The sequence below is a fragment of the Dipodomys spectabilis genome, unplaced genomic scaffold (assembly GCF_019054845.1).
Source record: "Dipodomys spectabilis isolate Male_0828 unplaced genomic scaffold, ASM1905484v1 ptg000107l, whole genome shotgun sequence".
NCBI classification, from domain to species: domain Eukaryota; kingdom Metazoa; phylum Chordata; class Mammalia; order Rodentia; family Heteromyidae; genus Dipodomys; species Dipodomys spectabilis.
In genome coordinates, this window is record NW_024870784.1 from 7411807 (window position 1) to 7550379 (window position 138573).

General features: G+C 56.1%; 4 protein-coding genes across 12 annotated transcripts in view; 3 read left to right on the forward strand and 1 right to left on the reverse strand.

The window, feature by feature from the left end:
- The first annotated feature begins 3703 nt into the window (after positions 1-3703).
- Pde9a (phosphodiesterase 9A) lies at positions 3704-81342 on the forward strand. Of its 5 annotated transcripts, none has more exons than XM_042687346.1 (19): positions 3704-3809; positions 24504-24574; positions 25522-25599; positions 31877-31920; positions 55546-55600; positions 56274-56344; positions 60729-60813; positions 63606-63687; positions 65653-65727; positions 69596-69682; positions 70208-70312; positions 70628-70710; positions 71700-71856; positions 72152-72265; positions 77357-77461; positions 77839-77967; positions 78956-79051; positions 79320-79437; positions 80839-81342. In XM_042687346.1, the coding sequence occupies exons 1-18, from the start codon at positions 3741-3743 to the stop codon at positions 79419-79421; spliced, it is 1608 nt and encodes a 535-aa protein (XP_042543280.1). In that variant the 5' UTR covers positions 3704-3740; the 3' UTR covers positions 79422-79437; positions 80839-81342. The 5 variants fall into 5 exon arrangements, with proteins under 5 accessions (XP_042543280.1, XP_042543278.1, XP_042543279.1 ...); XM_042687344.1 differs by having other exon boundaries at positions 80874-81342; XM_042687345.1 differs by having other exon boundaries at positions 80877-81342.
- Positions 81343-81627: 285 nt separating this feature from the next.
- Positions 81628-96391, reverse strand: Wdr4 (WD repeat domain 4). 3 transcript variants are annotated; one of them, XR_006148547.1, is made up of 12 exons: positions 96278-96391; positions 95207-95272; positions 94447-94590; positions 92185-92341; positions 91507-91619; positions 90331-90391; positions 89689-89787; positions 88282-88346; positions 87468-87651; positions 86875-86944; positions 86174-86584; positions 81628-82155 (listed from the first exon to the last, which is right to left on the reverse strand). XR_006148547.1 is itself a non-coding variant. In XM_042687297.1 (11 exons), the coding sequence occupies exons 1-11, from the start codon at positions 96364-96366 to the stop codon at positions 86412-86414; spliced, it is 1221 nt and encodes a 406-aa protein (XP_042543231.1). In that variant the 5' UTR covers positions 96367-96391; the 3' UTR covers positions 85722-86411. The 3 variants fall into 3 exon arrangements, 2 of the variants coding, with proteins under 2 accessions (XP_042543231.1, XP_042543232.1); XM_042687297.1 differs by lacking the exon at positions 81628-82155 and having other exon boundaries at positions 85722-86584; XM_042687298.1 differs by lacking the exons at positions 81628-82155; positions 95207-95272; positions 96278-96391 and having other exon boundaries at positions 85722-86584; positions 94499-94587.
- A 2522-nt stretch (positions 96392-98913) lies between these two features.
- On the forward strand, positions 98914-110069 carry Ndufv3 (NADH:ubiquinone oxidoreductase subunit V3). The gene is made up of 4 exons (XM_042687209.1): positions 98914-99028; positions 101651-101768; positions 106916-107947; positions 109789-110069. Exons 1-4 carry the CDS (start codon positions 98981-98983, stop codon positions 109995-109997), a joined length of 1407 nt encoding a protein of 468 aa, XP_042543143.1. The 5' UTR covers positions 98914-98980; the 3' UTR covers positions 109998-110069.
- Positions 110070-127311: 17242 nt separating this feature from the next.
- The window catches only part of Pknox1 (PBX/knotted 1 homeobox 1), a 51453-nt gene continuing 40191 nt past the window's right edge, over positions 127312-138573 (forward strand). For 2 of the 3 annotated variants that reach the window (XM_042687279.1, XM_042687281.1), the window contains exon 1: positions 127312-127406. The gene's annotated coding sequence lies outside the window, so the exon portion shown is untranslated. Of the gene's footprint in view, positions 127407-136140; positions 136161-138573 lie in introns of those variants that run through there. The other variant, XM_042687280.1, reaches the window with a different exon arrangement.

Below are 138573 nucleotides of genomic sequence, written 5' to 3' on the forward strand. Positions count from 1 at the left end.
ATGCACACATACGCATCTGCTTCTGGCTCCTAATACCCCAATGTCGTCCAAACGGCCGCTGGTGCTTTACAGAGATGGCGTCCTCAGATCCACTGCCTTCCTCTTCCTTTCTGATCTCTGCTGTCCCCCCCGCCCCCCAGTGAGACCTCCCCTGGCTAGAAGATCCTTTCCTAGGGCACACCTAGCTGCTTCTGTGACCTTAAGCCTGGCCATGCCCCCAGACTCCAGCCCCCAGCACCCCTTCCCTGTCAGGATTTTTCTCTTCTGCACTAGTGACCACTCAACATGCCAGGTGCCGTATTTATCTACCCCATCCAGTCTGCCCCCCTAACATGCCAGCCCCTCCCAGCAGGGACTTCTGTTAGCCTGGTTGTCTACACACAGCCACGAAGTTCTTGGTGAATGACAGGCTATGGCTCATGGGGGGAAGTGGGGACAGGAAATGGCTCTCCTTGACTAGCCATCTACAGCTGGGAGGAGAAATGCAACTTAAGTTCAGGAGCAATTATGACTGAACTCACAGCCAGCTGAGCCTCGTAAAGGGCAGCCTGCCCGTGGGGCCCAGCAATGGCCACAGCCTCCACGCTGCTGGCCAGCCGCTTACTAGCTCTAGACACTTGTTCCTAGGGTCTGGAAGCAAGCAGCTAGAGAGGACTAGGTCAGCCGCCAGCAAGGCAGAGAGGGTAAGAACAAGCCAGCCCGCTGTTAGCCGGCACCCCTCGCCCCCTCCCCCTGTGCCAGGTGGCCACCCCGTTGTGCCAGGCAGCGCAGATGGCCTCAACAGCAGGCTGTGTGTGGATCAGCTTAGATTATCAGAGCATTCCACACAAATGGGGCACAAGATCCCAACTGGGAGTCAGGTGACATCCTAACTCACCCTCAACCTCAAAAGCCTCTGCCTGTGCCCTCTGGGCCCAGTTGCTGCTTGTCAACAATCCTGGGGGCAGCCACGCTCTGATGGCCTCTTCGCTGTCCCCGAGGTGTGGGCAGGGGCCAGAGCCCTCCAGCCATGACATGGAGGCTGGGATGTCTAGGCCAGCTTTAAGTAAGTACTTTTACCTTTAAGAAAATGTGTCATCAAAAAAAGAAAATGTGTCATGCTCTCTTATATCATTTGTTCTGGAAGAATTACAAGCAGGGTAAAATGAAATTTGAAGGGAAAGAAAGAAGTTCCCAGATATTTTGTCAAATCAAACAGCACTTTCCAGATCATTCTTACGTAGGTAGAGTCGTGGGATTCATTCGGGCCAGTGGATTGTGTCATATCCCAACTAAACAGTCCTGGTTCTGCCCGTCTGTTCTTCTCTGTCACAGGGCAGGGGAGGAGCAAGTCTGCAACCAACACCTCTCCAAACCCTGAGCTTCTGCCTAGAGACACTGCCAAACCATGGGGTGTGGAGGGTGCGAGTGAAAAATACATACCTGTTTTATTACAACGTTGAGATTTGAGGGCTGGTGTTATTTGCTACAGCTCCACACTCTAGCCGGTCCTCACCAGTACAAGTTTATCTGTACATATTTAAACATGGAAGTACTACACAGTGGCTTGGCAGATTGACCAATGAAGTTACCAATTGTTGTAATTCCTTTGATGATTATCTTTGATGAATTAAATGCTCTGAGCCAATATACTCAATTAGAACCTGTACAGAACATTTATTTAGAATATGCTTGGTGTCTTATAGAAAAGTGAAAACAAAATGACATTATAGATCATGTGTGTGTGTGTGTATGTGTGTGCATGTGTGTTTGTTTAACTAGAGATATGAATCTTGTGGACTTTCCTGCCCTGCTGTTGTTGAACTGTGATGGTCAGATCTCAGCCTTGTGGGTAGCTAGAATTACAGGTGTGAACCATCTGTATTCGGCAAGTCTTGAATTTTTAAAAAATGCAGGTTAGTCTAAATAGTGAATTCTGAATTCATGTGAGATAAAGTATCTGGCCAATAAACTACCTCAAACCTCAAACCATTTTAAACATTTGAAAGTCATCTTCACACATCTATTATGAAGTGTGTTAGAAATCCTGCAAAAATAATACCTTTATAGTTTGAAGGTGGAAAGCACCATTGACAGAAAATTCCGATTCCTTTTGTATACCAGTACAACTGTGATTGTTGCTGGGATAGGACCTATAAAATCCTTTGTCATTTGAGGAGCATCAGGTGTTTGAGTGAGGCCTTGAATCATAGTGAGTCTAGAGCTGCTCAGACAAGGACTTTCCTTGTCTCTCAGTGCAGACAGCTTGGTCTATGGTTTTCAGCATAAGGCTGGTCTCCACTGGTTTCTGAATATGGAACCACTTCCCTTGCCTGATGGCATCACCAGCAGCAGCCACAGAGCCCTCAGGTTGCCCAGGAGGCCCGTGACTGCCCGCCAGGTGGAGAGACCAGGAGGCAAGGGAGAGGAAATGACAATGGTGGCGTCCATGGCTCCCAGAAGGCACGGAGGGCAGATGCTGAGGGAGGGCAGGCGTGGAGGGAGGGCAGATGTTGAGGGAGGGCAGGCGTGGAGGGAGGGCAGGGAGCCCCTGGACAAGCAGAGCCCAGACACCCAGCAGACGGAATGCGTGGCTGGGAATCACTTAGAACAAACAAGGAGCGCATTCTCAAGCTGTTTGACACTGGCTTCCAAAAGCAACACACTGGACAAGCCGCCACAGCCCTGAGCGGCCTGTACTCCCAATGCCTCCTGCTTTCCCCGCCGCTCTTCCACCCTCCCCTCCCAACAGCAATTCATAGCCCCCCCCCCCCCCCCCACCGCACCTGGCAGCGCTCCCCGGGTGGAAACCCAAGTGCACTTGAGCTGCAGGTGCAGGGAGGCGGTCAGCCTGCAGCCCTGGGAAAGGAGGCCAGGAAGAGAAGGAACTTTCCCCACTTCCTGTTCCCAGTGGGGGAAAGAATATCCCAGGCCAACCAGACTGGGCCAGCGTCCGCCGACATGCTGACCAGCATCTGGGCATGTGGGAGCCGCTGGCGTCCAGGCCTCGGGCGCAGGGACAGCTGAGCGGAGGGCACTGAGGGACAGGGGCCACTCACCTGTGATAAAGGTGGATGACTCAAAGGGAAGGAGAGGAGTTTGCTCGAATGTGGAGAGGGAGGTGAAGAGGAGAGGGGAGATGCACAGCAAGGAGAGGGAGGGAGACTGCCCATGACAGAGGAGAAGGAGGGGAGAGGGAAGGGGGGAGGAGGAGAGAGGATGGGGGGGCAGATAGAAGGAGGAATGGGAGGGAGGGGGAAGAGGAGGAGGAGAGGGAGGCAGGGGTAGAAGGTGGGAGTGGAGAGGGCAGAGGAGGGGAAGTGGGAGAGAGCAGAGAGGGGTGGGGGAGCCGTGGGGATAAAGGCGAGGGAGAGGAGGGAGAGGAGGGGTGGGGGGGGATGAGGGAGAGGGAGTGCCAGAGGGGAGGGCGGAGGTCTGGAGGAGGGGGGGAGGAGAAGGGGGAGGGGGGCTGCCGGTGGGGGAGGACGCAGGGGGAGAGGGGAGGGGAGGGAGAGGGGGAGGCCCGGGCGGGCGAGGGGAGGGCCGGTGGGGGGGAGGGAGGGGAGGAGCGCGTGCGGCCGGGCGCCGCGGCGGAGGCCGCGCGGCCGCGGGGCGGGGCTGGCGGGCGGGCGGGCGCTCTGGTTGGCCGCCGCCCCGGCCGCCCCGCCCCCGCCGCCGCCCGCCCCGCCCCCTGCGCGGGCCGCGGCCAGAAAGTACGGGGAAAAGTCGGCGAGCGACGGCGGCGGCGGCGGGGGCGCGGCATGGGGTCCGGCTCCTCCAGCTACCGGCCCAAGGCCATCTACCTGGACGTCGACGGCCGCATCCAGAAGGTGGGCGGCGGGCGGCGGGCGGCGCGGGGACGGCGCCGGGCGCAGGTGGCCGCCGAGGCCCCGCGCGGGGCGTTGCTTGCGTTCCGCGCTGAGCCTCGGGTTTCCAGCCCGATCCCTGGCGGTCGGGGCGGCTCGGGCGCCCGAGGCTCGGCCGGGCCGCACGGGAGGGCGGGGGGGGGGGCAGCGCCGGGGTCCGCGGGCCGGGGGGGGGCAGCGCCGGGGTCCGCGGGCCGGGCTGGGGGGGGGGCAGCGCCGGGGTCCGCGGGCCGGGGGGGGGCAGCGCCGGGGTCCGCGGGCCGGGGGGGGGGCAGCGCCGGGGTCCGCGGGCCGGGGGGGGGGCAGCGCCGGGGTCCGCGGGCTGGGGGGGGGGCAGCGCCGGGGTCCGCGGGCCGGGCTGGGGGGGGCAGCGCCGGGCCGCGCGGGAGGGCGGGGGGGGGGGCAGCGCCGGGGTCCGCGGGCCGGGCTGGGGGGGCAGCGCCGGGGTCCGCGGGCCGGGCCGGGCTGGGGGGGGGGCAGCGCCGGGGTCCGCGGGCGGGGGGGGGGCAGCGCCGGGGTCCGCGGGCCGGGGGGGGGGGGCAGCGCCGGGGTCCGCGGGCCGGGCTGGGGGGGGGCAGCGCCGGGCCGCGCGGGAGGGCGGGGGGGGGGGCAGCGCCGGGGTCCGCGGGCCGGGCCGGGCTGGGGGGGGCAGCGCCGGGGTCCGCGGGCGGGGGGGGGGCAGCGCCGGGGTCCGCGGGCCGGGCTGGGGGGGTCAGCGCCGGGGTCCGCGGGCCGGGGGGGGGCAGCGCCGGGGTCCGCGGGCCGGGCTGGGGGGGGGCAGCGCCGGGCCGCGCGGGAGGGCCGGGGGGGAGGGGGGCAGCGCCGGGGTCCGCGGGCCGGGGGGGCAGCGCCGGGGTCCGCGGGCCGGGCTGGGGGGGTCAGCGCCGGGGTCCGCGGGCCGGGGGGGGGGGCAGCGCCGGGGTCCGCGGGCCGGGGGGGGCAGCGCCGGGCCGCGCGGGAGGGCGGGGGGGGGGCAGCTCCGGGGTCCGCGGGCCGGGCTGGGGGGGGGCAGCGCCGGGGTCCGCGGGCCGGGCGGGGGGGGGGGGGGGGGTGCCTCCGGGCAGGGGGCCCCTCCGGGCGGCAGGATGAGGGCCCGCGAGGGCTCCGAGCTGCAGCTCCCTGGTCTTGGGGACACGGGGTCCCCCGCGGCCCCCGGCAGACCCCCTGCATCCGAGGCCCTTCCTCTCTAAGCCTCTCCGACCCCCGAGGGTCCCTGGACTTCTGTGTCTGACTGGCAGGGGGCATGAGGGGAGGGTTGGGGGTCTCATCAGCCCCCCTCCTCCCAAAGTCCCCGGGAAAAGCCATGGTGAGGAGATTGCCCCCAGCCCTGGCCTGGGCATGGCGGGGCAGGGGGTGGCTGTCACCTGGTCTGCCTGTGTCCCCTAATGAGAGCCGGAGCCCAGCCAGTCTGGATCTCACCGGGGTGAGGAAGGCCACCCCACCAGAGACCTGGGGAGCAGAGCCAAGTCTGACCCCCAGAAATGGGCACCTGCACCTCTGAGATGTCAGCCCCACATCCTCCCTCAAGGACAGCAGGGCCCTCTCCAAACACTGCCTAGCACCGCGCCTGGTGCCTGCACACACCGCAGAAGGTACACCACACAGGCACACTGGCAAGTGTGCAGGCACAGCACGATGCGTGTGCACACACGTGCTAATAGGCACTCCGTTTTTCTGTCCCGTCAGTGAGAATGTATATTATAAACCAGGTCTGCCTGGTTTATCTTTTGGGGGTCCCAGGGGTTGAACCAGGGCCCCCTGAATGCAAGGCAGGTGCTCTGTACCTCTGAACTCCTCAGCCCTCAGGTGTCCTTCACCTGGTCAGCAGTGGCAGGTCCTTCCTAAGAATTCCCCTAAGGTCCCTGGCAAGCCACTTGGTTGGAAGTGGGTGAAAAGTAGAGGGAGGTGACGGGCTGGGCCGCCGCGGATGGGGTGGGGTAAGGTGACACACTGAGTCACCCTAAAAGGTGACCTCAAGGAAAGCCATTTGCAAACCAGCCCTGGTGTGAGCATGGATGTGTGTGTGTGTGTGTGAGAGAGAGAGAGAGAGAGAGACAGAGAGAGAGAGACAGAGAGGGAATGTGTGTCACGATAGAACCTGCACTGAAGAAGAAGGTCATGGCCTTGGGTGGGGACAGGGCTGCTGTGGACTGCGTGCTCATCTGGGCTGGCATCCTGTCCGTGCAGGGACCATTGCTTCCGTTTATGGACTGTAATGAGAAGTGAACGAGAGCATATAAACAGACTGCCTGGAGCGCTGCAGAACTCAAGAGCATTACCGTCCTCTCTGCCCATAAATGTCCTTTCGCCGGCGGAGTAGGGAGGAGGCCGCACGTCTGGCCAGCACCCCTGTTCTTGACCCTGCTCTTTGCATTAGCACTGTGGGCGTGCAGAGCTGGGTGTTAGCTGGAGACGCTGGCTGTTCTTGATTTCCGTGTGTGAGCAGGCAAGTGGGTTCCCTCCCTCACCTCTCGGGCTTCACGCCTAGCAGTGCTGTGCCCTGCAGTACTGGGCCTCTCGGTAATGGGCCTTGTTTGTCAGCCGAGCACATTCTCTCTGACCCTGTCATTGACTGTGATTCCTCCTCTCAGAGTCCCGGTGCTGGTCCATCTGCAAGTTCCCAGCATGCAGTTGTCTCCCTTTATCCACCCTATCTCCTCTGCGTGCTGCTTCCCGGAGCGGGCCTGAAGGAGGAGATAAGAGCAAGTTGCTTTCTACCACTGCGGTCCCCAGTCCTGGTTACAGTCAGGAACCCGCAGCTCCTGCCTTATCTCCCCTCTCCGTCCCCTTCAGTACCAAGTCCTGACTGTCCCAGCTTTCCCCAGACAGGCAGAGATGGGAGGAAGGTCACTGTACAACATCCAAAACGGGCTTCTTTCTGGCCCTGCAAACCTCGGGTGAAAATCCAGGAGTCATCTGGGTCTTCCCTGTGAGATAATCCGCTGCCACCACCACCACAGGTCCCAGAACACCACAGGTCTAGATGCTAGGTCAGCGCTTTGCTTTCTGCATATAAAGAAAATTCCAGACACACAAGGCGTTCCAATCTCTAGTCCCTGCGTATGCAGCGAGGACCAGCAGCAGTGGGGATTCTGTCTTCCTCTGGAGTGTTTCCTCCAGACAGTGTGCGGAGGAACTTGGGAGCACCATGACTGCCTGGTGCCCAGAGCCCCATGTGAGGGCTGGCGGACCCCACGATCCTACCGGTTCTACGATCCTACCCAGGTGTTGGGACTCGGAGGCTCGGGTCCTGACACCTCCGCTCACTAGTGCTGTGCTTTGGGTCAGTCCCTTCCCTCTTTCTCACTGTGGCCTGCTCCAGGAGGAGTGTGAATTGAGGGAATCAGGGAGACGGTGAAGCGGGCTTGCTGGGTGTGTGCGCAGGATTCTGGTGTGGTGCTTGGATGGCCCCGACAGCAATCACCACCCCGGCCTGAGCCCTGCCTGGGGCTGGGTCTCAGGGGAGCAGCGTTCTGCTCCTGGCAGCCTCCCACACTGCAGAGGGGGTGACAGTGGGCAGAGCCAAGGGCCCCAGCCACCTGTGCAGCCTTCCTGGGGGAAGGCTGCTCTGTAGGGGAGGACCAGGTGGGCATCAGGATGTCTGGGTCAGGGGCTGCCCAGTGGCCAAGGGCAGCCTCATGTGCTGCACACCCCACCCCTACCTAGTGGGACCAGGTGAAGCCTTCTTCCCTTGCCCAGCCCCCTGGGGTGGGCTGCAGCAAGAGGAACCGGTACCCGGGTCTGGAAGCTGAGACGGGGAGAGCCAGTGCCCTTCCGCGGGCTCATGTACCTCTGTTCCTCAGCATCCCCTGCGTGGGGGGGGGGACAGGACGGGGTCCTGGTCTCAGAACCTGCAGCTTTCAGGTGCAGCTGTGGGAAGAAGGGAGGGAGGGAGGGACAGACAGGGAGCAGGAGCCACTTCCCTGGCTAGTCCTCTTCCCATCCCAGCCCCTCTGTCTCTGCCTGGTTAGAGCTGGGTTGTGTAGATGCATGGCGTGTCTTAGCTTTCTATTTCTTTTGCAACAAGCCACCCTGACCCGAATTCCTGACCGCTGGAACCGACACAGGAGAACCTGTTCCAGGTGGGCCCAGTGCCTAGCCAGGGAGGCAGTACGTCAGGACACACCGTTAGCCCTCTTCCTCTCTATGGCCCAGACCTTCACACCAGACACTGTCCATGTCCTGAGTCCCTGGAAGGGACGCCGGAGGCTCGGACCACCCCCTGCCTGTGTCACAGCTGACCGTTGATGGCCTGCAGAGACCTTGGCCCAGACGCTGCGCTGCCCCACTGCACAGCGGCCGCTCTGGCCTTGGTTTCTGCAGAGGGCCTGGTACCCTGTGCCCTCCAGCTCTGGTCCTTGCCGGCTGGGAGATGGGAGCGGGGGGTGATGTCCCCACAGAGGGACCGTGCAGAGGCCAGAGAACCATACAGGTCAGGGTCCAGGAAGTAAGGGCACCTGGCGAGGTCAGTAGTGTCTTGTTTGCCCGCAGGCCTGGGAGGCATAGGCCTTTCCCCTCTCCGTTCCTCAGGCCTGGGCAGCCCAGGTTCTGGAAGAATCCTTGGCAGATGCTGTCTTATTATTTTATTTTTTTGTCAGTTGTGGGTCTTGAACTCTGGGCCTGGGCGCTGTCCCTCAGCTCTTCAGCTCAAGGCTAGCACTCTACCACTTGAGCTACAGCACCACTTCCGGTGATTAATTGGAGATAAGAGTCTCACAGACTTTCCTGCCTGGGCTGGCTTTGAACCTGGATCCTCAGATCTCAATCTCCTGAGTAGCTAGAATGACAGATGTGAGCCATTGGTGCCTGGCTTATTATTTATTCTTGACTCCAAATCTACCGTGATTCTGAAATGAAAGCATCCACATGCCAAGTGCATGATCCTAGGTCCCACTGCCTGGGACACAGTCTGCCTCTGACCCAGCGGAGGAAGTCAGGTCATGCTGGGAAGGTCATGGGTTACACTGGAGGCGGGGGGGGGGGGGGTCTCACCAGAGCCCGCTGTGAGCGTGGGCCCATCTGGCCTAGAGACATCTGTGCACACACAGCCCTGACTCATGAGCAGGGGAGGGCAAGCTGTCCGGTCAGATGCACAGAGGAGGGGACACACAAAGGAGAGATGAAATAGGGACATCAGGCGGCTGATCTGTGACAGCATCAGGGCTCCTGGGGGCTTTGGACCAGTGCGTTGTGCTCCTGGGAGGCAGGGAAGGTCTTGGCCAGATCCGTGGACACACCTGCAGGTCCCAGCAGAGACGCCAGCCAGGGGTCCTCGGGTTTCACCTGGCCCACCCTGAGCATGCGTGTGGTTCCCACTTCAGGCTTTACAGGAGCCTGGGAATCCTGCCCGCAGACACCGGGCTCTGCAACTCTGTAAAGGGCTGGGAAGGGGCCAGGGCCTCTGGCTAGCTCAGTATTGCAGCCTCTGTGGCCCACGTTTGTACTCGCAGGTTTGAACCTTCCTGAGGACAGTGTTTTGGGGACACACACAGCCACCCCCCTCTGCAGGAGTGTGCAGAGTGTGGCTCACGCCCGGGCACACGGGCCTCAGAGCCAGTGGAGATGTGCCCAGAGCTGTGAGTCTGAAAAAGACCCATCGGTCAACGGAAGGCGATCCCCCTCCTCCACATCTCCCCAGATCCCAGAGTCCGTCACGTGATCCCCCTCCTCCACATCTCCCCAGATCCCACGATCCCCCCTCCTCCACATCTCCCCAGATCCCACATGATCCCCCCTCCTCCACATCTCCCCAGATCCCATATGATCCCCCCTCCTCCACATCTCCCCAGATCCCACATGATCCCCCCTCCTCCACATCTCCCCAGATCCCAGAGTCCGTCACACGATCCCCCTCCTCCACATCTCCCCAGATCCCACATGATCCCCCCTCCTCCACATCTCCCCAGATCCCACATGATCCCCCCTCCTCCACATCTCCCCAGATCCCATATGATCCCCCCTCCTCCACATCTCCCCAGATCCCACATGATCCCCCCTCCTCCACATCTCCCCAGATCCCAGAGTCCGTCACACGATCCCCCTCCTCCACATCTCCTCAGATCCCACATGATCCCCCCTCCTCCACATCTCCCCAGATCCCACATGATCCCCCCTCCTCCACATCTCCCCAGATCCCACATGATCCCCCCTCTTCCACATCTCCCCAGATCCCACATGATCCCCCCTCTTCCACATCTCCCCAGATCCCAAAGTCCATCACATGATCCCCCCTCTTCTACATCTCCCCAGATCCCAGAGTCCATCACGCGATCCCCCCTCCTCCACATCTCCCCAGATCCCAGAGTCCATCACGCACAGAGAAGAACCAAAGTGCTTTAACCCTTTTGCTTCAGGTACTTTATTTTGACAGTACTAGGAATTGAATCCAGGGCCTCATGCTTGCTCGGCGGGTGCTCTCCACTCGAGCCCTGCCTCCAGTCCCTTTCCCATTGGTTATCCCAGCCTAGGCTGTGATCCCTGTGTCACTGGGGGTGACAGATGTGTGTCACCACGCATAGCCACTGTGCACATGGCTCGGATAGCAGGTGTCCTCCACCATGCCTATTGGTTGAGATGGAATTTCGTGAACTGTGGGCTTCCTGGCCGCAGTGAGGGGCTGCGGGCTCAGGTTCACCTCCCTCACCCACAGCTCAGAGCAAGGGCAAAGTCGGCCTCCCTGGGAGAGGTTAGGTTGGAAGCCAAGAGTGGCTTGGCTTTCTTAGCCACCTGGCTTCCTGCTGTGCCTCCCCTCAAAGCCCCGCTTCTCACGGGCAGCCTCAGGGCCCACCCAGCCCTCAGGAGCCTCCCACAGTGGAGTGCAGAGCTAAGCCCACCGCACATACAGCTCTGGCACGGCACGGGTGGCGCTGACCAGACAGAGCCCCGGCGGGGTGGACGCCCTGGGGCCTGTCTTCAGTCACACGGCCCTTGCACGCCGGGTTGATTAATCTTCTAAGACAGCTGTTAGTAGAAACCGGCCATACAACTGTCTCCTCACTGTTTCTGCCTGGCAGAAGCTTTTCCAGACCTCTGCCTCCCCCCAAGCGGGGGACAAGGACATGGGGCAACATTGCACCTGGCACTCGGCCTCGGAGCCGGAGCTTCCGTCCAGGGACGGTGCCCAGCTTGTGCCTGGCATGGTAGCCAGGTGCTGTCACTGTCTGGGTCTGGAGGCGGGGCATGGCGGGGAGGGGCATGTGGGAGGGGGTCTGTAGGGCCTGGGGTGAGGCCACCGCGTGAGCTGTGGATCTGGGCTGAGAACTAACGGTGGTGCTCAGAGGTCCTTCTGTCCCTGTCATGACAGTGAGGACAGAGACACTGCTGGCCAGGCATGGAAAGAGCCACGCCCACTGCTGTTTGGCGTCTGAGGCAAGACCTTCCCCATGGCACCCAGGGGCAGAGCACGGTTCCTCCTGTCCCGTCTCCAGTGTGCCCTTGTGAGGCCAAGCCCCAGGCCCTGTTCCGGGGTTGAGCCTCGTGAAGGGTGGAGGCGGGCCGGTGTGGGCGGGGCAGGGCGGGGGCAGGTGTGGAGCAGAGGCCTGGCCCTTCATAGCCCACACACTGCACACCATATTCACTCACCATACCCCACACACACAGGAGGTGAAGGGCACCGGGGAGCCATCAGGCCCAGGTGTCGGGGAGGTGAAGAGAGGCTGAGGTGACCCCTCTCCTCCCAGGCACGCAGAGGGGGAGCCCCATGTCCTGTGCCTGTGGCTGTGGGGGGCGCTGCTGGCCCAGCATCTGGGAAGATTCACCGGTGGAAACACCAGCAGGTGTCCGGCTTCTTCTTGTCTGTCCCTGAAGCCAGGGTCACTCCAGACCTGACTCTCTGCCTGTCTCCACCCTGTGTGTCCTCAGACCTGACACAAGCCGCGAAGACGCCCAGGGTTCCCAGGGCCCCGATGCCCAAGGCCCCCGAGGCGTCCCCGGCGCCCCCTTGCCCCGCTGGCAGACGTGGCTCCCGGAAGAAGGGGCCGGCAGCAGCCCCGGGCATCCCTAGAAACGGCAGAGAGGGATTTGTGCGCAGTGCTAGAGGCCCTGCCACCTCCGTGCGGCGGGACACCGTGCCACGGGACGGCTCCACACCACACTGCGTGGCGTCAGTGTGGCAGGGAACATGCCCGCAGGTGACAGCGTATCCTTGGGGAGCGCAGCTCTCAGCCGGGCCCCGCGTGGCCCACGCTGTGCCTCCTGTGGCCAGGACGGTGGAGAGCCTCGTCCCTGTGAGGCCCTGCGAGCTGGGGAGGCCACGTGGGTCCTCCTGGAGGAGGTGGCCTCAGCCACGCACGGCGCCCGCCCTGTCGGCGGTGCCCGGGTCAAGGGGTGAGAAAGTCCTGGCTTTCCTGGCTCTCCCTCGGGCTTAGGGAGAGAGCACGGAGTGAGGGTGGAGAGGGGTCCTGGGGACCCCCAGGTGAGGAGCGGGTAGGGCAGTCTCTGTGGTTTTTGCATGGGCCAGCTGAGCACACGGTGGGGGCAGAGTTGTTCACCTGTGCCAGCCAGGCTCCTCCCCCAGGCTGGGGTGCTTGCACCTTTGCCTCTCCATTCTTACATGGTATCTTGAAGCCAGGCTGGCTGCTGGGAGGAATCTCCGACCCCAGCATCTCCCTCCCTCCCTCCCCTTCCCCCCTTTCTTTTTTTCTTTCTTTCTTTTTTTGTTGGTCATGGGGCTTGAACTCAGGGCCTGGGCGCTGTCCCTCAGCTCTTCAGCTCAAGGCGAGCGCTCTACTGCTTTAGCTACAGCACCACTTCTAGTTTTCTGGTGGTTTATTGGAGATAAGAGTTGAATAGCTTTTCCTGCCTGGGCTGGCTTTGAACCTCAATCCTCAGATCTCAGCCTCCTGAGTAGCTAGGATTACAGGTGTGAGCCACTGGTGCCCAGCTTTCTTTTCTAACTCTACCCCACCTTAGGATGCCCAGAGCCTGGTGGGACTCTGGTTAAGTTAAGCAAGGAGCAGTCGGAGGCCTAGGGAGAAGGGAAGTGAAGGGCCATGTCTGAGTTGCCTCTAGCTAGCATCTGACCTCAAGAAGCAAAGCAGATTGCCACCAGAGAAACCCTCCTCCCCCAAGCCAGGCCTCTGCACAGCCCTCAGCCTCGGCACATTTCTTATTCCTTTAGTCCCTCATCCTTTGCATTTTCAGTCTGCTGTGCTCCATTATTTATAGCCGCCAGAAAGATTGGCCTCAGATACCAGAAGCAGGAAAAACAAAAGCGAAGCGAGCCAGAGAAATGACAAGAGTGACAAACAGATCAACCAAGACAAATGGGTCCTGCGGCCTGAACAGAGGCATGTGGGGAGATGGGCCTGGTGTACGGGAGAGCTCGCTGTGGTAGCCATGTGCTGTCCCCAGGGAGGAGCCCCAGCGTTGGGGGCGTGTTGCCAGGACGGCAGGCAGGTAGAGCTGGTACCCTCCCTACTTTGAGGACGCAGAAAGTGAGGCTCGGATACATTGAGAGACTTGCCAAGGGCCCTGTGGTTTCTTTGAGCCCCAGTTGAGAACCTCTCTCACCAACCAAAGACCCAGGTATTGATCCCTGGCCTGAGGCTACTAGGAGGAGGCTGGGCCTGCTGGAGGTGTGTGCACCATTGGGGTCCAGTGGGTCCTGGCCATGAGGTGAGCCTCATGGTCCACCTCTGCTCCCCCCGTGCTGTGCTGCCTCTGGACAGGCCCCAAAACCAGGCCAACAGACCATGGAGTGAGCGCCCTAAATGCACCAGCCTCTCTTGGTGAGCTCCTGTCTGCAGCGTTTGCTCCAGGAAGGAATGGGGTGGGCACGGGGGCTTGGCGAGTCTTCCCAATGCCCTGACTGTGGGAACCCTCCAAGGGTGGAGAGGGCAGAAGCCAGGCGGCCTGGAGCCTCTCCAGTCCATCTCTCACAGCAGGTGGCTCCACCTGCCGCCCTCTCAGTCATCCCGTCCTTCCCGCACAGGGAAGTCACTGCACTCTGAGCCTTTGAACCTGCAAAACAGGACTGTCGGCCTTTACTTTGAGCGGCCAAAGAAAAAGTGTGCTTCAGAAGCAAGAGATGAGAAGAGGACATGGACCTGCGCCTCCCCACCTGCTCCTCCCCACCTGCTCCTCCCCACCTGCTCCTCCCCACCTGCTCCTCCCCACCTGCTCCTCCCCCACCTGCTCCTCCCCACCTGCTCCTCCCCACCTGCTCCTCCCCCACCTGCTCCTCCCCACCTGCTCCTCCCACCTGCTCCTCCCCACCTGCTCCTCCCCACCTGCTCCTCCCCACCTGCACCTCCCCACCTGCTCCTCCCCACCTGCTCCTCCCCACCTGCTCCTCCCCACCTGCTCCTCCCCACCTGCTCCTCCCCACCTGCACCTCCCCACCTGCTCCTCCCCACCTGCTCCTCCCCACCTGCTCCTCCCCCACCTGCTCCTCCCCACCTGCTCCTCCCCCACCCTGTGCCTCCCCACCTGCTCCTCCCCACCTGCTCCTCCCCACCTGCTCCTCCCCACCTGCTCCTCCCCACCTGCTCCTCCCCACCTGCACCTCCCCACCTGCACCTCCCCACCTGCTCCTCCCTACCTGCTCCTCCCCACCTGCACCTCCCCACCTGCACCTCCCCACCTGCACCTCCCCACCTGCTCCTCCCCCACCTGCTCCTCCCCCACCTGCTCCTCCCCACCTGCTCCTCCCCACCTGCTCCTCCCCACCTGCTCCTCCCCACCTGCTCCTCCCCCACCTGCTCCTCCCCCACCTGCTCCTCCCCACCTGCTCCTCCCCCACCTGCTCCTCCCCACCTGCTCCTCCCCACCTGCTCCTCCCCACCTGCTCCTCCCCCACCTGCTCCTCCCCCACCTGCTCCTCCCCACCTGCTCCTCCCCACCTGCTCCTCCCCACCTGCTCCTCCCCCACCTGCTCCTCCCCACCTGCTCCTCCCTACCTGCTCCTCCCCCACGTGCTCCTCCCCCACCCCACCCCGCCACACGTTCTGCACACCTGTTACCAAGGTGAAAGCCCCCCTCCAACAGTGGGGAAATGATTGCATTATTGTTCTTCACCCCCACCCCCATTGATTATGTTTATTTTGAGAAGAAGGAGCCATCGTAGAGACCACAATGAAGTACAGATGGTGGGGGGTTAGAATACAAATAGGGGTCAGGGAATCGCCGAGGTGAGTAGTGTTGAGGACGGAGGATGGTGCTGGGCACAGGAGGATGGGGGGAGTGCAGTTGGGAACGGGAGCGTGGAGCTGGGGGCTGCTGGGAAGGGGGGGCGTGGCTGGATGGTACCGAGTCTGCACACATCCAGCCCCATCGCAGCAAGGGCGTTTAAAAAGCATAATGGCTGTAATGGATCTGGCACATCATAAATGCAAATTTCAGTTACTATGTCATATTCTTTTTTCCAAGGCGGTGATCAGAGAAATGTCTCCCTAAGCTGGAAAAGGAAAAGGGCTAATGCAGATTTGGTTTTAGCAAGCGAAAAAGCATGGTTGCCTGGTGGTTAGCGGCCAGTTTGAACGCAGCCCCAGTGCAGTGCGTTCTTCAAACGAGAGACAGAGCAGGGCAGGGCGAGCAGTATGTTCCAATGCATGTGTGTAGCCTATAGTTGGAGGCAAGTCACAGGTCCGCTGGGATGGGCCAGAGCGAGGGTGGATGGTGTGTGGTAACAGCCCATGATACTTGCGTTGGTAAACACGTATTTGGGGGATGATAAGGGAAAAAATGATAAGATGTGCGATTTTGGTCGTGACCTCTTTTTAGCTTTTTTTTTTTTGTATTTTGTATTAAACATTGGTGGTTCTCTGGCACTGAAAAGCTGGTGGAAATTTCACCTGTAACTCCTCCAGAATCAGGACTGTTTGGGGGCATTATGGGAGGGGTGTTGGTGGGGGAACTGCTCAGGGCTGGTGTCTCCGAGGATGGTCTGGTCTGGTCTGGTCTGGTCGGTTCTTGCTCCTGCGGCCACCTTCTTTGGGGATGGAGGCAGCCTCACAGAGGCCCGCGGGGCTGTGTGGAGGCTCCCCGGCTTACACAGGCCATGGGAAGCGAATCCCAATCCATGCTGGACCAATGAAAGGGATGGGATTGATGTATTCTCCCTGGCAAGAGGAGGAGCTAAGTTGGAATCACAGGGAGGGCACAGGCAGGAGTGCCAGGCCCAGGGGCTGGGAGCAGGGCAAGCCCTGTGGCACTGTGTCACCAGCCCATCCCGCAGCAGCAGTACCCGTGGTCAGGCTGGGCCTTCCCTCTGCTTGTGCACCTCTGTGGGGACCACGGCTGTGACGGCTCTGAGCTCCTGAGGTCCTTGAGAGCCAGGCGGCTGGACGGGAGGCCCTAGCCTGACTCCGGCCTTAGAGAGGGTTCCCAGTGAGCTGATGCGTGCCCGTCAGCGCAGGGCCCGCCCTTGCCGGTCCTCCCTGGAGGACGCTCTGGTATGCGGCCACGGAGGGACCCCCAGTGCAGGATCCCAGGGGCCGGACCTCGCCTTCCAGACACAGCTGCCTATCTAGAGGAAGAGGGCAGACGCCAGCAAGGGGGATGAGGCTGACCGCCTAGCTGGACAGGGTTGGGGTTTTGTGGCTCCTGTGCCGATCCCTCTGGGTGCAGGGGATGGAGTTAGTGACCCCCATGGAGCTTTCAGCCCTTTCTCTGCCACGTTCCCAAGCCGATCACAAAACACAGGCAGCTCTGTCTGCGCCTCCAGCCTGTGAACACGACTTCTGAAGGAGTGAGGAGGAGGATGAGAGAGGAGCTGGGCGGCCCGCGGCGGCCTTGCCCCGTGCTCTGGCTCACCGTGTAACCCCCCCACCCCCAGCTCAGCACTCGGCCTCGGGGGTAAGACCGCTTCCCTCTTGCTCCTATGACCAGGACAGAGCTGCAGCCTTTTCCTCCCTTCCCAGGAGCGTTGTGGCTGTCCCTGCGTGAGGTTGGGGTTCTAACCCCCCCAGCCCTTGGCAGTGTCTGGCCTCTGAGCCTCTCCTTCCCTCCCTCTCAGCCCCAGGGTTACCCCCTCCCCCCAGCTATGTGCTGTTTAAATTGTGAGTCCCATCCTCTGGTTAACTGCCGCTTAATTTTCTCTTGTGCTTGGCTTAATGCCAAGGAATATCCTTTCTGAATAAAAATGGTAAAGACCTATTTCCTCTCATGGGAATTCTATGGAAATGCAGCACCAGTGCTCATATCTGGCTCTGTTATCAATTCCTAACCTCAGCTTCCTGAGCGAGAGAACTTTCTCCACGGTTCTAAAAGCCCTGCATATTCATTGTAGATTTGAAAAAGGCAGGGTCAGGAAGAAAACCAAAGAATCTGTCATCCCACTGCCCTGAGGGGGCTGCTGGGGCCAGCCCAGGTGGTGCTTGCTGGTCTCTAAAGTGAGTGTACACGTACACACGTGTGTTTACACGTGTGAATGTGCTACAATGAGTGTGCACGTGTGTGCGTGCGCAGACATGGCTTTCTTGCATACAGTCTGCTCTGGTGGTTTTTGCTCAGCACTGCATCAACAGCGGCTCTGGTGTGGTGTTGAATGATCTCCGTGGTGCTCCACCACGGTGTTACGGAGGGCGACCCTCTGGCTGTCTGAGCCCGTGTCTCTGCGGGAAGTGATGCAGGGGTCCGGCTGGCTGTGCCTTTGTGTGGGTGCAGTGCTGAGCAGTGGCCGGGCCTGGGCTTGAGAGGCGGCCCCCTTGCTGAGAGAACTGATGCGTGTATTCAGAGCAGTGCCTGGAGCTTAGAAAATGCTCTCCTGCTATGATTATGTTTATGATGATTGTTTTGCCAAGAGCCATTTCTGGAGGTCATAGGATCATGGGTGAAAGGCGGCGTGCATTTCTGAGCTGCTCCCAGCAGGGCTGCATTGAGACAGACTCTCCCCCCCCCCCCCCCCGCTTCTTCTCCCTCCTCCCTCTCCCTCCTCCCTCTCCCTCTCCCTCTCCCTCTCTATCTCTGTACCACCCTGGTGGCCTCACTTTACATGGCTTCAGATCACACTTGGCGTGTGGCCAGTTCACACTCAGCTGTAGGACAGAGCACAGAGCTTGGAGTCCTTGCCCCAGTCCCCAGCAGTGGCTTCTTGCCAGCGTCGGCATGGTGGCGCGTCCTGGCTGTGGGCAGCGACACGGTCCACCCAGCAGGCCCAGGGCCGCCCTCTCCACAGCCTCTCATCTATATCTACGCCTGTCGCCTGGGTAGCTTCTTCTGTCCAGTGCCACTGTCACTAGAACATTCCATCATTGCAGGATGTTTCTGGACTGTCATGTGCCTGGAATTGTGCTGTGTGTGCCCTCGGGGATGTCCTTTGTCCTCCGCATAATTCCAATGAGGAGAATTGTGTGAGGAGCCTCTGGGGTGTGTCCGGGGTCTCCCGCAGAAGGGGGCTGGGATGTGCCCACCTCAGACCTTCCGTTGCTGTCCCTTCTTTTTTTTCTTTTTTAACACTTGAGTGTTTGTTTAATTAGATCTTTTTTTAATTAGTAAGTTTTTTTTATTGTGAAAATACCATGCAGAGGGGTTACAATTACATGGCAAGATAGTGAGTACATTTCTTACCAAGCGTTGTAGCCTCCTCCTTTGTTTCCCCTCCCCCTCCCGCCTCCTCGCCTGGCCCCGCCCCACCCTCCTTGGCAATCCCTTCGTGCCAGTCGGGGTGTCTCTAGTATCCGCCTCTGGCTTTGTGGAGGTCACGTGGCCGTCTGCTTGTTGTTACTGTGCCTTGGGTTGCTACTGAGGCTGGAACTCGGGGCCTTGTGCTCTTGCTTGGCTTTTTCTGCCCAAGACCAGCACTCTACCACTTGAGCCACTCCTGTCTTTTTACTGGCTAATTGGAGCTAGGAGTCTCACAGACTTTCTTGCTTGGGCTGGCTCTGAGCTACAGTCTTCAGATCTCAGCCTCCTGAGTAGCCACCGGTGCCTGACCAGAGTGGCTGCTTTAGACATCGTGGCCCTGGCTGGGAGGAGAGACCTGGTGCCAGGTAGACAGACATTTATCACAATGAACCTCGAGTTAGGGAGCAAATGAGAACGTGATGGAGTGCTAATGCCGACGTGCAGGACGAGGAAGCACCCGGTGAACCTAGCTGAGGGACACGGAGCGAGCAGACAGGGCCACACATCCAGCCCCACGCACGCACCTGCCCTCCTGGGGCAGGGCCCAGCTTTTCCCTCTGTGGGCCAAGCCACCGGAGGGATAAGAGAAAGCCTTCCTTCCCCCCTCCCTCCTTCCCTGGTTCTCTCCTCCCTCCCTCCCTCTCCCCTCCTTACACTCCCCCTCTCCCTCCACCAGGCACTCTGCTTCAAGGGTCCATGCACCCAGGCTCTCATTTTCAATGCTGGTTTCTAAAATCACTTGGGGGGAAGATGGTAGAATTCCAATGAGGAAACGTTTCTGGGGATTCGATACTCCAGGTTCCAACCCTAAGCACCACTTACCTGGTCTGGAGGTTTGAGCAATGAGAAGGGTAACACCAGGGCTTCCTGCCGGGGAAGGAAGCTGGTGGCTCCTGGTTCCTGCCTTGGTGTTTCCTGGTGAAGCAGTGAAGGTTGCTCTGCCCAGGCGAGAAACTCCTTGGCTGATGGCTGGTGAGGGGGGGCGGAGCTGGGCCGAGGCCAAGGCCCGTTGGTTGTTGGGCTTTGCTGCCTGCCAAACCCAAGCCCTAGCGGGCCCATTTGTCCAGGATGTAGTGTGTTTCCCCCCTGGAACCACAGTTTCTGGCGGTCACTGACTTTGTGCCAGTCCAAACCAGAATCTGGCAGGCTTGGGGAGGGATTCGTACAGCGCTGCCGAGGGACACAGAGAAGGAGCCTGTCCTGTGGTCTCCGCTAGGGCTCTAGGGCGGTTCACACGGAACAAAGCAGAGCTGGCTGCCTCTCCCCAGCCACCCCGGCCCTGAGATCCCGCCCTCCTGCCAGTCACTCAGAAGAGGACTGACCCCACCTGTCACATTTAGAGTGGCTAGAGGCCTGGAGGCCGGTAAGCGGGCAGCCCTGAGCAGCCACTCTGTATCCGGAGCCCAAACCCAAGGGCAGCAGGCCAGGCCCGCTGCTGCGTGGCGCCTGTCCTGCCGGCTACGACCCGTCCTCCCTCGGGAGCCAGCCTCCTCCAGCCGACCCCTACTCAGGACTTCTTTCTCATCTGGCTAAGAGCAGGCAAAGGCATGGAGGGAAGGGAAAGTAGATGATGGAAATGAAAAGCGTGGCAGGTTTTCATCCACGAGTACGTGCGTGAGTCTTCTGCATCTCCATGACGGGCCGTGGGTCCACACGTGTGCACTTCTGTCCAGAAACCAGAGCTGAGCTAGGGCAGAGGGGAAATAAGTCTTTCTGGTCAGCCAGGGTCTCCCAGCACCCACCCCAGGGGAGGCTCTGCCAGGAGACGGAAAGATGGGCAACACCGCAGGGCCGTCTGGAAGCATCTGGGGTGGCTGGCACCCCACAACCACTCCCCTCAGATGCCAGGGAGAAGGGGGACCTGCCACCCAGGCCCCTCCCCCGCTGAGGGCCACCCCAGAGGGACCTCACTGGGCCGGTCCTCTGCAGACTCCAAAATGGAGGTGCCCGGATTAATACTCCAGCCCAAAAGAGGTGAGCCAGAAAAGCACAGGCTACCATGACCAACAGAGGCCCAGGTCAAAGGACTCAGTCCCCAGGGCTCCCAGGCCGGCAGGGAGGCCCCGCCTCCACTCAGCCGTGGCCAACCGTGCCCAGACCCCATTTCCACGCAGGGCACACACCCCGCCCACGCGCTCCCTCCAGCCCTGCCCGCGCCTCGTTACTTGTGTCTCCTTTCCTGTCACGGCGCCCTTTCGAGTCTGGCTTGTATCTTGAATTGCAGTCACCGCCGTGCTTACAGGGGGACCTGGCCCGAGGCCCTTGCCTGGAACTTGGCTGATTTGACAAGGCCGCAAAGCAGCTCCTCCCAGGACGGAAGCCTCCGCCTCCTGACCGGACGGCGGGGCGGGTCTCAGGTGGGGAAGCCAGGACCTCCTCCGGAGTCTGTCCCTGGCTCCTGTCCACATGGGACATGCAGAGAAAAGCGGAGCCCTGAGCCACCGGACCCTGTCTCAAAAACATCACGTCCTCATGGGGATGCTGGAGGTCACACCGAAGCGCTCTCATGTCTGCATTTGTGGGGTGATGGGGCACAGCGAGGCTGCTGTGAGGGTGCCTGAGCCCCCCCCCCGTGTCCGCTCCGCCCTTCTACGGCCCTCAGGGGCTGACCCCCCCTCCCTGGGGGGAGGTGACTGCGTGTGACCGAGCTCACGGCCAGCTGCTCCGAGCCCCCGCTCGCTCACTCGCTCGCTCAGTGGACGTTCTCATGAAGACGTGTCACGGGTCCCCTCCCCGGCACCCTGAGGACAGCTGCCAGCCCACAGCTCCGGAGAGCATTTGTGGACAGTGCCTGCTGAAGACCTCCCGTGCCGGATGCCTGCAGCTGGCCCCTGTGGTCTCGTGGTCTCCTACGCCCCCACTTGGAAGGAAAGCCCCAAGGGGACCTTGGTCAGAAAGCCTGACCCAGCCGCCCTGCCAGATGGCCAGCACCAGAACGACCGCCCTGGCAACCCTGGCTAGAATGCCCATCTCAGCACCTGCATGCGTGCCCCTGCCTGCCCCTCACCCATGTGCTGGACAGGCCAGCATCCGCCCACACTTGTGAAGGTCAAGGGCAGCTTCTCCCCGGAAGCCGGGGGCCAGAAGGGCTGAGCTCCCGTAGGCTCCTTCCTAGCCTGAGGGCCTCCCTTGTGTGTTTGGATTCCTACCAGTGCTGACAGGCTGTGCCGGGAAGTTCTTCAGAGACTCCAAAGACACATGCTCATATCCCAGCGGGGCTGTCAGACTCGGAGGGGACCAAGATGCATGACACTGAGTTTGGTCCTCAACCGTAGTGTTTGAGTCACTCTTTGCAAGCCCTGTGCTCCGCTTGCGGTCACCAGAGCCCTAGGAGGCATGTGGCTTTGATGCTGTCAGCCGTCCGCAGCACACTGAGCAGAAGCTGCTGTGGTTGTGGTCTTAGGTACTGCTCTGGTCCTAACGTTGTCTTGTAGGAGGCCGGTTTGTATGTAGACCAAGTGGCTGGCAGACAACAGAGGTCAGCAGAGGCTGTGGTGGTGCCTGGGATACCGTCCTGACGTATCACCTGCTGGCTGGGTCCGGGGGAGCGTGTGCATCTGTGTCCCTCAGTTTCCCTGTGTTGCTGCTTCCCAACGGTCTGGGCTTGCAGCTTGTACCTGGCGAGCATCAGGATTGCCTTCTGAGCGCGCGCGCGCGCACGGGAGGGGACCAGTGTCCTTTCGCAGCCATGCCTGGTCGTCTCGCTTGTTTCTCTTGTCTTGTGTTATATTTGGGGTGATCTGCTGTGTGTATTTGGCATCCTCCAAGCTGGATGGCATCCGAAGTCTTTTCCATGAATCTCGTGACTTCTGCCTTTCCTGGTTGCATTTCCTAGCATCCATCTTTTGGTTGTTTGTGCTCTGTCTCTGCATAAAGGACAAAGGTTTGCACAGAAATTCAGCATGCGGCTACACAACCCCATGTCTTCCCAGCAAGGCTTTGGAGAAGCTGGGCGGCTGCTGTCAAGCTGGGCCAGGTTGTGCCAGCTCCCCGTGGTTTGGACTGCTTTGCCCCAGCCTCCTAACCCTGTAGGAGGCTGATTCCCAGCAAAAAAAAAAGGTCCAGTTACGATGCTGGCTCAGACAAGAGGTGACCACGTAAGAAAAGACTTCTGCGGAAGTCAGATGACACCTGGTTCAAAAGAGACTCAAAGGGAAGTAAAGGAACATTGATGAGGACAAGGTGTTGCTTTCCTTTGCAGACCCCCAACTCCCCTGCAGCCTCCCAGCCTTTGTCAAAAGTCCTCTGAAGGATTGCACAGAAAACAGGAGGCCTGTCTCCTGGGTCAGTTGGTAGGACAGACAGCGCTGGTCTACCATAAGGGCCTTTTTGAGTTGGCGTGCCTGGAGACTTCAAATGTAGACTTTAAAACATCTCGATTATTGATAGCGTCCTGAGGGTAGGAAGCCAAGCAGAGACAAAAACCAAACAAAACTTCCTCTGACTTCAACCCACAGTCCTTATAAATTTGAGTAGACACTCTTCTCCATGTCTAGAATATTCCAAAGCTCCCAGCCTTCCAGGAATGATGAGACCATCGTCCCTGGTCAAAGTCTGGGCTCCTGAGCTTTAGGTCAGCCCCCAGGAGGACTGTGTATGGGCGGCTCCGTGCACTTGCCCTGGCTTGGTGGAAGCTTCCATCCAGCAACCAGGCCAAACTCCCACCATCCCCCGTGGATGCTGGCAGAGGCAGGGCCGTGGAGCGCTGAGCACTGGGAGGGAGAGGGATGGATTCCCACAGCACTTCCTGTGGAACTCTGTTGCCATGGAAAGGAAAGACTGGTACAAGCTTCTGAAGTTGGGACCGTAGAAACCAGATCTCATTTTAAAATATTTCAGTTTGCAAATATCTACCAGATTGCTAAAGAAGCTTAAGAGAAGAGGAAAAGCATCATCAAGCAGTCAAAAAATCACCCATTAAGCCAACATCTCAGTTCCTCAGCAGAGAGCCTTTCTGGAAATCCTGACCAGTCCGCACAGAAGGCGCAGATGCCTGCCCAGCCAGTCTGCCCTTGTGGGGGTCAGTGGTTGTACGGCTCCTTTTCTGTGTGGCTCCGAGTTTCTCCCTTGAATTCCCGAGTCTCCAGCTCCAGATGACCATGGAGCCTGCAGGCGAGGGTCGGCCATACAAAAACACCTATAGGCAACGGCTGCCTGTTTTACAGACTGTGAAACTGAGGCACACAGAAGCCAGGCAGCTTCTCCAGAGTTAGAGACGATGAGCAGGCCAGTGTCGACTCTGACAGGCCCAGGGCCTGATCAGACACTCCTTGTAGTACTGTAACTCCGGTGATATTGTGGACCCGTTCTGCATCGCCAGCGGCCTGCCGTGGCGAGCGCCCCGTGGGCCGAGGTGAGATTTTATCACGTTCCTGAGGATGGCACACCGTTTAAAACTTAGCAGTTGTTCATTTCTAGAAACCGCCAAGTAGAACCTATGGCCCTGGATGACCAGAGGGAAGAAAAGATGCGGGTAAAGGGTGACAGCTATTGCGGCCCCCGGGGCGAAAGATGCTGATACAGCCAGGGTTCCTCTTCAGCGTCAGCCGGGGCTGCGCGTGGGGTTTGCTTTTCTGAGATACTAGTGGTTCAGAGATGCTCTGTTGTTTTCACTCCCCAGCTTTGACGATAGACTCTTTCAGCCTCATCCCTTAGTTCTCAAATACTAAAAGGCAGTCCTTTTAAGTTAATGTACTTAAATTTGCTGTTTTACGTCAGAGCCGGTGGGGTGGTGGAGGCCGGCTGTGGTGCCTGGCGCTGAGCGTCCCGTGCGTGCCTCCAGATCTGTGTCAGGGGTCAGCAGCAAGCGCGGTCGCCTGCCGGCGCGTGGGTGTGTGGTGGCTTAGATCTTCTTCACCGACATTTGCCTGGAGCAAAAGGACCAAGTTTTTCACCACTCCTCCAAATCCACCAAATGGAAAGGTGCGCATTAGGCACACCAGAGCCACGATTATGGATTTTCTTTTCAAAGGAAGCCTTCGGGTCAGCATGGAGAGGAGGCGCGCATGGAGAGGAGGCGCGTGGACTTTCCCGTCGCCATGGAGACCAGTTGCCCTCTCTGCTGCCTCACGGCCCACCTTCTCTGTCTTGCAGGTGGTGTTCAGCAAGTACTGCAACTCCAGCGATATCATGGACCTGTTCTGCATCGCCACAGGCCTGCCCCGGTGAGTGCCCACGTGTCTGTGCCAGGAGGACCATGGTGCCGCAGCGGTGCCTGAGGGCCCTACCTGGCGGGGAGCGAGGCACAGAGGGATCACTGACTCCCACTTGTAAAACTCAGAAAGCTGAGATCTGAGAATCTCAGCTGGAAGTCAGCCTGGGTAGACAAATCCACAAGACTCTTAGCCCCCAGTTAATCAGCAAAAAGCCAGAAGTGGAGGCATGGTTCAAGTGGTAGAGTGTTAGCTGCTGACCGAGAGCAAAAGGCCTTAAGTTCTGACACAAAGAAATTCAAAAGAAAAAAGAGCTATGCTAAGAAATATGCCATATGTTATATCTGTTTATATAAACATATAAACATCATATATAAATGTATAATACATATATATATACATATATATATAATTCTTTATAGCAACCCTGGGATTAGGTTGCTGCTGCCACTGTTCAGGTTTTCCACATTCACCGCTGCAGGTCCGAGTGTAAGTTACTTGGTGAAGGTGATGGCTCATAAGCCCTTAAAGACCTGAGAGGCTCTGGAGGGCAGTGTACCTCAGCCGTTTAAGACTATTTTGTAGGAGAGATTTGTGCTGGGCTAGCTAGAGTCCCTGGGGATCTGGAAGGAATCCAGCCAGCTACAGATTCATCAGCTCTGATCTAAATGTTAGCTCCCGTGGTACCACAGGTCTGTTTCTAATCTCCCAACTCAACAAATGAGGCTGCTCCAATTCCCATTTTAAATTATTTAAAAGTGAACAGGCACTTAGAATATGCTCAGCCATTTGACTTCTTTTGCAAATGGAGGGACAACTTCTAGTGGACGCCTCTGGCTCTCAGCGCAGCCCCTGGCCCCGCGCGCAGGTCCTGGCCCTTTGGGGGGGGCTGTCAGGTGTGCGGGCTGCGTGTAGGTGTCCACGCTGTAGGGCAGGGCTGACGCCAGTGTGTGTTGCAGGAACACCACCATCTCCCTTCTGACCACAGATGACGCCATGGTCTCCATCGACCCTACCATGCCTGCAAATTCAGAACGGTATGTGGCTGCCACTGCCCTCATCCAGTGGCCTTTCTCAAGGTGCATCTGGCACCTCCACCCCACCCAGGAGAGGCGTTGTGGGCTGGAAGGGGGAGGGCAGGAGGCAGGAATAAGGCTGGACTTGCTTGTTCCTTTATACGAGTTGACATTCTCTGCTCAGTAGGAGCCCTGTGAGGAGGAGGGGTATGAATGGGAAAACTGAGGAAGGGGAGTCAATAGCACCACGCACCAAGGTCTCTGCATTCAGTGTAGAAAGGGCCACAGGAGAAGCCCTAAGCAGGCCCACAGGGGACATGAGGGCTGTCCTCCTCGAGGCTCATCTGGGACGCTCTGTGTATGGAAGGAAAGGGGCTGAATGGGAAGGACGAGAAGGTCAGCCTGCCAGTGGGCCCATCACCAGCCCCAGCCCACAGGAGAGCTTGTGCCAGGCAGCTGTCCACAGGTCCTGTGGCTGCTTAGTGACCGCAGTGACGTATTTTGGCTGTGATCTCTGCCTAAGCCTTGGAGGAGCTCCTCCCCCTGGGACAGGGGACCTTTTTTCCTTCCTCCTGTCAGTGAGGCCCTGGGGTCGTGGTCATGGCTGACACTGTTAGCTCCTCCCCCACTGCCGTGCCCCTCCCCTCTCACCCTGTCCCAGCCACTGTCCTCCAAACTCCTCAGAGGCACATTGCTTATTGGCTCCCCAGAGCCTCCGGTGAGGGCGGTGCCAGCTCAGCCCTGCCTGTGGCCTCCTCCCGGAGGGGTGGTGCATCAGGATGCCCTGACACCCGTAGGGGATAAAATGACCTCCTCGGAGATCGATCATCTCCAGCCAGCACCTGTCACAGTGAGCGGGGTCTCTGAGCCACCCCAACCCTGTTTCCCCGAATCCCAGGAAGACAGTTTGCTATGCAGGAACAAATGGGGCCACAGCTCCACGCGACTTGATGAGCAAAGGAGTCAGGCGCCAGGCAAAGGCCCTGTGAGCCCCAGGGAGGCAGAGTTAAGTGCCTCTGATAGAGAGAGGCGGGGCAGAGGGTGTGAGGGCACGGGATGGCGCAGGTGGTCGTGGCGGACACCAGGGGCAGGTATTGCGCGGTGGGGCCATGCAGGGAGGACGCAGGGTTTGGGGTCGGTTAGATGTTGTCTGTCGTTACACGTACCTGGAGCAGGCCATGCGTGCTGGTGCGGGATCTGGCTGCCTCCCCAGCAGGCCCCCCTCCTGCTCCAGCCGCCTCGTGGCCTTCCCCCTGCTCCTGTGCCCCTCTGCGTCACTGCCTCGGCCCCGGCCACTGAGGCTGCTGCCACACCGCCGCGTACGCCCTCTGGCCTGGTCTCCTTACTCATTCCATACCTCTCCCCGCCCGCCCGCCCGCCGGGCTGAGACCTCGTCGGGGACTTCGGCCTTGCTCACCACTCCACCTCCGAAAGGAGGCGCACGGTGGCTGCCGCCGACATCCTGAGTGAACCGGACTCAGCCACCGGCCATCGGCATGCTCGTGGCTCGCGTCACGCTGTCCGGCACTTAATTCCGTGCCAGTCTTCCTCACTGGGGAGTGAGTGATCTTGTCTGCTGACACGAGGGAGGGACACACTTGTCTGGGCCCAAATGGGAGTGGGCCGACCTGAGCGTGGCTCTCCTCGGCTCTGAGCTGGCACCAGGACGGCCCCCAGCGCGGCGCCCAGAGAGTGAGAGTGCCCCTCCTGCTCTTCCCACCCCCCAGTTGCTGGCCTAGGTTCCCAGGAGACCCTGGGGCACCAGCCCAAGGTCAGCAGAGCTTTGTTCTTCTTCCCCAAGGGGCTTTTGTCTGCCCTCCTTCCCCGGGGCCTCCCTGCCCGTGCCCTCACTCCATTCTGTTTTGAAACTCTCAGGTTCTCCACCACTTCTGCCTACCTCTGTTCTCCATGTTTGCCCTCACACCTTCCTCTCCTTCTGAGTCTCCCTCCTGGCGACCCCCGGGGGTCCCGCCACCATCTCCCCTTCCTGCGGCCACCCAACGTCCTCACTGTGTGGTGGGAGGGAGGTGTCAGTGGGCTGGCCCCTCAGGGGTCCCTCCAGGTCCCGCTCGCGTGGGGACCTGTGGGGCTGGGACATTGCCCGGCCCCGTTTCCATGGACGTGCCCTCCGGGACTGGTGCCTGCCAAGGATCAAAGCCGGGCATCTTCCCCTGTATTCGCACTGCTCCGCGCAAACCAGGCCAGCTCCGGCCCGCTGCGCATTAAAGCCTCCGGCTCTCTAAGTGGGCCTGGCAGGTGCCAGATCCATCCTCAGACCCATTAACCCAGATTTTTAAGAGATTTTATTTTAAGCTCTGCAAGGGGCCCCGGCATGCCTTCGGGAGTGAGAAGCATGGTATGAGGACGGGGAATGCTTGAAAATCACTCTGTGCCCCAGGTGTGTGCCCGGAACTCCTGGCTATCTGCCGGTCCTGGCTGGATGCTTCTTGGAAAGAGCGGGAAGCCACAACACCCTCCCCGCCCACCCCCACCCCCCGTAGTCCCCTGCCAGCTCTGTACTTTTCCTCCCCTCTGGAGATCTCGCAGTCACTCAGCTTGGACGTGGTCACCTCCTCCTTCCCGGCCTGTGGCCGAGGAGGGGAGGGGCTCTGCCGTCCAGTGCCCGTCCTCCGACACCTGGAGTCTTCCCAGCGTTCCACTCACAGACAGCGCTGCGGCTTCTCCAGCCCCGAGGGCTGCTGACTTCTCTCCTGCATCCCGCTCTGTGGGAGGCCCCTGGGGGGGGGGGTTCCCCATGGATCTTCTACAGCCTCACGCCATGCAGCTCCTCCCCGACCCCCATCTCAAAGCCAGCGCCTCTGCTGCCCACACCAAGCGCTTTCTGCCTCTGCACCTTCCTCCACATCGCACAGCCAACCCCAACTCAGATGACAGCTTGCCGCAGCCCTGCTCTCCCTCCAGCCCTGCCCGGCTTCCACATGCCGCTCCACAGCCCAGGGCTCCCTGTGTTCTGCTGGCCGCTGGACGTGGTCCGGGCCTCGCGTGGTGATGGTCTGGTCCAGATCCATCTCCTCAGACCGGTCCCGGGCCTGCCAGCTTGCACACACGCCACCTCAGCGTCCACACCTGGCCACCTCTCCACCCTGTGTCTCCACTCTGCCCTGCTGGTCAAGGGGCCACTCCTCCAGCCAGGAACCCCGAAGAGTCTACCCCCTTCCCAGGATATTGGGGTAGAGCCAGGAAAGTGTTCAGATCACTCAGACCATGTGTGAAATAGTCTGGAGTGTTGAAGAAAGTTGGAGGACCACAAGCTGATTAGCATCTGCCATCACTAACTACGTCACTGACAACCCCCAGCCCTGGTGGCCCACTGTTCAGATAGTGCTGTGGGTTCCTCCTCAGAAAGGCCCTGCACTGTCAGGTCCGGTGCACGGAGCTGATGCTCGGACTTCGCCCTTCTCTTCCATGTCTGCCACTGAAACACGTGTGTGACAGGTGCGTGCAGAGCATGAGAGAAGCCGGGGCTCGTGGTAGAACATACAGGACCAGCGTGACGTCACGCAGGTGACCGCTGGCATGGAAGGCCTCGCCACCGCCCCCTCGCTTAGCACAGCTGCCTCCCGGACACCAGGACCAGAGCACAGGCTCTCAGGCTGCAGAGAAAGCCACGGGCTGCAGGGCCAGGAGAAAGCCACGGGCTACAGAGCCAGAAGAAAGCCACGGGCTGCAGGGCCAGGAGAAAGCCACGGGCTACAGAGCCAGGAGAAAGCCACGGGCTACAGAGCCAGGAGAAAGCCACGGGCTACAGGGCCAGGAGAAAGCCACGGGCTGCAGGGCCAAGGCCAGTCGGTCCCTCCAGGGTGGGGAGGGCTTTGCACGTGTGATGTGGAGAAGAGAACGATGAAGGTGTAGCTCCGTCTGGGTGGAGAGGAGCGTGTGTGGAGCCAGGCCAAGGCTTGGGAAGCGTCACCAGGTTCAGTGCCCAGGGCATTGGGGAACCAGGAGCCAAGCCTAATCTTGAGCAAGTACACGATGCAGCCCCGGGAGCACTGGCCCAAGGACCTGGAAGGTTCCACAGCTGCCTGGACTTTGCTGAGGGGCTGGTGTCCAGTTCCACACCTATTCCGGCGTGCCATGCTCAGTGGTTCTGTCCTGCGGTCCCGCACAGCCGGTGGAACATTCTTTGGGCGCTCGAGCGGGAATGGTGCCATTGGGACAGCCCGCAGTCACCGCGTATAGCAGCTGAAGAGTCCTTGTGTCCACGGGCTCTGTGCCCCTGCTCCAAGATGGAGGCCACCCTCCATCTCCCTACCACCTGGCCCTCCTCTCCCCTGTCACTGTCCTGAAGACAAGAAGAAGAGGAGGAGAAAGAAAAGCCTTTTGGCCCCTTTGAAGAGGAGAGCGTACCTGCCTCCTGCTGCCCTGCAGAATCCTGGGTCCTTCCCTCCTGCCGCTGCCCTGCCTGGAGCGGAGGTTCTGAGGAGTGGGAGGGAGGGCGGAGGAGGGGACAGAGCCGGCTCTCCCCTCACCATCCCTCGCTCTGGACTCCCAACCTGTGTTCTGCGTGAAGATGGCAGTGGAGGCCTCGTGGTTAGACCCGGCCTGGGCCAAAGTCCAGCGTGGCTGTGCGCACCGGCCAGACCTCCCCCGGCTTCTGGCCGTGGGTCGCTGTGGACACTTCAAGCTCACGAGGGCCCTCCCGGCATGCCTGTCTGGTCCCCAGGACCCAGACGCCACGTCTGACAGTCCCTTCCAAGGAACGAAGCCCACCTGGCCGGCCCGGCCTCGGGGGAGAGCGAGGGATGGGTGGGGAGGCGCATGGTCAGCTCACTTCTCTGTCTTCTAGGAGAGTAGGATTCGCACGCGTGCGGGAGGTCAGAGGTCACCGTGGAAGTGTGTGCCCACCTTCACATCGCCATGCAGTTTTGTTCTTATTCTTTATGGGTTGCTGTTCACAGTCTGTGGGTGTCACTCAGATTTGCCCTGCCTTATTGTTGCAGAATCCAGCTCACTCTTCCTTCAGGGACACCCTTAGGATCTGAACTCATTTGTCTTCATCTTTTAAATAACTGAAGGAGACACACAGGGCGTCTACTCTAACCCAACCTCACACGGAGGCCTTCTGCAGGCTGGAAGTAAGAAATCGGGGGGCTAGCACGGTCCAGTTCCAAGGAGGCCCTTCCTGGCTTGAGAGCAGCTGTCTCTCAGCCTCCCACAAGCAGAGGGAAGGGGTGAAGGAAAGGGGGAGAGGAGCAGAGGGGGGAGGGAGAGGAGAGCGAGAGGATACACTGGTCCTGTGGTCCACTTAGAAGGACACAAATTCCACCCTCGTGACCTTGTCCAAGCCCAGTCACCTCCCGAAGGACCACGGGGCTCTCCGGTCTTAGCGCTGCGGATGCCGCCTGTGCCAGCCCAAGAGGAGAAGCCAGGTGTTGGTGCTGAGCTGTCACGCTGGTGTGAATGTGGAGGGCCCGGGACTGGGGACGCGTGTGGATCACCCGCACCTGTGGAGAAGGGACGATGAGCTAGGGGAGGGCCCGGGCGAGACCTCCGACGGAGTCCCGGCTCTGCTGTCCCGCGCTCCCTCGCCAGGGTGAAGGCTTGCGTGTTCTACGTCGCTCTGTGCCCTGAGAGCCTCCTCTGTACAACACGAGCGCGTGTGGGAAACTCCGCTTGCGCTGCTGGACTGCTTGTAAGCTTGGCCCGTGCGCGTCGCCTCCCGGAGCCCTGCAGCTCTCGGGTTTAATTTTGCTAAACTCCTGGGTAAAAGCATCTCTCCAAGGAGGCCTCGTGTGCGCGCCCTGCTGTGAACCCTGCTGGCATGGCTGGCCTCTGGGCCTCCCCCAGCTTCCACTGACCTGAGGGTCCCGGCGCAGCTCCTGGCCAGCGGTCCCTGCATCAGCGACAGTGGCCTTTTGTCTGCCGCTGATACGTGGCTTGCTGGGCCGTGAGCCTCACAGCATGTGTGTGTGGGGGTCTCGCAACAGTGCCGAATGCTGCTGGTTGAACCTCGGCTCCACACCTTTGATTGGTAGATGTGACAATGACAATAATAATAATAACTTGTTCCATCAGCCAAATAGGAGTGTTATAAGGGAAATGGACCGTTTTAATAATAGGACTGGGTGGTAGTGAATATGCTTTCACACACAAAGCCCTGGGTTCCATCCCCAGCACAAGGAAGGAATGGGGAAGGAAGGAGGGAGGGGGAGAGGGAGGGGGAAGGGGGGCAGGAGGGAGGGCTCTCCTGAGCTCTAATTCTTGCTGGCTTCGGCTTATCTCCGCAGGCAGACGCCGTGTCTGACAGTGTCTCACGGCCCTCTCTCTCTCTTTGCAGAACTCCCTACAAAGTGAGGCCAGTGGCCGTGAAACAGCTGTCTGGTAAGGCCTTGTCATTTGTTTTTTAATGAAATGAAAACAAAAGGTAGTTCAAGCTCCACCCCCCCCCCCTCAGTGGAATAGACACATTAAGCCTCTGACCCTGCCCCCTCCCCTCAGTGGAATAGACACATTAAGCCTCTGACCCTGCCCCCCCCCCAGTGGAATAGACACATTAAGCCTCTGACCCTGCCCCCCCCCCCAGTGGAATAGACACATTAAGCCTCTGACCCTGCCCCCTCCCCCCAGTGGAATAGACACATTAAGCCTCCGACCCTGCCCCCTCCCCCCAGTGGAATAGACACATTAAGCCTCCCACCCTGCAGCCTGCTGCTGTTTCCTAGTCTGATACTTTGCGTGACCGTGGGGATGCTCTTGAGTCCTGCCTGACCCTGAGACTTGGGAGGGGGTCGGGGGTCTCCCTGGGCCCAGCACCGCCCTATTCTCTGGGAGCTGCAAGCAGCCCACTGCATTCTCAGCGTGCCTCACCTGTCAGACACGTTATTGTGCTAGGGTTGTTATTTCCTTTTGGATTGTTAACTTGCTCTTATCAAGGTAGGATTTATGCACAATGAGGTGTTCCCACTTAAATGGATATGTGTGCCTGTCCGTGTCACCAAACTCCAAATACAGAATGCCGACACCACCTCAAAAACCTCTTCACGCCCCTTGCAGTCTGTCTGTGCAGCCATCTGCCTTCGGGTCCCGCTGATTAGACCCCCCCCTTTTCAAGGAGTTCACATAAGCTAGGCACCAGTGCCTCCTGCCTGTAATCCTAGCTACTTGGGAGGTGAAGGATCAAAGTTTAAAGCCAGCCTCAAGCCAAAAAGAAAGTATACAATTGTCATCCCAACGATGGTGGGAAACAAAAACAGAGGATCATGGTTCAAGCTGGCCTGAGTAAAAAAGGGAGACCCTGTCTCAAAAATAACCAGGGCAAGAAGGGCTAGAGGCCTAGCTCAAGTGGTAGAGTACCTGCCTAACATGCACAAAACCCTAAGTGCAACCCCAGTGACCAAATAAAGGGTCATTTATTACGAAGGAAATTACATAGGCTGTATTTCTCCTCTTTTTTTGGCTCGGTGGTTTGATGCTTGCCCGTGTTGTCACATGCTTCAGTGATTGACTCCTTTTTCTTGCACTTCGATGCACCCTACTCCATGGCGTTTTACTTGCATTTGAGGGTGAGTGTTCCGGTTGCTTCTGGTTTGCAGGCTTCTCTATAGTAAGATTGCTGTGTGCAGTAATGTTCACAAATGCGTCGAGGTGGGTGGCTGAGTCAGGTGGTGAAGGTGTGTTTGACCTTATCAGAAACTGCCAGCTACTTTCCCAAGGTGCTGTGCCATTTCACACACCCACTCCTCCTCTCCCGGCGCCTGGCACTGCCAGTCATTTTCAATCACATTAATGGGTGTGCAGTAGAGTTCGGTGTGGTTTGAACTCGTGGTCCCCTAGCCACCAGTGACTGTACCACTAAGGCATCTACTGGCCACTCACCAGTCCTCTTTCATGAGGTGGGGTCTGAACCTTCCATGCCCGCTGGCTGCAGGTTGCTTTCAAGTTGTACCTGTCCCTGTACACGCCCCTTGTCAGATCTCCATTGTAAAAACTTAGCCCAGTTCACAACTTCCTTTTCACTTTCTTACCGATCTCTTCCAGTGACCGGAAGTTTTAAATTTTAACCAAACTTGTTGATTTTGTTCTTAGATGATATTGAGCTTTTCATCTTACGTGGTTTTAGCTTGTACACTTAGGTCTATGACTGATTGATTGATGCATTGATTGATCGATTGGTTGGCTGATCTGATGGTGTTTGGATCAAACCCAAGGCCTGGGTCTCCTAGGAGGGTTCTACCGTTGAGCCACACTCCCAGGCCAAAGGATTGCTTCATTCCCAGTTAATTTTAGTGTGTAACGTGGGAGAAAAATTGAGTTGGTTTCAATCTACTGTCCTTCTACTGGTTTTTACTTGTTCCGTTTGTTATTTTTATTTCTCTGTGTCTTCACTTTTCCCCACGTTTTTGGATCCTGAGTGTTTTCTCATGCAGTTTTCGCCTTCCCTCTTGGCTTCTGAGCTGTGTGTTTTATTGCTTCGTGGTTGTTCTTGGTTTCACCCCAGCGTGCCCGTGGGGTGCAGGGCCCCCTCTCGGCCCGGTGGAAGTTTGGTTCAGGTGCTTTCTTCACACTGTGGGGTTGGAACTCCACAGTGCATTGTTAGGATTTCTGCCTTGACAGGTCTGTCTTGGGCTTCCGTGCTTGCTATGGTTCTTCTTGAAGCCCTCGTACTGTGCGGAGCTGGCGCTCCAGCTGTCAACTCATCCTCTAGCTGTTGTTTGTCTAACAAAGGTGTCATTCATCTCGGGCTTGGAGGGACGTCTGTCCACAGGCAGCAGGATTTTAGTGTGACGGTGTCTCATTGTCTCTCAGCTGGTGCGCGTCTGCGGAGGGCTGGCATGCATCTCGTTCTTTCTTTGTCTGTCGTGTGTCTCTGTTCCTCGGCTGCTGGAGCCGTATCACTGGCTTCCAGGAATTGACGGCGAGTGCTGTCATGTGGGCTTTTGTCTTTAATCTGTTTGGGGTTCCTGGGGCCTCTGAGGGCTTCGGGGCTCCTACCTCTCATCAGCCTTGAGAATCTGCTCGGCTCCCTCTTCCTGTCTTTGTGGCTCTCATTACTGGAAAGGAAGATAATGTGTTACTCTTTCACACCTCACACGGTGTGTCATTACCTTTCCAGACTTTTTTTTTTTACACTTTTTTAAATTGCGCTTTCAATCTCAGTGGTGTTTCCGTTTCAGTATCTAGCGCGTGAAGTGTTCATTCTTGGTGTTGTGTGTTTCAGCCTTAGGCCTGCCGTGTGACTTCTCCTATATGTGCTCAGTGTGTCCCATGTCCTTTGTACACATCGCAGACTCATGATTCTGCTCACACCACTGGCTGCTAGTCACATCTCACTCAACCCTGCTGACCAGTTTTTCTCCTGGTTCTTACAAATGGAGTATACTTGGCTGGACTGCTGATCACAGGGGAGTGCGAGACGGGGTGAGGCTGGAGTGCAGGGGGTGAGGGGGCGGGGTGAGGGGACGGGGTGAGGGGACGGGGTGAGGGGACGGGGTGAGGGGACGGGGTGAGGCTGGAGTGGACGGGGTGAGGGGACGGGGTGAGGGGACGGGGTGAGGGGACGGGGTGAGGCTGGAGTGGACGGGGTGAGGCTGGAGTGGACAGGGTGAGGCTGGAGTGGACGGGGTGAGGGGACGGGGTGAGGGGACGGGGTGAGGCTGGAGTGGACGGGGCGAGGGGACGGGGCGAGGGGACGGGGTGAGGGGACGGGGCGAGGGGACGGGGTGAGGGGACGGGGCGAGGGGATGGGGTAAGGCTGGAGTGGACGGGGTGAGGGGACGGGATTGAAGCCCCCGCCTTCCCCCCGACCCCCGCCCGAGACACACACACACACACACACACACACACACACACACTGCATTAGCTGGGGGGGGTGTGATGCACAGCTGCAGACACAGCTGCTGGACAAGACTGTGCTCTTCAGAGAGAGAAGTCACCGAGGGGAGAGGCCCGCGGCGGGCCTGGAGCTGTTCTGTCCACTAGGACAGCCTGTGTGTGAGACTATATTACTCTTCAGCAAGAAGGCACTATGGTTTCCCTGGCAACACCCACACCTCCCACATGGTCTGATTCCTTTCCAGTTACATTCCCAGTCAGGCTGGTGTCCCCTTAGGGGGTGTCTGGGAACCCTTGGTCCTCCAATGTGCCGGCACTCTAGGATTTCTTGGGGAGACAGAGTCATCCAATAGGCCCCCATCATCCAGGAGTCTAGTCAGAAAAGGGCATTCTTCCTTCATTGTTTCCCTTCAGAGCAGGTTCCTAGGGATTCTTAATTCTCTGAGTGGGGTGCGCAGCCCCAGCCTTCCAGCCTCCACGTGCCGGGCCTTGCTTCCCGGGGCCTCTGCAGAGCTCTCAAGGTTAGCAGTGTGTGCTGGCCGTGCCGGCCATGTTGCCCGCAGGAGGGCCTGTCGGTAGCCGACCTGCCCTTGAACCTGCACACCACATTTACAGTGGCAATAAAAAAGAACCTCCGGAGTCCAGACCAGCCAGCCCGTGGCCGTCCGGCCCAGCTCCACAACCTCTTGTGGTGGCCTTTCCCCGTACCTCTCCTCGAAGAGGCTCCGGCTCCAGGGAGGCCTCTGCTGTCCCAGCGGACTGTGCCATTCTTAACTATTCCAAAAACGGAGTATTACAAGAACATGACTTTTGCCGGGCACCAGTGGCTCGCTCCTATAAATCCTGTTACTCAGAGGGCTGAGATCTGAGGATCACAGTTCCAGGCCAGCATGGGCAAGAAAATTAATGAAACTCACCACCACTAACCACTACCAAGAAGAAAAAGAAAGAAAATGCTAGAAGTGGAGATGTGGCACAAGTGGTAGAATGCCAGACTTGAGTGAAAAACGAAGGAACAGCACCCAAGCCCTAAGTTCAAACCCTAGTATCTCTCTCTCTCTCTCTCTCTCTCTCTCTCTCTCTCACAGATACACACACACACACACACACACACAGAACATGACTTCCCATTGGAAAGAACAACAGGCCAGTCCTGACCCAGGTCCACATCAGCACCACGAAGCAGAGTTTGGCGTTGGGAGCCAGAAACATCCCCTGCTGGGAAGAGCCGTGGAAGGAAGAACCTCCCGTCTGTACCAGCCTCTGTGAACATAGAAGTTCCATGTTTCCAAACTTCTTTCAGAAAACTGCCCTGTTACAGTGGCGCCGGAGGCTCACGCCTGTCATCCTAGCTACTCAGGAGGCTAAGATTTGAGGATCGCAGTTCAAAACCAGCCTGGGCAGGAAAGTCCATGAGACTCTTCTCTCCAATTAACCACCAGAAAACCAGACACTGTGGCTCAAGTGGTAGAGTTGAGTTGAAGGGCTCAGGGACAGCACCCAGGCTCAGAGTTCAAGCCCCATGACCAACAAAAAAAAAAGAAGAAAGAAAGAAAGAAAGAGAAGAAAGAAAGAGAGAGAAAGGTAGGAAGGAAGGAAGAAAAGAAAGAAAGAAAGATAGATCAAAGCTAGGCACTGGTGACTTATGCCTATAATCCTAGCTACTCAGGAGGTTGAGATCTGAGGTCAAGGTTCAAAGCTAACCCAGAGAGACTAATCTATAAGATTGTTATTTCCAGTCAGCCAACCAAAAAGAAAAACAAAAGCAGAGATGTGGCTGAAGTAGTAGAGTGCCAGCCATGAGCCCAGAGTTCAAACTCCAGTACCAACAACAACAAAGACAAACTTATTTTCTTTTCCACTAGTCCTGGATGATAATCCCGTGGCTAGATTATTCTTCCCTTTTATTAATGAATGTAATACCAGCCATGAAAAACACGGGACAGACTCATAGATCAATGGTGCTGACTCCTTCGACAGTCTTGGAGTCATTCATCACTCTTACTTGACTAAGACAGCTCTGACTCCGGCAGGGATCCTTGAGAAGTTTCCCAATTCTCACATTCATCACTGCCGTCCACAGCCAATGGCTGTGCAGCTGTCCATGGGCCTTCTGCCCGCCCTGAGCCCGTGGCAGAGGCGCACGCCTGAGCCACATTTGAACATCAGGTCACCACGGTGGCCACAGCGGTGGGACAGAGCTGTGAGAAGCCAGCGTGAGCATGGGGCAGGTGTTGTGAGCCCTGAGCTGTGTGTCCCCCACCACAGGGAGCCCCCCCCCCGCCCGTCCCTCCTCCATCAGAGGGCACCGCGTTCCTGCCGCAGCCGGGCCTGTAGCCAGCAGTGTGTGCCCTCGGGGGCTGTGCCTCCTGTGTGTTCTCAGGGCACGAAGACACCACGTGGACTCCTCAGCCTGAGCAGAGCTGAACTTCAGCATCAGCTCCTCCTCCAATCTGCCAGCACTGCGCCCAGCTTGGGGAGTGTGGGGAACCCACAGGCCAAGCCACAGCCTGCCTGGCCCTCCTGAGCCTGGCTGCCATTCTGTTTCCCAGGTCAGAGGTCAGGGATAACAAGGAGCCTTCTGGTTTCCCGCACCGTCACTGTTGTAGCTGTATAATCTGTTGAACTCTCCACTTCCTAGGAAGAGAAATGAAGTCGTTTGTGCAAAACGCTCAGCAAGGACGGCCACTTCTCCAGTCCTCGGTAAACGGTGGCCGTCATTTAAAGTAACCTCAGGGCATTAGTGAATGGCCTGAATGAAATTGCTGAGGAATGGCAGGATGTTAATGAGCAGGAATGCCTCCTAAGGTCTAAAACTAACCAGAGACCAGCAGGCGCTGGGGGGTGCGGCAAAGTTAAGTTCCTGCTTGAAATTTGAGCACAGATGTGTTGTGAGAAATAATAATGTTTCTTAATATTTTCTATATTTGGCGCGATTTCACTTGCGTAAGGCTTTTAAGCTCCATAAGCCCAGCCTTAGTCATCGTTGGCTTGCGTTATTTTTAACACAGTGGGATGCCGGGTACAAATGGAGAATAACTGTTTCTGGGACGATGGGTTCACGCACCCCTAGGGGTACTGTAGCCAGCAGCAGAGCCAGCAGCTCTGAGTGCCTTCAGCAGGCCGCAGGGCGAGACTGAAACGAGCTAGCACGCAGCGATGCCGGGCCACCGTGTCCCCGTCCCGCCTGCGACCTCGGTGCAGCGGATGTTGGTGCTGGCGCATGATCCAGCCCTCGTGGGTCTCTCTGTTCCTGAGAGAAGCCAGCACCCAGACGCGTGTAGCTGCAGTGACTGCACAGGTATATGTCCCGGGTGCGTTGGGAGGAGGTTTCGCGAAAGGACAGGTCCGGTCATCTCCCCCACCAACACAGGGAATGTGTCTCTCACCCCAGGCTGCTTCCTCCACGCAGTCCACACAGCGCTCACAGCCCAGCCTCCGTCATCCTCGCCCAACTGTCTAGGACTTTGCCAGCTCTTCGGGTTCCCCAGCGTGGAATGCTCCCTGGTGTCCAGCACTTGGCCCAGCCTCGGGATTTCCAAGTCTACCATAGTCACTGGTTACTTCCACATGGCTGGCATGTTCATGAGAGCCCTGGCAGGCCTGGCGGGCTCAGCCTGTGGGCACACCTGGGCAGGAGAGTGTGGTCCCTCGTGGCAGGCCTGTGCCTCACTTCTTCAGAAACGCCAAGTCGTTTCCGAGAGCGGCTATGCCGGGCGGGAGGCGGCCTCAGCTCTGCCCACCCGACACCAGCAGCTCGGGGGTTTTCAGCTTAAAACGTTGGGCTCCATCCACACTGTGGCGTCCCATTGCTTGCTCTGTTTGTTGTGACAGTGCTGGAGCTGGAGCTCAGGGCCTGGGCACTGTCCCTAGCTTTTTCTCTCAAGGCTGTCCTCTACCTCTTGAGCCACAGCTCTACTTCGGGCTTTTTTGAGAGAAGAATCTTATGGACATCCACCTGGGCTAGCTTCAAACCATAATCCTCACATCTCAGCCTCCTGAGTAGCTAGGATTACAGGCGGGAGCCACCAGCGCCCAGCTTTGAACAAAGTTTTGTACTCCACATCATTCCTTCCTGCCCCAGCCAGCCGTGCCTCTTGGCGTTGCTCTGAGTTGGTTGGTCTAAGGATTTCAGTGTTTCACAGACTTGACTGTGTATGTTTACAGCAAAATTGAGTGCCAAGCCCCGAGCCCCGTGTGTTTCTCCCACACCCAGTCAGCCTCTGCTACACCCACGCCGCCTCTGGTGCCACGCAGGCCACCTCTGTCACCACCCATGCCACCTCTGTCACCACCCAGACCACCTCTGTCACCACGCAGGCCACCTGTGCTACCACCCAGGCCACCTCTGTCACCGCCCAGGCCACCTCTGTCACCACCCAGGCCACCTCTGCCACCACCCACGCCACCTCTGTCACCACGCAGGCCACCTGTACTACCACCCAGGCCACCTCTGTCACCGCCCACGCCACCTCTGTCACCACCCACGCCACCTCTGTCACCACCCAGACCACCTCTGCCACCACCCACACCACCTCTGTCACCACCCACGCGGCCTCTGTCACCACCCAGGCCACCTCTGTCACCACCCAGGCCGCCTCTGTCACCACCCAGACCACCTCTGCCACCACCCAGACCACCTCTGCCACCACCCACGCCACCTCTGTCACCACCCAGGCCACCTCTGCCACCACCCACACCGCCTCTGCCACCACCCACGCCACCTCTGTCACCACCCAGGCCACCTCTGTCACCACCCACGCCACCTCTGCCACCACCCAGGCCACCTCTGCCACCACCCAGGCCACCTCTGCCACCACCCAGGCCACCTCTGCCACCACCCAGACCACCTCTGTCACCACCCAGGCCGCCTCTGTCACCACCCAGACCACCTCTGCCACCACCCACGCCACCTCTGCCACCACCCACACCACCTCTGTCACCACCCACGCGGCCTCTGTCACCACCCAGGCCACCTCTGTCACCACCCAGGCCACCTCTGTCACCACCCACACCACCTCTGTCACCACCCACGCCACCTCTGTCACCACCCAGGCCACCTCTGCCACCACCCACACCGCCTCTGCCACCACCCACGCCGCCTCTGTCACCACCCAGGCCACCTCTGTCACCACCCACGCCACCTCTGCCACCACCCAGGCCACCTCTGCCACCACCCAGGCCACCTCTGCCACCACCCAGGCCACCTCTGCCACCACCCAGACCACCTCTGTCACCACCCAGGCCGCCTCTGTCACCACCCAGACCACCTCTGCCACCACCCACGCCACCTCTGCCACCACCCACACCACCTCTGTCACCACCCACGCGGCCTCTGTCACCACCCAGGCCACCTCTGTCACCACCCAGGCCACCTCTGTCACCACCCACACCACCTCTGTCACCACCCAGGCCGCCTCTGTCACCACCCAGGCCACCTCTGCCACCACCCATGCCGCCTCTGCCACCACCCAGGCCGCCTCTGTCACCACCCACACCACCTCTGTCACCACCCAGGCCACCTCTGTCACCACCCAGGCCACCTCTGTCACCACCCACGCCACCTCTGCCACCACCCAGGCCGCCTCTGTCACCACCCACACCACCTCTGTCACCACCCAGGCCGCCTCTGTCACCACCCAGGCCACCTCTGTCACCACCCAGGCCGCCTCTGCCACCACCCAGGCCGCCTCTGCCACCACCCAGGCCGCCTCTGCCACCACCCACGCCACCTCTGTCACCACCCAGGCCGCCTCTGTCACCACCCAGACCACCTCTGTCACCACCCAGGCCGCCTCTGCCACCACTCAGGCCGCCTCTGCCACCACCCAGGCCGCCTCTGCCACCACGGTGCCCCACACATTGAGAGCCAGTGACCCCGCAGGGATGCGTCACCAGCCAAAGCCCACAGTTCACACAGGCTTTGCTCTTGGCGCTGTGTGTTCTGTAGGTTTCTACCACCATTACAGCATCAACCGGCCCAACAAGTCTCCTGGGCAGCCCTGGGTATGCTGACAGGCACCCCTGCCATCCCTGCCCACTCGGAAGGCTGAGACAGGAGGATCTCCTGAGCCCCAGAGTCGGGGCCAGCCAGGGCCCTGTCATGAACCCAGTTTCTGGCAGTGCTGCTCATCCCTTCAGCCCCGCCTCTCATCGGTTCGCTGTCTGGGGTCACACGGTTGGAACGTCCCTGTGTAGCCATTTCCCAGCAGCTGCTTCTTCCTCCCAGTACGCACACACGGTTCTTCTGTGCCCATTCAAGTCTTGTTAGTGTTAAATAATATTCATCGGTGGGGTGTGTCCCAACTTCTTCATCCACTCACTGACTGAAGGCAGCTCTTTAGCAACTGAGCTGTGGTAATTGTGATTAAAGCTGCTATTAGGTATGGTCAGAATTCTTCACCTCCAGCCAGACACCAAATGGCACGGTCACTGAGTCCTATGGAAGAGCCAGTTTACTTTGCAGAAGCTGAATGAAGAGTGGGAATGGTATAATCCGACTCGATCTGCCTTCTCACAGTCTCATGCCTCGCCTATCTACAGCCCTGTTAATTCCCAGAAGATACTGAAAGTTTTGCTTTAAATAGCCAGTTGAGTTTTCTGTAAAGAAATTATGAAAAGACTTAAAGATAATACTGTAGTCACTGCCTGTACACTTCCCGATGCCTTCATTTCTTCCTGCCCACTGCAGCTTCCCGTGGTTTTGAGCTCTCTTCAGCCTGAAGAATTTCTTCTTGCTTTTAGCCTGTCTTTCATGCAGGTCTGGGCAGGGACTGGTAGCCTCTGCTTGTCTTCGCCTGCCTTCCTCTCTTCATTTGCCTCCATGGAAGGATTGTTCAGAGTGTAGAATTTGGTGCTTTCTTTCTTTAAGAAGTTTAAGGTTTGATTTAAATTTTTTTTTTTTCCTGGCCTCTGTTGTTTCTGATGAAAAGTCCGCTTTCCTTTCACAGTGACCGGCAACCGGGAGGCTGAGGTCTTCTTTTCGGGGCCTTGTCCACGACAGGTCTCAGCCTGCCTGCCCCTTTTGCTGGTCCTTGAGTTTTCGTGGTCCATAAATTAGCTACATTTTCAGCCATCTTTTTCCTGGTAGTAATGGGACTTGAACTCAGGGCCTGTATTGCTAGGCAGGTGCTCTATCATGCCTCCAGCCACTCTTTTTGCTCTCATAATTTCTTTTTTTTTTTTTTTTGCCAGTCGTGGGGCCTGTACTTTTGGGTCTGGGCGCTGTCCCTCAGCTCTTCAGCTCAAGGCTTGCGCTCTACCAACTTGAACCACAGTGCCACTTCCAGCTTTTTTTTCTCTTTATGTGGTGCTGAGGAATCGAACCCAGGGCCTCATGCATGCAAAGGCAAGCACTCTACCACTGAGCCACCTTCCCAGCCCTGCTCTCATAATTTCTTGAATGGAGCCTTGCATTTTCTTCCCAGGCCAGCCTAGACCAAACAGATACATACACACTACCACATCCAGCTTCCAAACAGATGCACACACACCACCACATCCAGTTTGTAAGTTGAGATGGGGTTTCACTAACTTTCCCCCAGGGCTGGCTTGAGCTGCAGCGCTCCCAATCTCTGCCTTCTGAGAAGATGAAGTCACTGCAGAGGGCCATCATTCACTTCTTTAAGTGTATTTCACAGGGCTCTTCTGAGATGAAAGTCCTAAGTGTTGGAAGTTTGCTCTTACCCAGCTCTGGTGGGTGTGGCTTCTGCGCTTTCTGTTTTTAGGTTGTGTTTCTCCCTGTTCTTCCGGTGGAGTAGCATGCATTGACTGTTGTGTCTGGCCAGACTGCTGTGAACACATCGATGAGTTTCTTATTTGAGCTATTATGTTTTTAAATCCTAAAATTTTTACTGCATTGTTACCGGTAGATTTCTCCCCTGAGATTCCACATCCATTAGCCCTTTACTAACATCTGGTGCTGAGGTCCTTGGACCTATTACAGTTGATATATTGGGGTCTCAGTGTGTTCATTTCAGTTCTTGGCTTTGGTTCTGGCTCACCTAGACTTCTACTGGGTGATTTCCTTGGCCTGTGGTCACATTTCCCATTTCTTTGCATGCTTGTGCTTTTATGGTACATCAACATCATGAATAACACATTGTAGAGTCTCTCAACTTGGTCATCTTCCTGGTTTCCATCTATCAGTCAGTCAATTGGTTTTGGTTTTGGTTTTGGTTTTTTTGGTCATGGGGCCTGAACTCTGAGCCTGGGCACTGTCCCTCAGCTCTTCAGCTCAAGGCTAGTTCTCTACCACTTGAGCCATGGTGCCACGTCCTGTTTTCTGGTGGTTTACTAGAGATAAGTATCTCGCAGACTTTCCTGCTTGAGCTGGCTTTGAACTGCAATCATCAGATCTCAGCCTCCTGAGTAGCTAGGATTACAGGTGTGAGCCACTGGTGCCTGGCAAGGGTTAGATCTTCTGTGTTGCAGCTAAAAGTGTGTATATTGAGCGCTTAGCTTCCCAGCAAATGGATTTCTAGGCAAGTGGTGGAACCTTTAGGAGGTGGGTCTAGAGGAAGGAAGGGAGGCTCTGGGGGTGTGGCCCTGGAGGGGTACTGGGACCCCAGCCCCTTGTTCTCCCTATCCCAGCCACCAGGACGTTAGCAGTCCCCTCCTCCCCGAGGCTCTGCACGTCTGCCTTGCCACAGGCCCAGAGGTCGTAGGACCACACCACCATGGATGGAAGCCTCCAAACCCAGGACCTAAAATAAACCTTGCATGCTGGTTCTCTTGGTGTGTAGTCAGGCTGGTGGAAAGCTGGGTGACACTGCGTTTCTATGCCTCGCTGGGGTGGGTCTCTAGAGTCACGCCCCCAGGTGGCATCTGAGGTGTGTGCTCGGGCCCCGGACATGGACTAGACTCGGCTGCGTGAGCAAGGTGATACTGAGCTTGGAGCCCCGAGACCTCCTCGTCTGGGGCTCTGCTCTATATCCATGTTCTCTGACCACCTGGCACTGTCGCGCCATTCCCCTTGGGCTTTGCTCATTGGCTGGCGCTCTACCAATTGAGCCATGCTTCCAACCGCTATTATTATTATGGTTATTCCTTTTTTTCTCTCCTTTTCTCTCCCCTCCCCCCCGAGCTGTCGCTCACAGTACTCTGGTTTGTGGCATACGTGGGGCTTTCCTTCTATGTCTCCAACAGTCTGTGCTATTCAAGGCCCGCTGATGCAGTAAAGCCTTTGGTTTTCAAAAGAGAGGCCGGCTTTCTTAGACCGTGCCAGCGTCCCGTCCTCCGCTCAGCAGTATATGTATTTCTTGGCTCAGAGTTCACCCTGGTGCAGCTCTTTTTGGAACGAGCCGTGTGGGGATTGTTTGACACAGGCCAAAGCCCCAGACCTATCAGGTGAAGCAATGGAGTCCCTTTGGCCTCCTGAAAATTCAGGCTGTCTGCGGGCATCCGTTTTCTGTGCCGCCGTCAGGCAGTAGATCAAAGCCCACCCCAGTGTCCAGTCCGCTGCTGGTTCCCGGACTCACATTCCGCTGAGAGAGCCCCGCAGCGCATCGGCACCGCTTTCTGAGCCCCGGGGAAGTCTTTGTTGTCTGTAGGGTAGATGTCGCCATTTCCTCCTCGGCCACTGAGGCTGTGTGACCCCACGTTCACAGCCCTAGAGCAGGAGCGGGAGGAGGGCAGGGGCCGAGGGTGCTGCCCTCCACCTTCTCTGACCGCCTCCGCCCTGCAGGTGGTGAGGGGTCACCTTGAGTCCTTGGAACAGCACCCAGGCACAAGCACTGCTCAGGAGAGGTGCACTGGGCCACTGTCTGTGACACAGATTTCCCGGAAGCTTGTTCTGCCTTGGAGGAGAGGAGGAAGACGTTATACCCACATGTCTAAAGTCAGCTGCATGAACTCCCCCCTCCTCAAGAATGAAAGGGGAAGAAGTAGCGCTGTGGCTCAAGTGGTAAGCACTCTCCTTGAGCTGAAGAACGCAGGGATAGCGCCCAGGCCCAGAATTCAAGCCCCACAACTGACAAAAAAAAAAAAAAAAGAATGAAAGGGAAACTTCTCCATGCAGAGCCGCCCTTGAAGCCGTTGAGTTTGAATCAACAGGCAGTCACAACACTCCCCAGAATTCCACGAGGGACCTTGGGGTTCTTGGTGTCTGGCTGTGTTGTGCTCAGTGGCTGGCAGGATCTGGGCTAGTCCTTTGGCTACTGGGTGTGATTTCCTAGCAGGATGAGCCAGGTAAGGGTCCTGGGCCTTTAAGAACCCAGAAGGGGACCCAGTTAATCATCTAACTTTATTGTGCTCTTGGGCTATAAAGGAAATGTTCTCCTGCTCTTTCTGAATATATTTTATGACGTCCATAAACAGTAAACTGTAAATGACTGGAGGATGAGAGAGAGAGCGCACGCCAGCGGAGGGGGACAGGAGGTGAGTCGGCCCTTCTTGTTTTTGGAAGAGGGCTGGTGACACGGCCACCCACCGCAGGAAGGAAGCCAGACAGCTCCTCCCTGGCAGCGCCTGGCCCCCAGGGGTGGGCCTGGACCAGAGTGGAGCCGATGCACCCCTCTGCCATTTGGGTGACCTATTTGGTATTTATGTCTTTGGGGCCAAGTAATGCGGCTGTGTTCCTTAATGAAAGGTTAAAAGAAAAACAGAAATCCAGGAGGCTTGGATTTCAATTTCACAGCGCTCTGGGAAGCGTGCATGGAGGGGATAGCATGTTTCTAGAAGGAAAGCCTGGTTCGCTCTGCCTCTTTAAGACTCACAAGGTGTAGTGCACCTTGTGCATGGTCTAAGACCCGTGTGACACAAGGCCCCGGGGCCTCAGGAGTGGCACCCACAAGCTGTGTGGGGTTTCTTGTGCTGTTGTTGCGGGTCAGAGGTTTGGTGTGCGCACTCCAGGGCCCTGGGCTGTCCTCCCTTCTGTGCCGGGTGGGCGGGGCAGGAAGGCGGGCTTTGCCAGCAGGGGAGGGGATGAGCTCCTGGGCAGCTCTGGGAGCATTGTACAGGTAGGAGGGCAGGCTGCCAGTCAGCTGGCTGGCAAAGGCGAGGAGCCAAAGGCTAGGCTTTCCTGTGCCCCCACCCATGGGGCCAAGTGCGCTGGGCAGGAACAATTCCTGGAAGAAGTGGGCGAGGCCAGGGCAGATTCCGTGACCTGTTCCCTGCAGAGGCGGTGGCCTCTGCCCTGTCTCCCTGCCTGGCTACGCGGCAGGCACGTGCCTGGCCTGCCATCCCCGGAGCTGAACCCAGTCCAAGGCCCTCAAGCTGCTCCCACCCCAGGTCCCCAAGGCTCCGTGGCCCCCACCCCTGGGCCTGTTCCAGTGGGCGGGGGCTTGGCCCTTGATGCAAGCCCATGTGGGAAGGAAGTGGTCTCAGAATGGCTCTCCACTGTCCCATGCGCCGTGCCCACCACCGCACCGCCTGTGGGCGCTCATCATAGGAGGAGGAAGCAGACACCGCCACCCAGCTCACCTGAGGTGTCCGCAGGGTTACAGCAGTCCATCTGGCTGAGGCTAGGGAAGGATGGACAGACGGCAGACAAGGCCCCTTGCCAGCGCCGCTGAGCTGGGCGGATCTCCTCCCTCGATGCTGAGCTGGCTGCTCTGGGGCCCCACGCCCTGCACTACAGCCCTAGGCCCCCCAAAGTCAGGGACAGGACCCCCGAAGTGTCCTGCAGAGGGGGAGCTGCACGGGGTGGCATGGTGCTCACAGGGCAGAGTCCTTAGAAAACCCCAGTGGCCTGCAGACTTGGGCTCACTCCCCCTTGGTTTTCCTCTGTGTGCATCCGCGCCAGCATGGCTGGCTTCCCCTTTCTCCTGACTCTTGCTTCTCTCCCCCTGCGCTTCTGAGCAAACCTTAGGGTCCACAGGGACCCCCAAGACACAGTCAAGTCCCACTGTGACTTGTCATTACCCCTATTGCTGGTTGTTCTCAGAGCTACCCAAACATTTCATTGGCGACAGAATCCCTAGCATCCGCAGTAACACAGCGCAGGACTCGGCGCGGCCCATAGGAGCCGATGGGAGGCGCAGCGATGGGAGCCGCAGCCAATGGGATGCGCAGCGATGGGAGGCGCAGCGATGGGAGCCACGGCCGATGGGAGCCACAATGATGGGAGCCGCAGCCAATGGGATGCGCAGCGATGGGATGCGCAGTGATGAGAGGCGCAGCGATGGGAGCCGCAGCAGCACAGCGATGGGAGCCACGGCCAATGGGAGCCGCAGCGATGGGAGCCACAGCAGCACAGCGATGGGAGCCACGGCCAATGGGAGGCCACAGCCAATGGGAGGCGTAGCGATGGAGGCGTAGCGATGGGAGGCGCAGCAGCACAGCGATGGGAGCCGCAGCAGCACAGCGATGGGAGCCACAGCCAATGGGAGGCCACAGCCAATGGGAGGCCACAGCCAATGGGAGGCCACAGCCAATGGGAGGCCACAGCCAATGGGAGGCGCAGCGATGGGAGCCGCAGCAGCACAGCGATGGGAGCCGCGGCTGATGGGAGGCGCAGCGATGGGAGCCGCAGCAGCACAGCGATGGGAGCCATGGCCTATGGGAGGCGCAGCGATGGGAGCTACAGCAGCACAGCAACGGGAGCTGCGGCTGATGAGAGCCATGGCCTATGGGAGCCGCAGCGATGGGAGCCGCAGCAGCACAGCGATGGGAGCCGTGGCCGATGGGAGGCGCAGCGATGGGAGCTACAGCAGCACAGCGATGGGAGCCGCGGCTGATGGGAGCCATGGCCTATGGGAGCCGCAGCGATGGGAGCCGCAGCAGCACAGCGATGGGAGCCGCGGCGATGGGAGCCGCGGCGATGGGAGCCGCGGCGATGGGAGGTGTGCTGACACAGGTGCTGGGCCCAGAAGGCCCAGAGCCACGGCTTTCAGCCTCCCCAAGGGTGCAGTGCACTCCAGGGCATTAAGACAAGCATTGAGAGGGTTTGCTCATCTGTAGAAATGAAAACAAGTTTTAAAAGAGCACCTAAAACTAAAAGAAGTGCTGCGTGAAAAGGGGCGGATGATGCGCAAGAGGAGGGCAAGCGGAGCGTGAGGAGGATGGCCTGGTCACAGAGGATGTGTGAGGCTGGGCACCGGTGCTCGGCCTGTCATCCCAGCTTCTCAGGAGGCTGAGATCCGAGGCTTGCAGTTCACATGAGCCCAGACAGACAAGTCTCCAATTAAATTATCTCCAACTAACCACCAAAAAGCTGGAAGTAAAAAAAAAAAGCTAAGAGGCATCACCCAGGCCCTGAGTTCAAGCCCCAGTACCAACATACACACACACACAGACACACACACACAGCCCACAAAATATGCAGATACAGAAGTGTCACAGTAAAACCATTAATATGCCCAATTAATATGCATTCACGATTACAGTAAGTGAGCACTTGCAGGGCATTGCAGATGGGATCCTGGCTGCTCAACCTGCAGTCAGCTGTGCCTATAGCCAGGACAGAAGTACAAGCAAGGTGACACCAGGTAGTGCCAGCCACGCATAGCTCCCTGTGACAGCAGTGGCAGTGAGGACCACAAGAAGAAGATGGCAGGCTTGGCGCAGCCCGGAGGTCTCACACCGCAGCCCACGTGTAAGTTCTGAAGCCCACTGGGAGGAACGGCGCTGGAGGAGGTCCAGCGCTGGAGGCACACACCAGCTCAGGACGGTGCTGATACACCCGCGGTGGCCAGCCTTCCTCTGCTGAGGAACGCAGAGGTTTGCGCTGGGAGCTCTTCGCCCCACACTGCCTGCTTTGCACTGAAGTACCAGTTGGTAATGGAGGTGAAGACTGGTTCTGGGCCGTCTCCACAGATGACGTGGGTACGGTGGTATGTGAGCTGAGGTATAGCTACACCAACTAGGCTACCAACATTTGCTTCAGGCACCGACCTGGGCAGAAGTGTGGGATGGAGTGGCTTGAGGTATAATTACTGCCAGCTCTGGAAATTAAATTCAAGCTCTGGTGGCTCACACCTGTACTCCCATCTACTTGGGAGGCTGACTGTGAGGATCCCAATGTGAGGCCAACTGGGCAGAAAAGTTCAGTGTGATCCCTGCAGGCTGGGCTCAGTAGCACATGCCCCTCATCCTGAGTGACGGGAGAGGCTGACATCGAGAGGACTGTGGCTCCAGGTCAACCCAGGTAGAAGAGTTTGCAAGACTCTCCTTGAGGGCACCTGCGTGTACCCCAGCAACAACGGGAAGCCTAAAGTAGAGCGTGGCTCAAGTTCACACCCAAGCCAAAAGCAACCCCTCATCCTAAAAATAATCGGTGAAAAACAAGGCTAGCGCTTTGGATCCGTGGTACAGTCCCAGCCTAGCAATTGCTAGGTCCTGAGTTCAAACCCTAGCAGTGCCCAAGAAATTCTACCCCAAAAGCCCAAAGGAAGACTGTTCTTTGGTGCAGGGCGGCCTTTTCCCAGCTCCTGTGGTAGCAGCTCAGGCCTGCAGGGCCTGGACAGCCGGCTCGTGACACCGAGCATCCTCAGCCAGGATCCCGCTGGTGTCCCCCTCCATTTCCCACAGCTCCGCAGCCCCTGCTAGCCACGAATCTGTTTCTCTTGATTTGTTGCCCTAGAGAGTTCCATGAACGCAATCACATAGAATAGCTTTGGGGACTGGCTGTCTTCCCTTTGCCCAGAATGCCGCAGTGCGCACGACTGCTTTCTGCAGCCGTTGTTGGCGTCTTCCTGCGGCTGAGTGGCGTCGTGGGGCGGGGCTCAGTGTGGGGCTCACTTCCCTTTGGGGCTCTTCCAGCTCTCACTGCTGCAAGCTCTGGGTCCAGGTGCTAAGCTGTGTCGTGCCTGCCTGTTTTACTCTTGTGTGTGTGTGTTGGTACTGGGACTTGAATTCAGGGCTTGGGCGACGTCCCTTATCCCTTTCACTCTAGGAAAGCATTCTACACTTGAGCCACAGTGGCCCCTTCCAGCTTTGCACTCCTATCCTCAGATCTCAGCCTCTTCCTGAGTAGTTAGGATTACAGACGTGAGCCACCCGCCCCGGGTGCTGTTTCTAACGCTGAGTTGTGATCTTTGCGTCTGCATTCACCAGGTTGTTAGAAACATGCCTTGCAGACATTTCCTCCCAGACGACAGCTTGCTTTTCATTCTCCTCAGGGATCTTTCCCAGAGGAGAGCGTTCCATTTACCCATTGCCCCTTTTGTGGTTTGTGGTTTTGGTATTACATCTAAGAACTCCTGTCTTTGCCTAACATTCCGACGATCCCCCGCCCCCCGTGGTGTTTTATTTTCTGTAAATGTTTTGTTGCAGCCATAATTTACTTTGCATTGATTTTTTTTTTTTTTTGGTGCCAGTCCTGGGACTTGGCACTGTCCCTTAGTTCTCACCCAAGGGTGTCCTTCTACCTCTTGAGCCACAGCACCGCTTCTGGCTTTTTGGTGGTAAATTAGAGAGAAGAGTCTCACATACTTCAAACTGTGATCCTCAGATCTCAGGCTCCTGAGCAGCTACGATCACAGGCCTGAGCGGCCAGCTCTCCCTTGGTTTTGTTTTGTTTTGTTTTGTTGGGGTTGGGGGTCTGGTCGTGGGGCTTGTACTCTGGACCTGGGTGCTGTCCCTCAGCTCTTCAGCTCAAGGCTAGCATTCTACCACTTGAGCCACAACGCCACTTCCGGCTTTTTTCTTTTTGCTTATGTGGTGCTGAGGAATCGAACCCAGGGCCTCAGGCATGCAAGGCAAGCGCTCTCCCACTGAGCCACCTTCCCAGCCCCTCTCCCTTGTTTTTTTTTAACTGGCCTGGCTTGCACTGATACTGATGTAAATTGTGAGGTTTGTCTGCTTGTGAACGTCAGTTGCTCCAGCACCATTTGTTGAAGAGACTCTCTTTCCTTCATCCATTTGCCTTTGTTCCTCAGTCAGATAAACCAGTGATGTCCCTAGGTATCAAACTGAGATCTGAGGATCACAGTTTGAAGCCAGCATAGGTAGGAAAGTCCATCAGAATTCTTACCTCCACTGACCCAGCAAAAAGCTGGAGTTGGAAGTATGGCTCAAGAGGCAGAGGGTCAGCCCTGAGAGAAAAGTCAAGTGAGAGTTGAAGGCCCTGAGTTCAAGACCTAGCACCAAAAATAAATAACTGTATGTGAGGCACACTGCAGGTGTGAGTCCACTGTGCCGGCTCGTGTCTGCGAGCACACTCCCGCCCTTCAACAGCAGCCTCCAGTCCTTATTACCGCAGCTCCTTAGTAGTGTTAAATCGCATAAGCTCACTGCCCCCATTCCGCTTCTTTCAAAATCATTCCAGCCCATTTGTCTTGATAAATGTTAGACCAATCTTGTCCATGTCTGCAAAAAAAAATAGTGTTGCCAAGATTTTGGTAGAAATTTCATTATATCAATTTGTGGAGAATTGGTATTTTTTGCTCTGTTGAATTCTAAGATCAATATGATCATTATTTGTATCGACTTCCATTTCTTTCATGATTGCTTTGGAGTTTCAGCATGTAAACTCTTCATGTTTTTTACTAGGTTTATACTAAGTCGTGGAGTGGTTATAAATGGTATTATGTCTTTAATTGCTGGCTGTTCCTAGTACATTTAAATGCAGCTGAATTCTGTCCGACTGCCAGCCTGTGGCCTCAGTGAACCCCTTTGTCAGCTGTGAGAGGTCTTATTGCCGATTCCTTGGTCTCTCTATAGAAACCATGATGTCAGGGGCAGAGCAGTTCTATGTCTTCCTCGCCCCACATGCCTGACGTTTCCTTGTCTTGCCTGTGGCGCTGTTAGAACTTGCTCTGTGCATTAAAGAGTGGTGAGGTCAGACATCTTGCCTTGTACCGTCATAGACAGAAAACGTAAGTCTCTTGCCACAAAGTGTGGTGTTAGCTGAGGAAGTTTTGTGCATGCCTTTGTATAAAATCAATTTGAGACATTTCCTCTCCATTCCTATTTTTCTTAGACTTCTATCATGAATATGTAGCAAGTGTGTCAAACGCTTTTTATGAATTAGTTGATAAGATCGTCGTTAATTCAATATATTACATTAAGCGGTTTTCCAACACTGCATCTGCCTGTTATCCCTGGAATCACTCTACTTAATCTTGTGCTTAATACTTGTATTTTTTGACATTGCTGAATTCTAGTTTCTGAAATTTTGTTCATGATTTTGTGTCTTTGTGCAAGGTGTAAATTTGTACACTTGTAGTTGTCTCTTCGTTGTTTTTTGTGGCTCTGTAGATTTGGTTTCAGACTAGTCATACTGGCTTCATAAAATGAATTGGAAAGTTCTCTTTTCTGTTTTCTGGGAGAGGTGGGTTAGAATCACATTAACTTCTTCAATATTTGGTAAGCTTCACCAGTGAAACTGAGCCTAGAGATCTCATCCCAGGAGCTTTTCAGTCACAAAGCCCATTTCCTTAACGGGTATAGGCGTTGAGATTACCCACTTCATCTGGGATAAGTTGTGGTAGAAATTGGTTTGCTTTATCTGAGAGACTCGGCTGCTGGGTTTGAGGGTGTTACCGCTGAGGCCCTGTGGTGGTCCCTCGTATCTCCCCGGTACCGGCCATTTCGGTCTTCTCTCTGTGTTTCTTTGATGGTCTTGCTCTACTTATTGACCTTTTCAGAGAACCAATTCTTTGTTCTTTTCATTGGTTTTCTACACTGTTTCTTTTCTGTTTCTCTGGTTTCTACTCCATTATTCTCTTCCCTTTCTACTGTGGAAAGTTTCTTTTTGCTCCTCTTTCTGTCGTTATTAAAAGTAGAATCAGGTGGCTGAGTTGAGATTTTCTTCCACTTGTCTAATGTAGGCACTAGTGCCTTAGTGCTCCGTGAGAGCAAAATTCGAACGTGTTATCTTTTCATTTTTATCTTCCTGGAACCTTCCTCTTTGATCCAGGAATTCTTTAGAAGTATATGCTGTTTCTGAGAGCTCAGAGATTGTCCTGTTATCTTGAGTTCTTGTGTTGATTCTGCTGGGGTCAGAGAACATACTGTACATCCTTTCTGTTCTTTTAAATTCATGGAGGTTTGTTTTCTGGCCCAGAATCTGGTCTACCCCTGCATATGCCTTGCAGGCACCTGAAAAGAATTTGTGTTTTTTGCAGCTGGGTGAACTGCTGTATAACTGTGGGTTCTTAGAAGATTTTGAGACCATTAACCAGGTTTACTGATGGGTTGCCTTTTCTAAAGCCTTCATCACAAGGAATCTAACCCTGAGTCTCCCGGGAGAGCGTGAAGGTTTTCAGCAGTCCTTGCAGTCAGGGGCCGCTCATCTTCCCTCATGATCCTTGGACCAGCCAGCAGCTCAACCTGCCGCTCTAGAAGCATGTCCTGGCTGGCACGCTCACTGTATAGAACACAGAGTCATTGCTTTTCCTCTCATCTAATCGTAGAAGGCGGACACCGGGAGCCTCGCGTCTGCCCCGACTCTAGGCAAGGTTATGACTTAGGATCACCCTCCACGGGAGACTCTGGGTGAAAATGATGCTGTTATCGCAGGCAGGCTCTGTGGTAAATGGGAGGCCAGGCAGCCCACTGAGATCAGGAAGCAGGTGGAGGGAGCGGTAGGGGCCAGGCCCGGACCCCGTTGGGTGCAGGAAGTTTCCCAAGCTGGTTCCTTGCAGGGAGTTGGAGTTGATTTTAAAGCAAGCCGCCATGTGTGCCCGGAGGTCCCATTGTGACTGAGAAGGGGTCACGGTCTGGAGGTGGGAGGAGTCCGACAGGCAGCCAACAGCTGGGCCACAGAGAGGTAGTCACCAGGAGGAAGTTGTTTAAGGCAGACATCTGGAAGGATCTGCTGAGCCACCGGCAGGCGGAGGGACTGGAGACCCCATGTGACAGCCCCTCCCCGTGTACAAGCCCGCGGTGCACACGTCGAGCCACACGAAGTTACAGGAGCTCGCTACAGGCAGGTGAAGTAAGGAGGGCTTACGAAGTGAATTTAGGGGGCTGGGAAGGTGGCTCCATGGTAGAGTGCTTGCCTTGCATGCGTGAAGTCCTGGGTTCGATTCCTCAGTACTATGTTAGAAGTGGCGCTGAGGCTAATTGGTAGAGCACTAGTCTTGAGCTGAATTGCTGAGGGACAGCGCCCAGGTCCAGAGTTCAGGCCCCAGGACCAACACACACACAGAGACACACACACAGACACACACACACAGACACACAGACACACACACACACACACACACACACACACACGAGAATTAAATTGAAAGTAGTCATGGTGGCACACAGCATAACTCCAGCACCAGGGCTGAAGCAGGAGGGTTGTGAGTTAGACAGCCTGGGCTACACCTAAAAACACAAAGTTAATTTAGATTGTGTGTGTGCACGCGCGCGTGCTCACATGCATGCACACTCCTGCCATTGCTGAGGCTTGAACTCTTGAGCTTAGGGCCTCCTACTCTCACTTGACTTAAGGCTGGCCTCTACCATTGAGTCACGCCTCCCTTTCTGGCACTTTTGGCAGTTGATTGATAAGAGTCTCACAGACTTTTTTGCCTGGAATGGCTTTGGACCAAGATCCTCAGATCTCAGCCTTCTGAGAATATAGGATTAGAGGTGTGAACCACCAGTGCCCGGCTCTCTTTTTTTTCTTTCTACAAAATGAATATTGTTCAATATAGAAAATTCAGAAGATATTGGGAAGCAAAAATGAAAAATTTACTTTAGAGTATGTTCTCATGCGTTTTCAAAAATGGAATCCCTCTGTCCACTCCTTTCTTCGAGAGGCAGGGTCTCCTGCGCGTCTGGAGCTTCCAGTGTGGATCGGTTTCAGGGCGTTGCTGCACAGATGGGGTCCCCGGCATGGGGCTGGCCAGGAGCACAGGAAAGGGGCAGGTTACAGTCAGCCTGGGACCCGAGGCCTTGTAAAACCAGCCCCAGCCCAGTTTTACAGGCCAGACAGCCGGGGACCCAGCCCACTCCGCCCCGCCCTCACCCCACTCCGCTTCCTCCCTGCGGGCCGTCATGAGACCCGTGTGGTTTTACTCAGGACATGCCTTGAACCCGCTTCATCTCGGTCATTGCCCCATGAAATGAGCGCTCAGGAAAAGCACCCCTCGTTAGAGACCCCAGGCCTGCTTGCTTTCCTAACTGTGCCAGTGCCCCGAGAACACAGGGCCAGGACACTGCTGAAGGCCTACTGTCAGCAGCCAGGGGGGAACAGAGACCACCCCAGGTCCCGGGAGGCCCTGGCAGCGCCTGCCCCCCCCGACCCCCCCAGCACACCCCACACCCCTGCGCTATCTGTCTTTCTTCTTTGGTTTATAGAGCGAGAAGAGCTAACCCAGGGCGTGCTGGCCCAGGTGGCGGAGCAGCTCTCCAGGTACCCATCCTCTCAGCGCCCGGCCCGGCCCCGCCCCGTGGGCGTGGCTCTCCGTGGCAGATGCAGCCCCAGCTGCCGGGCCCCTCCTGTGACTTCCGTAACCAAGCCGGCTGGGCTCACCCCACCCAGCACCTTGTCCCAGAGACCCGTCCAACATCACTGTCAAGATGGGAGCACCGGGCCCAGGGACTTTGTCTTGGGAGACCCAGAGCCCACCGCAGAGCTTGGCACCATTTTAAAAACAAGCTTCCCCGCTGACCGCCTGCTCACGGAGAGGTTTCTTTTCCATTCCAAGTCACCCTGCCAGGCCACATCACTGGCTGGTCCCTCTGTGGCCTCCCCCTCCCACTTGGCTCTCACGGCGAATGGCCTGTAGCCCCTGAGGACCCCAAAGCCAGCCGTGCCCGCTCAGCCAGGCTGCCCCGGGCTGCCCCAGCTGTGAACCTGGGACTTGGTGTCCTCCCCCAGGAGGTCCACTGCCCTGGTCACAGGAGGGAATGTCCCCCAAGTCTGGCTGGGGACACTGAGTCCCTTAAGAACTGCCCCACCAGCCTCGGTCCCCACCCTCTCCCCGCCTGCACAGGGACTCGCCCAGGGCGTGGCGTCACAGTCATCTTTGAAGGTTTTATGGGCTATATTCTGTCTTTCTTTTTTTTTTTTCTTTTCTCCCTAGAGCATTTAAAATCAATGAACTGAAAGCAGAAGTTGCAAATCACCTGGCGGTGCTGGAGAAACGGGTAGAATGTGAGTGACTTTTTTCTTTGCTGCTTATGTGTCCTTTAATCCTCCTTAGAATTCACCACCAGGAACCATGAAGACAAGGTGCGAGCTGCGGGGTGCAGCCCCTGCTGTGCGCGAGGTGTTTGGGAAACAGCTTTCCTCTCAGCCAGGGCTCAGACAGGTCTCAGCCTTGCAATGCACAAGGCAGAAGAGCCCGCCGGGAAAGCCCAAGGTGAGCCTCTGCTGGCCCGTCCACCTCTTCCTGGATCCATACTCCTGCACATCGAAACCTGGGACTGGGCCATATCTTGGACTGTGTCTGCAGCATGCTTAGCTCTTGGTTTCCAGTCACCCCATGAGGAAAGTAGAAAAACCACACCAAGCAAGAGAGAGTGGGCTCCACTCTATTGGGTCACCAGAAAGCCCAGATTCTGGGAGGAAAGCAGCCTCCCTTCCCTCGTGCCTCCTCCCCCTCCCCACTCACCTCCCTCCCCTCACCATAATCGGAGGGCTGCGGTTTGGATTCCTCTCGCCTGCCCAGCCTGCATCCCACCGGTGCACCGTAACAGCAGGATTGTCGCGGTCCAGGTGGAGGCTGGGCCATAATTCCCACCGGAATTTTTTGTGCCGGTACTAGGACTTGAACTCGGCCTCGACACTGCCCCTTCCAGCTTCTTTGCTGAGGCTAATGCTCTATCACTTGAGCCACAGTTCCCCTTCTGGCTTTTTGCCAGTTGATTGGATGTATGAGTCACTTGGATTTGTCTTCCCGGGCTGGCACCAAACCTCGATCTTCATATTGCAGCTCCTGAGCGGCTAGGATTTCAGGTGTGACCCCACAACCCTGCTTTGGCACCTTATTTATGAACTCAGTCTGAGTGGGAAAAAAATCAAACAGGAGGCCATTAAGCATCAGGTATCCACCCTTCTCCAAAAAAAAAAATATCTGGATGATCTATCCTTGTAAGATGGCTGATCGTCGTTTTTTTTTTTATATCTTGTTCTAATTATAATTTTTCAAGAAAGGAAACTTGGAAGCCTGGAAGTCCTGATTCAGGTCACTCAGTGAGGTTTTTAGGCTTTTCAAAGTGTGTCAACTTGTTTCAGACTCGTTGGATTATTCAGTTGTGATGACATTTTTGTTTTGCCTCTGGACGAAGCCATTCAGCAATTAGACAAAGAACTCACCCTGGGAGCAGTGTCGGCCACTCCTCAGGAAAAGTCAGTCCCTGCTCTGCACACCAGCGAGAGAGCAGCTCCTGGGCACCAGGGCACAAGGCTGGCAGAGAGCAGGGGTGACAGGTCAAGGTCAGCCCAAGCAGAATGACTTTTGTGGGACTCTCATCTCAAATAGTTGTGGGTGCAGTTGCATACAACTGGCATCCCAGTGCCATGGGTGCACAAGTTGGGATGGCAGCCCGGGCTGGCCAAAGAGTAAAGCAAGACCCGGCCTCGAAAATAATGGAAGCAAACAAAAAGGACTGGAGGTGTGGCTCAAGGGGTTGAGCCCCTGCCGAGCAAGCATGAGGCCCTGTGTTGAGTGCCCAGTACCTGAAAGAAGGAGCTTATTGAGAAAGTGCTTGACTGTCACGCATGAGGCCCTGCATTTAAGTCCTTGGTATCACATACACAAAAAAAATTAATTTTAGCGCCGGTGGTTCACGCCTGTCCTAGCTACTCAGGAGGCTGAGATCTGAGGATTGGGGTTCAAAGCCAGCCCAGACAGGAACGTCCGTGGGACTCATCTCCAATGAACCACTAGAAAACCAGAAGTGGTACTCTGGCTTAAGCAGTAGAGTGCTCGCCTTGAGCTGAGGAGTGCAGGGATAGCGCCCAGGTCCAGCGTTCAAGCCCCACGACCAACCAAAAAAAAAAGAAAAATAGAGCTTCTCTGGGACTCCTTCAGCACGGATTAAAAGAAACCGACTGGCAGCCTTGAGCAGAAAAGGATTTTGCCAAGGATTCTAGGCAGCGCCCACCTGCTCTCGGGAGAGCTCAGTGCCATGTGCAGAGCCTGGACTGTGCCGATCCAACGCTGCACAGCCGAGGGTGCTGGGCCTGGGCACCGCCGCGGGCCCCGCTGCTCCCGCGCTCCAGCCCGGGGTCCTCAGCCCTCACGTCCCTGCCGCTGCAGCACACCTTGAGCCACTGCTTCCTATCTCTGGCTGCAGATGCGAAGCCTGGGCACACTGTGCCAGGTGCCAGACCCCAGCTGCAAGGGAAACCCGGGAGCCGGCCTGGGTTCCTCTCCACGGATGGCAACAAAGCACCGCAGCCTGGGGGGCTTCAGCAGCAAAAAGGCATCTCCACAGCGCTGGAGGTAGGAGGTTCAAAACAAGGCGCCTCTCGCGGGCATCTGATGATTCTGAGAATGCCACGTCAACACAGCCAGCCTCTGCCGCGACTGCCCCCCAGCCCCCACCGTCACGGGGCCCACCTGGGACTGTCGTCTCCCCTGCCCATTGCGCGAGAACACACACGGGTCTCTGAATCCAGATGGCCTCAGCTCAGCTTCTCTAATGGATTGTCTACAAAGGATCTTTCTCCACCTGGAGTCACATTCTCAGTGTTGCAGGAGGTTAAGATGTGAGCACAAGGCTGGTGCTGGTGGCTCACACCTAGTCCTAGCTACTCAGATGGCTGAGATCTGAGGATCAAGGTTCAAAGCCAGCCTGGAAAGGAAAGTCCACGAGACTCTTATCTCCAGTTAAGCACCAAAAAGTCTGGAAGTGGAGCTGTGGCTAAAGTGGCAGAGCTCAGATGTGTGCACTACAGATGACTTATGCATAGTTCGACCCACACAGTGAGTACCCAGCTTTTCCGACTTCCTGGTGGGAGCCAAGCACCACGGCCCAGGGAAGTCTCCAACCCTGGGAAAGGATTGCAGCCATAGGAGATTTGGAAGTGAGGTGTCAGCAGGCCTGACCTCTGGAGGCGAGGCAAGGCGTGTGAAGTCCGTTTTTCTGACGCTCCCACCCTGGTGGGCAGGCGCGCCTCCCCCCACAAGGGACGCTGTTTGCTCGGGCCCCTGCTCCTCTCCTGCATTTCTGGGTGGCCACTTCCCAGGCTGAGGGGCTGCCTCTCCATGGCTGAGGATGCCTCCGTCTCTGAATTTGATCTCAACCAAACCACACACGCATCAAGTGTAACCACAGGCCCAGGATGGCAGGCATAGCTACCCTGTTGGGACGCACAGGCCCACCTCTCCCCACATCTGTCCACCTTCCAGAACTTTCTGTCGCTCGAGCATCAACAAGATCAAGCTGTAGGAGTCTTGCTGTAAATGTTAACCTCCCTGTGGCAAGCCCATGTCCCTGAAGGCTCCCCGACAACCCCCCCCCCCCCGCCTTCCTGTCGAAAGCCGGACCCGAGCGCCAAGATGCCAGGAAGAACCTCATGGCAAAGGGGCAGTGACTCTGGTCAGGCAGCCAAAAAAAAGGTGCCCAGCTCCTGTGTGCCCTCCACTGGCCGCCCCCAGCTCCTGTGCGCCCTCCACTGGCCGCCAGGACCGCTAGCGCCCTGGTTGCAGCCACACACACCAGCCTGACATTCAGAGCTCATGCTTCTGTCCATCCTTGAAAAGGCGAGAAGTTTCCTGTCCAGGAACAAGTGCCCAGGACCAGAGCTGGATGCATGCCTTAGGGCACAATAGGCAGTGTCCCTGAGAAGGTGTGCCCCACTCGCCCCACCATGGAAAGCCCACCGCGTTGGGGCGCCACAGGCTTCCCCTGCCACTCTGATGGGGGGGACCTTTGGAACCTGGGAGGTCCTGAGGCAGGTGCTGCTTTTCCTTTGGAAAGCTACGTTTATTTCCAGCAGTTCTGCAGAGCCAGGCTTGATGGGAAGGAGTGGGGTGACTTTGGGGGGGGGGGGAAGTGTGTGCATCCTTTTGCATAAAAACTGAGCTGTGCTGATAAATTACCAGGCTAATCTTCCTCTTCCTAAGAGCGTCGGAGGCTTCCAGGCCATACCTGCGGCCTGTCTGCTGCCGCACAGTCCCCGGAGCCGGCTGCACTTCGCAGCGGGACCCAGGACTGCAGTAGCGCCCAGTTCTGCTCATCCTCAACCTGGCCTGTTTTCTTATCTGCTCTGGGGGCCTCAAAGAGCTTTGTATTTCGATGGGATTTTAGTCCTTGCCGAGGAAGTTTGGTTTTTTAGGCACTAGGACTACATTTTCCCCCTTTTCTGTTGGAGATAAAAGACTCGGGCCCTCCCCTGGCACCGACACGTGGGGGAGGGGCTCCTCTCTGACTGCAGCTGTGTGCCGCACGTGGGGGCCGAGTTGCTGTGCCAGCCGGGCGGGGAGCTGGGGGTGAGACTCACAGCCGCACCGGCCACGCTGGGAAGGGCTGAGCTGCTCCCCTCTCACCCATGATAACCTTGCTGTGATGTGTCTCTTTGTCACCAGTGGAAGGACTTAAAGTAGTGGAGATCGAGAAATGCAAGAGTGACATTAAAAAGATGAGGGAGGAACTGGCCGCCAGAAGCAACAGGTAAGGTCTGCGCCGGGAGCGCCAGAGCCACCGGGCGTGGGAGGGCTCCCACAGAAACCCAGCAAGCAGGGGCCCGGGGCCTTCACACCCCTAATCTGCTGCCAATGGGAGGTGGCAGGGCTGTAGAGAGGAGCTTTGTAGTCCTGTGGCTGTCCAGTTGGCGTTGATGGCTGAGGAAGGCTCTGGGGAGGAGCGCACGGCACACGGGGTAATGGTGCCGCAGAGTCTTGTGTGTGTTGTCATCCATCAGCCTGAAGGAACTTGATATCGTTTGTAAAGAAAACTAACAGCGAGCAGACAAAAGCATCTGGCAGACAGGATGAGCCTCCTGTCCCCATCCCCAGGACTCTGAATAGAGAGCATTGGTCTGTCTGTCCATCTGCCCATCTGACTTGGCAGGGAAGAGAGGCCGAGTCTCTGGGCTGAAGCTTGTTAAGCTGGAGCTTTCTCTGCACAGTGAAGAGAAGGGGGAGGGGCGGCCCCTTCCCTCTTAGGGGAGCAGAGTGCACTAGGCGAGGGTGAGCCTGGCTCTGTCCGCACACGGTGGATGCTGAACCTGAAATACCGTGAGCCCACGTCAGCAGGAGCCCACTGATGTCTGCAGGGACAGCAGAGGCCATGAGGCCCGGCCCACCAGCCCCGGCAGCCTCTCCTCTCCTGAGACTCAGGCTTCCCAGAACTGTCCCCAAGGGGGAAGAGGCTCGCTGGCAGGTCCACTGGGGACCCCAGCGCCACGGGGGGCAGAGTGGGGCGTGGCATGCGCCAGCTTCTCCGGGCTGGGAAGGCTGCAGGATCACGGGTTCTGACGGAGGGCTCTAGAGGTCTGTGATCTCCACGCGCATCCCAGACAAATGGCCTTGACCGTGGACCGAGCCCCAGGGGAGGGGAGGCAGGAAGTCCAGGAAATGAAGGGGAAAATGGGCTCCAAATGGAATGAAAAGCAAAGGCACCCTGCCAGCTGCTCTGCTAGCTGGAGGATGCTTGTTCCCATGGCAACAGGACTCTGGGGGCGGGGCCACTGGCCAACGCAGGTCAGCAGCCCATCTGTGCCCAGGGCCTCTGTGTACCAAGGAGGAGCTGGACTCCCACAGTCAGGCATCCTGCCTCAGGGTTTCATGACCCCCAGGGGAATACAGAGACGCAGAGATAGCACTGTGCACATGTTTGTACAAACAAGGTTCAAAGCAGAAAGGAAATCATAGTGCAGTTATCCAAACTGCACAGACCAAGTTCCTGAGTGCCGGAGTGGTGGTGGAAACGGCTGTTTGGTACACTCGGTGGCTTTGGGTCTTTTGTTATTACTGTTTTGCTAAATCTATTAGAATCCCTTCTGCACAGCAAACTGTCATAGCGATCCTGGTGATATTCACAGTGTAGCGCTGGGATGGAGAGCAGCAATACTGAAAGCTTCTGTTTAGAAAATAAATATGCTTGTTCTTCTGAGTTTGAAAGTAGTGTCAGCTCCTGCTGCAACCTCCAGACTACCAGATGGGGGTGGGGTGTCACCCGCGATGACACTGGCCAGAGATGCCGCGTTTAAATGGGACACGCGGCCAGTGTTGCCTGGCGTGCATATATCGAGTTGTTTAGAATGATGAAGTGTTGTCTTGTCATCATTTTTCCACTCCTAGCGTCCAAGCAGTGGATTCGCTTTGAACTAACACTCAGCTCTTTGACTTTTCCCCCATAAGGCCCAGTTCAGCTTGCCTCCTTAACCCACCAATGTGTTCCTCATCCTTGTAGCCTATCAGCTTTTCTGCTCGGCCCTGCAGTTCAGACTGAGTGTGACCTCTTCGTTGTCCCTGTCTCTTGACATTGCTTGGCTTTCCGCCACTCCCTTCCCTCCCCGGCAGCACAGGGTCCCACCTCCGCACCCGGGGTGGCTTCTACACTTCCCGTGAGGAGCGTGCACAGGGGTGGCTCCTGCACTCCCCGTGAGGAGCTTGCACAGAGCTTTTTGCCCGAGTTTCACTCTTTCCCCGGGGTAGCCACATGGCCTTCTCTGTGGCTCTCACTGCATGGTCCTAAATGAATGTTCCAGAAGATGGGACTTTACTCCCAGATCAGCTTCTGCTGCATTTGGCACACTGCTGTGCTGGTCCCTGTCCCCTGCCCCCCTGTATGGTAGACCCCAAATGAGCCAGGGTGTCCCCCCTCCCCAGCCAGGCCGTACCCAGGGGCGGGGGCATGCCTCCTCCTGCCTCCCGGGGAAATTCATCCCCACACAGCCTCCCAGGGCAGCCTTCCAGAATAATCCTGCAGGCTAGCTGGCTCAAAACCACATCTGTCTCCTCTGTTCAGAGATGAGAGAGCTTGATACTAAGTAGAGAAGAAAGCCGGATAGAAAATCCATCTGGGGAGCTCGGGAACACTGCAAAAGTTCTCCAGGAGCAGGGCACAGGCACCGCACGCTCCAGCCATGTCTTGGAGTCCCGCACAAAGCTTTCAGTGCATCGGAAAGCAGAGCTAGGCTGGGCACTGGAGGCTCACTCCTGTTATCCTAGCTACTCCAGAGACTAAGATCTGAGGATTGTAGTTCAAAGCCACCTGGGCAGAAAAATCTGTGAGATTCTCATCTCCAATCAACCACCCAATGGAGCTGTGGCTCAAGTGGTAGAGTGCCAGCCTGGGGCAGTGGGGGCAGGTCTGTGCAGGGCAGCCTTGCCCACTCGCTGTCCAGGCCCAGCAGGGCTGCCGGGGCTGGGGGTCTGGCCCCGTGTTCTGTCTGCTCTCCCTCTGCTGGCTTCCTGTGTGCCAGTGAATGCCAAAGCTAATCTCCTTTTTCTCTGTAGGACCAGCTGCCCCTGTAAGTACAGTTTTTTTGATAACAACAAAAAGTTGAAACCTCGGCGCGATGTCCCCGCTTATCCCAAGGTGAGATGAAATTCTGGTTGGGGTTCAAGTCCGGCTCTGTGTCTCAGTGCCCAGGTGCCACCTGGTGGGCGGGCAGGCAGGCGGGCCCCTCGCCGCTCTACACAGGGCCTCCGTCCCTGCTGGGCAGAGGCAGGACAGTCTAAGGCAGAACATTATTCTCCTTGACGTGTGTTTAGCAAAAGTGATTCCAGGCGTACTTTACTTTGTGAGAAGATTATAGCATCCCTACCCTCCCCCCAACCCGGACAGCCTGCAGGCCTGCTAACCGACTCTGTTTGCACTCAAGTGTTAGCTGAAACAACTTTAAAGCTTCAAAAATCTTCATTGGATCCCTGGCCCTGAACAATAGTTTACGTGGAGAGTGCTTCCTGCCCCCCCCTCCCCCCCTCCCACCCCACCCCACCCCATCCCACCCCCACGCCCCATCCTGGAGCTGGAGCTTGGGCTGGGCTCGGCCCCTGAGTCTCGGTGCTCCAGTCTAGCACTTTGCTACTTGAGCCACACCCCACTTCTGGCTTTTTCTAAGTACTTAAATTGGAGATGAGAGTCTCATGGACTTTCCTGTCCAGGCTGGCTTCCAGCCGTGATCCTCAGATCTCAGCCTCCCGAGTAACAAGGATGATACCCGCTTTTGCACAAGTTTCCTCTTCTCTGAGAGAAGCTGGTTCTTAGTCATGGCCGTGCCTGGATTGAGGTCTTTTCAAACAAAAGAGGTCACCATCAGCCAGGCACCAGGACCTCATACCTGTAATTCTACTCAGGAGGCTGAGATCTGAGGATTTGGGTGAGATTCGTATCTAGGAAAAAGCTAGAAGTAGAATATGGCCAAAATGGCAGAGTGCCAGCCTTGAATGAAAAGCTAAGCAAGGGCAAGGCCCCGAGTTGAAGCCCCGCACCGCATGCACACAGAGATGATCATTGCCACAGTGGCCTGAGTGGAGCGTCGGTGAGGCTCCAGCTCCTGCATCATGCTGACACTCACACAGCCACGGCCGTGGGGCAGAGCCGGCCTGCAGGTCCTCCTGCCTGCTGGGGCAGAGCCTCCGAGAGCTTCACCCTGGTTCCTGTGTGCCCATTAGTTCGTACCTAGCTCCATTCGTTCCATGCAGGCATTGCTCAGGCCTTCCCACGGAGACCAAGGTCTGTCTCCACAGGAAAGTGGATCTAGTCACTCCTCACACTGCTACCCCCCCCCCACTCCCCCCCCCTCCCCCCGGGAGTCAAGTCACAAACCAGGCACAGCCCAGACCCAGAACACACAGACCAGCCCTGTGTGCCGGGCCCTATGGAAGACCATAGCACATGCCAAGCGCTCTGCTGCGTTGTGTCCTAGCCTCGTTCCTGCAGTTCCCTGATCTTGGTGGTACCCGCCTGGGAGCCCTGGCTGTAGTTAGCTCCCAGCAATACCCAGGGACGTTTCCCAGAAGGAGCAGCTCAAAATAGCTTCTTAGCCACATTTGAATTTATGCTGTGTGAATTTTTCCCTTGGTGTCACTTTGCTGTAGTTTTTATTGGTGAGCATGTTGAGGTCTGATTTACACATCTCTGGCTCCTCCTCTAAGATGCAGAGTAATGAGAATTTTAACAAATGTATACAGTCATGAAATTTCTGCACAATCACCATAGGGAAGATTGCCGCCGGAAGTGGAGCCCTGGCTCAAATGATAGAGCACTAGTCTTGAGCAAGAAAGCTCAGGGATAGTGCCCAGACCCCCAGTTCAGACCTCAGAACTGGCACGTGCACATGCATGTGCACACATGCGCACACACAAAATAGAGAACTTTTCTATCACCTCCAAACACCCCATTGTACCTCTTGACCACCGGATGGCATTCTACCAGAAGGCAGCCCCGAGTCTGTGCGGTGTCTGTGGAGGGGTCAGGAGGGAGGAGAAGGCGCTCACGCTGGGCATCTGGCACCAGGGCCCACAGGGTCTGATCAGCATGGCCTCCTCTTCTTCCTAGTACCTGCTCTCTCCGGAGACCATCGAAGCCCTACGGAAGCCCACCTTTGACGTCTGGCTTTGGGAGCCCAACGAGGTAAGAGACCAGCCTTCAGATGTCAGGGTGGCAGCACTATAGACCCTTGGAGCCATCCTCTCTACTTTCTTCTGTCCTTTTGAAGGGCAGCGGGAAGAGGGGAGAGCTTTGACCTCCAGGTTTAAGTTCAAAGTGACATTTCACAGGAGGACCAGGAGAAAAGAGCCCAGGGCAGGAAGGGCTCCCCAAGTCCAGCTGGTCCCAGGGACAGGGGGTCCCCCACCATGGGAGTCCTGGCGGCACCAAGTACCCGGGGGTACAGCCAGGCACTGGGACCACAGAGGAGCCCCAGCAAGGGAAGTGGCTTCTGCCCGGGGCATTGGCTGCGGCCTGGAGACTGGAGGCTGTGGCCTGGAGACTGGAGGCTGCGGCCTGGAGACTGGAGGCTGCGGCCTGAAGACTGGAGGCTGCAGCCTGGCCCGCTCATTTGACTGGTTGCAAGGCATTTCTTCAGATTTCCTCATTTGCTGAGAAACACAAAAAGGAATTTTTGTTCGTTTGTTTGGATCTATTCATCAGCGATCAGCTATAATCCCGCCTTCTCCTTCACCAAGAAGAGGAAAAACATTCCCTCATCAGCCTCCGGCTCCACTCTGTTCACGCCGCCAGAATCTGCGGGGCGCAGCTTCCCCGCAGCGCGGGGACGCCAGCAGCCCCCTGACGAGCTTGGCCGCTGCAGCCTGCAGAAGACAGTGCTTCACCCGTTAGGATCTGGGATGCAAGCTGGGCGCCGGTGGCTTGTGCCTGTCATCCTAGCAGCTCAGGAGGCTGAGATCTGAGGATCATGGTTCAAAGCCAGCCCGGGCAGCAAAGTCTGAGACACACTTATCTCCAATTAATCACAGAAAAAGCTGGGCATGGCATTGTGACTCAAGTGGTAGCTAGCCTTGAGCAAAAGAAGCTCAGGGACAGCATCCAGCCTGGAGTTCAAGGCCCAGGACCTGCAAAAAAAGAATCTGGGACACAAGATGGCCAGTACACATCACTGCCTCTGTGGGGTCTCCCACACAGGAACAGCCTTGGCGTGGCCAGAGAAGCAGAGCCCCCGCCTCAGCCCCCTCACCTCAGTTCACCCCAGAGAGCAGCAAACACACCAGGGATCCGTGGAGGGTCTCTCCCCAGCTCTGAGTGTGCGGCCTGAGGACGGGGATCCGAAGAGCTGGAGACAGGTATGGGCACCGCCATCAGAACATCTGTGAGGGCCAGGGCAGGGGGCAGGGAGCCAGAGGCCAAGCTTGGAAGAAAAATGGCAGTGCAGCTCCAAGACTGGACAGAACGAGTCTGTAGAGAGAAGTGCCTCACAGACGGCTGGCGGGTCCCACGCCAGCACCAGCAGGTGGGCCGCATGGCTTCCCACCGGTCCTCCAGGAACATCCCCATGCCCAGAGTCATCTGGCTTTCTTTTTTTTTTTTTTTTGTCGGTCGTGGGGCTTGAACTCTGGGCCTGGGCGCTGTTCCTCAGCTCTTCAGCTCAAGGCGAGCGCTCTACCACTTGAGCTACAGCGCCACTTTCGGTTTTCTGGTGGTTTATTGGAGATAGGAGTCTCACGGTCTCTCCTGCCCGGGCTGGCTTTGAACCGCGATCCTCAGATCTCAGCCTCCTGAGTTGCTAGGATTACAGGCGTGAGCCACCAGCGCCCGGCTCATCTGGCTTTCTGCCTGCGGGGAGTAAGAAGAGCCAGGGCCCCTGGTGCGCACAGCTACACGGAAACAGACCCTTGTCTCAGCTCTGAAACCTGATTTGCCGTTCTGAGCCTAATGCTGCCTGGGCGGGAGAGGCCCCGCTGGGCCGCGTGGCTCCTCACGCGCAGGGTGGATTCGCAGTGCTCCGGGCAGCCCAGCCCTGCAGCTTTTGCCAAGGAGCCTGAGAAGGTGCTTCCAGAAGTAGCTGCCCAGGGGTGACAGGCAGAGAGGCCCAAAGACGGGGGCCATGGCCTCTGTCCGGTCGGCGGATGCCAAGGCTTTGGGAAAGCGCAGAAGCGCAGGGACCCACTGGGAACTCTGCGGGCGGGCGTGGGAGCAGCTGGGCCGCCACCCTCCCCCACGGCAGCGCAGCAGATGGTTTCGTCTGGCGACTGTCCTCATCTCTTGACTCATTTCACAGCAAACATTTCAGCTTCTCAGCCTTGCCGTGAACAGCCTCTGAGCCGCCGGGGGGGGGGGGGGGGGGGGAGTACCGGGGGGGGGGGGGCTCACCATACTTGAGGCTGGCTCGGGGCAGCCAGGCCCCTGGCCTAATGACCCGGGCACCTGCCACCTCGGAACCAGGACCCCGGACACCTGCACGGGGTTCCCTCGGGACCTCATCCCCACAGCCTGGCGCCAGCAGCTTGGCACACATCTGTCTGTCTGGCTAAGAGGAAAGGCCAGCCGGCTGTCCCGGGGCTCTCCCTTCGTATGGGACAGCCCAGGCTCTGCGGGAGGCACAGAACTCTGCGCTGCTGCAGGTGTGGAAGGGTTGGATGGATGAAGTCGCTGGCTGCATCTCTGCTTCCGTACGCACAGCGCGTGCGCGCGCGGGGACGGCCTTCAGTGGTGCACCCAGCCTTTGCTCGCTCGGTGATGCAGTACCTCAGACCGGGAGGCTGACACAGTGTGACTGTCCTGTCTCAGTCCTGGGGGCTGGAGTCACCAATGGATCCTTCTGGGGCCTCTCTGTGTGTCTCTGCCCCTCTGTCTCTCTCTGGCTTGCAGATGAAGCCAGGCTCCGGCGCACTGCCCTGGGCAGCCCTCTGGTGGCAGGGACGGAGGCTCAGGGTGTGACCCTGGCCAGGATGCTTTCAGGCAGGGTCGGCTCTGTCCCCGGGGATGTCTCCATGGCCTCGTGGTGCCATCTATAGCAACCCGGGCTCCTCACCCAGGAAACACTTCTAGAAAGCACAGCCGTGCTGGCTGGCCTCCAGCCCTTATGTCTCATCCCTGGTGTACCAAGTCCATGGCTCTGTTACTGTTTGGGTAAGAAATGGCCTGCAAAAAGACTAAGTCCCCAGCTGGTACCACCGCTGGAGAGGCTCTGGGACCTACAGAGAGCGGGGCGTAGCTGGAGGGAGCAGGTCCCAGGGCGCGCCCTTGGGGGCTGTCTCTTGTCCTGGCCCCTCTCCAGCTCTGCTTCCTGGATATTGGGTGTGAAGGAGTTCTGGCCATCATGCCCTTCTCCCATGATGCTTTTCTTGGCCACATGCCCATCCTGGATGGAGCCTCCTGGAAGCCAGCTTTCGGCTGTTCTCTTGATAGTCTGGTCACAGAGACCAACGGTTGGCTATCACAGACCTCCGCGGTGGCAGTGTGACGTCTTCACATGATGTCCTAGAGGACAAGGCCCCTGGCGTGGCGTGGGGCATGCTGCCTGCAGAAGCTCGCCCCAGGCTCTGCAGTGACTCTAGGAAACCTTTCTTGTCCCAACAGGGCCTGGAAGGTCATAACTCAAGGCCCGCTCACCGCAGACTAAGGCCAGCAGAGGGTGCCCCGCCCCTGCGCGGGGCGCCATGGGCGCGTGCGTTGGCCGGTCGTCCTCACGCCTCTCACGCCTGGGTTGTGTTTCACATGTAGACGTCAGTGGGGTCGTCTTAGTGTGGTTGTTTCAGAGTTGAGTTCCGCTTCCCCACAGACTGAGCCCTGTCTCTGGTTGGATTCTCCTGCACGATTGACGGCTCGCCTGCCCGCTCCAGCCCCCACTGTCTGGTGGTCCCGGGAGGACATCAGGCCCCCTCTCCATGTCCCCTGGTCAGGCTCCACGCACAGAGCGTCTGGGCTCGCTCTCCCGTGGGAGGGCCTGGCCACAGCGTGGTTGCCCTGGTGGCAGCTCCCAGGAGGGACAGCCAGCCTCACTTCCCTCCGCTCACCCCTGCCCCCTGCCCCCTGCCCACAGATGCTGAGCTGCTTGGAGCACATGTACCACGACCTGGGCCTCGTCCGGGACTTCCACATCAACCCTGTCACGCTCCGGCGGTGGCTGGTACGTGTGGGGCTCAGCTTGGTCCTGCAGACGTCCTTGTGTAGGTCCCGCTGGCACTGGGCCCCTCGCAGGGAGGTTCTGAAGGACACGGCCATCTCAGTCTCCCCACCCCACCCAGAGCGGGGGGGGGGGGGCAGGGGGGAGGAGGGGTGCTAAAACAGGAGTGTGTAAGTGGGCAGGGGTGGTGGTACACGCGGAGGTTGTTTGGGCATCTAGGGCTGTGTGTAAGTGTGTCTCTATCAGCAGATCTTATTTTTGAAAAAAGTAGATTATTGTTGAGAGCCAAGTCCTGAGAAGTGCTCACACGCGCCTTTTCCGAGGCGGTGGCCCCAGTCCACACGGGCTGGGGACGCCTCAGTGGCCGCCCTGGGCTTGGCGTGGCGCCGCCCGCCCACTCCGGACGTACACACGCCCTGGGTCTCCGGTTGGGACCGGGGCCTGGCAGGGCATGCTGACGCTCTTGTGGGCCCTGCGGGGCTGGGAGGGCCGGGCGCGGGGCAGCTCCCAACCTCTCCTGCCCCGCAGCTGTGCGTGCACGACAACTACCGGGACAATCCCTTCCACAACTTCCGGCACTGCTTCTGCGTGACGCAGATGATGTACAGCATGGTCTGGCTCTGCGGCCTCCAGGTGAGTCCCGCACGCGCCCAGGCGCCTGGTCCTCCGGGGAGGGGATGAGCCTGCCCCGCTGCTGTGGGCGACGGGCTCAGGGTGTCCGGATGCCTTCCCACACCCGTCACCAGCATGGGCATGGGCAGCGTGCTGCCACGGTAGTGATCTGTGCACCCTGCTGGCCCTGCGCTGCCCCGGGCGCCCAGGGCCTCTTCTTGCAGCCGGAAGCACTCACCAGTCACCAGGCTGGAAGGGCCTGCCCTCCCCCTGCCCTCCCCTTCCACCCTCCCAGCAGGAGCAGAAACCCAAGTGCTGCCCCCCCCCCCAATGTAGGAGAAACTCTCCCAAATGGACATCCTGGTCCTGATGACCGCAGCCATCTGCCACGATCTGGACCACCCGGGATACAACAACACGTACGTGCACGACGCTCCGCTCCCGCTGCTGCCAGACCTGCAGCCCCGCCCTCTGGCAGGCCCGGGCTGGCACTGTCACCAGAGGTCCCCAGCCCAGAGCACGGCTCTGGCTTTCAGAGCCATCAAACCCTGCGGGCAGCCACCATCCTGGGCATACTGGCTTCAGGTTCCAATGGCAACACCTGTCCTGTCTCCCGGGGGGACGGTGGTCTTCCGTGACTCCTGGTGCTGTCTCCCTGGCCTGTTCCAATGGAACACGCAGAGCTCGAGGGCCCACTGAACCCCAGAAGGGCTCCCAGCCTGCCGGGCAGAGCGCCGCGCCACAGAACCAACCCTCCAACCACAGGTCACTGGTTCGCAGTCAGTGACACGTCACCCTCTCTAATGAGTGTGTATGCTCATGCGGTGACTCGCGCACCAGAGCCGCGCCCCCTTCCTCAGAACAGTGTCCAGAGTACCTCAGGCCGCCGTGCGGGAGGCCGTCCTGGACACCCCCGGGCCCTCCACACGCTTCACAGCTCAGGACAGCAAAGAGGCCTCACCCCAGCATGGACTCCATAGTACAGCCTCAGCCAGGCCCGCAGCAGGCAGGAAGATCATGAGTTTGAGACAGCTTGGACTTTCTCTCAAGATAAACAATTAAAATATAGGCTGGTTTTTGTCCCCAAAACGCACACTTGGCAGTATCAGGGGGAGCTAGGGTGCCTTCAGGGCACCCCCAGGGAGAGGGCAGAAGTTACAGGTGGGACCCATCAGGGTGAGCTAAAGATCAGGGTGGCGTGCCCGGTCAGGAGCGGCAGCAGAGGTGGGGTCCTGGGAGGCAGACCGTGGGCGGTGACAGACCAGCCCCGAGACGCCTTCCCGCAACCCCTGCAGCAGCCCTCACACACCTGGGTGTGCGGGCGCCCCGTGTGGAGTGCGGATGCCCCGTGTGGAGTGCGGATGCGTGGCAGGGAGCTCAGCTCTGACCCTGCCCTCCTCCACGCCAGGTACCAGATCAACGCTCGCACAGAGCTGGCTGTGCGCTACAACGACATCTCGCCCCTGGAGAATCACCACTGTGCCGTGGCCTTCCAGATCCTGGCGCAGCCCGAGTGCAACATCTTCTCCAGTGTCCCGCCCGAAGGCTTCAGGCAGATCCGGCAGGTGCGTGGAGGGCGGCTGGCTGGCTGGCTGGCTGGCTGGCTGGGCGGGCAGGCGGATGGCTTTGGGTGCACAGGTGTTACTGTTCACAACACTTCACCAGCCAGCTCCTGTGGGAGCCTGGGATGTCCGCATCATTCGTCCCACGGGCCCTTGGAGGCGGTGAGGTCACCGCACATGGGTGAAGAATGGTCACACAAGCCAAAGCTTGTGCTAAGGACACTACCAGCCTGTGGGAAGAAGGCTGAGGCCATGTTCCCGCTCGCTCGCACACTCATGCGCCGCTCTCTCTATGCAGGGAATGATCGCGTTGATTCTGGCTACCGACATGGCACGCCATGCGGAAATCATGGATTCCTTCAAAGAAAAAATGGAGAACTTTGACTATACCAACGAGGAACACATGACCCTGGTGAGCAGCCTCGCTCTGTGTCCCTCATGGGGTGCGCTCAAGTTCCCCGCCCAGCTCAGGTGTGAACCCTGCAAGCCAGTGTCAGGCCCAGCCTTGGGATGAGGGACCACCTCCAGGTCACGATCTGCAGAGCCAGCCTCCCGGAGAGCCCGCTGCAGGACCTGCCCATGTGATCGGCCCAGTGCTTGCCCTCAAAAGAGCAAAGGTGCCAGGTGTGGGGGTATATAGCTGCCATCCTAGCACTGTGGAAACTGAGGCAGGAAGTCATGTGTTCAAGCCAAGCCTGGGCTACATAGTGAGACTCTGCCTCAAAAAAATAAAAATGCCAAGCCGAGCGCCAGTGGCTCACACCTGTCATCCTAGCTACTCAGGAGGCTGAGATCTGAGGATCACGGTTCAAAGCCAGCCCTTGGCAGGAAAGTCCATGAGACTCTTATCTCCAATAAACCACTAGAAAACCAGACGTGGCACTGTGGCTCAAGTGGTAGAGCGCTAGCCTTGAGCTGAAGAGCTGAGGGACAGCGCCCAGGCCCAGAGTTCAGGCCCCACAACCGACCAAAAAAAAAAAAAAAAGCCAATCATCCCCTTCCTGGCATTCAGAGAGAAGGCAGGTGCTGTGTCTGTCTGCGTTTGGGATGCGTACACTCTGTGTGTGCGTGTGCTGGTCCTGGGGCTTGAGCTGAGGGCCTCGACACTGCCACTAAGCTTTTTATGCTCAAGCCAATCTGCACTCTACCACTTGAGCCACAGCTCCACTTCCGGCTTTTTTGTGGTTAATTGGAGATGAGACTCACATACTTTCCTGCTTAGGCTGGCTTTGAACTGTAATCCACAGATCTCAGCCTCTTGAGGAGCTAGGATTATAGGCATGAGCCACAGTGCCCAGCTTCTCACTCTTTTATTTTATTTTTTATTTTGTTGTTGGTGGTGGTGGTCATGAGGCTTGAACTCTGGGCCTGGGTGCTGTCCCTCAGCTCTTCAGTTCAAGGTGAGCGCTCTACCACTTGAGCCACAGTTCCACTTTTGGTTTTCTGAGTGGTTTATTGGAGATAAGAGTCTCACGTCCTTTTCTGGCCAGGCTGGCTTTGAACCGTGATCCTCAGATCTCAGCCTCCTGAGTAGCTAGGATGACAGGCATGAGCCACCGGTGCCTGACTCACTGTTTTTAAATTGTCTCTTTAAACCCAATATCATCACTGTCCTACCTGCTGAGTGGTAGGTGCCCTGCTCAGAGGAGCTGAACTTGCTGTTGCTCATCTGGGTACACTGAGCCTTCATGGATCACTGCTGTGGGGCTGAATGACAGTGAACTCAGATAGGAGCTAACCCAGGGTCACCACAGGCACTGGGGGAAGATGTGTCTCCCATGAAGTCAGGGGCTCAGGAGCCTGCCCTTTCCCTAAATTAGAAGTGATGCAATTGGGGCTGGGAAGGTGGCTCAGTGGTAGAGCGCTTGCCTTGCATGCATGAGACCCTGGGTTTGATTCCTCAGCACCACATAAGCAAAAAGAAAAAAGCCAGAAGTGGCGCTGTGGCTCAAGTGGTAGAGTGTTAGCCTTGAGCTGAAGAGCTGAGTGACAGCGCCCAGGCCCTGAGTTCAGGCCAAACGACCAGACCCCCCCCCCCCACACACACACACACAAAAAAAAAAAAAAACAAGTGATACAATTGTCCCAAGACCTCAGTGAATATGTGAAGCTCTGGACAGCACAAAGGCCAGCATTGTCATGCACACATTCCCATGAGAAAGTCTGGTTTATAAGTTAAATGCCAGAAGAGCCTAACAAGGATGCTTATAGAGGGCTGGGGATGAGGCTCAAGTGGAGAGAAAGGCTCTGAGTTCAAACCCAGAGACAGACTGATGATGATGATGATGATGATAGCGACGATGGAGGTCAGCTGTTAGGAGAGTGTGAGGCAGGAAAGTCACCGGCATTGTGGCTCTTATGCTCTGGAGTCATTAAGTAAAACCAGGGTGGCTCCAGGCGACTGTGACACCCACAGTCCCTCTGAGAACCAAGAGAACCGCTACGTAATTAATGGGCGAGCAGCCAATCCTGCGTGCGGATGTAGATGAGGGGGCGTGGCTGGAAGAGAACAGATTTCCTAGGTCCACTACTCACAGCATGAAGTTTAAACTGTACAGGTTGGGTGGCTTCATTCTTTTCTTTTCCTGTAATTTTCCACTGACTATTTCCGGGCCACCATTGACAACGGGTAACTGAAACCACAGGAAGCAACACGAAGGGGCAGGGGACCACTGTGGCCACATGGTCTCGGTGAGGCCTCTGCTCCTGCAAACCCACGGGATGTGAGAGAGGCCACTTCATCCCGTAAGGAAGGGCACGGAGACGAGTCAGAGATGGCGGGAAGAAGGCAGGCTGCGCCCCTCCGCCCAGGCAGCCGAAGGGTCGCGGCGCTGGGCGGGAGGCAGGTTGCTGCCAGGTGTGAAGGGGGACAATCAGGACAGTGAGCCAGACCAAAAGCAGCACCGGTCTTCATGTGCCCGCCACAGACAGCGTGCAGGGGACAGAGGCCCGCCCACTTCCCTTCCCCTCCACGAGATGGCGGCATGCCCGAGCGGGGTGAAGGCAGCTTAACTGGGTCTGTCCCATCGTGAGGCCCCAGGGGAGGCTGCCGCCTCCGGTGACCATGTGACTCGGGAGGAGGAGAGTCTGGAGCCACAGCCCTCGGAGGCCAGCTGGGAGCAGCACACCCAGCCTGAGTCGTGGCCCACAGACTAGTGCCCGGATGGCATGGCCTCTGGCATGGGGCAGCTCCCCTGGGAGGCCTGCCAGGCCAAGCTTGTGATGGTCTCTGGCCTGGACCTGGGCCCTCCAGGAGGAAAGATCGGATCACTGTGCGGGATTGGCTGCAGGTGGGTGGACAGGGGCCTCCGGGCCCGCAGGGTGAACACACAGATCCACGCAGGCTCCACGCACACAGTGCACTCAGTGCGGCCACTCCATGCCCCGACCCTCCCACCTGCCCCGAGGAGCCGACAAAACCGGGGCTCTCTGGGCCCAGGCTTCCCCGCCTGACCCCACAGGTCCTGGGCGGCCATCACCACCTTCATCCAGGAAGGTGGCCGTTGCTGGTGATGGTCCTTGGTGCCTGGTGCAAGGCCAGTATGTGGGACACTGGCACCCAGGCCAGTCAAAGGTGGTTTCCCACTGGATCATGGGAGGCCCTTCGTCAGAATTCCTTGGGTGCCCATGGTGCCCCAGGCCTGCCCAACGTTCATCAAGCAACACCCATCTGGGGATAGCGCCCTAAGAGGCTCTGGGCACAGGACAGCCTGTGGGCACGGTGGCCAAGAAGGCTGGAGGGAGGGGCCCAGGGCAGGAGCTGGAGGCGCTGGCCGGGCGTCCTTGGCTGAGATGGACGCTGGGAACCGAGTGCAGGGAACGTCTGTCAGCAGAGAATTGGCGTTTCACCTGACGGCCGCCCTGTGTGGGCAGGGCGGGCCTGAGCTGTCCCTTGTGTTCTGTGCTTCTAGGTTGAAATTTCCTTTTTCCTTGCTTATCTGTATATTACTTTTGTTGTTGTCAGTCATGGGGCTTAAACTCTGGGCCTGGGCGCTGTCCCTCAGCTCTTCAGCTCAAGGCTAGCGCTCTACCACTTGAGCCACAGCACCACTTCTGGCTTTTTCTGTTTATGTGGTGCTGAGGAATAAATCCAGGGCTTCATGCATGAGAGGCAAGTGCTCTACCACTGAGCCACCTTCCCAGCCCCTGTATATTGTTTTTTTTTTTTTAATACTGGGGTTTGAACTCAGGTTCCTGAGCTTATTTGGCAAGTAGGTACTCTACTGCTTGAGCCATACTCCCATCCCTTTCTGCCTTAGTGTTTTGTTTTCTTATTATTGGAGGTTTTTTTCAAACAGGGCCCTTCACTTTTTGTCCATTGCCAGCCTTTCACTGGGATCCTTCTAGCCATGCGTTCTGAATGCCCAGGAATACACAGTTCTGGCCATGCGTTCTGAATGCCCGGGAATACACAGTTCTGGCCATGCGTTCTGAACGGCTGGGAATACACAGTTCTGGCCATGCGTTCTGAACGGCTGGGAATACACAGTTCTGGCCATGCGTTCTGAACGGCTGGGAATACACAGTTCTGGCCATGCGTTCTGAATGCCCGGGAATACACAGCTCTAGCCATGCGTTCTGAATGCCCGGGAATACACAGTTCTAGCCATGCGTTCTGAATGCCCGGGAATACACAGTTCTGGCCATGCGTTCTGAACGGCTGGGAATACACAGTTCTGGCCATGCGTTCTGAACGGCTGGGAATACACAGTTCTGGCCATGCATTCTGAATGCCCGGCAATACACAGTTCTGGCCATGTGTTCTGAACGGCTGGGAATATACAGTTCTGGCCATGCGTTCTGAAAGGCTGGGAATACAGATCTGGCCATGTGTTCTGAATACACAGCTCTAGCCATGCGTTCTGAATGCCCGGGAATACACAGTTCTGGCCATGTGTTCTGAATGCCCGGGAATACACAGTTCTGGCCATGCGTTCTGAACGGCTGGGAATACACAGCTCTGGCCATGCGTTCTGAATGCCCGGGAATACACAGTTCTGGCCATGCGTTCTGAACGGCTGGGAATACACAGCTCTGGCCATGCGTTCTGAATGCCCGGGAATACACAGTTCTGGCCATGCGTTCTGAACGGCTGGGAATACACAGCTCTGGCCATGCGTTCTGAATGCCCGGGAATACACAGTTCTGGCCATGCGTTCTGAACGGCTGGGAATACACAGCTCACTGCCAGGGTCCCTGCATCATCAGCTTGGCGGCTCTTGGTGCCCTTGTAAAACCCACACCTCTGGACAATGCCTTCTCTATTTTCCCCAAATTTCCAACAAGCAAGAGGTTACTTGTGAACTGGACCGTTTGTAGTTGGTTTTCAAAACATCTGTGTATGTGACGCTTTGGGGGTACGAAGGTCTCCCTCCCCAGGTGAGACTCAAGAAAGGTCCAAGCAGAGCGAGGGAAGGAGGGAGGCAGCAAAGCTCAGTCCCCTGGCCAGCATCCTGCCCACCCCTGCCCCGCCCCTGCCTGAATGCCCGGACCTCTCTTTCAGCTGAAGATGATCTTAATAAAATGCTGTGACATCTCTAACGAGGTCCGCCCCATGGAGGTTGCAGAGCCGTGGGTTGACTGCTTATTAGAAGAGTATTTTATGCAGGTAAGACACTCCAAGTCACGCAGCTCGGAGGGTTCCTACCGGCCCCGCCCAGGGCAGAGCTTGCAGGCCGGGCAGGCCTGTGGACTCTGCCCACACGCGCAGCGGGCTCATTTCCTGCTGGTGGACACGAGCCAGGGCATAGCAGAGGGTGACAGCCACCAGTCCTGGCGACAGAGCGGCGGGCACGCGGGAGCCCAGGAAGAGTGGGGGCAGTAGGTCCCTGCTCGTGGCCCCACGGAGGCACACGTGGGCACTTTGTGCTCAGCGGTCGGCGGCTATTGGGTTAATGTAGCCTGCCTTTTACCACAGCGGCGCCCGGTCTCCCCAGATGCCAAGGGCGTTTCTGTCTTTACATTGCTGTCCACTGCGTTCCCCAGAGTGACCGCGAGAAGTCAGAAGGCCTCCCTGTGGCCCCGTTCATGGACCGAGACAAAGTGACCAAAGCTACGGCTCAGATCGGGTTCATCAAGTTTGTCCTCATCCCCATGTTTGAAACAGTGGCCAAGGTGAGCGAACAGCGCCCATCCCACAAATACACACGCTTCAGCTGTGTGTTTTACACACCTGTGTCATGCACACACGCATCCATGCCCTGGGCACGTGCGCACAGAAGGCACAGGAGCCCTGAAGCTGCATCCTCTGCTGCCATGGTGATGTTGCCCCTCCTGCTGCCTCAGCGCCACACGCAGCCCTGCGCCATGGGCGGACACCCATGTAGCAGCCGGCACCACTCCCAGCCCGAGACCCAATGGGCAGCACCAGCTCTGGTGGCTCCCCTGTCCCTCCTGACCCCATCCCCAAAGCAGCAGCTGGTGGAGATTCTCCACTGAGGAATGACGGCCCCAGCCTCAGTCTCCCGGCCTCCTCTGCAGCCCCGCCCACCCACATCACTTCCTGCCCTGCTGCTTGCCTCTGGGCCCCAGAGCCCACACCAATCTCCCACATGCTAAACACTCACCCGCCCGCCTCCTGCAGAGCCTTCCCCGCCCAGGCCTTCCACTCCCAGGCTACCAGCCAAGAGACTCCTCACCCCTCTGCCTTGAAATTGCCCATGCTGGCCCTCATCCCCAGGGTGGAGGACAGGGGAGGGGAGAGGGCCTGGTGAGTTCCTGTGAACACCCACAGGGGGCCAGCAGCCTGGAAATGTGGGTGGGTTTGACCTAGTGCCTTTGCACCCGTCTCTTTAGAGTTGGGGTGAGTGTAAACTTGGGGTCTGGGGCCCAGAGAGCCCAGTGGTCTCTTGCCCTTTCTTTTTCCAGCCCTGGGGCTTGAACTCTGGGCCTGAGCACTGTCCCTGAGCCTCTCTCTGCTCAAAGCTAGCACTCTACCACTTGAGCCACAGCACCACTTCCAGCTTTTTCTGCATATGTGGTGCTGAGGGCTTCATGCATGCTAGCTAGGCAAGCACTCTACCCCTGAGCCACGTTCCCAGCCCCTTGTCCAGTGTCTTAAGAGCAGTGAGCGGGTGCTGACGCTCAGGCCGTCCGTCCCCAGCTCTTCCCCGTGGTCAAGGAGCTCATGCTGCAGCCGCTCTGGGAGTCCAGGGATCACTACGAGGAGCTGAAGCAGCTGGACGACAAGGTGACGGAGGTGAGGCGGCCGGGGCGCAGGCCGGGCCACACACGCCGCGAGGGCTTGCCTCCAGAGGGCGCGAGGGTTCAAAGGCAACATCGGCGAGATCCCGAAGTCCGGGCGGTTCTGAGGCCTGGCCCCGGATGCCCTCCCATGCTGCCATGCTGGCCCTAAGAGAAGCAGCTTTGAACAGAGGTGCAGGGCTGAGCCCCGCTGGCTGCGCCTGAGCCCCCCTGGGGGGCAGCCACTCCTCCCGGCCGCTGACTCAGGCCTCTGCTCTGTCCAGTTACAGAAAAAAACGGAGAACTTGGCCTTGGAGAATGCTGAAAAATCCAGAGAGAAGAGCAGAGAGGTGAAACACGGTGACGGCCACGCTCTTCCAAACTGATGTCCCCAAGCATCAGGTAATTCAGACTAACAGGTGGCGGGCGTGGGGAACAACGGAGTAAGAAGACACGGGAGTCCCAGGGCTCCATCTTACAGAAGCGACTCCGGCCTCAAGGTGGACAGACCTGACCCACACTCAAACCTCAGTCTGCACAGTGTTTTAAAATAAGTGGAGGGGCTGGGAAGGTGGCTCAGTGGTAGATGCTTGCCTCGCATGTGTGAAGTCCTGGGTTTGATTCCTCGGCACTACATAAGCAGAAAAAGCTGGAAGTGGTGCTGTGGCTCAAGTGGTAGAGCGCTAGCCTTGAGCTGAAGAGCTGAGGGACAGCGCCCAGGCCCAGAGTTCAGGCCCCTTGACCGGCAAAAAATAAGTGGAACTTTAGAAAGGGCCAGGTAGCTCATGCTTGTAATCCTAGCTGCTCAAGGGACGAAGATCTGAGGATCACAGGTTCAAAGCAATCCAGGCAGAAAAGTCTGTTGAGACTCTTAACCTCCGATGAACTGGCAAAAAGCCAGAAGAGGAATTATGACTCGGAGTGGTAGAGAACTAGCCTTGAACAAAAAAAGGCAATAGAATGTGAGGCAGAGTCCAAGCCCCAGTTTGGCATAAAAATTAAAGTATGTGTAACTTTTTTTTTTTTTGTCGGTCGTGGGGCTTGAACTCTGGGCCTGGGCGCTGTCCCTCAGCTCTTCAGCTCAAGGCGAGCGCTCTACCACTTGAGCTACAGCGCCACTTCCGGTTTTCTGGTGGTTTATTGGAGATAGGAGTCTCACGGTCTCTCCTGCCCGGGCTGGCTTTGAACCGCGATCCTCAGATCTCAGCCTCCTGAGTAGCTAGGATTACAGGCGTGAGCCACCAGCGCCCGGCTTAAGTATGTGTAACTTTAATTCCTTACATGTAATAAGGATTCAGCTCTGAAGAAGAGGCGTAGCTAGCAGAAACCCTTAAAATCAGAATATGCACTACTTAGAAGAGAAAGTCCTTTGTAACATGCAACTGAGGTACTCTGCTTTTCAAAGGCAGTGGCTCAGCATGTGCCGCTGCTCGAGTTCGGCCCTGAGCCCTCCTGGCAGCACCCGTGGCCAGTGCACGCATGACCGCGCCACGCGCCTGCCAGCCTGAGGCTCTCAGATCGCCTGAGCATCCCTTAGCTCCTCCTCTCAGGGATGGTCTCTGCCACGAGCCATGTCTGACGTCCCACAGACTTTCCTGCCCCAGCTGGCTTTGCGCATGAATCCTCAGCTCTCAGCCTCCTGAACAGCTGGGATTATAGGCGTGAGCCACTGGTGCCCTGCAGTATCATTTCACTCGAAGTCGGGTCATGCATGTCCTGAGTGGCTCCGAAGCAGCTCACTTTGCCCGCATGGGGCCAGTCTGTGTGGTGCAGAGATGGCTGTGACCCGCCTATGGTGTTCAGTCCCCAGATGACAGACCAGCTCTCTCTACTCACAGCAGACTACGGAAGAAACTAGCAGAGCCGTCACAGGGCCGAGAAGAGCCGACGGAGACCGAGACCTTCTGTGCAGGGAACGGCCTCGGGGAGCCCTCCCCTGGGTACTGGCTCCGGCAGACCTCCTCGGCGGCCGAGGGACGTTCCTCTGGCCACCAAGCAGCCAACACTACCGGACCACGTTTTCTACAACCACTTTGGTCACTAATGCAAAGGAGGGAATTCGTGACGTTGTACAGAATTTTTATTTTTCAATTGTCTTCTAAATAATATATTCTTCTACAGAAACGGGTGCTGTACATTTTTCCTGTAGACGTGTATCCGGCTGCTTCTGGCACATTCCCACACGGGGCTGGTCGGAGGACGCCAGCCAGCCCCACACAGACCCATGAACAAACCCGCATGATGTGATGCCGCGTCGGTGTAAATTCCACATTAAATGTCAGAGCAGTGCCGCAGCACAGGGCGGGAGCTTGGCTGTGTTTCTGTGCTGGAGTTGCAGGACCTGCGGCGGGCTGAGCAGGATGAGTGTGGGAACCTGGGGGGGGGGTCCCCTAGCCAAGGGACCACAAAGGCTGGGTGCTCCAGATGGGGTTGGGGGCACTTAACCTGCAGATCCCAAGCCGGACACTGCTGGCTGTCATCCTAGCTACTCCAGAGGCTGAGATCTGAGGCTCTGGTTCAAATCCAGCCTGGGTAGGGAAGTCCATGAGACTCTTTATCTCCAACTAACCAGTAAAAAGCCAGAGCAGAGCTGTGGCTCAAGCAGTGGAGTGCCAGCCTTGAGTGAAAAAGCTGAGGGAGTATGAAAGGCGTGTGCAGTGCACACACATCACACACCTGCAGGACAGGCCACAGCAATCACAGGAACCATGGAGTAGAGTAGTTCCTTAATTTCAGGTAATACTTTAGAACAAAGAATAAAAACAGGGAGGAGGGGGCGTGGCTCCCGATGACTGAGAAGCAGTGACCTGCTAGGCACGTGCGCCCCGTCAGGGTCTAAAACACAGAAAGCTAAGACAACGGAAGGTTACCCAAGCCACAGCTAGGGCTAGACACTTAAACACTGCAGTGACCAAAGATGAGATGTAAACAAAAGTGAAGCAGCTGATGGTGTTCTTCACTCACACCAGGCCAGGCTCACAGACACCACAGCCGACAAGCAGGCCTATAGCAAATCAGGGTGGATTCTGAGACCTCAGTCCAATTGAGCCAGAACTCAGTTAACAGAGGAAGTCTGGGGAAAAAACTCCAAATGGCTGTTCAACCACGCCTCCGAGTAACCTGCGATTCAAGGAAATCACAGGGAAATTAGAACCAGCCATCCACGATGCCACCTGATGGAATGCAGGTGGGAACCACGCAGGCTCGCTTCCCGCCCGCGCCCCCTGCTGGCCAGTGGCTGACAAGGGGCTCTAACTCCTGGCACATTAGACTTTGCAGGCTCCACGTGCCGGCCTGGATGCTGGATGACTCCACATGCTAGGCCCAAATCCAATGACACCCTGTGGACCTTTCCAACCTCAACACTGCACAGGAAGGTCTACTGAAGTCCGACCGCTGTCAAGATGGTACTTAACGAGGCCCAGCAATGCCACTCCTGAGTGGTCAGCCCTCCGCAGCCACAGGATTCTCATCCAGACACAACTAACACAGGCCAAATTGGAAAGAAGCCATGCATGTGAACACACACACACAGTTTTTCCCCAAGCTCGGTAAGGCAGCCCCTAGCGTGGCGTGGCCGCGTCTGGGGGAGGGGACACAGCGGTGGTTTAGAGTATATGGAGGTGGCACAGGCTGTGTGTGCCTGGCACCCGCGTTGCACAGGAACCGCTCTCCCGAGGACAGGGTGGACGATAGCATGTGTGGCCCAGAAACATGTCCTGTGCTAAGTCTCTGGGTCGCCCCCGACGGCTCACAGCCGGAGCTGCAGCGCACCCCCGGTGTTTCACACTGCAATGCCCGGCATGGCAAGGAGACACGGTGGGCTCGGGGCTGGGCAGGGCGGCAGAGAGGAGGGGTCACCCTTGCCGTCGGGCTGGGAGGGGTCCTGGGGGTCCTCAGCAGCCACGGCTGGTCCCACGGCTGGCGAGATCGCAGTCTGCACCGCTCACACTTTCCTGCGGCAGGACCACTGGACAGAGGGCCTCATGACACCAGGCGGGGGCTCCGCCACTCCAGCCACGCCCCCGGCCTTCCAGTATTTGCTTTGAAATGGGGTCCCGCTAACCTTGCCCAGGATGGCCTCTAACTCTCCGTCCTCCTCCTCCCCCTCCGCAGGGGCGGGGGTTAGAGGCGGCCCCTCATCTTATACACACCTTCCACACACCGCAGCCAAAATGAAACCCTAAACCACAAGAACTAAATGGCCAGATGTTTTTAATCAAAACAAAGAAAAAAATACATTGGATGTTCCCCAAAGCAAAATATACAGACAGTAAAAGGATGGAAAAGAAAAAAAGGGGAATACACGCGAGCCAGATGACAGGTGAACATGCTTTGCCATCAGAGACGGAGACACGCAGGGACAGGGACAACGCTGTAATACAAAGAATGCACACTGCTGCTGAGGTTAAAACCTGTAGGCCCAGGGCTGGGAAGGTGGCTCAGTGGCAGATGCTCGCCTCGCGTGCATAAGGCCCTTGGTTCAATTCCTCAGCACCACATAAGCAGAAAAAGCCAGAAGTACCACTGTGGCTCAAGTGGTAGAGCGCTAGTCTTGAAATGATGAACAGCACCCAGGCCGAGTTCAAGCCCCACAACAGACCCCCCCCTCAAAAAAAAAAAAAAAACTAGCCAGGCGCCGGTGGCTCACGCCTGTCATCCTAGCTACTCAGGAGGCAGAGATCTGAGGATCGCGGTTCAAAGCCAGCCCAGGCAGGAAAGTCCGTGAGACTCTTATCTCCAATAAACCACCAGAAAACCAGAAGTGGTGCTGTGGCTCAAGCGGTAGAGTGCCTTGAGGTGAAGGGCTGAGGGGCAGCGCCCAGGCCCAGAGTTCAAGCCTCCTGACAGACAAAAAAAAAAAAAGGTAGAAAACACTATGTTGAAAATGAACTTTACGGGCTGGGAAGGTGGCTCAGTGGTAGAGTGCTTGCCTTGAGCTGAAGAGCTGAGGGATAGTGCCCAGGCCCAGAGTTCAGGCCCCACAACCGGACCCCCACAAAAAAAAAAGAAAATGAACTTTACAACTTGGGGGGGGAGACAGTTGTGGAAGATGGAGGGAAGGGACAGTAGGGGAAAAACAAAGGAGGCAACAATGTTCTCATTACCTTGCTCACGTAACTGTAACCCCTCGTACAGTATTCTTACAATAAAAAACCACCAAGGGGCTGGGAAGATGGCTCAGTGGTAGAGTGCTTGCCTTGCATGCATGAGGCCCTGGATTCGATTCCTCAGCACCACATAAGCAAAAAGAAAAAAGCCGCAAGTGGTGCTGTGGCTCAAGTGGTAGAGCGCTGGCCTTGAGCTGAAGAGCTGAGGGACAGCGCCCAGGCCCAGAGTTCAAGCCCTATGACCAGACCAAAAAAAAAAACCCCACCAAAACTGTAAATCCTTTACCTGTCGGTCAAGGTCCCATCAAACCTACCGGAAATGCTAGGGACAGTGGGGTACATGAGCAAGTATGACAAATGTCCCAGCAAGAACAGAGCTGCGCGTGTGGCCCAGGTGCCCAGGCGGTGTGGAGGGACATCGCGGTCGGAAGGACCAGGCAGGGTGCTGGCTGAGGTCCAGCAGAAGCCGCTGGGGAGGCGGAGGGGCCGCTGCGGTGGTCACAATGTGCAGAACGGGGGCGAGGCGGCAGCACACACTTCTCCGCTCCATGCCCACCGATGCCCCCCACGCCCCAGAACCGGTGTGCCCAGGAGCAAAGAGCACCAACTGAATCAGTGGAGGCTTCACGCATGCAAGTGCATGTCACCGGTGGCGACCTGCACACAGGTGGGCGTCTCTGGGGACGGGGACGGGGTAGGGCCTACAGGAGTTGGCAGGGTGGGCCCTGGGGACTGTCAGCCGCTCAATGGTGCTGGGCCTGTCACATGTGCACAGCAGCCTGGTCATCCATCTGGAATCCTCATTCCTCAGAAGGCTGAGACCTAGAGGATCGAGGCGCCAATCTAGCCTAGGCAGAAACGTTTGGAAGTCTCCATCGCCAGCTGGCCAGCAAAATGCCCACTGGAAGCAGGGTTCAAGCAGTAGAGTAGTAGAGTGTCAACCATGAGCAACAGGCTGCGCTAGAGCTCCTGAGGACAAGCCCTGTGCTAGTGTAGTGCCAAAACACAAGTGGAAGCAAGCACCGGGGAGCTGAGCGGCACCCCGAGCCTCTCCCGAGCCTGGGCTGTGCACGGGGCCCAGGGCTGTGGGAGGGCTCAGCCTGGCCTGCCAGAGAACCCACCAGTCTGATGAGGAAGGGGGAGAGTGACACAGGAAGAACGGATTTCTACAAAGAAATCCACCAGCCTGTTCTTCCCGGGAGGCCAGGGCTCACACCACAGCCAAGACTGGTCCTGGAGGGGGCACAGTCCCGTGTTGAGCCTCCCATGCTGGAGGTCTTGCTGCCCGAGGCGAGGGTCACCTCCCACACAGCACTGTGCTCAGACTAACAGTGGCAGGAAGGCAAGGCACTTGGGGGAGGCAGAAGCAGCGAAGCCGCTGGGCGGCAGGACTGTTTCTGGTAGGCAAGTCATCGCCAGAGCACACAGCGGTGCCTACCGCGCGTGGCAGAATCACCAAAGAGCCCGTGTGAGCCGGGCACCCGTGGCTCACGCCTGCCATCCTAGCTAGTCAGGAGGCTGAGATCTGAGGATCGTGGTTCAAAGCAGAAAAGTCCTTGAGACTCTTATCTCCAATAAACTGCTCAGAAAAAGCCAGAGGTGGCTCTGTAGCTCAAGGGGTAGTGCACTAGCCTTGGGCAAAAGGAGCCTAGGACTGCACCTAGCCCCGGAGTGCAAGCCCCAGCACTGGCCCAAAAAACAAACCAGTGCGGGCCCAGCACAGGCCGAGGGCCTTCCCAACAGCAGCCACCCTTCCTCCGGAACAGCACACCTCTAAGCATGGAACAGCACACCTCTAAGCATGGAACAGCACACCTCTAAGCACGAACAGCACACCTCTAAGCACGGAGACGAGCTTCTGGTGTTGCCGCCGGCCGTTCCCGAAGCTGCACAAAGCCCATCTTTACTGATCATGATTAGCTCCAGATGACACCTTGCAGTGTGCACGGAGCCTCCCGCGACCTGCTCCACATCAGTCACCACCCTGGAGGCCGAGGCCGGCACCGGCAGGGGACCTCCTCACACACCTGGCTCGGGCCTCTGCAACCTCTGCACCGGTGCCTGCGGGAGCACGAGGCGCTCACGGCGCTTTCCATACCAGAACTAGTGAAAAGCTGCCAGACAAGGGCTGTATCCAGCGAGGCAGAACGTTCTGGAGCCTGGAGAGCAGGGGTTGTGCTGTGCCGAGCTGCTGGAGACCTAGCTGCGCCCCGTTCCTGATGAGGGCCGCGGGCGGGGGGAGGGGGCTCCGGCGGGGTCGGCAGGTCAGGGCTGCGGGCCGGGCCGCGCCCTCTTGCTGGGCCCCGGCGGAGGGCTCTGCGGCCGCTTCCTCCCCCGCTGCTGCTGCAGCCTCTCCCCCTTCTTCCTCAGGTAGGAGGCCATGTTGTCGAAGGTGGCCTTGTAGAGGCTGCGGAAGCTGTCCTCCGCACTCACGGAGCCTGTGGCGGGAAAGATGAGAGGCGGCTGGCCCCACAGCCACAGCCGGAGCCGGGCCCAGAACCCCGGACGCCAGCGCTGCCGCGAGAGGGGCGGGGCCGGCCCCTCCCAGGACCTCTCCACCTGCCACACCTTGACCCACGAAGGCCAAGGCGAGCAGCTGCGCTGCTGGGGCACGGGCGGGCAGGCCCCGCGGGGCTGGAGCAAGCGGCTCCCGTTCTGAGTTCAGGTCCCTCAGCCAAGGACCCTCCCCACACAGGGACGGCCCCGCTCCCCCTGGGCACGCGCTCACCTTCCAACATGGCCCAGTCCCCGCGGAGCCGGCTGGAGAGCCTCTGGGACACGGCGCTTTCACAGACAGGCTGGAGAAGACAAAGAGCCCGGATGGAGGCTGGGAGCACCACACCAGGACATGCGCCCGGAGCCTCAGCAGACTCTCGGCACGGCCGCTGCACCGCTGCCGCCGCACTGCTGCCCAAGACGCAGAGAACTGGGAAGAGGCAGGAGGCCGTAGGACGTCCCGCATACCCGCCCTGCCCCCACCCGACTCCGGAGACAGCTTCTGCGGGCCAGGCTTGCCCAGCACTGCAGAAGGGAGGCTGCGGTCCACAGCTCCTCCCTGTCTTCGTCCAGGGCCCCAATGCCACGCACAGGGCCAGCTTCACCACTACAGAGGAAGGTGGGATGGGGGGGGGGGGGGGTAAATGCCTGAAGCACGGCAGGGACAAGATGGCCAGCTCCCAGGTCCCTTCCCCACGCCAGGCCTCCGCTGTGGTCCATCAGGAAAGGCTGCGACCCAGGCGAGGCTGGAGGGGCTCAGGATAGTGGCGAAAGACAAGACAGCAGCTCAACACGGACACACGCGCGCGTGCGGTGGAACCTCACCTGCCACTGGCCATCCACAGGCCTCCAGAGCATGAGGGGGGCCTCGCGGCAGTCCTGCAAAACCCACAATCCCCGGGCGTCCTCGAACACGACGTCCCACACCCGCTGGGGGAAGCTGAGCTGCTGTCTGAATACCAGCTGCCGTGTGTCAGCATCGAGCTGGAAGACGAACACGGCAGGAACGCTTCCCAAGAGAGAAACAGTTGCGATCAGGACCTCAGGCCTGGACGGCGGCCTGCACACGCCAACCCGGCCCACAGTCCACACTGCACAGCCTCCGCACACGCCAGAGGCCTCAAGCTGTCCCAAACCCCTGTGGGGAGGGGGCTCTGCAGTCTGAACTCTGGGTTAACTTGTTATGCAGCAACAGATGGCCAGTGCAGGACAGAGGGTAAGAGAGGGTGTCATGGACAGGAGTGGAAAAGCAGTTCCTCTCTCCCCTGCAAACCTGTGCCCTCAATTCTAAGACAGCCGGGACTGCTGCCCAGGCCATCAGAGCACAAAATGCAGAGCATGGAGAAACCGAGACCTGCCTGGCCAAGGAAGAACACATGCTCAGGACATGCCTGCTGTGCGGCACAGCACCCCTACACCCGCCCTGTGCCACCCCAGCTCTTGTGGGCTGAGAGGGACTGAACTGCCAGGCACAGCAGCTCAGGAGGAGCTGCCACCCTTCAAGATGGCGAGTGTGGGCACCACACGAGGGACCCACTGCCCTCACACCAGGGAGGAGCTGCCCCACGGCACTCGCTCTCCGTGCCTGCCTTCCCTCCTTCCAGGCTCTCCAGGACAGAGAGGTGGCGGCCCGGCTTACCAGTCACACAGAACTGCCACGCAGCTCTCCTGGCCCCAGAACGTAATCCTGGATGCAGCAAGGCCCTGCAAGGAATAGCAGCTGAACCCCACTCTGAACCCCAGCCTACAGACCGCCATCAGAGCAGGGCTCAGCACCACAGCTCCCTCACACTGCCCAGGGCCAGGCGGGTGTAATAACATCCTCACAGCACTGCCGGGCGGGTGTGGGTGGGCGGGCGGCAGGGTGGCAGAGCTACCTGCGGCCCTCCCTGGCCTGCACGCAAAGCCACCGGACAGGAGGAAAACAAAGAGGGATTTCTACCAGACAAAAACACCATGGGCGGGCTGGGAAGGTGGCTCAGTGGTAGAGTGCTTGCCTTGCATGCATGAGGCCCTGGGTTCGATTCCTCAGCAACACATAAGAAAAAAAGAAAAAAAAAAAGCCGGAAGTGGCGCTGTGGCTCAAGTGGTAGAGTGTTAGCCTTGAGCTGAAGAGATGAGGGACAGTACCCCGGCCCAGAGTTCAGGCCCCACAACCGGACCCCCCCAAAAAAACAAAACAAAAAAAAACACCATGGGCACAGCCATGCTTCCCTAGCAGGAAGTGTTAAAACAAAGTCAGGCGTGGTGGCTCATGTCTATAGCCTCAGCGTTTGGGAGGCTAAGGCAAGAACAGCAAGTTCATGGCTAGCCCAGGGTACTTAGAGCTCCTGTCTAAAAAAAGGGGGAGAGGGCACTAGTGGATCATGCTCAAGAGGCTGAGATCTGAGGATTAAATTCCAAAGCCATACTGGACAGAAAAGTCTTAGACTCTCCAATTAACCACCAAAAAGGTAGAAGTGGAGCTGTGGCTCAGCTGGTAGAGCAACAGCCTTGAGCAAAAAAATAAAAAATGGAATGACAGAAAGGGTGTGACACCAATCAAGATGCGTGGTACTCCTAATTTGACTTGCTGAATTGAAATCTCTTTGTACAAAAACGTAAAAAAAATTTTTTTTAATGAAAGAATCTTTTGGAAGTCTTAGGAAACTTGAGGAAAAGTCCTGCAGCTCCAAGCTGGCCTGGTAGAGGGCAGAAGCTCTAACACCCAGTTCTCATGAAACACACCAGCCTGTGGGGACCTAACCAATGCTCACGCTGTGAGGCGCAGCAGGATGGACAGCGAGTGCCAGCTGGCCCCATCCCAGCCACTCAGGATGAGCAGGCCAGGGTCTTTACCCAGAACCACTACTTTCCAATTGTGAGTGTGATTAGCTGTTTGGACCACATAATTCCCACCTTGTGACCAGGTACCTCTAGAACTGGAAACATGGACTGATACTTCTTCTCCGAGTGGGAAAAAGTTTGCCATTAATAGCAATGCCCACAACCCAGCCCACTGCAAGAGGCTGTAGGCAGCTAACACCTGAAGTGAGCACACAGCTACCTTGTGGTCCTTGGATTCCGCCGGCGCCCACAGGCCAGCCAGGTCGCAGCAATGGAGCTGGAGGCCACTCCTGTACTCCCACAGCCGCAAGGTGCCGTCCTGCACACACAGATGACACACGGTTAGCACAGGGTGCCCAGACGCAGGAAAGCGCCCAAGGGTCACACGCCTAAGCACAGGTGGAAGACACAGGGGGCTCCACACTGACCACCAGGGTTTCCTTAGAACAAAAAGCCCTCTGTGAAGACAGAGCAGGTCATCAAGAAAACAAACCGCCTGGGGCTGGGAAGGCGGCTCAGTGGTAGAGCGCTTGCCTTGCGTGCATGAGGCCCTGGGTTCCATTCCTCAGCACCACATAAGCAAAAAGAAAAAAGCCGCAAGTGGCGCTGTGGCTCAAGTGGTAGAGCGCTGGCCTTGAGCTGAAGAGCTGAGGGACAGCACCCAGGCCCAGAGTTCAGGCCCCACAACCGGACCCAAAAAAAAAATCAACTAAATGGCCAGACTGGTAACTAAAGTCCACACGCAGGGTGTGGGGCCAGGCATGTATGGGCCACCACCCAGTAGCAGGCACTTGTGGCCCAAAGCCAAGCTGGAAACAGCAGCCATCTTCATACAGCCTTCCTGCACTAGCAGAGCACTTACCCCAGAGGAAGACAGGAGCAGCTCGGGGTGACCGGGCACCACAAAGATGCGGCTCACAAACCTGCATGGAGACAAGGCGGGATCACGGCTCCAGTTGGCTCAGTGGTAGAGCGCTTGCCTCGCATGCATGAGGCCCTGGGTTCGATTTCTCAGCACCACAGAAGCAGAAAAAGCCGGAAGTGGGGCTGTGGCTCAAGTGGTAGCGCGCTAGCCCTTGAGCTGAAGAGCTGAGGGACAGCGCCAGGCCCAGAGTTCAGGCCCCACAGACCAGCCTCCCCCCCCCCCCCCCCAAAAAGGGCCAATACTGGGGAAAATGCCAATGTCAGAAGGTGATAGCCTACATGTCCCAGGCAGGCTGGGACAGCATGTGGGGGGGAGGGGAGGGAGTACACACTTCTGGGTCCCCAACACACAACCCTTCTCAGAGGGAAACCTTGCCAGGCAGGAAGTAGCAAGACGCTCAGCATGGCAGCTCCACCCGCCTCCACCAGATGACCGCAAAGCCTCCAACCACCCAGACACACTGGGGACAGGGCTGAGGCCGGCGTCACTGACACTCAGCGCCAACTTAGAGGACAGCTACACGCAAGTCCAAGCTATCATGAGGGGCAAAGAGTGACCACCAACCTTTGGAGGTCCAGTTCTGCATTTGCCCAAGTAGAAAATAGGAGCAATCTCAAAACTGAACTAAAACCTCCAACTGTTTCCACTGCCTCAAATTCTGGATTTTTTAAAGCAATCCAAGCAACAAAACTGTGCTTTCCTATGCAAACTGCTGGGAGAGTGGCCTCTTCAGAAATGCCTCCGCCACTGAGCCCCTCCCCGCCAGGCAGCACCCTGGAGGCCATGGATGGTGTGGCAGGAAGCCACAGCATCTGCCACTTCCTTCCTCACCGCCAGGACTGCCGGTGTTCACCAGGTCCTGACACTGGGAAAGCTTTCCAGAAACCGCATGGAAATGGGGGTGAGGAGTCCACGGGAGCTCAGCTCTCGTGTGCACAGCCTGCTGCCCAGATGCGTGTGCCCTGCCACAGTGCCAAACGCCAGGCTGCCACATCAAGTGAGCCCAGAGGTCAGGAGGCTCTGATGCAGCCCGCAGGGCCGGTGGAGGATGGGCCAGACTCTGCGCATGGCCCTGGCTGGTCTGCCACCACTGGCAGAGGAGGCAGCACTCACTCCGTGTGCCCCAGGCAGAAGGCCTCAATGCTGTGCGGTGCGGCTGCCCAGCTGACGCGGATCTTCTCATCACGATCTGCAGTGAGCACGAAGCGGTCATCAGGACTCACAGCCTGCGTCACCAGGGGTCAGAAGAGAAAGCCATTCACTCACTGGCCTCTCACTGGCATGGCACTTGTGCTGCCCCGTCCCTCCCCCCCCCCCCCCCGCCCCGAGATCCCCCAAGGAAGGCCGCCTCTGAGGCTGTCTGCTGGGAACCGAAGTCCACAGCCAAGGCAAGGCTAGAGACTGGGGGGGGGGACCCACCTCCTACCCCACTGCCTGTCAGGCTGTCCCGGCTATACCACGGGCTGCTCTAGCCCTCAAGGGCTTCTGGGCCCCACCAGCTGGGACATCCTGGGAGAAGCTAGGCCCTGGGAGGAGCAAAGTTGAGGGCACAGAGCTCATGGCACACAGTGAGCACACGCACAGCTCTGGGAAGAAGTGCAGGCTAGAGCTCTGCCACTGCAGCCCCCGGCCGGGTCCCTTCACACGCAGAGCCATGCTCCCGCCGACTTCCCTGTCTTCTTTGCACTGCCATCCTCACTCCTCAGTCTGTCCTGTGCACTCCCCTTGAACTCCCAGCCCTGCCTGCCAAAACCTCGCCCAGGACAGCGACTCGAGGTGGCTGCTACATACCACGTCCAGCAGCATGGACAGGTGCCCGAGCTCCAGCCTGCCTGGTCCCTCGGGCTCCAGCACCGAGAAGGAATAGACGTCTCCAGACTTGTCAGCTACCAAGACCTGCTCCTCGGAGGCCGTGAAGGTGAGCGCCGTGCACCTCCTCACCACAGCCCTGAGGGCCAAAGAGCGCTCTAGTCAGAACAGAGTTCCCACGGACCTTCGGGCCTCAGACAACAGTGTGGCTTACAATGGGAAAGAGCCACTCCCAGGGCTTCTGCTTCAAGACATGTTCAAGAGCAACACAAGGTATCTGCACTAATCACACATGGCCGGCGCTATGCGACTACCCTGCTACTGGCTAACGAGTGATCTGGACACAGGCAGGCAGGCAGGCAGGCAGGCGAGGCATAGCTCTGACAGAGCTAACTCACTCTCTACCTGTGCTCAGGAACTTCAGCGCTCTGAGGGCCCAAGTCAGGTCTTGCCATGCACCTCACTTTGGCTTGTATACAGTTTTTCATAAGAGAACTATCCACTGGCTGAAATCTGAGGATCATATTAAAGCCAGCCCAGTCAGGAGACTCTTATCTACAATGATACTCTTATGAACAATTAATCTCTCAAAAGGCTGAAGTGGAACTGTAGCTCAAGTGGTAGAGCACTAGCCTTGAGCAAAAGAAGCTGAGACAGTGCCTAGGATCTGAGTTCAAGCCCCAGGACTGGGGAGGGAAGTGAGAGTGTTCAAGCCAGGTACAGTGATGCATCCCAGCACTCAGAAGGCTGAGGCAAAAGGCTCAAATTCCAGCCAGGTGCTGCAGGCTAATGCCTGTAATCCTAGCTCACTCAGGAGGCTTGCAGTTCAAAGCCAGCCCAGGCAGGAAAGTCCCGGAGACTCTTATCTCCAATTAACCACCAGAAAACCAGAAATGGCACTGTGACTCAAGTGGTAGAGTGCTAGCCTTCAGCAAAAGAGTTCAGAGACAGTGCCCAGGCCCGAGTTCAGCCCATGACCGACCAAAAAAAAAAGAGGCTTAAATTCCAAACCAGAGATGAAGGTGAAAAAAAAGAAAAGGAAGGGAAAGGAGGGAAAAGGAAGAAAGGGAGGGAGAAAGAAAGAGAACTGATTTAAAAAAAAGGAGGAAGAAAGGAGAGGGAAGGAAGAGGGGAAGATGGAAGGAAGGAAAGAGGGAGGAGGAAGAAAGAGAGGGAGGGAAGGGAGGGAAGTTGGGAAAGGGGAGGGAAGGAAGGAAGGAAAATGAGAAGGAAGGAAGGGAGGGAGGGAGGGAAGGAAGGAGGGGGAAAAAGAGGGAAGGAAGGAAGGAGGGAAGGAAGGTGGGAAAGAAGGAAGGAAGGAAGGCAGGCAGGCAGGCAGGCAGGCAGGCAGGCAGGCCCGCCCATCCGTCCCTCCTAGTAGGATTTGATATAAAATCTTCTCATCCTTGCTGCATGTTCAGGAAATGTTGGGGAGCCATTCATGACTACTGTGTCCTTGAAAGACAAGGATAAACTCTAATACTGCACATGCTCTGGGCTACAACTGGAGACAAGAGTCCCTATCTCCAACCCTCCCCGCCCACAGGGTGCTTAGCCCTCACCTCCATGACAAGTGCAGGTGAGCAGCACCACCCCACCCCTCGCAGCCCTGGTAACAGAGGACATGAGTGAGGACAGCACCAAGCTCCTGCTTCTGAGAAGGGCAGGAGGGAGAGGAGGCGTACCCATCAAGGACCACAGAACACCAAATCATACTGGGGAACCTAAAGAGCCCAGCCAGCATAATGCGCCACAGTGATACCACCCGACAAGACCATGGAGGCACCAGCTCCAGAGACAAAGGTTCACAAAATGTAGGCTTCCCCGAGATGTGGTGGAGGCGGCCTGAACAGAGTTTACTAGACTGTGCTGGGTGGGAGGAAGGCGAGGCCAACCTATCCCAACACCTACCTCGCCCTCCACCTACCCACTTCCTACCCAGCCACATGGGCTCCCTCATTTCTGAGGAACGCAGGCTGATGGCCCTGCTCCTGCCCGCCGTGGGAATGGAGGAGCACTGTGTGTAAAGAAGACCAGCGCAGCAGACATGACACGTTGGCCAGAGAAGCTGCCTTAGTCTACTGGAAATTGGTTCATACACCAAAGTGCTAAAGCAGTATCTGAACTGTAGCTGGCACTCCACATGAGTGGTTTATTACTATGGTTACTGTCACTACTACTACTGACATGCAGGTACAAGGGGTGTATGTGACATCTTAATGATTCAGTGTGAGCATTTCATACCTGACACTCAGACATTGCCATGGTTTTGTACGGAAAAGAATCAGACGCTTACTGTCATCAGTTAAAGCAAAATAGCTGCCAGACGTGGAGAAGGTGGACGCCAGAATCATGTCACTCCCTTTGTCCACAGGCTGTCTGTCCTCCCTGAGACACAAGGAAAACAGTTAGACTTCACCTTGGAAAGCCTCCTGAGGCTTCAGTCCTCAGTGGCCAGCATCAATTTCTCTCATGATCTAGGAATAAAATGTCAAATTAAGCGATTTAAGTACCCAAAACACAACGACCTAGTGGGAGACCTCAGAAGGTTCAGAGAATATTTCTCAAACTATAAGAATGAAGCCTAAGTAATTGGTGTCTCTCAGTGAACATGATAGTATCCAAAAAATTGATCCGGAAGGGCCAGTTCTTCTGAGTGTTATTAAAAATAATAACAGAAGTGAGACATAAGACCAACTATACTAAGGAACACACAAATCACATGCTCTGCTTTTTGTATCTTTCAGTTAGATGAAGTTACTTAGCATTAGCTTCAATTCACTTTAAATGTTCACTCTTATTTCAAGAAATGGAAAGATAGTTGATTGCTAATAGCAACTAAAGATATTTAGAGAATTCCTAAACATGCCTAAATGAAGAGACTGTTCCACCTTCCTTTCTTGAGGTGGAACTCATTTATCCACATTTATCCATGGGGAAGGAACATTAAGAAGTCAAAGAATAATTCTCCTCTCCCAGCTCACAGGCCTCCCCGGCACCTCACCCATTACTTTCTGGTGCCTTCTCTTCTGTTGTACTGCAATCGTACATGAAGACACTGTCATCATCACTAGAAGGAAATGACAAGAATGAGCAGTTGGTTAACAAAAAGGTAGCATTGCTTCACCTTCAGAACAAGCAACATTTGCATACTCATTACATTAAGGGTCTTATCAACTGATTCCCCCCCCCCCCCCCCCCCCCCCCCGACAAAACGGCCTATGTAGTGTGTCAGGGGAAAGTTCAACTCTTCTCTAAAAAGCTGTACCGTCCAGCTATGACCTTGTACCTATGCCCCTCCCCACCAAAGAAGGAAGGAAGGAACCTGCAACAGGACCATGCCTGCTGCCCTCTACTCAAGAGGCTGGGAGCTGAGGGTCAAGATTCAAATCCAGCCAGCAATGACCTTCAAACTCTAATCTCCAATCAACCAGAAAAAAGGCCGGAAGTAGAGGGGTGATTTAAGTGGTAGAGTGTCAGCCTTGAGCTAAGGGGCAGTGATCGGGGCTGAGTTCAAGCCCCAAGACGGGCAAAAATAAATACATAAAAAGTAACAGGAAGCTGTTCCTTCAGGCACTATACAATCAACACGTGGGTCTAAGAAATTACGTTCCGACACTGCTGAATGTTCATCGAAACCTTGCATCCCAGTTTAAAATAGCCATTAAGAGCCAAGTGTTCGCCTACAGGGAAAAGCCGCTCTCCTCCGGCAGGGCTGAGCCCCACTCCGCTAACCCGCCCCTGCTGCGGCCCAGGAGCGCCTCGAGGTGACAGCGCCCCGCAGGACGGAAGCCGCCTCCCACGCCGCCGCTCCCGCCGGCCGGGCCCCAGGCCGAGCCCAGGCTCCAGAATCCACGTCACGCGGGGCGCGGGGCCCAGCCCGGGCGCGGGGCCCAGAGGCGGAGGGGGCCCAGAGGCGGAGGGGGCCGCCAGGTGAGACGCGCCGTGGTGGGACGGGACGCGCCGCGGCCGGCTCCCGGGCCGGGCTCCGGGTCGCCCTCGCGGGAGCGACCCCACGAGAGGGATCGGAGCCTTGGGGAGCGATCCCTGACCCCGCCGCCGCCCGCGCGCCCACCTGCTCGCAGTGGAGGTGGCCAGGAAGCGGCTGCCGCCCCGCACCACCAGCGCCTGGCCGCACAACGCGAGCCCCGCAGAACTCGCCATGCGTGCACCCCGCCCGCCGCGCCGCGCTTCCACCGCGTGCGTCCCCCGGCGCCTCGGCCGTCGGCGCGGGGCAGTGACGTCGCGCGCAGGCGCCGCTCGGCCCCGCCCGCTCGGCCCCGCCCGCTCGGCCTCGCCCAGTCCGCGCCGCGCCGTCGGCCCCGCCCGCTCGGCCCCGCCCGCTCGGCCTCGCCCAGTCCGCGCCGCGCCGTCGGCCCCGCCCGCTCGGCCTCGCCCAGTCCGCGCCGCGCCGTTGGCCGGGCCGGGCGTTCCGCTCGTAACCCTGGGCGGCCGTTCGGTGAGGTCCACCCCGACGCCGTGTCCCAATTCCCCGTGCCCTTCTCCTGCGTGGCGTTAGGCTCCGCCCCGCACGGACGCCGCCGTCCGTCCTGAACAAACGCGAGGCTCTAGTTAGCATCCCTTAGATGCGTCTCACTCTCCCTTTGTCCTTCAGTCCGTCCTCCTTTTCCCCTTCTTCCGGCTCGCCTTCCTCCTCCTCCTCCTCCCCTTATCTGCTTTCCTCCTGACCTATTCCTCCGACCCTACCCACTTCTTCCTCCCCCCCCCCCCCCCCCCCCGCTCCTCTTCCCATTCTTCTCATCCTCTCCCCTCACTTTCTAAACTACCCATAGCTTTCTATCCCCTTCCATATAAATATTACAATTAGAATGTCAAGTTTTGATTAGAATTGAATGTATTCGATTGTTTTGAAGAAAATCATGTTTATGATGTCTAGGAGCACCTTTTCATTTGTGTCATCCCTTTCGTATCAACAAAAAAGTTTATCATATTCCTCAGGGCATATGCAATATTTTATATTTACAAAAAAAGGCAGGGGGACTCGACAAGCGCTGGAGGCTCATGCCTGTCATCCTAGCACTCAGAAGGCTGAGAGCTGAGGATCGCGGTTCAAAGCCAGCCCCCGCAGGAAAGTCCATGAGACTCTTATCACCAATAAACCACTAGTGGTAGAGCACTCACCTTGAGCTGAAGAGCATAGGGACAGTGCCCAGGCCCTGAGTTCAAGATCCACAACTGATGAAAGAAAGAAAGAGAGAGAAAGAAAGAAAGAAGGAAGGAAGGAAGGGGTCATAAGTGGGGTGCCAGTGGCTCATGCCTGCAATCCTAGTTACTCAGGAGACTCAGATTTGAGGATCACAGTTCAAAGCCAGCCTGGGCAGGAAAGTCCGTAAGACTCATGTCTAATTAACCACCAGAAACCCGGAAGTGGCACAGTAGCTCAAGTGGTAGCCCGCTAGCCTTGAGCCACTTCTGACCAAATCAAAAAGAGTCTCATGGACTTTCATGCCAGTATGGCTTTGAACCAAGATCCTCAGTTTTCAGCTTCCTGACACGTGAGCCCCTGACACTCTGCAAATATTGACTTTGTGATCCTCAGCTAGTGGCACAATTGGCAAGTGATTAGATCATGAGGGCACTAACTCCATTAATGGGTTAATCATTTGATAACCTCGTTGTTGAATGGCCTGCTAGGTGGTGAGGCCTATGTTTTGAAAGGCATATTTTGCCCCACAGCTTCCTGGGGCATGTTCTTTCTCTGCCACGTTCTGCCTCACCCCAGATGGAAAGCAATGGAGGTGGCCCATTCTGGACTGTAACTGCTGAAAACATGAGCCTGAGGAATTTTTTCCTCCTTTTTACTTGTTTTCTCAGGCATGTTGTCACAGTACAAAAAGCGAACACAGTGCCCAACGTGAGGGGCACTGATCAACACTCTGCTAAAGTTTTCATTTTTAAATTGCCTCACCCTGACGTTAATATTGTAAGCCAGAAACAAGGTCAGTGTATGCGGATGGATAACGAATATTAGGAGACCACATTGATGACACATCAAATTACCGCAGTTGGAGCTACTAAAAATAAAGTGGGTGGCTCAGGCCTGTAGCTCTAGCTACTCAGGGGCACGAAGATGTGAGGATGGTGGCTCAAACCAGCCAGGACAGGAAAGTCCGTGAGACACGCCTCTCCAACCAACCAACGGAAATCTGGAAATGGAGGTGTGGCTCAAGGGGCAGAGCTCCAGCTTTGACCAAAACAAAATCTAAGGGACAGAGGCTGGGCCCAGTCCCAGCACAAAATGAATAACCCACAGAGCAGGGAGACTATCAAGTAGGACCCGAAATACGGGCGCGGATCATAAGGCTGTGCGCCTGGGGAGAAATCCCAGACAACGCTGCGGGGACAAGGACACGGGAGGGCAAGGTGATCCGGTGGAAAGCAGACCTGCCCTCCGCGGGCGCCGGGCAGACAAGGGCCGCCCCAGTAGCCTCGTCGGATTTCCGCAGCCACGGGGCGCAGCGCGGCCGGGCACCCCGCGGCCGAGCACACGGCAGGGTCCCGCGCCCCCGTCCCGACCAAGTCCACAACGCTCCGGGGCGGGGCCTCTCGCGCCGCTGCCTGGGATTGGTGGCTTCGGCCTTAGGGGCGCGGCCCGGGGAGCCGCGGAACTCGGAAGTCGCTGGAGTTGCGCACGCAGGCCTCGGCCCCGCCCCCTGTGCTGTGAGTGGTGAGCGCGCCCTCAGGGGCGGGTCCTCGGGCGGCGTCCTCCGGCGGGTTCACGTCCCTGCCTGCGACCTCCGCCGGCGGCGTCTTCACCATGGCGGCCTGGGTCCTGCTGCGGCGTAGACCGCCGGGGGTCCTCAAGGTAAAGGAGGAACCTGCCGCCCCGCCCCGCGCGGCCGCGGAGCCGACGGAGGCCCGGGTGGGGGCGCCCTCTGGCCGTGTTGGCGGCGTCACTGCCGACCTCGGCGCGGTGACCGAGGAAGGCCGGGGGGGTGGGGGGGGAAGGCGTCCCGCGCGCGCCCGCCGCCCAGGCCCGGGACCGCCCACCCCCCACCCCCGCCGACCCGGGACCCGGCGCGGTGACCGAGGGAAGGCGGGGGGGAGGGGGAGGCGTCCCGCGCGCGCCCGCCGCCCAGGCCCGGGACCGCCCACCCCCCCACCCCTGCCGACCCGGGACCCGGCGCGGTGACCGAGGGAGGGCCGGGGCCCGGGGGGGGAGGGGGAGGACCGGCCCGCGCGCGCCCGCCGCCCAGGTCCCGTACTGCCCATCTCCCACCCCCGCCCACCCGGGACCCGGCGCGGTGACTGAGGGAGGGCCGGGGCCGGGGGGGGGGGACCGGCCCGCGCGCGCCCGCCGCCCAGGCCCCGTACTGCCCACCCCCCATCCCTGCCGACCCGGGACCCGGCGCGGTGACCGAGGGAAGGCCGGGGCCGGGGGGGGGGGGGGGGACCGGCCCGCGCGCGCGACCGCCGCCCAGGTCCCGTACTGCCCACCCCCCACCCCCGCCCACCCGGGACCCGGCGCGGTGACCGAGGGAAGGCGGGGGGGAGGGGCGTCCCGCGCGCGCCCGCCGCCCAGGCCCGGGGCTGCCCACCCCCCACCCCCGCCGACCCGGGACCCGGCGCGGTGACCGAGGGAGGGCCGGGGCCGGGGGGGGGGGGGGGGGGGAGGCGTCCCGCGCGCGCCCGCCGCCCAGGCCCGGGGCTGCCCACCCCCCCACCCCTGCCGACCCGGGACCGGCGCGGTGACCGAGGGAGGGCCGGGGCCGGGGGGGGGGGGGGGGGGGGACCGGCCCGCGCGCGCGCCCGCCGCCCAGGCCCCGTACTGCCCACCCCCCACCCCCGCCCACCCGGGACCCCGCGACCCCGGGCCAGCCCTCCGCGCCGCGGGCAGGCAGGCTGCGCACCCCACGACTTCTCCCTTAGCCAGGAACCTGGGGGCCGCGGGGGGCCAGCCTTGTTGGCGGCTCATAAAGAAGGCACTTTTTTCCCTTTTCAGTGTCTCGTGGGTTCAGAGGTGACACACAGCGGGGTGGCGCTGCTGACACCCGGCAGTGCGCGCATTTCCTGTCGCATAGCGTCGGCTGTGCCCTCACTCTCGCCCATTCCCCAAGGAACTGTCAGGGCCCGGCTTGACCTGGTGACTCACGGGCAGGTGAAGCCGGCTTGGGTCACCTGACTCGGTAGAGGAGGGCTTGCTTGTCAAATCCAAGGGACTTGACGATCTTAAAAAGTAAGAAGTCAGTCTATACCATTTTAGAAATTTGTGTTGGTCCTGGATTGGAGTCCGGGCCCGGACGCTGTCCCTGGGCGTCCTGTCCTCGAGGCTGAACTCTTCCACTGCAAACTCCACCCTCAAGGACGTGCAAGCTTTTACTGCAAAAATAATTGTTAAGTGCGGGTCAGAGGGAGAAGCCATTGCCGCATGTTCACTCACCCCTCCAGTCATCCCGTTCCCTCTTACATGTGCAATAATGTGTGTACATGCACGCCGGGGCTGGGGGCTCACGGCTGTCATCCTAGCTACTGAGAAGGCTGAGAGCTGAGGATCACGGTTCAAACCCAGCCTGGGCAGGAAAGTCTGTAAGACTCTTATCTCCAATAAACCACCAGAAAACTGGAAGTGGTGCTGTGGCTCAACTGGTAGAGTGCTGGCCTTGAGCTGAAGAGCTCAGGGACAGTGCCCAGGCCCAAAGTTCAAGCCCCACGACTGACAAGAAAAAAAATGTGTACATGCTTATAGTCATAAGCAAATGCTTGCACTTTTTTTTGTTGTTCAGAATCTAGCATCTGGAGAAGTAGGCTTTAGTGAGTATCTGCTGAGTGAATCACAATGTTAGATTTTTTTTTACTTACATTATAACACTTTCTTAAGTTTTTTGTTATAAAGGTGATGTACAGAGGGGTTACAGTTACATAAGTCAGGTAAAGCGTATGTTTCTTTTTGGACAATGCATTGTAACATTTTTGAAGAAAACATTTATGTGGCAATTTTTGTGATAACACTTCTGCTGTATTACTTTGTAAACTGTTTTGCAGGAAAGCAAAACCATATTTTGTAGAATAATAGGAAGTTAGAGACTGAACAAGCATATATGTATAGGAGAATATCTTTGTTTTTGTGTCCTGAGGTTTGACTCTTATCACTTGAGCCACTGCTCTACTTGTCCTTTTGGTGGCCAATTGGAGATAAGAATGTCATGGACTTTCCTGCTTGGGCTGTCTTGAGCCTTAGATCTCAGCCTCTTGAGCAGCTTGGATTATAGACATGCGGCACTGGTGCCTAACTAGGAAAATGTCTTTAACCCAGATGTTAATGCATTATGTAATACTGGTTTGTCCTTGAACTTGGGTATTTTCTTGATACTTTTTGGGAATGTTCCATCTGACCACCTATATGTAGTAGTAACATGTATTTGTATATAGTAGTTGTTTTTATAAATGGTTTTACTCTTAACTCCATGTATTTGTTACCTCCTGTCAGACTATGCTCCTAGAAACACAGATGTTTCGAGGACTTACTTCGACTGCTTCTCTCTGTGAACTGGTGAAGAATAATACAGGACTGCCATCCGGTTCTAAGAAGCCAAGTCCATCAAAAAGTAAGATTGTCGGAGCTGGGAAGGTGGCTCAGCATGAGGCCCTAGGTTGGATTCCTCAGCACCACATAAACAGAAAAGGCCGGAAGTGGCACTGTGGCTCCAGTGGTAGAATGCTAGCCTTGAGCTGAAGAGCCCAGGGCCAGTGCCCAGGCCTAGAGTTCAAGCCCCACAACCGACAAAAAAAAAAAAGTAAGATTGTCATGGTAGCCCCAAGGGACAGAGGGGGCAAAGTAGATGGTACAGTCAGCCTCCCAACCTGAACACGAGTTTTCCTAGCTAGGTAATATCTGGTTCTTCATCTTTGCAGTGTGCGGATTCCAGTCAGACCTGACTAAGATCAATGACAGATTCTAAATTAAACACATCAGCACTGTCAAAACATTTGATTCTGCATTAGCTCCAAATTGGTTCTATCTGTACCTTCCAAATGCCAACATGGCACAGAACAAGTGACATCCGGTTCTGTAGCAGTCTGTGGTCCTACCACAGATCCAAACTTCTGTGAGGTTGTAAGACACCCCCCCAAACACACATACACATATACTTATTTTCCGTCACTTGGTTCTGACTTTGCTCCGTCTCCATGAGACCTGGCTGTGCTTCTCCAGGTTTGCCTCACTGTAGTCTGGTTTGTTTTGTTTTGTTTTTGTTTTAATATTCCTCTCTCTGATAGTGGGATAGCACATCCCCGTTGCAGGAAAACAGAAAGGTAATATAGAAGATAGGAAGTAGCAGCCGGGCGCTGGTGGCTCACGCCTGTAATCCTAGCTACTCAGGAGGCTGAGATCTGAGGATCGCGGTTCAAAGCCAGCCCGGGCAGGAGAGACCGTGAGACTCCTATCTCCAATAAACCACCAGAAAACCGGAAGTGGCGCTGTAGCTCAAGTGGTAGAGCGCTCGCCTTGAGCTGAAGAGCTGAGGGACAGCGCCCAGGCCCAGAGTTCAAGCCCCACAACCGACAAAAAAAAAAAAAAGAAGATAGGAAGTAGAAATGTGATATTTAAATGTTTCTCTTTGGGGAATAATTTTGTGTCCTACTTTTTGCTCATTACTGATACCTAGTCATGAATGAGGTCCACTGAATTTAGTGTGAGCTGATGAAAGCCAGTTTTCTCTGAGGACAGTGCTACTGATGGGCCTCATTGCAGATCTTTGATCCCCAGATGAGCTTGGAGAATGGTAATGGAGTCTGGTCTTATTTTCATTAAAATAGCATTTTCTCAGTTTGAATATTTGAAACTGTTTAGATTCTTCGGCTCATTTTCTCTTTGATCTGTGCAGAGACATCAGTAGATAATTAATTCTTGAACTTAAAACATAACCTTCCCTTCCAGTAGCTTTTCACATTGTCCACCTGGCTGTAGAACTAGAACTCACTTTTGGATGGCAGCTGTGTGTGCTGACACGTTCTTTAAATGTAAGAATTCTTTTTGGTGGGGCTGAGAGTTGAACTCAGGGTCTTGTACTTGCTACGCAAGTGCTCCACCACTTGTCATACCCCCAGCCAGAACTGTTCTTTTTTCAGACATAACAGTAGCACTCTCACATCCAAGAAGTGTTGGCAATAAGAATGACAGTTAGCTTCTGTGTCATCTTAGCACAGCCTTTTGTTTGTTTTTGCATGCTGGAGTGACAGCCAGGGCCTCAATCAGCTGGCATGTTTTTGGCATTTGTTAAGTGTTTAATGATAAGTGATTGTTGGATTTTTATTACTAAGTCTTTTTTTTTCTTCCCTGTCCTGAAGTTTGAACTCAGGGCCTGGCTTTACTTTCTTTTGCAAAGGTTGCTGTGGTCCCAGATGAGCATACAGTATGCTGCGAGACAGAACTGATTTGAGCAGCTGGTGTCTGTCACATTGTCTGTCCAGGAAAACCAAACTTGAGCTAAACACAGTCAGAGGTTAGGTATCATCCTGAATGCAGGCCACGTGGCTTCTCCAGTGGCACCGTGTCTGCTCTAGTAAGTGCAGATGTGGCATGGACAGTGGGTGTGGGCACTGGGTGAGATGGCACTGCAGATCAGCACTGCAGGCTCCCTTGGAGCACAGAGAGTGGGCAAGGCCTGGGTCTCCACCAAGAGGAAAACACATCCTTGTCATCTGTTAACCTTTGTGTAACTAGTATGAACAAAAGAAACTTGTTTCACTCGGATTTGGCCTCGTGCATGGTAGGCAAGCACTCTGCACCTTGAACCAGGCCTTCAACCCTCCTGTTTTTACTTTGTTTTTTAGATAGGGTTGAGTTTTTGGCTTACAGTTCTTTGCCTGAATAGCAAGACCACAGGTGTGCCTATTTTTGATGTAAAGTCTGGATACCTTTTGCCTGGATTGACCTCAAACCTTGATCTTGCTATCTCGGCCTCCCAGTTAGCTGGGATTACCAGAGTGAGCCACCACAGTTGGATTAAAGTTTCCTTCTTAGACAAAATTTTTAACTTATGTTAAAGTCAATCCCATCTGAAACGTTTTATTTTTCAGTACATATAGTCTATATTTAGCCCCCCCCCATGTGTGTTTATTTCAGTGATGATCGACCCCAGGCCCATGCATTTACCCCCATTACCACCTCCACCCAATAATGTAGTTTGAATAACTCATTGTAATTTAAAAAGTCACCTTTGGCTAGGTATGTAGTCCAATGGAAGAGTGCTTGCCTACATTATAGGAGGAACCATTTGGAGCCCAAGCATTGCACCAAAAAAAAAAAAAAAGGAGATGGGTAGAGTCAGTCCTTATCATTTTTCTCTTCAAAACAGCTATCTGAGATAGCCTTGGGTCCGGTCGTGGGGCCTGAACTCGGCCTGGGCACTGTTGCTCAGCAATTCAGCTCAAGGCTAGCACTCTACCACTTGAGCCACAGCGCCACTTCTGGCTTTTTTCTTTTTTCTTTTCTTTTTTCTTCTTCTTTTTTTTTTTTTTTTTTTTTGCTTATGTGGTGCTGAGGAATCAAACCCAGGGCCTCAGGCATGCAAGGCAAGTGCTCTACCACTGAGCCACCTTCCCAGCCCCAGCCTTGTTTTTAATACTTGGAAAATTCAGTCTCAAATAAGTGGGTCCAGCCGGATTTCCCCCCTCCCCCTTCATGGGGCTTGAACTCTGGGCGTGGGTGCTATCCCTCAGGTCTTTAGCTCAAGGCGAGCGCTCTACCATTTGAGCCACAGCACCACTTCTGGTTTTCTGGTGGTTTATTGGAAATAAGAGTTTCACGTCCTTTCCTGCCCAAGATGGCTTTGAACCATGATTCTCAGATCTCAGCCTCCTGAGTAGCTAGGATGACAGGCATGAGCCGCCTCCTAGCAGGATTTGAAGGCCAGCAAGTCACTTCTGGCTGTGAGGAGTTTCTGTGCTGTCCAGCTGTAGTTCAGAGAGCAGAGGCTAACAGTGCCACCCACTTCCCCATTTTTCTATCCAACATGTGCCACTGAGGGTCTCCTGTATCAATCCCTGCTCTGAGTGTAGATTCCTTTGGCCAGAGCCAAAACTAAAACAAGCCCCCTTAATGCTGGGGAGCTAGGGCAGTTTCCTCTGACTCATCCATTCACTGTGCCCACTCACTCACTCTCTGGCCTGTTTCTATTCCTGACTTTTCTTCCATTATATTCTGTCAATTGATCATGGGTTCCCAAGCTCAGCAAACACTTAAAGCCTAAGGCTGGGAAGGTGGCTCAGTGGAAGAGTGCTTACCTCACATGCATGAGGTCCTGGGTTGGATTCCTCAGCACCACATAAGCAGAAAAAGCCAGAAGTGGCGCTGTGACTCAAGTGGTAGAGCACTAGCCTTGAGCCAAAAAGCTGAGGGACTGTGCCCAGACTCAGAGTTCAGGCCCATGACCGACAAAAAAAAAAAAAAGCATGTGTGGGAAGAGCTACTTCTCTCCCAGTGAAAGAAAAAGGAGAGAGATGTGTGTGCGCGTGTACCCAAGAACTTGGGCATTGTCTCTCAGCTTTTTTTGCCTCAGGGCTTATACATTGTCCCTGAACTTTTGTGCTCAGGGCTGGCACTCTACCACTTGAGCCACGGCTCCACTTCCAGCTTTTTGGTGGTTTAGTTGGAGATAAGAATCTCACAGACTTTCCTACTTGGGCTAGCTTTGAACCATGATCCTCAGATCTTAGCCTCTTAAGTAGCTAAGATTACAGGCATTAGCTACTAGCACGCAACATGACAGACATATTTGAACTTACCCTAATTATTTTATAGTTTAAAATGTGTTTCCAGTGAAATGGTTGATGTTAAATTATATCAGGCCCTTTTAATGTTGTGAAAGTCATTTTCTTGACTCAAGAAATTCAAATGACTTGAAAAAAGTCTTTTGAAGGAATTTTTTCTGTGTATGCTGGTACCAGGGCTTGCCTTACCTCATCTATCCATCTACAACCCTTTACTCTGTGGTGGGTACTCTACCACTTGAGCCACACCTCTAGTGCCCCTTTTGTGCTGGTTAATTGGAGATAGTCTTTTGGACTTTTCTGCACAGGCACACTTTACACCACAATCCTGAAATCTCAGACCCCTAAGTAGCTCAGGTTATAAGCATGGGTCCTCAGGGCCAGGCTTGAAGGACTTTTTTTAGGGCAATTTTGCTTAGTCCCTCCCCCAAATCCCTACTATCTGCTATATGTGTGTGCACACCTAAACTCAAACCACAATTTCATCTATATTTTTGCTGTTTTTCTTCAGAAAGTTGAACTTCTGAACTTTTTAAATCTTTGCAAAGCACAAATACTTGGGGGATTTTAGTGAATAAAGAAATTATACATTTGTAAGACCTTAATAGTCACCTGAAAATATCTTTATTATAGTTTGTCTTCAATTGGGTGACGTAGTTTAAAAATAACCACCATCAGGGAAGCCACCAGAGTGAGTCTGGAGGTGAATTGTGAGGCTGGCAGCTCCCATCTGCGTAGTGTTCTGCTACAGAGGAAGGAAAGCATCTCTCCTTGCTGCCACCCAGCACGGGCACCTTGCCCACGGTGGCGCGCACGCGCTTGCTGGAGAGTGGCTTCCTGGACCCACTTGGGTCTTGAGTTGGTCACGCTGAGGACATGTAAATGATATATTGATTTGCGATGAAATGTCTATGACACTGGCTCAGTGACTGTTGAATTAAATATTAAAACTATGATTCCTCTTTATGCCATTTCCTAGATGTAGTACAAGCAAAGGAGAGGGGCCAGCCACTAACCAGCCAGCCAGCCGCCGGGCTGGCTGCACCCTTGTCTCCACCGGGTTCCCCCCCCACGGGTGGGAATAAAGGCCAGGTAGCACCCGGCTCCTGCCTTGGTGGCAGCATGCGGCTCACAGATGAAGGGCTTCCAAGACCTCTCTCAAGAAAGACCTTGGTAGAGTTTCCTCAGAAAGTCCCCTCTCCACCCCGAGAGCAGGGTTCTGACTCAGACTCGTCCTCATCCTCATCCAGCTCCTCTGATTCTGAGTCCGATGAGGAGGAGCTCAGCTCAGAAGCTGCTCCCCAAGTGGTGAGCAAAGGCAAGAAAGGGTTCCCCAAACCAGAAGCATCCGGCTCCTCTAAGAACAGAGCCCCTGAAATCTCGGGATCAGCCAAAGAGGAAACTGAGGCACAGAGGCCACAATCAGATGTCACCTACCCAGAGCAGCCTCCGCAGCCAAGGAAGAAAGGAGCCAGACCCACGCCTGTGATGCCCAGGCCACAAGCTGAGAAAGACGTTTTGAAACAAAATCTAAAGGAAGAACAGTTACAAAAAAGATTCAGATTGAATGAGACAGAGAAAGCAAGCCAAAAACCACGAGAAGTCAAAGAAATCTCAGCTGACCACACGCAAGGCAGGCTGTCCGCAGGGCTCAGCCCTGAACCCACATCACAGATAGAAGAGGCCGGGCCCAGAGGGCAGCTGCCAACCACTGTCTCAGGGGCCCAACGCAGACAGCTGGAACCCAAAGAGACAGAGCCAGGGAGGGAGGCAGCACCTCTCCTGGCCAGAGAAGAAAATGCAGGAAAGCTGGAAACTGGACTCTTGGTGGCCAAGGACAAGACGGGGGATGCTCAGGTCCCAGCAGGCAGCTGGAATGCAGTTCCTGTCCAGAAGGCGGTCTTCAATGAAAAGACAGTAGCTCCCAAGCTGAAGGGGGTCCTCAGGAGATGGTCGGCGCAGCTCCTCCCACGGAAGACGCGGCACAGGGTACTCTTTGCCATCCCCTGGGGTGGCCAGATGCTAAAGAGCCACTTTGTATTTCTATGCACTTAGAATCTTTATGGTTAATGCCATTGTGAAATCCAAGTGTGGCCTGTAACACTGTCCTGGCTGGACAGAGAGGTCTGTCTTAATTATCAACAACACTCCTCTGTGCACACAAAGTCCCAAGTTAGTCTATGTTTCTGTCAAAGTAGTAGAGCAAGCCCTTGCACTCTGAACTGCTATCTAGCCAGTGTAGTTTTTGGAAACTGGCAGCTTTAGCAAGTGTTCACTTCACAAATGTGCTGGGCATCCGGGTGAGGAGAGCCTCAGGTGTGGCTCACAGAGGTGGAAAGCACAGTGGGGAGGGGGATTCGCAAGTTAGGACCTGAAGCAGGAAGCTGCCCACCAAGGCAGCTGTGGACTGCACAAGTCTTTTGGGGGCCCAGTACCACCCAGCAACATTGTATCCTCTTTTCCTTGAGCGCAGACTTGCTGCAGTGGTGAGGCTGCTGGGTGGCCACTAGCAGGAACGCTTCCATCTTAGCGTCTACGTCTCCAAAGCCTTCTTTAAAATGTATCATCGCTAACCAGGCCTTCCTCCTCTGGCTGCAGTTTTCATTCTTCCTTTTTACAGCTTGCCTTGTCTTAATTTGTATCACCTGGTGCATAATTGTTTCTGGTTGCAGGATGTTGACAGGATTTATGTGTATCCTTCCTTTTCTATTTTCTCCCTCTTTCATTAATATGCAGAGCCAGCGCTTGCCAGACCTCAGGACCTGCCTTTCTGACACTGTCGTTTTCTGTCTTGCTCTCAAATGGAGAGGCCTCAGGAAAAGACAAGATTAGAGAATTCTAGATCGCAGACTATTTTGAAGAAAGAAATGTCAGGGCTGGAGTGTAGCTTTGTTAATATTAGGTTTTTGCCCAACATGAGCAAGGCCCTAGGTTCTATTCCTAAAGCAGCAAATTAAAAAGTAAATAAAAGATCTTCCCTCCCTCAACCTTAAGTATTTTCTTTGCCCCAAAGGCTGCCCAGGAGCACCCCGCTCTGGTAGGGGCTCTCTGTGCAGGCTTGCTGTGGGATTGCTCTTGTTTCTGTGTTTGGTGCTGGTTCTAGAGCTAAAACTCTGCCTCATCCATTTCCTTGGCTTTTTTGCTCAATGCTGATACTATACCACTCGAGCCACACTTCCAGTTCTTTGCTGGTAATTGGAGATAAGAGTCTCACAGATTTTTCTGCCCTGGCTGGCTTTGAACCATTTTCCTCAAAACTCAGCCTCCCTCAGGGGGGAGCTGGGATTTACAGGCATGAGCCACCAGCACCTGCTTCTGGACCGCTTGTTGTTAGGAGTTTGTAACCCACCTCTCTCCTCTGTTACATATCACAGCACACACACTCTGAAGGTGTACACCACATGGGAGGTTGAAAAGATGTCAGCTCTGAGACATTGTTTGGTTTTTGCCAGTCCTGGGGCTTGCACTCAGGGCCTGGGTGCTATCTCTGTGCTGTCTCTTGTGCTTAAGACTAGCACTCTACCACTTGAGCCACAGCTGCACTTCTGGCTTTTTTGAGTAGTTTAGTGGAGATGAGAGAAAGCCACACAGTTGTCTTGCCCATCTCCCGCAGGTACTCGGTGTCAGCTGAGGTGAGGGAGAGGCGCCAGGCCTCCACACACACGCATGTCATAACCTACACAATGTTCTTTTCAACTAATGCCTTTACTTTTGCTTTTGAGGATACTGTGCCTTTGTGGGCTTTCTTTTCTGATTAGACAGCCCATTCACCACAGGCAGGCTTCATGGAGATCACTAGGAGACAAGGACCGGTGTGGGGAAGGTCTCACCTTCCTGTTCTTCCTTCTACAGAGCCCGTGCAGGCAAAGCCCACGCAGGCAGAGCCCAAGCAGGCAAAGCCCGTCCAGGCCCCAGTGCCCTCCAGGCCGTTTGACAACGCCATCTACAGGAACCTCCAGCACCACAACTACAACGCATACACCTTCCTGGATGTCAACCTGGACCTCTCCAAGTTCAGGCTGCCTCAGCCCTCTTCTGGACGAGAGTCCCCTCGGCACTGAGCATAAGATCCTGCCGCCAAGCCGTGTCACCATCGCAGCTTACCCGCCCCAATAAAATCACTCAGGCACCAAGCTGAGCGTGCGGCCTCAGTTCCCTCTGACAGGGTCCAACAGGCCAGGACCAGCAGGACCTGCTGATTATTTATCTGAGGGTAGGAAAAATTTAGAATACCAAGTGTGTGCTGCAGCCAGTGGACAGATGCATGCAATGAGGGAATGCCCATGTGTTCTTACTGTGCAGAGCCAGTAGTGTAGAACAGATTAACATCAGGGAACTTCTAGTTGTTGATAAATTGGAAATGGGAGTACTACTGGAGCTATTGTGCTATTGCAGCAGTCGTTTGTTCAAGTATTTGATGGAACTTGGGGAAGTTTTCAGTAGGACAAAACTCAAACTCAAAATCGTCCTACCATTAGCCTCCTCCAGAGAGCTGGGATTAGAGGTATGCACTGACATGCTCAGTGAGGTGGCCAGTGCAGTCAGAAGTAGCTTTGATTCCATGTAGATAGGGAGCAGGTGTGGTGGTTCAAGGGCCTGGGTTGAAGGAGGAAGCTCCTTCGACCTCTCACCTTTGGGTAGCAGGCAGTCCCCAGGGCCAGGCACCCACTGGGAGACAAAACACTGACCCTTAGAGATGACTGCAAGATCCACCCCATCTGTGCTCACTGGGGGCCTTGGAAGCCTTGGACTTCCCAGCCCCCCAAACCCTGGGCCACAATAAACCTCCCCTTACAAACTAGCCAGTCTTCTACGGGGCCCCAGCCCTCGCTGGGCACCCTGCCAAGTTGTGTGATGAGAGAGGCCCCTTGCTGCCGAGGGGCTTTGCTCACAGAGCAGGCATCAGGAGAGAGGAAGGCACAGGCCCTCAGCTGCTGGGGCCTATGCTGCCAGCTGCCCTGCAAGGTGCACCGTTTGGGCTCCAGTTAAGTATACATCTTCACCAGGTGTAGTGGCACAGGCTTATAATCTCCATGCTTGGGAGGCTGAAGCAGGAGGATGGGGAAAGGGGAGATCAAGGCCAGCCTGGGTTACCTAATGAGATCCTGTCAAGAAAGAAGAGAGAAAGGAAGGGAAGGGAAAGAACAAAGCTTCCTCTAGGCTGGACCTAGCCCTGGGTATCTGAGAGGGGCTGTGCCCCAGCTGCCACCACAAATAGGCTGGGTAGTGCAGCCCTGCTGTCAGGCAAGCCCTAGCCCTCAGCAGTGGCTGGTCTCCTGCCTGTAGTCCTAGCCTTCCTCCCTTTTCACTTGCAGCTGAGCCCCATGAAAGACCCGGGACTGTCTCACCTGATCGATACACAGTTGCTCACTCAGCTCATCTGCAAGCAGGCAGAATGATTCCTGCTCTCACGAGTTCAGCTGGGGCTTTCCCCTCGCCTCCGCTGAATGCCTATTGTTATCACTGTGTGCCTGTGACAGTGAAAGATTTGGCAATGAAGCGTTACTACATACTTAGAGTTTTCCATTTTTGAATTTAGTGTTGGAGTTAGTATGTCATTAGGAAAGACCTAAGTATAACAAAAGGGTCTGTTGGCAATGTAATTGTAGACGGTCCGTTAATATATAATGCATACGTCTGTAATGGATAGTTTTCCTCATAAAATTTTCAAATGACTTGCAGCTGTGCGGGCCGGGGCCGGGGCCGGGGCCGTGACTCAGATCGGGTGCGGGTGCCAAAGGGCGATGGGCCCCAAGCCCCGAGCTTCAGCACTGTCACTACTGTCAGCGCAGCCGGGATGGGACCAACCAGCGAAAGCGGGAGGGAGGGCGGGCTGGCGGACAGCAGCCAGGCCCACAGGCCACAGCAGCACCCTCTCATTTATTCTCCACTGACTTTAGTCGCCTTTTGTTTACAAAGTGATTCATTTCTCTCCCTCCCTCCTTTCTTCCTTCTGTCTATCCTTCTTTCCCTTCCTTTTCTTTTTATCCTTCCTCCTCTCTCTCCTTCCCTCTCTTCCCTCCCTCCCTTTCTCCCTTCCCTTCTTGGCAAATCAGAGTGACATTAACAAAAGTTTGGGTGGAGAACTCGCCATTTGAAGCCTGTGCCCTCCAGCCCCTCCACTGCTGTCTGGGCAGCCTTTGGTCTCAGACAAAACTACCAGAAAACGGCCTTCTGGGAGGGAGACTTCTTTGGGCTGTCAAGGGGCTGTGCTAGACTCCTGCCCCTGAGCCTGCAGCAGAGCATTGGAGTAGGCGGGCCTAGTGGACCACTTCCTGTTTCCACACCCTCCTCCAACAAGGCCATGGAATTCTGAATCCATCTCTGGATTACTCTAGTGATGAGGTCAGAGTCCCCCTCTCAATGATTAGATCCAAGGCTTCATTCAACACAGGAGTGGGGGCGGGGGAGGGGAAGAGGGGGCACTTGCTATGCAGGCCTGTTAATGCAGGCCTGTTAATGCAGAAAATGTGTCTGAGGTTCCAGGGTTAGCCCTCACCTCCTAGGTCACTCAGCCTGGGGTCCAGTGTAAACCACCCACAGGTGCTGACTGCGATGCTCAGTCCCCATTCAGAGGGCACAGGGCAGGTGGGAGTTTCCCAGGGTGAAGGCTAAAGGGTGTAGCTCGCCCCCACACCCTTCACCAAAAAAGCCACAGAAGACACAAGAAGCAACCCCAGGATCACAGAGCGGCCAGGTCCAGGCAGGAAGTGGACAGTGGTCAAGGGCCCCTGGTCTGTCGCCTGAACAGGTCACCCTTGTCTCCGAGTCTCACCGGTTGCTTGAACCAGTGGGGCTTGAACCCTGGGCCTGAGCACTGCTCCTAAGCTCTTCAGCTCAAGGCCAGCACTCTACCACTTGAGCCAGTGCCACTTCCTGTCTTTTTTCTGGTGGTTTATTGGCAATATGAGTCTCAAGGACTTCCTGCCCGAGGTGGCTTCAAACTGTGGTCCTCAGATCTCAGCCTCCTGAGTAGCTAGGATTACAGGTGTGAGCCACCAGCACCTGGCTGTTGGTTTTCATTTTGAGACAGTCTCACTCTGTTGCCCCGGCTTGGCCTCTAGCTCCTGAGCTCACAGAACCCTTCTACCTCACCCTCCTGGAGTAGAGACTATAAGCACACACAGCTGCACCTGGTAGGGGAATGAACAACCCAGTCTCCCTAAGCTTATGACAAAGCATGAAGAGTTGGAGGGTTTGGGTTGGGTGTGGCCTTGTCTCAGAACAGGTGTGGATGACTAGAGGCGGCAGGGGAATGCAGAATGAGTGGCTGGGGTTTTTTGGGGGAAGAACACTTCATTACTGATGTGAGTGAGCTGCATGTGAAACATGGACAGACAAACTTCCATCTTTCCCCAATGCCAGATTTTTTTTGGGGGGTGGGGTGGGGGGGTGTTGGTTGTGGGGCCGAACTCTGGGCTTGCGTGCTGTCCCTCAGTTCTTCAGCTCAAGACAAGCGCTCTATGGCTTGAGCCACAGAGTCACTTCTGGTTTTCTATTGGTTTATTGGAAATAAGAGTCTCACAGACTTTCCTGCCCAGGCTGGCTTTGAACCATGATCCTCAGATCTCAGCCTCCTGAGTAGCTAGGATTACAATTGTGAGCAACTAACACCCGGCTCCAATGCCAGATTTTTTTTTTTCACTTTGCTAGTATTGAACTCAGGCCATATGCTCACCAGACACACTAACTACCGTTTAAGCAACTACAACTACCCAGCCCTTTCTGTGTTAGTTACTTTTCAAAGAGTCTCACGTCTATTTCCAGGCCATCTTGGACTATGATCCTATTTATTCTTCGTTCATAGCTAGGATTGTCCACCATGCCCAACCTTTATTGGTTGAGAGACGGTATCCCAAACTTTTTCCCTGTCTGAACCATGATCCTTCTGATCTCTGCCTCGTGAATAGCGAGGATTACTGACAGGAATCACCACATCTGGCAGCAATGTCAGAATTTGCTTCACAGTTAGCTCCACAAGATGCATTGCTTTGCAGGTTTAATTTGCCAAGTACTACTGAGTTTTACATAGTAGTCAAGAGCGAGTGGCAAACAGGTTCTTTTCTTTTCTTTTATTTATTTATTTTTTTTTGGGTCCGGTCGTGGGGCCTGAACTCTGGGCCTGGGCGCTGTCCCTCAGCTCTTCAGCTCAAGGCTAGCACTCTACCACTTGAGCCACAGTGCCACTTCCACAGTGCTTTTTTTTTTCTTTTTGCTTATGTGGTGTTGAGGAATCGAACCCAGGGCCTCAGGCATGCAAGGCAAGCACTCTACCACCGAGCCACCTTCCCAGCCCCGAACAGGTTCTTTTATTCCAAACTTAGTTGCTGATATTAACTCTCAGAGTCTACACTCTGCTTCACAAAACAACATGTAAGCACTCATCCCTGTTGCCTCTCTTAGAAATGATCTGGCTGGAATCACCCGGGACGTCTCTATGACAACCTCGTGTGCTAAGCAGGTGACAGGCTCCTCCCGACAAGCCCTGGGCCACCTCTCCCTGGCCAAGCTGCTTCCCAGGTCCCCTCTCCTCCCGGGCCCATGCACAGCAGGCAAGCCAAGACCCTCACAGAGCACTGTGCCCACTGTGGCTCAGCGATGTGGCCCGGGCCTTGGGTTGGCCAGAGCAGGCACGGTGAGGCAGGCTCCAGATGCAGGCTGGGAGGTTCAAACAAGCAGGAAGTTGGCTTTGGGCAGAGGAGCGCTGTACCCGTGGCAACTAGAAGTAATCCAAGACCTCCGCCTGACCTAGACCCAAGCGGAAGTCAGAAAAGGAAGGAGTGGGGTTCCTGCCTGTGCTACTGACTCCCTGGGGCACAGAACAGGGGTGCCAGGGTGGGCATGGGATGCCAGCATGGTGGGCAGGACACCTCGGCCAAGGGACCATGAGGTATTTTCATGTTGGCTTCTGTGTCTCTCTTTCTGCCTCTGATGGCGTGGAGGAACTTCCCCTTCATCCTCGCAGGCTGACTGGGATGAACTGAGGATACTTGGAGAAAATAGGAGGCCAGGGGCCAGGGGCTCACACCTGTCATCCTAGCTACTCAGGAGGCTAAGGTCTCAGGATCCTGGTTCAAAACCAGCCTGGGCAGGAAAGTTCTTGAGTCGTTAGCTCCAATGACCCAGCAAAAAGCCAGAAGTGGAGCTGCAATTCAAGTGGTAGAGCTATAGCCTTGAACAAAAGAGCTCAGGAACAATGCCCAGGCCCTGTGTTCAAAGCTAGGACTGAAAAAAATAAAGTGTCCTCCTCCTGCTAGCATGCCTTCTCTGATGCTGGCTCTAAGCAACTGGCGACTGAGGGCCACAAGGGACCTAAAGCCAGCATGCAGGGCCCCACCTTGAAAGTAGGAATCTAGCACAGGTGCTCTGGGGCCACTACGGGTCCCAAAGACACCCCAGCTCCCAGAGAACTGGAAGTTTCCCAAGAACCAGGCACAGAGACCAACTGAGTTCTGTGTTGTGTGCAGCTTCAGGAGCCAGGGTGGCTGGGGGCAGCCCACAGGCACCTTGGTCCCCTGGGAGCCAGGGGAGAGCCTCAGCCCCGAGCAGAGACACTGTGCAACTGCCTGGCCATTTCCCAGCACTCAAGACCTGTCTGGAGAAAACCCCAGACAGCTAAGAGGTCTCCATGGGGACGGTGCTCACTAAAATGCCTCCTCCCAGGAGGAGCCAAGGCTTAATGCTGCAGCAAAAACAACAAGAGAATTCCTGACATCTCAGTTGGCCAGGTCTCCTGTTATTCCTCACAACGCCATCCATTTAGATTTTAAATCACATTCTTACTGGCAAAGGTAACCCAGGGACTTTGGCTGTCTATTATTTTTTTTATTTTTGTTGGCTGTGAAGCTGCAGCTCAGAGCCTGGGAACTGTCCCTGAGCCACAGCACCACTTCCATTTTTTTTGTTGTTCATTGGTGGTGAGAGTCTCCTGGACTTTCCTGCCCAGGCTGGCTTTGAACCCCAATCATCAAATCGCAGCCTCCTGAGTAGCTAGGATTGCAGGCATGAGCCACCGGCACCCAGCATCCAATTTATTCTTTAAAGGGATTCTTGAGTTTCAAGAAGTAAACTCTTAATTTATTTAAACACTTGAGAGCTGAAACAAATCTACTAGAGGAAAATTCACTCAGGCTTCTAATTATTCCATGGACTTTTTATCACTTGTAATGACATTCCTTGCTTTGCGTGCCTTTTTTTTCTTTTTTCTTTTTTTTTGTCAGTCGTGGGGCCTGAACTCTGAGCCTGGTGCTGTCCCTCAGCTCTTCAGCTCAAAGCTAATGCTCTACCACTTGAGCCACAGCGCCACTCCCGGCTTTTTCTGCTTATGTGGTGCCAAGGAATTGAACCAGGGCCTCATGCATGCAAGGCAAGCACTCTACCACTGAGCCACCTTCCCAGCCCTTTCTTTCTTTTTTCTTTCTTCAGGTAGTGAACTTAGATATTCTCACTTGTTTTTTTCACTCAAGGCTAGTGCTGTACCACTTGAGCCACAGCTGTGCTTCAGGGTTTTTGGTGGTCAATTGAAGACAAGAGTCTCATGGACTTTTCTACGGGCTGGCTTTGAACTGTGATCCTCAGATCTCAGCCTCCTGAGTAGCTGGAATTTCAGATGTGAACCTCTGGTGCCCTTGGAGAAGGTTGTTTTATCCAGTTATTACTCCATATCCCTAAACTTGTTGCATCACACCACGAGATACTGTTGAGAAGGACACAGAAATAGATGAGAGCCCCTGGGGAAAGAGAAGGTGGCAAACACGGAGTGCTCCGCAGGAGGTGTGATCTGAGCATGAACAATGGCGACCTTTTGGGGCTACGGGCTAATGCAGGAATAAATTCCCAGTGTCTCAACACCCTGATGCCTAGTAGCTGACACTTCATTTCAGGTGCTCCACATGTGTTCCATTACCGGTATGACAGGGTAGATTATTTACAAATCACTGGTGTACAGGAGCAGATATGCACACTGAATCACACACTGAATGCACGCTGGTCAGTCTGCATCCTCCCTTCCTGAGGACTCAGAACGCGCAAGAAGTTAAGGGGACTTGAGATTACATTCAGGAGGGCTTCCTGAAAGCCCGAGCTTTCTCCAACAGTGAAAATAGGATTGGCTAAATAAAACCAGCCAGAGCTCAGCTACTCAGGAAGATGAGATCTGAGGATTATGGATCAGAGCCAGCCCAGAGAGAAAAATCCATAAGACTCTAATCACCACTCAACAGCTGTGGCCCAAAGAGTAGAACACTAGCCTTGAGTGAAAAAGCCAAGCAAAAGTGGGAGGCCTGAGTTCATGCCCCAGTACTGGCGCACACATACAAAAAAAGAGAGGTCAGGGAAGGAGAGAGAGAAAGAGAGAGAGAGAGAGAGAGAAAGGAAGAAAGGAAAGGAGGGAGAGAGGGAATCAAGGCAGGCTAGGTGCTGGGAGCTCACACCTGTAATGCTAGCTACTAAGGAGGCTGAGATCTGAGGATCATGGTTCAAAGCCAGCCCAGGCAGGAAAATCCATGAGACTCTTATCTCCAATACCACCAGAAAACCAGAAGTGGTGCTGTGGCTCAAAGTGGTAGAGTGCTAGCCTTGAGTGGAAGGAAAAAGAAGGAAGGAAAGAAAAGAAGGCTAGGATTAGATCCTCTGTAAATCACTCAGAGAGGAGAAGATCATGGTGGCATTCCACCATAAACTCCGCTTTAGACATGCATGCACACAGAAAACCTGACAGAAGTCCGGCCTCCTGAGAGATGACAGCCACGAAGGAAGGCAAGGTGCATTTTGCTAAAGCTGAAGAAACAAATGAACTCAAATCATTCTGCAGCTCTGTGTCCCAGTGCAACAGGTACACAGCCAATGAGCAGGGCTAGGAGGTGAAGACCTGGACACACTTGCTCTGGAGGGCTGGAGAGAATCTGCAGAGCAGCGTCTCCAAGCAGAAAGCCAGGGGCTTCTCAGGAAAACTTCACATATTTGTGTTGGGAATCCTGGGCCTCACGTGGGAGGCTGCACATTCCTGTGCCTGCTCAGTTCAAGGTCATCATCACAAGGTCAAAACCAAGATGGAGGGCACATTCCTGAACATAGAATTCAGTCTTCCTAAGTTTCTCCAGAAAGCTGCAGATGAGACCAAGTGAAAAACAACTGTGAAGGGGAGTTAGCAGTCTCTTTTTCTTCCTTCCTTCCTTCTTTTTTTTTTTCTTCTTTTCTTTCTGCCAGTCCTAGGGCTTGAACTCAGGGCCTGGGTGCTGGCCCTGAACTCTTTGCTGAAGGCTAATGCTCTTCCACTTGGGCCATAGCTCCATTTTCAGCTTTTTTTTACTAGTTTATTGGAGGTAAGAGTCTCACAGACCTTTCCTGCCCAGGCTGGCTTTGGACAATCCTTAGATTTTAGCCTCCCAAGAGCTAGGATTACAGGTGTGAGCCACCTGCAAGTTAGCAGTCCTTTAAAGGGGCAGATGTTCTCTAAAACTAAAGGAGACTGCCCTAGGAAGTGCCTGCCTCACCTACCAACTCAAGTTTAGAAAAAAAAAATACCATCCCTTCACCATAACCACAAGCAAGCAAGTGCCTAAAACCAGTATGATCTGCTGAAGTCTTTGACAATTCAGGATCGCACATGACAAAACCTTTGGTCTTTTAGTTTGACGCTGCTTTTCCTGGGTTCTAAGCTGTCCCAGACACAGAAGGCTGGTGTGCCAGCCGTGCGGCTCCCTCCCCTTTGGGGTTCATCCTCAGCTTCCTCAGAAGTGACACCCCACCACCAAGAAGGCTAAGTCCCAGGAAAGGCCAGGTGGTGGGCATGGAGGAAGGAGATCCAGTCAGGTGGCCCCTGTCTCTCCTCTCCTACCCTCTGAGCCACCATCCTTTTTGCTTATTGTAATATTAAGTCAATTGGCAAAAGCTATTAAAAGAATTTCTGAGCAGGGCAGCCTGGACATGAAGGCTGTGAAATTTTTTTCAATTAACCAGGAAAAAAAGCCAGAAGTGGAGCTGTGGCTCATGTGGCTGAGTGCCAGCCTTGAGCAAAAAAAAGCTAAGGGACAGCACCCAGGCCCTGAGTTCAAAGCCCTAGTACTGACACGAGAAGAAAAAATATAACGAAAATGTCACCCCAGAGGCCCTTGACTGTAAATCACCTTACAAACCGGCCCAATGGGAAAAGAAACTGGACAGCCAGTTACGCAATGTGGCTTGCAGGAAGGCAGTGAGTCCATCCTGCAGACCTCCCGCCTCACCTCCCCAGCGAGCAGAGTGTCCATCCTGCAGGACACCCCTGCCTCACCTCCCCAGCGAGCAGAGTGTCCATCCTGCAGACCTCCCCTGCCTCACCTCCCCAGCGAGCAGAGTGTCCATCCTGCAGACCTCCCCTGCCTCACCTCCCCAGCGAGCAGAGTGTCCATCCTGCAGACCTCCCCTGCCTCACCTCCCCAGCGAGCAGAGTGTCCATCCTGCAGACCTCCCCTGCCTCACCTCCCCAGCGAGCAGAGTGTCCATCCTGCAGACCTCCCCTGCCTCACCTCCCCAGCGAGCAGAGTGTCCATCCTGCAGACCTCCCCTGCCTCACCTCCCCAGCGAGCAGTGTGTCCATCCTGCAGGACACCTGCCTCACCTCCCCAGTGAGCAGTGTGTCCATCCTGCATAATACCCGCCTCACCTCCCCAGCGAGCAGTGTGTCCATCCTGCAGGACACCCGCCTCACCTCCCCAGTGAGCAGTGTGTCCATCCTGCATAATACCCGCCTCACCTCCCCAGCGAGCAGTGTGTCCATCCTGCAGGACACCCCTGCCTCACCTCCCCAGCGAGCAGAGTGTCCATCCTGCATAATACCCGCCTCACCTCCCCAGCGAGCAGAGTGTCCATCCTGCAGGCCTCCCCTGCCTCACCTCCCCAGCGAGCAGAGAGTCCATCCTGCAGGCCTCCCCTGCCTCACCTCCCCAGCGAGCAGAGAGTCCATCCTGCAGGACACCCGCCTCACCTCCCCAGCGAGCAGAGTGTCCATCCTGCATAATACCCGCCTCACCTCCCCAGCGAGCAGTGTGTCCATCCTGCAGGCCTCCCCTGCCTCACCTCCCCAGCGAGCAGAGAGTCCATCCTGCAGGCCTCCCCTGCCTCACCTCCCCAGCGAGCAGAGAGTCCATCCTGCAGGACATCCGCCTCACCTCCCCAGCGAGCAGAGTGTCCATCCTGCATAATACCCGCCTCACCTCCCCAGCGAGCAGTGTGTCCATCCTGCAGGCCTCCCCTGCCTCACCTCCCCAGCGAGCAGAGTGTCCATCCTGCAGACCTCCCCTGCTTCACCTCTCCAGCGAGCAGAGTGTTCATCCTGCAGACCTCCCCTGCCTCACCTCCCCAGCGAGCAGAGTGTCCATCCTGCAGGACACCCACCTCACCTCCCCAGTGAGCAGTGTGTCTGCACAGGCTGGTTTCAAGGACCCACGGTTTAAAGAGCGTGCTGGACATGAGGACTGAGGCCAGGGGCCACGGGAGACAGAGAAGCTTCATGCCCCCAGCACAGTATTTCTGGGTCGTGGGCAGGACTTTTTCACTGGGAAGGTTTGTCAGAGCCTTGTGCCATCAGAGCAAGGCCTACAGCCATGAAAGTTCCACGTAGAGCCCGCGTTGCTGGTTTTACTTCCAGGTCAGCTTGCCTTACCTGAAGAAGAACCTGGAATCCAGGAGCCGCACAATGAGCCACACACACCCTCTCAGCAGACCTTTTGTTGCTGAACAGGTTCCCATGTTAGTGGCTGTGACAACAAAATACCCACGATGACCAACTGAAGAAGAGCCAGGTGCCAGTGGCTCACACCTGCCATCCCAGCTACTCAGATGATGAGCTGAGATCTGGAGGGTTACGGCTCCAGGTTAGCATAGACAGAAGAGTCCAATTGACACCATCTCCAAAGTAACAGGAAAAGTCAGGACTAGAGGCCTGCCTTTAGTGGTAATGGCACTGAGCCAGGGCAAGGCTGAGGGCTCGTCCCTCGGACCACCAGACGCACACGCTTTTGGGGATTTGAGGCAGCGCAGGGTGGCAGAAGTGTGTGCTAAAGGAAGCAGCTGGCATGGCAGCTGGGAAGCAAAAGGACAGACGAGGCAGGGCTGCTTTCCAACATCTGCTTCAAGACCGTGTCTCCAGTGACCTCTTCCACACCTCCACCCCACCTCCTACACCAGCACCACAGCCTGGGCCACGCCTTCAGTGCAGGTCTTCTGGCTTGGGGAACCATATCCAAACTAATGGTTTCCAACTGAGAGGCTTTGATGAGGCCATGGCACTCTGGTGACCTTGACAGGGAGGAGTATGTCCGAGTGTGGCCAGGCCACGAAACAGCCCTGGGGTCCCACAGATCTATTAACACAAAGGCAGATGACAGTCTCCATGCTACCCAACACTGTGACTGGGCTCAGGCCCGACGCTCCCCTGACCATTCTACCAGACAGCTGTCCAGGTGGAAATTTACCAATGGGCCAGCGTGCCTGATGGCATGCTTGAATAGTTAGAGGAAGAACAAAATAAAAGGCCTCCCAACACACACACACACACACACACTGCTTCTGTGACCTCAGGTGCAGATTCCTCCCCATACGTCCGTTCTTGTGACTTCCTACCTGGAGATAGCAGCAGATGCTACAGGTAAAGGACTCAGCATCGCGTGATGGCCATAGGTCCTGACTGGGACCTGAACTCTGACAGACTGGCAACTCCAGGTTCCTGTGTCCCTTATCCCCTCCCCATACTCCCTTCAGCTTGAGCATTTTGCTAGAATTGTTCACAGAACTCAAGGAAACACTTTGTGTCAATCCATTGATTATTGTTATTATTATTATTGCTGGTCCTGGGGCTTGAACTCAGGACCTGAGCATGTCCCTGAGCCTCTTTGTGCTCAAGGCTAGTGTTCTACCACTTGAGTCATAGTGCCACTTCCAGCCTTTTTTTTTCTGAGTGGTTTATTGGAGATAAGAGTCTCACAGACATTTTTTTTTGTTGGTTGTGGGGCCTGAACTCTGGGCCTGGGTGCTGTCCCTCAGCTCTTCAGCTCAAGGCTAGCACTCTACCACTTGTGCAGCAGCCACAGCGCCACTTCCGGCTTTTTCTGCTTATGTGGTGCTGAGGAATTGAACCCAGGGCCTTATACATGCAAGGCAAGCACTCTACCACTGAGCCACCTTCCCAGCCCTCTCACAGACTTTTGTGCCCAGGCCAGCCCTGAACCATAATCCTCAGATCTCAGCCTCCTGAATAGCCAGGATGGCAGGTGTGAGACACTGGCGCCCAGCTAACCCATGTTTGTGATAAAGGATCAGCTCAGGGTTACCATGCCCTCTTATGGCACCCCATCATCCACAGCTTTGCCACCTGGAAGCCATCTGAGCCCCACAGGTCAGGCATGTGTTTAAAGGCTTCCTCACAGGCTGTGATTACTGCCTCCGTCTCAGCCCCTCTCTCCTGACCACAGGGAGTATGTCTGGAAGCTTCCAAGCTGCTGACCAGCACCCATCCCAGAGCCTCATTAGGACAGAAGACCCTCCTGCCACCCAGGAAATCCCAAGAGATTCAGAGGTCTGTGTCAGGAACCAGACTCACAGACGGATATTAGAACAGACAATGCTTCTGCTGACCCTTCAAATGACACCCCTTCCCTGGGTGACACTCCACCCTGCGAGAAGCAGGGAGGCAGGAGACTCACTGAATCCATCCAGACTCCTCACCCTCAGAAACTGGATGGCTAGGGGCTGGGAAGGTGGCTCAGTGGTAGAGCGCTTGCCTTGCATGCATGAAGCCCTGGGTTCGATTCTTCAGCACCACATAAGCAAAAAGAAAAAAGCCAGAAGTGGCGCTGTGGCTCAAGTGGTAGAGCGCTCGCCTTGAGCTGAAGAGCTGAGGGACAGCGCCCAGGCCCAGAGTTCAGGCCCCACGACCGGGCCCAAAAAAAAAAGAAACTGGGTGGCTAATGAGTGTGGTCTTAAGCTGCCAAGCTGGAGATGTTTTCAGCACAATAGGTAACTAACACACCATGCTTTAGAAACATTCTTCCACGCATTCAACACATACTTCTCTGCCAGGCATTATTTCCAGGTGCTTGGCTTACATCAATCGGTAAGCAAAGCTGAGCAGAATTCCTGCTCTCATGAGTCATAAACTTCAGTGTTGGGCAGCAGGGGAGGGTGTGGGGTCTGATGTGTTGGAAAGTAGGCCTAAAAAATTAGTCATATAGGGGTACATTATCCAGGGTACTCCAGAGAAAATGAGCTAACAATACGGGGTCCTGGGCCTTGAACTTAGGGCCTGGACAATGTCCCTGGGCTTCTTTTGCTCAAAGCTAGCACTCAACCACTTTGGGCCACAGAATCACCTCTGGCTTTATTGGTAATTTACTGGAGATGAGAGTCTCACAGACTTTCCTGCTTCGGTGGGTTTTGAACTAAGATTCTCAGATCTCAGTCTCCTGAGGAGCTAGGATTAGAGGCGTGAGCCACCAGAGCTAGGAGGATTTTTCTTTTTCTTTTCTTTTTTGGGTCCGGTCGTGGGGCTTGAACTCTGGGCCTGGGTGCTGTCCCTCAGCTCTTCAGCTCAAGGCTAGCACTCTACCACTTGAGCCACAGTGCCACTTCTGGCTTTTTTCTTTTTGCTTATGTGGTGCTGAGGAATCGCACTCAGGGCCTCAGGCATGCAAGGCAAGCGCTCCACCACTGAGCCACCTTCCCAGCCCTGGAGGATTTTTCTATAGTGACATAAGGCATGCATTAAGGACTAGAGCAGGTAAGAAGTTCCACAACAGGCCCTGTGCCCACTGGAGATTCCCCATGGCTCTGTCCAAGTGTAAAGGCCTCAGAACCCTGAACACCTGAAAGGCTGGGGACAGGCTCAGGTACCTGTCCTGGAGCCCAAAGGCCAGCAAGCCTGGAGTTTAGAAGATCAAGGCAGGAGTGGGGGACAGGGAGGCATTTTTATTTGCATGGTTTGTGATTGCTACACAGATGATGTGCCTCTCTCTTCTGCTTGGCTGAGACTTACACCCCATCCTCCTTAGAAACCCTCTCTGCCCAAACCACACTTCACCAGGTCTTAAGGTTCTCCTTCGTCCTGCCCAGTTTGACACCCAGATTCACCACGGCCGTTGGGGCTGCTGAGAGCCCTGTGGACCAAGCACTTCCAACTGGGCAGCTGGAAGGCAGATCTTTCGCCTCTCACAGTCTAAAGCTGGGGCACAACGTGATGAGGTCTTTCTGAGCCTGGTGGCTGGGCGTAGAGCCGGAATTCTGCCCCTCGTTGGCTTTTCCTGGCGTGTTTCTCTATCTAGCTTTTGGTGTAGCTGCTGTGCCTCTTTCGCTCCCCACCCAGTGTACACGGTGTGCCCCAGTGCCCTATGCCACCCAGTGCCCACCCTCCTCTGCTTCTCCTGTGGGGCTACATTAGGCCATACTCATCGAATCTGGAGGATTAAATTCTTTCTGTGAACAAGGATGGCAGCTGAGGCAAGGTGAGAAAGAACAAAGCAGAATAAAATTCAAATTGGGTCTTGTCCACGTGCTTTCTAAGTGTGAAACATTTCCATTTTTTTTTTTTGGTGCCCATCCTGGGCCTTGAACTTGGGGCCTGGATGCTTAGGTTTTTCATTTAATGCTAGCACTCTACTACTTGAGCTACACCTCCACTTCTAGCTTTTTGGGGGTGATTTGGAGATAAGAATCTTACAGACTTTCCTGCCTGAGTTGGTTCTGGACAGAGATCCTTAGCGCTCAGTCTCCTGAGTAGCTGGGTATAAGCCACCAGTGCCTGGCAACAAAAACAAACCAAAAGCAGAGACTGGGAAGGTGGCTCAGTGGTAGCGTGCTTGCCTTGCATGCATGAGGCCCAGGGTTTGATTTATCAGCACCACATAAGCAGAAAAAAGCCGGAAGTGGCACTGTGGCTCAAGTGGTAGAGCGCTAGCCTTGAGCTGAAGAGCTGAGGGACAGCGCCCAGGCCCAGAGTTCAGGCCCCATGACCGACAAAAATAAAATAAAAAAATTCAATCTTATTCTTTCAACAATGCGCTGTTGACACTGGCAACAGGAATTCCACTCAGGCATTTCTAGTAAACAATCACTGCATGAGTGCCTCTGTATTTCACATACCTAGATGTGATCCTTGGAAAAAAAGTAATGCATCATTTTTTTCTTTACCCTCAGTACTGGGAATTAAACCCAGGGCCTTGTGACCACTCACACCTTTTATGTTTGAGATCTTGTCTCAAACTTAACTTTCCTTGGGCTGGCTTTAAACTTACACCTTTCTGATGAATACCATCCAAAGGGATAAGCTACTGCACACAGAAAGAGTAACCGAACTTTAGAAAATACAATGGAAAGAAAATAGACAAGAGTGGCTAGTTATCTGAGTTAAAATGGACAAATTTCCTTTACAAAAAAATTTTCCCCTTTAGATAAAGCCAGCTTGACACCTGGCACTCAGAGGCCCCGTGGGTAAGTTGGATCCAAAAGAAGCAGCAGGAACTTTGTCCTTTCCAATAGCTCATACATGGGTTTGAATCCATCCTCCTCTCCCCCCTCCCTAGACCTGTACTTGCCTGGCTTGCTTATTCAGCTGCTTGAACCATGCCCAGCATTTTGCTGGTTATTTTGGAGATGGAGTCTCATAGATTTTTCTGCCTGGGTTGGTTTTGAACTGTGATCCTGTGGATCTCATATTTCTAAGCAGCTAGGGTTATAGGCATGAAACACTAGCATCCCTGAAGTATTGTTCCTAATGGAAGGTCCCCAAATGTGTAAGTCCTTCCTTGGAGGTTTTGCACAGATGGAGATTTCTCCTCTTTCTGGAGGTGACCTGGGGCAAAGGAAGAAAATAGTAGAAAAGAAACAACCAGCATGCAGGGCAGCATCAAGCTTTTGATCCCTACAGAGGACAGGGGGACAGGGCCTGGCCTCAGGCCCTATCCCTCAGGTGGCCAGCTGCCTTTGGACTCTGGAGCAGCCATTTCTACCATGCCAGGGCTGGCCTCACCCTCAGGTGCCCCTGGGAAGCCAGGCTGCCTCACAGGCTGCAGCCCCATGAAGCTAGTGAGCCCAGGCTCCCTCCTGGCTCAGGGACCTGTACCTGCTTTCACCTTTTTTTGGGGGGGGAGGGTTCGGTCGTGGGGCCTGAACTCTGGGCCTGGACGCTGTCCCTCAGCTCAAGGCTAGCGCTCTACCACTTGAGCCACAATGCCACTTCCGTACTCTGGGCCTGGGCGCTGTCTCTCAGCTCTTCAGCTCAAGGCTAGCGCTCTACCACTTGAGCCACAGCGCCACTTCCGGCTTTTTTCTTTTTTCTTATGTGGTGCTGAGGAATCGAACCCAGGGCCTCAGGCATGCGAGGCAAGCGCTCTACCACTGAGCCGCCTTCCCAGCCCCTCTGCTTTCACCTTCTGCAGTCACTGCTTTGACACTTTCTTCCCATTCTTCCTCTCTCTCTCTCCCTTTCTTTCTTTCTCGCTCTGGTCACTCTTTCTTTTCCAGTGCTGGGCCTGGGCGCGCATGTCCCTGAGCTTCCTCACTCGAGGCTGAGCCCCAGCTCCCTTCCGGCCTCTTCCTTTTGCTGGCTAACTGGAGGGAAGAGTCTCCTAGACTTGCCTGCCGCGGCCGGCTTCGAGCTCAGTCCTCGGGTCGCGGCCTCCTGGGCGTAGGGCGGCAGGGCGGGCCCGCGCTCCCACCGCGCCGACCTTCCACCTCGGGCGAGCGGGGCCGGCCTGGGCCTTCTCCCCGAAGCCGAGCGCCCCGGGCGGCCCGGGCTCAGTGCGGCGGCGTGGGCCGCCCTCCTCAGGCCGTGGGCTCGGGGGCCCGCGCGCCCGGGGCGTCCGCCCACCGCCAGGCCGGCGCGGGCGGTCCTCCCGAGCCGACGGGAGCCGGGGCCACGCGGGCCCGGAGCCCCGGCGCCGAGGCGGTGAGGCGGCAGCGCGCCGGCACCCACACTGGACGCCACACCGGCCCAGGTGGTACGGCCCGACCTCCCCGCCGGCACCACATGGTGGCAACCCAAGCCTCCACTCCGCGGCGCAGGGCCCGGGAGGGGGCGTGGCGGCGCGAAACCACGCCCTCACTGCATAGTCATGAGGCGGGAAGCTCAGCCTCAGGGGCGGGGCCGCCGCTCCTCGCGCCCGAGCTCGGCCGTCAGGGCGGGGCCTGGTTGCGGGCGCGAGGAGGGGCGGGGCCGTCCCCCGCCCCGCCCACGGCCTCGCCCCGCCCATGGCCTCGCCCCCGCCTTGCCGCCGCCCCGCCCCACGCCCGCCGCCGCGCAGGGCGGGGGCGGAGCCCGTGCCGGGCAGGCCACGCCCCCCCGGTGAATATTGATGCAGCGCGCGTCGGCGTCGCCCTCCTCCCATTGAGCAAGGCTGTGTCGCGTGGCCCAGCGTCGGCGTGACGGTTGGACGCGGGCGCGGCACTGCGGGTCCCGATTGCTGCAGCCGCTTGTCAGTGTGATGAAGATTGGCACCCAGGTAAGCTGTCACTCAACCGCTCCGCCGCCGCCGCCGCCGCTCTCGCCGCCGCCGTCCCTATCAATCACACCGGCCGCGGCCGGCGCTGCCGCCGCAGCCGCCGCGGGCCGAGCGAGCGGGCGGGCGGGCGGGCGGATGGGCGGGCGGCGCCCGGGGCCGCACTTGACCCGCGCCCGGGGCGGGGGCGGGAGCGGGGGAGGGGAGCGGAGGGGGAGGGGGCGCCGTCCTCCGCGGCGCGGGGGCGCGCCCGGCTTGTTTTCCTGTGTGGGCTCAGGGACGCGGAAATTTCTGGAAGGCGCCGCGGCCGCCGCGCCGGGCCCGCTCGCGGCGCGCGCCCCAACCGTCCCTCCCGGAGCGCGGCGCGCGGCCCTGCGCGGGCGGCGGGCCGGCGGGGGCGCGCGGGCGGGACGGGGGCGCGCGGGCCGGCGGGGGAGGGGGGCGGCGGGCGGGGCGCGAAGATGGCGCCGGGGTCCCGGGGTCCCCGAGCGCCCGCCGCCGCGCACCGGGGGCGCGTGCGGAGCCCGGCCGCCCCGGGCTGCCCGCGGAGGCCTGCGGTCCGCTGCCCCGCGCGCCGAGTGCGGCGGCTCGGAGGGAGCCGGCCCGACGCGCCGCCCGGGCCGCCGCCGGCGCTCGCAAGTTAGAAGGCCGGAGCCGGCCGGAGGATCTGACGTCGGTGGTGCGCTCGGACCCCGGGCCGGCCCGGCCGGGTCTCACCACGGTGGCCGGGTTTTCCTGCCGAGCAGCGCGGCTCTCCACCGTCCTCTCCCGGCCGTGGGGCCCGGGCCCGGGATGGAGGCCCCGGGTCCCGTGGGGCCCGGGATGGAGGCCCCGTGTCCCGTGGGGCCTGGGATTGAGCGGCCCGTGACCTGTGGGGCCCGGGATAGGGTCCCTGTGTCCTGTGGGGCACGGGATGGAGGGCCCGTGTTCCATGGGGCCCGCGATAGAGGGATCCGTGTCCCGTGGGGCCCGGGATGGAGGCCCTATGTCCCGTGGGGCCTGGGATAGAGGGACCGGGTCCCGTGGGGCTGGGATAGAGGGATCCGTGTCCCGTGGGGCCTGGGATAGAGGGGCCCGTGTCCCGTGGGGCTGGGATAGAGGGATCTGTGTCCCGTGGGGCCTGGGATAGAGGGGCCCATGTCCCGTGGGGCACAGGATAGAGGGGCCCGGGTCCTGTGGGGCCTGGGATAGAGGGGCCCCCGTCCCGTGGGGCACAGATAGAGGGGCCCGTGTCCCGTGGGGCACAGGATAGAGGGGCCTGTGTCCTGTGGGGCCGGCATAGAGGGGCCCGGATCCTGTGGGGCTGGGATAGAGGGGCCCCGGGTCCTGTGGGGCTGGGATAGAGGGGCCCGTGTCCTGTGGGGCTGGGATAGAGGGGCCCCGGTCCTGTGGGGCTGGAATAGAGGGGCCCCGGGTCCTGTGGGGCTGGGATAGAGGGGCCCCGGTCCTGTGGGGTACAAGATACAGAGTCCCTGTGCCCTGTGGGGCCTGGGATAGAGTGGCTCTGTGCCCTGTGGTGTCTGGGATACAGGGTCCTGTGTCCTGTGGGGCAGTGGATGGAGGGCCCCGTCGTGTCCTGTGGGGTAGTGGGCGGAGGGCCCCTGTGTCCTGGGGGGCGGAGGATGGAGGGCTCTGTCTCATGGGAGAAGTTTGAGGAAACGCCAGCGCATGGCCAGGGTATGGGCGCAGCACCCCACATCTGGTGTGGAGGGTGGCGGGCCAGACGCTGCTCCTTCCGTGTTGAGCATGGAGAGTGGCGTGGGGGTCCTCAGGTCCGTGGGTCCAGAGCGTGAGAACTTCCCTGGCCGGCCATGCTGAGCAGGGCTGGAGGTCAGGCCGTGGCCCCGTGGCCGCCCCGAGGTTCTCTGCTCAACTGGTCAGAATCCTGTGGACTCATGCCCAGGCTGGCTTTGAACTTGGGTTCTTGGATCTCAGCCTCCAGAGCAGCAGGAGCCACAGACACCTGGTTTGCTGTTCCCACTTTCTGCTTTTTCATTTTATGTTTGGTTCTGGAAGTAGAGCTTGCACTCAGAACCTCTGATCCTTGTGTCTCCCGGGACAGCTGGGAGTTGATCTCCGACTGAAGACACGTGGCCAGATGAATGGCCTGCTCAAAGACAGCCGTTTCTGCCAGGGATTTCAGTGTGGGCTGGGGGACTTCTAGTGTGCGTTTGATTACACTTGGGCACAGTGTATCTGAAGTTCCAGGTTGTGAGCTGCTGAAAGTTACCTAAGTTGTATCTTGGTGTTTACAACTTTCACTCTGACCCAGATGTGACCTTTTACAAAACATGCGGGAATGGGGATGTGATGGGAAGTGGAATGCCCCCAAGGACTTGGCCAGACTAACGTCCCAGAGAACGGACAGCGAAGTGCGGTCATCACGGTTTGAGCCCTCCCTGCGCCCTGTCTTGCTCAGTGGTAGCCGGAGGGGGCCCCGTTGTGGGCTCCCGTGGCAGTAGTGACAGGAAGCTTCTGTGACACCAGCTGCTGTGTGGATGGAGTACCTCCCCGCAGTTCTGTGGAAGCTGCCCGGGTTATTGTCTGCTGGCATCACCGAAGTGCTAAACTTCACTTGTGTAAGCAGGCTAAGAAGTTGTGTGAGGGAAGTACGGTGTGTGGGTGTGTGTAGAAGAGCTTAGGAAGTGGATGAAGGCATGGTGGGGGCAGAGGTCCTGTCATCTGGCCACAATGCCGAGGGTGTCCCATGAGAGCACGCACCGGGCCCTTGGCTTGTCTCCCTCAACATCACCCTCAACAGTAACAGAGTTACTGCTCCCAAGAAATCCACCCAGACGCCCTGCCAGTGTGCTGCCTGCCAGCGTCACAGTCAGAGCTGCAAGTCAGACCCCAGAGACGTGAGAAGGTGACCGAGCAATGTTTTCATTCTAAACATTTTGGGGGACAAAATTCTAAATTCAAAAACCCTGAAAACTGCTACTGTTTGCCAGGTTGAGAGGCCGAGGCTCGGAGCCAGCAGGGCTTCTGGGTCCTCTGAGCCTTGCTCACACTCCAGTGTCCTGCCTCCTCCCTCCCTCCCTTCCCACCAAAGTCAGGTCATTGTCTTGGGCTCCCCCCCCTCCAATGATGCGCTGCCCTCCTTCTGGCCAGTGAAGCCAGTGGGCCCTGTTCTCCCTCCTCGCAGCGCCACTTTCTGCTTGAAGAGCTGTTATCTGGCCCACATCCTATCGGAGGAGAGCCGTCGGTGGTGGGGCTGCAGAGGGACTGCTGCAGGCTCTCTGGAGAATCTAGGGAGATCCTGGAGCCCCCGGCGCTGGGCCCAGGGCAAATGGAACTGCACTTCACCATCCACCCACCCACCAGGGCTGGTGGCTTTCTCCGCGCAGCCTGTCTGTTCTCCACTCTGCCCCTTCTCACCCTGCTCCTTCCTGCACACTGGTCTCTGCCCCCAGCCTCTCCCAGTCCCTAGCTCTGTCTCTTTACCCTCTTCCCTTTCCCAGCACACACCTTGGCTAGAGAGCTGTCCCCCCATCCCCGGGGGCTGGTGTTGGGGCTGGTGGCTGGCAGCTGGCCTTGAGGCCTTAACCCCCCACATGGACTTTGTCCTTGTCAACTGTGATCTATTTTCTGTCTGTGTGACCTTGTCTCTTCTAGGTGTCCCATATGAATGGAATCGTAGTGCATGCGTTTGTTTAATTGTTGGTAGCATTGGAGTTTAAACTCAGGGCCTTGTGCTCAGGCCACTTTCTAGCCCTTTTTGTGTTAGCTTATTTTTCACATATTTCACATATTTCCCCCCCAGCGTCAGTAGCTATCATAATTATCTTACCTGTGTTTCTACCTAGCTGGGATTACAGACATGTACCACTACACCTCGCTCCCGGTGAGAATAGGGTCTTATCTCTTTTCCCTGGCTGGCTTTGAACATTGATTCTATGTCTACATCCAATGATATTTGTGATTTCCCTTAGCATAATGTCTTCATTTTTTCTTAGTAAAATTTCATCCTTATTTAACATACTTTGAATTTTTTTTCTTTGTCAGTCTTGGAGCTTGAACTCTGGGCCTGGGCGCTGTCCCTCAGCTCTTCAGCTCAAGGTGAGTGCTCTACTACTTAAGCCACAGTGCCATTTTTCTGGTGGTTAATTGGAGATAAGAGTCTCATGGACTTTCCTGCCCAGGCTGGCTTTGAACTGCAGTCCTCAGAGCTCAGCCTCCTGATTAGCTAGGAATACAGGCGTGAGTCACTGACACTGGGCATCATACTTTGAACTTTTGATCTTTTTGCCTTAGCCTCCTGAGTACTGAGATTACATTTTAAAAAGTTACAAAGAGCCGGGCGCCGGTGACTCATGCCTATAATCCTAGCTACTCTACTCAGGAGGCTGCGATATGAGGATCTCAGTTCAAAGCCAGTCCTGGCAGAAAAGAATGACTCCTATCTCCAATAAACCACTGGAAAACTGGAAGTGGCGCTGTAGCTCAAGTGGTAGAGCGCTCGCCTTGAGCTGAAGAGCGCAGGGACAGCGCCCAGGCCCAGAGTTCAAGCCCCATGACCCACCAAAAAAAAAAAAGGTTACAAAGAGCTAGTTGCTGGTGGTTCACGCCTGTAATCCTAGCTAAGCAGGAGGTTGAGATCTGGGGATCATGGTTTTTTTTTTTTTGTTTTTTTTTTGTCGGTCGTGGGGCTTGAGCTCTGGGCCTGGGCGCTGTCCCTCAGCTCTTCAGCTCAAGGCGAGCACTCTACCACTTGAGCTACAGCACCACTTCCGGTTTTCTGGTGGTTTATTGGAGATAGGAGTCTCACGGTCTCTCTTGCCCGGGCTGGCTTTGAACCGCGATCCTCAGATCTCAGCCTCCTGAGTAGCTAGGATTACAGGCATGAGCCACCAGCACCCGGCACATGGGGATCATGGTTTAAAGCCAGTCCAGACAGGAAAGTACATAAGACTCTAATCTCTAATTAACCCCCAGAAAACCAGAAGTGGCCCTGTGGCTCAAAGTGGTAGAGTGTTAGCCTTCAATGAAAAGCTCAGGGTCAGTGCCAAGGCCCTGAGTTCAAGCTCCACAACCATAAAAAAAAGTTGAAAAGAAAACGTAAATAGGTAGTAGAGTTGGTATGTGGCCCACAAACCTAAAATGCTCACTAGCCTTTTCAGAAATTTGCTAGACAAATGTGCCCCACCCATTCAGTTCCTTAGCATCAGTGGAAACAATGTTGATCTTGACGTAAGTGGAATCAAATAGCATAACTTGGGGAAACATGAATAATCAGTGGGGAGTAGATACATCCAGTCAGTGGATTCATTTCTTGATGTGATGGTATTTATATATATATTTTTTTGTCTGCCATGGGCCTGAGCTCTGGGCCTGGGTGCTGTCCCTCAGCTCTTCAGCTCAAGGCTAGCACTCTATCACTTGAGCTACAGCGCCACTTCCAGCTTTTTCTGCATATGTGGTGCTGAGGAATCCAACCCAGAGCCTCATGTATGAGAGGCAAGCACTACCACAGAGTCACCTTCCCAGTGCCTGAACATTTCTGTAATGTTACGTCAAAAATAACAATTATAGCCAGGCACCAGTGGCTCACACCTGTAATACTAGCTACTCAGGAGGCTGAGGTCTGAGGATTGCGGTTCAAAGCCAGCCCGGGCATGAAAGTCCATGAGTCTTTTTTTTTTTTTTTTTTTTGGGTCCGGCCATGGGGCCTGAACCCTGGGCCTGGGCGCTGTCTCTCAGCCACAGCTCCACTTCCGGCTTTTTTTACTTTTTGCTTATGTGGTGCTGAGGAATCGAACCCAGGGCCTCATGCATGCAAGGCAAGCATTCTACCACTGAGCCACCTTCCCAGCCCCTCCATGAGTCTCTTATCTCCAATAAACCACCAGAAAACCAGAAGTGGTGCTGTGGCTTAAGTGGTAGAGTGCTCACCTTGAGCTAAAGAGCACAGGGACAGCACCCAAGGCCAGAGTTCAAGCCCTATGACCGACCAAAAAAAAAAACAAAAAAGAAAAGTAACATGAATAGAGCATCAAAATACCTGTTAGCCATATTCCTGATGAATATCAGAGTGATCTGAATTCTTATCTAGTCCAAATATTCATGCTCAAAAATATGCATTGGGTAATTTGCTAAGTTAGTTTTCTCATTGAAAGAGGACACGGTATTGTAAATTTGCCTTAAGCATGGATCTCTTACGCATAGTTGCATGAATTAAATCCTCCCACGAGAACAGCGGCTGCAGAGATGCAGCGGCCAGTCTTGCTTCAGCATGCCTGGTTTTCCTTCCTGACACTCTTTGGAACCATGTGTCTGGGAGGACTGTACAGTATCCACGAGCATTCACAGTACTCTGTGTGCGTGTGTGTGTGTACACTTACTAAATTTTAACCTTTAATTGCCCTGAAATGCATTTACTTAAAACATGCTTCTGAAATGACCTCCTCCCCCGTGCAGTTTTCTTTCCAAATTACTTTGTGCTCAGATGTGAGCGCAGAGCACAGAGATAAGCTGAGTAATGAATGCCCTCACTCCAAAGAGTGCGACTTCAAGGCTAGAAGTTCAACAAATGTGCTCTGCTGTTTTCCTTCCATGTTGCTTCTGACAGGGTCCTGATGTGATGGGAGGCTGACTGAACTCCTGGGCTCAAGTGATCCTCTTGCCTCCCTTCCTTAGTACCTGGGACTGTAGGCATACCAGCAGTGCTGGCCTCTAAGCATGCTTATTTACTTACTTATTTATTGTTGGTCGTGGGGCTTGAACTCTGGGCCTTGGTGCTGTCCCTCAGCTCTTCAACTCAAGGCTGGCGCTCTACTACTTGAGCCACACCACCACTTCTGGTGTTTTCTGCTTATGTGGTGCTGAGGAATCGAACCCAGGGCCTCATGCATGCAAGGCAAACACTCTACCACTGAGCCACCTTCCCAGCCCCCCATAAGCATTCTGTTTGTGTAACTGATAAAGGATTGTTATGTAAACCAATTGAGATAGGAACATTAGTGTTGATTTTAGGTCATGTGAAAATAACTATTAAATGACTGTAACTCTCAGCTTCCGAGGGGAAAACTGAATGAAGAACATCTTCAACAAGACAATTGAGAAACAAAACTAGTATGCTTGCTTGTTACTAAGATGACATAAACATGGCCAACTGTGTCAGAAGCCACAAATTAATATGAAAGGGTTATAGGATTACATGATAAAACTCCAGTTTTAACAGATAAACGGCATCTAGCTAAGTGCTCTGAGTCATGTGTCTAAAATTGTGCATGTAGATGGGAAAGTTAGATAACAAGGGATGTCTGACAAGGCTGAACTCACGATGACCACACTAGCTAGAGGGCTCTTAGCGAAAGGGAGAAGCAGCTGGCTACCAGTATGCTGTTAGAGGTACGATTAATGTGGAGAATTTCATATTCCTCACAGCATAGCAAAGACTGATGGGAGCAAGAGGACCCGACAGCTCTGCACACAGGAGAAACCAGACCATGGCTCCCGTAACCGTGAGACCCAGGGACCAGAGGGATGTGTGAGGCCAGACCATTTCAGGATCTCCCTCACTGGGATAGCAAGAAATGTCACAGGCGTTGCCAGATGTCCTCCTGCTGGGACACTTGTCTCTCTGAAAACTGATGATAGGGAGGCTTTCAGTGACATGCCTAATGTGTTGGAGCTAGTGGTTACATCTAAGTTTTGCTCAGTTAATTCCCCCCACCCCTTTTTTTTGCCCGTCCTGAGGCTTGAACTCAGGGCCTGGACACTATCCTTAAAGCCCCTTTTGCTCAAGGCTAGCACTCTACCACTTAAGCCACAGTTGCACTTCAGGCCTTTTCTGTTTATGTGGTACTGAGGAATCAAACCCAGGACTTCATGCATGCAAGGCAAGCACTTTACTACTAAGCCACATTTCCAGCCTTCAGTAATTCTCGTTTTTGGGGTTTTTTTTGGGGGGGAGGGTGTCTGGTCATGGGGCCTGAACTCTGGGCCTGGGCGCTGTCCCTAAGCTCTTCAGCTCAAGGCTAGCGCTCTACCACTTGAGCCACAACGCCTAGCAAGTGTGAGGCTTGAACTCAGAGCCCTGAGTTCAAACCCCACTATCACTCACACACACACACACACCAAATCCAATCCAAACAAACAAACAAAAACTTAAGAGTGAAAGTAGTCTATAAAAATTTAGAGGAACTGGGCTGGGAAGGTGGCTTAGTGGTAGAGTGCTTGCCTTGCATGCATGAGGCCCCGGGTTCGATTCCCCAGCATCACATAAGCAAAAAGGAAAAAAGCCAAAGTGGCGCCGTGGCTCAAGTGGTAGAGCGCTAGCCTTGAGCTGAAGAGCTGAGGGACAGCGCCCAGGCCCAGAGTTCAGGCCCCACGACCGGACCCCCCAAAAAAAAAAAAAATTTAGAGGAACTGGACCCTGGTGGCTCACTCATGTAACTGTCATCCTAGCTACTCAGGAGGCTGAGATCTGAGGCTCGAGGTTCAAAGCCAGTCTGGGCAGGAAAGTCCATGCAACTCTTGTCTTCAATTAGCCATCAGAAAGTTGGAAATGAAGCTGTGGGTCAAAGTGGTAGAGCAGCACTAGCTTAAAACGAAAAACCAACCAACCAAAAAAAAGTCAGGACAGCATCCAGGCTGAGGCCAGAGGAAGGATTTTGGTTGATTGCTTTTTTGGTTCTCAGTCTTAGAGTTTTCGGTTCATGGTTGACTGTCTCCAATGCTCTTAGGCCTGTGGCAAGGGAGAAACATGGAGGAAGATAGGATACAAGAAAGCTGCTCTCAATGGAGGGACAAAGGGTGAAAATTAGAGCAATGGTACTCACTGGACGTTGTGTTGAAAATAAAGTATACAACTTGTAGTGAAGGGCGGGAGGGTGAAACTGGGAAAAAGCCAGAGAAGGGGTGACATTGTCCAAAAAGATGTACTGTACCTGGTTTGCGTAACCGCAACCCCTCTGTACCTCACCTTTACAATAACAGTTTTTTAAAAAGCTACTCTCTTCATTGCAACCAGGCAGCAGAGAAAGGAAAAGAGACCAGAGAGGGAAAAGAGATACCTTCAAAGACACATCCCAGTAACCTTCCTCCAACCAAGACCTGGCTGGGGAATGGCCTACTCAGTTTGCATTCATCACTAGATTAAGTTAGCAACCTCATGGTCCCCTCACCACATGTATTGGTTAGCTTTTCTCCTAACTGCAGTAAAGGGAGGAAGGATTTGTTCTGGTTCACTGTTTGGGGAGTGGTATGGAAGGGGGTATGGTGGAACAGAGCAGCTCAAGCCATTGGAAGCCAGAGAACAAAGAAAGGAGTGGCCCTAGGATGTACTCGCCCATTCACAGTGGGTTCTTTGCCTATGGCCATGCTCGCTGAAAAGGCACTCACACGCATGCCCAGAGCAGGTGCTCCTAATCTCCTAGGTTCTTTGTCCACTCACATTGACCATCAAGGTTGGTCATTGCTTCTGAGTCGTACCACTAAGCTGGGACCAGACTTCAACACATAGGTCTTCTTGGAGGATACTTCATATTCAAATAATCTGCCCCTGGTTCTCAGCCTCCTATCAATTCCATAATACAAAATGCAATTAGTTCATCTCCAAGAGTCTCCAAAGTTCCAGCAGTACTCAAAAGTCCAAGTTCACATTCTCCTCTGAAACCCAAAGCAGACTCAGTTTGGAACCCCATAAAAATAAAAACAAAAACAGGTGCTGGTGGCTGAGATCTGAGAATTATGGTTCAAAGCCAAACTGGGAGTAAATGTCCATGAGACTATCTCCAGTTAACTACCAAAAAGCCAGAAGTGGCACTGTGGCTTAAGTGGTAGAGCATTAGCCTTGAGCCAAAAAGCTCAGGGCTAGGCCCTGACTTCAAGTTCCGTATCTGCATGTGTACACCCATACTAGTTTTATTCTTTCCACCTACAGTAGTAGGACAGGTGCACATTCCCATTACAAATACTATACTATGGAGGGATGTGACCAAAACAAGACTTAAACCCAACATGGCAAACATTAAATCCTTTAGCTTCATATCCAGCATCCAGGGTGTGACGTGAACACCAGCGGGCTCAGGCACCTCTGCCCCATGCCTGGCTGGCTGCCCAGCAAGGCTTCTTCCTGGGCTGCTTCTGCTTGTTGCCCGGGGCTTTCCTGACAGATGCGCCACACTCCTAGTATCTCTAACCTCCGGTCTCCATTGTAGCTTCAGCTTCACCCTTTCAGCTTTGTGGATCTCCCTCAGGGGACCTCTGTAAGCATGCTGACCTTACCATCCTTTGCCTACTTCCTCGGTCTTCCTTTAAAATCTTATTCTATGCCTCTCTCTTGACATTCTGCATGTCTGAAAAAATGATCATGCCACAGATGACACCAGATCCTCTGCCAACTCAGGCAGCTGCTGGCCCGCTTGGACTGTAGCGGCGGCAGTTTTCTGGGTGTCTGAATGGCTGAATGTGGAAGAAACACTTCTCTTTGTGGCCCGCTGTTAGAAAGGCACTACATTGGTACAATCTGTCCAGTTCCTGAGATGACCTGAAGTCATCTTTTCCTTTTGTCCTAGTTCTTGCCTTCTTTTTCTTTTGGTGCTAGTAGTGGTTTGGACTTGAACTCAAGACTTTGTGCTCTTACTCAGCTTTTCACTCAACAGCTGCCACTTTTGCTACTCGCACCACATTTCTACTTGGAGCTTTTTGCTGGTTAATTGGAAATGATAGTCTCTCAGATTTATCTGTCCAAGTTGGTTCTGAACCACACTTCTTAGATCTCAGCCTCCTGAGTCACTGGCTCCAGCTTTTGGCTTCTTCTCAGTGTCACTAGTCTGTCTCTTCAGCAACAATACATTTCCTTGTCTCAATTTTTTTTTATTGTGAAAATGCTGTACAGAGGAGTTACAATTACATGGGCAAGATAATGAGTACATTTCTTTTTTTGGCGGGGGGAAGGGAGTCCGGTCGTGGGGCTTGAACTCTGGGCCTGGGCGCTGTCCTCAGCTCTTCAGCTCAAGGCCAGCACTCTACCACTTGAGCCACAGTGCCACTTCCGGCTTTTTTCTTTTTGCTTATGTGGTGCTGAGGAATCGAACCCAGGGCCTCATGCATGCAAGGCAAGCACTCTACCACTGAGCCACCTTCCCAGCCCTGTGAGTACATTTCTTATCAAGCATTGTAGCCTCCTCCTTTGTTTCCCCTTCCCATCCCATCCTCCCCTTCG

What these genes read in the sequence shown, in the direction of transcription:
- Wdr4 (XM_042687297.1), bottom strand. Translation starts at nt 96,366, where the DNA reads ATGGCGAGTTCTGCGGGGCTCGCGTTGTGCGGCCAGGCGCTGGTGGTG. An exon ending in GCCACCTCCACTGCGAGCAG is followed by an intron (nt 95,273 to 96,277) that starts GTGGGCGCGCGG and finishes ATTTCCTTCTAG; the next exon opens with TGATGATGACAGTGTCTTCA. An exon ending in CTGTGGATGGCCAGTGGCAG is followed by an intron (nt 86,945 to 87,467) that starts GTGAGGTTCCAC and finishes TGTCTTCTCCAG; the next exon opens with CCTGTCTGTGAAAGCGCCGT.
- Pde9a (XM_042687346.1), top strand. Translation starts at nt 3,741, where the DNA reads ATGGGGTCCGGCTCCTCCAGCTACCGGCCCAAGGCCATCTACCTGGAC. An exon ending in ATGCCTGCAAATTCAGAACG is followed by an intron (nt 25,600 to 31,876) that starts GTATGTGGCTGC and finishes CTCTCTTTGCAG; the next exon opens with AACTCCCTACAAAGTGAGGC. An exon ending in TAGAAGAGTATTTTATGCAG is followed by an intron (nt 77,462 to 77,838) that starts GTAAGACACTCC and finishes TGCGTTCCCCAG; the next exon opens with AGTGACCGCGAGAAGTCAGA.
- Ndufv3 (XM_042687209.1), top strand. Translation starts at nt 98,981, where the DNA reads ATGGCGGCCTGGGTCCTGCTGCGGCGTAGACCGCCGGGGGTCCTCAAG. An exon ending in GACCGCCGGGGGTCCTCAAG is followed by an intron (nt 99,029 to 101,650) that starts GTAAAGGAGGAA and finishes ACCTCCTGTCAG; the next exon opens with ACTATGCTCCTAGAAACACA. An exon ending in ACTCTTTGCCATCCCCTGGG is followed by an intron (nt 107,948 to 109,788) that starts GTGGCCAGATGC and finishes TTCCTTCTACAG; the next exon opens with AGCCCGTGCAGGCAAAGCCC.